The sequence below is a fragment of the Symphalangus syndactylus genome, chromosome 22, assembly GCF_028878055.3.
Source record: "Symphalangus syndactylus isolate Jambi chromosome 22, NHGRI_mSymSyn1-v2.1_pri, whole genome shotgun sequence".
NCBI lineage: Eukaryota > Metazoa > Chordata > Mammalia > Primates > Hylobatidae > Symphalangus > Symphalangus syndactylus.
In genome coordinates, this window is record NC_072444.2 from 25,155,176 (window position 1) to 25,293,083 (window position 137,908).

The 137,908-nt window shown below is 52.6% G+C and overlaps 5 protein-coding genes and 2 long non-coding RNA genes across 29 annotated transcripts in view; 2 read left to right on the forward strand and 5 right to left on the reverse strand.

Moving 5' to 3' along the window:
- Positions 1-1,556: 1,556 nt before the first annotated feature.
- On the reverse strand, positions 1,557-45,988 carry DRAXIN (dorsal inhibitory axon guidance protein). Its single transcript, XM_055262664.2, has 8 exons — positions 45,915-45,988; positions 44,736-44,827; positions 20,490-20,950; positions 17,740-17,930; positions 15,238-15,352; positions 14,719-14,808; positions 12,218-12,307; positions 1,557-7,841 (listed from the first exon to the last, which is right to left on the reverse strand). Exons 2-8 carry the CDS (start codon positions 44,786-44,788, stop codon positions 7,729-7,731), a joined length of 1,113 nt encoding a protein of 370 aa, XP_055118639.1. The 5' UTR covers positions 44,789-44,827; positions 45,915-45,988; the 3' UTR covers positions 1,557-7,728.
- Positions 35,550-52,761, forward strand: MAD2L2 (mitotic arrest deficient 2 like 2). 2 transcript variants are annotated; one of them, XM_055262682.1, is made up of 9 exons: positions 35,550-35,696; positions 46,637-46,688; positions 46,777-46,895; positions 49,634-49,705; positions 50,300-50,400; positions 51,106-51,200; positions 51,515-51,588; positions 52,069-52,161; positions 52,426-52,761. In XM_055262682.1, the coding sequence occupies exons 2-9, from the start codon at positions 46,649-46,651 to the stop codon at positions 52,465-52,467; spliced, it is 636 nt and encodes a 211-aa protein (XP_055118657.1). In that variant the 5' UTR covers positions 35,550-35,696; positions 46,637-46,648; the 3' UTR covers positions 52,468-52,761. The 2 variants fall into 2 exon arrangements, with proteins under 2 accessions (XP_055118657.1, XP_055118656.1); XM_055262681.2 differs by lacking the exon at positions 35,550-35,696 and adding an exon at positions 46,076-46,210.
- A 122-nt stretch (positions 52,762-52,883) lies between these two features.
- Positions 52,884-64,970, reverse strand: FBXO6 (F-box protein 6). 9 transcript variants are annotated; one of them, XM_063631849.1, is made up of 7 exons: positions 64,811-64,970; positions 61,400-61,501; positions 60,176-60,464; positions 55,815-55,986; positions 55,231-55,326; positions 53,835-53,970; positions 52,884-53,628 (listed from the first exon to the last, which is right to left on the reverse strand). In XM_063631849.1, exons 3-7 carry the CDS (start codon positions 60,459-60,461, stop codon positions 53,392-53,394), a joined length of 927 nt encoding a protein of 308 aa, XP_063487919.1. In that variant the 5' UTR covers positions 60,462-60,464; positions 61,400-61,501; positions 64,811-64,970; the 3' UTR covers positions 52,884-53,391. The 9 variants fall into 9 exon arrangements, with proteins under 9 accessions (XP_063487919.1, XP_063487922.1, XP_063487917.1 ...); XM_063631852.1 differs by having other exon boundaries at positions 55,860-55,986; positions 64,811-64,967; XM_063631847.1 differs by lacking the exon at positions 64,811-64,970 and adding an exon at positions 64,321-64,455 and having other exon boundaries at positions 55,860-55,986.
- Positions 64,971-66,751: 1,781 nt separating this feature from the next.
- FBXO44 (F-box protein 44) lies at positions 66,752-74,546 on the reverse strand. 13 transcript variants are annotated; one of them, XM_055262674.2, is made up of 7 exons: positions 74,077-74,175; positions 73,336-73,707; positions 72,933-73,227; positions 70,654-70,780; positions 70,419-70,514; positions 70,176-70,311; positions 66,752-67,906 (listed from the first exon to the last, which is right to left on the reverse strand). In XM_055262674.2, exons 3-7 carry the CDS (start codon positions 73,195-73,197, stop codon positions 67,763-67,765), a joined length of 768 nt encoding a protein of 255 aa, XP_055118649.1. In that variant the 5' UTR covers positions 73,198-73,227; positions 73,336-73,707; positions 74,077-74,175; the 3' UTR covers positions 66,752-67,762. The 13 variants fall into 13 exon arrangements, with proteins under 13 accessions (XP_055118649.1, XP_055118647.1, XP_055118652.1 ...); XM_055262672.2 differs by having other exon boundaries at positions 70,683-70,780; positions 74,077-74,165; XM_063631863.1 differs by lacking the exons at positions 66,752-67,906; positions 74,077-74,175 and adding exons at positions 67,913-69,801; positions 74,448-74,516.
- A 44-nt stretch (positions 74,547-74,590) lies between these two features.
- Positions 74,591-112,118, forward strand: FBXO2 (F-box protein 2). 2 transcript variants are annotated; one of them, XR_008654029.2, is made up of 7 exons: positions 74,591-74,718; positions 78,229-78,594; positions 78,999-79,128; positions 79,199-79,294; positions 79,843-79,981; positions 102,357-102,480; positions 111,965-112,118. XR_008654029.2 is itself a non-coding variant. In XM_055262670.2 (6 exons), the coding sequence occupies exons 1-6, from the start codon at positions 74,697-74,699 to the stop codon at positions 80,357-80,359; spliced, it is 888 nt and encodes a 295-aa protein (XP_055118645.1). In that variant the 5' UTR covers positions 74,591-74,696; the 3' UTR covers positions 80,360-80,691. The 2 variants fall into 2 exon arrangements, 1 of the variants encoding a protein (XP_055118645.1); XM_055262670.2 differs by lacking the exons at positions 102,357-102,480; positions 111,965-112,118 and adding an exon at positions 80,225-80,691.
- A 2,626-nt stretch (positions 112,119-114,744) lies between these two features.
- LOC129472732 (uncharacterized) lies at positions 114,745-116,435 on the reverse strand. The gene is made up of 2 exons (XR_008654031.2): positions 116,126-116,435; positions 114,745-115,306 (listed from the first exon to the last, which is right to left on the reverse strand). It is a non-coding gene; the product is annotated as an uncharacterized lncRNA (long non-coding RNA).
- A 16,877-nt stretch (positions 116,436-133,312) lies between these two features.
- LOC129472731 (uncharacterized) overlaps positions 133,313-137,908 on the reverse strand; it is a 4,992-nt gene continuing 396 nt past the window's right edge. Inside the window, exons 2-3 of the long non-coding RNA XR_008654030.2 lie at positions 137,387-137,473; positions 133,313-133,559 (exon numbers count right to left, since the gene is read on the reverse strand). This is a non-coding gene — a long non-coding RNA (uncharacterized lncRNA). The remainder of the gene's footprint in view (positions 133,560-137,386; positions 137,474-137,908) is intronic.

Sequence of the window (137,908 nt, forward strand, 5' to 3'; positions counted from 1 at the left end):
ACAGAGGGGTTTGGCTTTTAGATGGCCAGCATGCCTTTCTGTAACCTTGGACCCAGGGGTCAGTAGTACAGACTGGGGTCAGCAAGCTACAGCTCCTGGACCAAATCTGGCCCGTTGCCCTTTTGTGTAAATAAAGTTTTATTGGAACGCTGCTGTGCTCACTCATTTGCATGCATCTGTTTCTGTGTGATCCATGGCTGCTTTCATACCACGATGGCAGAGTTGAGTAGTGGGCAGAGAGGGTATGACTTGCAAAGCCTCTTGGAGGGGGACAGGCCTTCTGGGCTTAGCTCCTCAGAACCATCCCCCGTGGGAGCTCCTCCAGCCACCTGGGGCTGTGTGGGGAGGACTGTGAGTTCTCAGAAGATTTAGTGCAGCAGCTCTCAGACTTGAGTTTCAGTTGTGCAGATTCCCAAGCCCATGCCTGGAATTCTGAGTCAGAGGCCCAGGTGGGACTCAGAAACCTGGGCTTGCTGTCCACAGGATTCTGATGCTGGGAGTCCGAGGACCCATGTTTTAGGAAACCCTGGATTTGGGAAGCCTGGTTTTCCCTGTCCTGGCTAGGCAGAGACATCTCTGCAGGTATGGACACCAGGCTCTCAGGGCGCCCCACCTCTGTGGTCACCACGGCCCCCAGGGGTGTCTGGGCCCCACCTTGGCTTTAGGATCAAGGTCACGGGGAGACATAACAGCCTGCTCGAGGAAGCCCTGGTCAGCAGAGCTGGGCAGCATTGGCTGGAACTGCCACCACGATAAGAGATGTCCTTCCTGGTGCCAAGCCAGGCCACCCCCTCACCAGTTCACGCCCTCTACCAAGATGGCAACTGCCCCTGCCCCAGCCCTGGCTTCCGTTGAGCTGCCTTGTCCTTTCTTATCTTGCAGGAGTCCCGCATCTGCTCTTCTCTGCACTCGGCCACCTTGGCTCTGAAGGAAGCTGCTGGGGATCAGCCTGCTGCAACCCCCCTCAGAATCTCTTTGGGACCTCAGCTGCCCCAACCCTAAAATGGGTAGGGAGATAAAAATCTGGGACTCCAGCCAGGTGCGGTGGCTCACACCTATAATCCCAGCACTTTGGGAGGCCGAGGTGGGTGGATCACTTGAGGTCAGGAGTTTGAGACCAGCCTGGCCAACATGGTGAAATCCCATCTCTACTAAAAATACAAAAAGTAGCCTGGCATGGTGGCACACGCCTGTAATCCCAGCTACTCGGGAGGCTGAGGCACGAGAATTGCTTGAACCTCGGGGGCAGAGGTTGCAGTGAGCCGAGACCGTGCCACTGCACTCCAGCGTGGGTGACAGAGCAAGACTCTGTCTAAAAAAAAAAAAAAATCTGAGACTCGCAGTCAAGAGGTCTGGCTGAGGGATTATGATGAGGACTGGGCGAGGGCAGGAGCCCTGTCTGCCTTGTTTGCTGCTAAGCTCAGGGCAAATGCTCAATCCAGTGTTGAGAAGTCACAGGTGGAACACCAGGCTTAGGATCCCCTCCAAATGCCTCTGTAGAGCTCACTACCAGCACAGACAGACCATCTCCTGGAGGAACAAATACAGACACCAGGTGGGCTTTTTAACCATCGTCTCTTTATTTACAGCTCGAGAGCACATGCAACATGACATCATGAAACTACAAGGGCGTGGCACTTCCCCCTCCCCCTGCCACTCCCCAACTTTAAAGAGGAGCTACAGCACCCTAGGAAATTGCCTAAGAGTCAGAAAACCCTACACTGAGGGTCCCAGGCTGAGGTGCTCCATTCATTTCCTCCAAAAATAAAGACCAGTTGCAGCCCAGGAGGCTGGGCCTCAGAGCCTGGGAGTTTGTCATTGCTGGTAATTAGCTAGGCAAAACGGGTCTCGGATTTGCCAACTCACACCTGAATACAAATACCCAGAATTATCCGAATGTCCCTGACCACCCCACATTTCTGTTTTCCCCGTCGTATCTTAGACGTGTGATTCTCAAATTTGATCGTGCCTAAGAATGACCTGGAGAACTTGTGAAAAGCCAAATGGCTGGGCCCCACCCCCAGAGATTCTGGCTCAGTAAGCGTGGGGTGGTGGGGCCCAAGATTCTGCATTTCTTTTTGTTTTTTGTCTTTTTTTGAGATAGAGTCTTGCTCTATTGCCCAAGCTGGAGTGCAGTGGTGCAGTCATGGCTCACTGCAGCCTCGACCTCTTGGGCTCAAGCGATCCTCCCACCTCAGCCTGGAGAATAGCTGAGACTATAGGTGTGCACCACCATGCCCAGCTAATTTTGTTACTTTTTGCAGAGACGCGGTCTCCCTATGTTGCCCAGGCTAAGATTCTGCGTTTCTACCAAGCTCCCAGGTGCTGTTACTGGCCCGTGACCGTAATCTGAGTGTCCAAGGTCTAGAAAGCCTCTTGCACCCAGAAGTGACCTGGCCATGGATCCTGTATCAGACCGCTTGTCTGACTTAGAATTCAGAAAATTCTGCACTCCCTGCAATATAAACCCCTGGTTTTGCAAACCGCCCTTCCCAGGAAAGGTGACCTTCCCTTCCGACCTCCTCCCCAGGAAACACACACAGTCACCATTGCCTGTCAGAGTGAAGACTATCACAGAGGTGACGGGACTCAGTCCAACCCCGTGAAACCCCCGGTGAGGAGCCACAGTGGTTTGCTCCTCTGGCCTCTCCACTGTCTGTCCTAGCACCATTTTCCTGGCTGTTCTGTTGTTTTATAAACCTGTTCCTTGCAGGTTTCAGGTATGCTGTCTCTCCAGCTGCAGAGTGAACCCCACCGCAGGGGCCGTGTGCCCACCACCTCACTGTTAGGTTTTGTTGGGTGGGTTGAATGTGGCTTGAAATAAGGACCCACCTCCAGCGGCTCAGTGGTAGAAGGGGTTGTGGCTTTAGGATTTACTTTGTGGCTTGGTCACTCCTCAAGGGGCTGTGAAGCTGTCGTTTTCCCACAAGCCTTGGCCCTCATGTCATTGCATGCTCAGCCTATTCCCAGCAGGCATGGAAACCACTCTTGGTGTCTCCAGACAAACCACGAGAAGGCAGCCCTGTGGGAACAGCAGGTATTCCTGGGATCCCAGGTGAGACTCCAGCTGGAGGAGTGCAGGAGGGCTCAGGCCACGGGCCCAGCAGCTACTGGTTGCCACCTGGCCTCCTGCTCAGCTCCCCCACTCCACCCAGGGTATCTTTTTAGACTGCAGCACCCATTTTATTGCAAAGCCACTTACTCCTCCAGCCCTGCCTCGGTGCCTGGAATCTGCACATGCTGCCAAGGGCTGAGGCCTGAACAGTTTTCCAAACCTCTTTGACCACGGGAACCGTACCCTGACCCTTTCTAATGGAGCATCTCATGGTCGCAGTGTTCTATGGAACACACTTTGGGGAAGGAGCTTGAATAGTGACTTAGAAATGATCTCAGAGTATGTGATGGGTCATTGTCAAAGAACCGACATCTCCTATAATTCTCCTAGAATAACGAATTAGCTAACACTGGAGGTTTAGTAGGTGCTAGGCACTGTTCTAAACACCTTATAAGAATTCTGCATTCACAGGCCAGGCACGCTGGTTCACGCCTGTAATCCCAGCACTTTGGGAGGCTGAGACAAGTGGATCACCTGAGGTCAGGAGTTTGAGACCAGCCTGGCCAACATGGTGAAACCCCATCTACTAAAAATACAAACAGTAACCGGGCGTGGTGGTGCTTGCCTGTAATCCCAGGTACTCAAGAGGCTGAGGCAGGAGAATCACTTGTACCCAGGAGGCAGAGGTCGCAGTGAGCCGAGATCGTGCCACTGCACTCCAGCCTGGGCAACATGAGTGAAACTCTGTCTCAAAAGAGAGGAAAAAAAAAAAAAAAGAAGTATGCATTCACTACTTACAACAGCCCTATGAAGGGAGAGTTATTATCCCCATTTTACAGATGAAAAAATCAAGGCACAGAGACCTTAAGAAACTTTCCTAAGGTTGCCAAGGCGGTGAGTGGTGGAATAGGTGGATTTAACACCAGCCGCACTGCTACAGATGGAAGGGGAGAGCAGAGACTCTCAGCCCCAGCTGCACCTGGAGTTACCTGGGGGAAAATCTGTGAAGCCCAGACCAAACAAAACAGAAGCCTTGTGGGTGGGCCCCAGGCCCGTGAATGTTCCCCGATTATTGCAACGTGCAGCCAAGGTTGACAGTGAGCAGGCTTGAACAGGGGTTGGCAAATTGTGGCCCTCGGGCCAAATCTGCCCCACTGCCTGTTTTTGTGCAGTTAGCAAGCTAAGAGCAGTTTTTGCACTTTTACATGGTTTTAGAAAATTAAACTAGTAATATTTTGTGGCCAGGTGCGGTGGCTCATACCTGTAACCCCAGCATTTTGGGAGGCTGAGGCGGGCGGATCATCTGAGGTCAGAAGTTCGAGACCAGCCTGGCCAATATGGTAAAACCTTATCTCTACTAAAAATACAAAAATTAACCAGGTGTGGTGGCGCATGCCTGTAATCATAGCTACTTGGGAAGCTGAGACAGGAGAACTGCTTGAACCCAGGACGCAGAGGTTGCAGTGAGCCGAGACTGAGCCACTGCATTCCAGCCTGGGCAGCAGAGCAAAACTCCATCTCCAAAAAAAAAAAAAAAAAAAGAGAGAGAATAATATTTTGTGACATGTGAAAAGTATATGGAATTCACATGCGTGTCCATAAATAGTTTTCCTGGAGCATAGCCATGAATTCATTTATACACTGTCTGTGGCTGCTTCGAGCTATGGCAGAGCTGAGTAGCTGGTGGAGATCGGATGGCTTGCAAAGCCTAAAATATTTATTTGGCCCCTCACAGTAAAAGTTTGCTAAACCCTGGATTAGAGGAAATTGGCTTCTGTATGAGCAAAATAAATTTAAGATAGACCTAAGGAAGAACTTCCTGGCAGAAAGGTTGGTTAGACACTTGAGAGGGCTTTGGGATTCCCAGCTCTGGAGTTAAGAGGTTCCATCCACCCATCCCTCTTTGGAAATGTCAAATAGAGATAGCTAGGGCAAAGAGATGGGCCTTGAATTTCCAACCATGGAACTACCCTGGCAACCAGTGGCAGTTCTATGGGCCTTTTAGCTTTGTCCTGACCCTCTGTGTTCTCCATGGCTGATGTCCTAGGACCATCTAACAGCTGTCCCCCAGCCATAGTAATGCTAGGCTTTCTTCCTGTGGTACTCCTTAGGGTTCTAGCCCCATAGAGCCAGCACAGTCCCGAGTCACCACTTAATGTGAGGCACACAGAGCATGTGGGTTGTCTGGTCTCAAGTACGAAGCTGCTGGCAGATCTGCCGTTTTAAATTTTTAAGTGTTTTATATTTTTGGAGTCTCACTCTGTCGCCCAGGCTGGAGTGCAATGGTGTGATCTCAGCTCACCGTAACTTCTGCCTCCTGGGTTCAAGTGATTCTCCTGCCTGAGCCTCCTGAGTAGCTGGGATTACAGGCACCTGCCACCATGCCTGGCTAATTTTTGTATTTTTAGTAGAGATGGGGTTTCACCATGTTGGTCAGGCTGGTCTCGAACTCCTTACTTCAAGTGATCTGCCTACCTCGGCCTCCCAGAGTGCTGGGATGTCAGGCATGAGCCCTCGTGCCCAGCCTTAATTTTTGTATTTTTGGTAGAGACAGGGTTTTGCCATGTTGGCCAGGTTGGTCTCGAACTCCTGAACTGAAGTGGCCCGCCCACCTCGGCCTCCCAAAGTGCTGGGATTACAGGCATGAGCCATTGCGTCTAGCCATATCTGCCTTTCAGCTAGCCTGCTTTGATCTCCCAGTTCCCCTGCCCCCCCGCTCCCTCCCCACAAGGTTCCCATGCCCATCAAACTTGGATAGGGAGAGAACAAGCATATTTAGTTTCTTCTAGATCTGCCTGCTTTCCTTGGTGCCTGACCCCTGACCCCGACTGATTTTTCCAATGCAGTAAACATCTCTGGCATCTTATGGGCGTGATCCAGGCCAGTGAGGAATTTGGCCAGGAAAGTCTTTTGTCATTCGCAACCTGGTTCGCCCTGGAACACAGGGTTGGCCAGGAGTGAGATGCCAAGTGGGGGGATTTAAATAGTTCTCCTGAAGTGACCCCTGAAGCCAGATCTGCTGGGACAGATGTTCTGGGTGGGCATTGTGAGTTGGCCTGTTAGGGGCAGTTAGCTTCAGATAGCACCTCAATTTCAGGCGAGCCTCAACTTCCCAGTGGGCTCTGCTGCAAAAATGTGGGGTGGGGTCCAGGGATGGTTTTGTGGTCCTGGAAATCACTAAACAGTATGCAAAGTGGGTAAACATGGGCAATATGTGTAGGGTTTTTTTGGATTCCATGCTTGCATCAGAACCCCTGGGGTGGAAGCTCTCCAGAAAACTGTAAAGTGCCTGTCCAGGACTGGGTGAGCAGGACCACAGGGACATAAAGGCCAACATGATTCTTTTCCCCAAACACTTCTTATCCCAGGATATCAGCTACCAGACCACAGGGATCAACCTGCCCAACTTATTCCTGCAAGCAAGTATGTGCTTAAGTTGTATTTTGTTTTGTTTTTAAATATGATACACCTTTGTCCAGGGAAGGCAGAGAACAGTCAAGTTATTGCAGCTACAGAGGAAGGGAATACCAGGGTGCGAGCCTCTCTTGCCAAAAGCCTTGGGGAATCTGGAAGAAATTCTTGGCTGTGGAGCAGCAAGAATGTGAGCCTTGGAGCTGGACAGCCTTGGCCCAGGTTCATGTCCTTGCTCTGCCATGTACTTCCCAGGACTTCTCAGTGGGTCCCTGGGTCAGCAGCCTCGTGTTCCCTGGGAGCTTGTTAGAGCACAGAGCCCACTGAGTCAGATGTGCTTTTTTCTTTTCTTTTTTTTTTTTTTTGAGATGGAGTTTCACTCTTGTCCCCCAGGCTGGAGTGCAGTGGCATGATCTCTGCTCACTGTAACCTCTGCCTCCCAAGTTCAAGCGATTCTGGTGCCTCAGCCTCTGAGTAGCTGGGATTACAGGTGTGTACCACCACGCCTGGCCTAATTTTTGTATTTTTAATAGAGACGGGGTTTCCCCACGTTGGCCAGGCTGGTCTCGAACTCCTGACCTCAGATGAGCCACCCGCCTTGGCCTCCCAAAATGCTGGGATTACAAGCGTGAGCCGCTGCGCCCGGCCAGATGTACATTTTTAACTGGACCTCCAGGTGACTCTTAGCATGTTCAGGTTTGAGGAGCATTGACCTGGGACCCTGGGCAAGTCAAGTCAAATAACTCCAGTGTGCCACACGGTCCTCAACCTTTCGCATGGTGATAATGCCTATTTGAAAAGGTCGTTGTGATAATTCAATGAGATAATGTATTCCAGCACTTAGCACAGTGCCTGGTACATAGGAGATGTTCCATATTCATCTCCTGCTGGTGGACCTTCTTTCGGGAAGTTTAAATTTCTTTTCCACTCTGAAAAATGCCTCTTGGTTTTGAACTTGAAGCTGTTGCAGTGCTGGAGTCGGACAGTAGAGGGCACTCTCAGCATTGCCATCGCGGAGAGCAAGACACGCGGGATGGAGGCTGCGTGGGTCCGGACTTCGGGTGTGCAGGTGCTGCGGGCCGGCTCCTGGGCACCCACCCAGCTCATTCGCCGAGCGGCTCCCCTCCTGGGGTTGAGTGTCCTGGGCCTGAGTCTGCAGCCTCAGCCATCTGTTCCCCGACTTGATTTCCCACTTCTAGTTATAAACAAATCGCCCGGCTTGTGCAAACCTCCCGGGCTCAGTCCCCAGTCCCGCCGGGCCACTAGACGTTGATGAAGGATCCCTGGTCGCCGTTGGCCGTCTCGGGCTCCACACAGCGCCCTTTCCTCCGTGTAACCCTGCGGTTCCGGTGGAATTTGGCATAGCAGCGCAGCCCTGGGCGAGTGGAGGCAAGGGGGTCAGAGGCACGAAGGGCCCGTGCGCTCCCCTTCCTTCCCCTGCACGCTCGGGGTCAGCCAGCTCTCTCCTGCCTTCTTTATTCTGCCCTGCAACCCAGCCTCCTCTCGGCAGCCCCAATGAGCTTAACACACACGAATCCGGGAGAGGGGAGGAATGAACACAGAAGGAGCACCGAGAAGACTCAGGGCGGTGAAAATATTCTGTGTGACACGTAATGGTGGGACAGGGCATGTATTTGTCAAAATCCACAGAATGCACCGCAGAGTGAACTATAACTTACACTACGACTTCAATTCGTAATAATAATACATCACTATTGGTTCGTCAAGCAACAAATGTACCACGGGAGGCCGGGCACGGTGGCTCAGGCCTATAATCCCAGCGCTTTGAAAGGCCAAGGTGGGTGGATCACTTGAGGTCAGGAGTTCGAGACCAGCCTGGCCAACATGGTGAAACCCCGTCTCTACTTAAAAAAAATACAAAAACTACCCGGGCGTGGTGGTGGGTGACCGTAATCCCCACTACTTGGGAGGCTGAGGCAGAAGAATCACGTGAACCCGGGAGGCGGAGCTTGCAGTGAGCCAAGATCATGCCACTGCACTCCAGCTGGGGCGACAGGGCCAGACTCCCTCTCAGAAAACAAACAAACAAATCTACCACATGATTGCAAGATGTTATTAATAGGAGAAACTGCATGCAGGGGCAAAGGAGGTATATGAGAAACACATTCTGTGCAATTTTTCTAGAAAACTGCTCTAAAAATAGAGTCCACAGGGTACGGTGGCTCACACCCGTAATCCCAGCACTTTGGGAGGCTGAGGTGGGAGGATCGCTTGAGCCCAGTAGTTCCAGACCAGCCTAAGCAACATAGGGAGACCCTATCTCTACAAAAAATGTAAAAATTAGCCAGGCATTGTGGCATACACCTGTAGTCCCAACTACAGGAGAGGCTAACATGGGAGGATCCCTTGAGCCCAGGAGTTCCAGGCTGCAGTGAGCCTTGATTGCGCCACTGTACTTCAGCCTGGGTAACAGAGTGAGACTCTGCCTCAAAAAAATTAAAAAATAAAATACACAGATAAATTCAATTAAAAAGTCTATAATCTTGAAAATTAGAAAGGAAAAAGGTTATTAATTTTTTTAAGTGGCTCAAATTCTGCCCTTCCCTGTGAAACATCCTATGGCTCTCCATTGCTTTTTTGTTTTTTTTTTTTGCAATGGAGTTTTGCTCTTGTTGCCCAGGCTGGAGTGCAGTGGCACAATCTTGGCTCATGCAACCTCCGCCTCCTGGGTTCAAGTGATTCTCCTGCCTCAGCCTCCCGAGTAGCTGGGATTACAGGCATGCGCCACCACACCCAGCTAATTTGGTATTTTTTTTTTTTTAGCAGAGATGGTGTTTCACCATGTTGGCCAGGCTGGTCTTGAACTCCTGGCCTCAAGTGATCTGCTCATCTCGGCCTCCCAAAGTGACGGGATCACAGGCATGAGCCGCTGCGCCAGGCCTCCATTTCTTTTTCTTTTCTTTTCTTTTTTTTTTTTTTTTTTTTTTTGAGACAGGTTCTTGCTCTGTCACCTGGACTGGAGTGCAGTGGCAAGATCTCGACTCACTGCAATCTCTGCCTCCTGGGCTCAAGTGATCCTCCCCGCTTCAGCCTCCCAAGTAGCTGGTACTATGGGTGTGCGCCACCACATCCGGCTAATTTTTTTTTTTTTTTTTGGTAGAGACAGTGTCTCTCTACCTTGCCAAGGCTGGTCTCCAACTCCTGGGCTCAAGGATCCACCTGCCTTGACCTCCCAAAATGCTGGGATTACAGGCATGAACCACCCCGCCTGGCCTCCAATGCCCACTTCTGTCTACCCTTTCTAAAACAACTGTAGGACTCATTATCATATTTTATCTTTATAGCCCTTATTACTTACTTTTTTTTTTTCTTTTTGAGACAGAGTCTCACTCAGTCACCCAGGCTGGAGTACAATGGCATGATCTCGGCTCACTACAATCTCCGACTCCCGGGTTCAAGTGATTCTCATGCCTCAGCCTCCCAAGTAGCTGGAATTACAGGCAAGTACCACCATGCCCATCTAATTTTTGTATTTTTAGTAGAGACAGAGTTTCACCATGTAGGCCAGGCTGGTCTCACTCCTGACCTCAAGTGATCCTCCTGCCTCGGCCTCCCAAAGTGCTAGGATTACAGGCATGAGCCACCATGCTCGGCCATAGCCCTTATTATTTTCTAAAGACATACTATCTATGTATTTGATTGTTGCCTGCTCACATCACTAGAATGTAATTCACGGGCACAGAACTTGCTGGTTCTTTTCACTACTGAACCCCCCAGTGTCCAGAGCAATGTCTGATACACAGTAGGCGCTCCCTAAATATTTAGCTGATTAGATGAGTGGATAATCAGAAGTACATAGCTTTATTGCTGAGGCGGGAGGATCCCTTGCGCCCGGGAGTTAAACCTACAGTGAGCCGGGATTGTGCCACTGCACTCCAGCCTGGGTGACGGAGCGAAACCCTGTCTCGAAAAAATAATTAAATTAAATTTAAAAGTCTACAATTTTAAAGATTGGGAAGAAAAAGATTTATTATTACCATTTTTAAGACAGGGTCTAGCTCCATCATCCAGGCTGGAGTGCAGTGGCATGATCACGGTAGATAATCTGTGAGGCTAATGTGAGGAAAACAGGGCATGTATCTCAGGTTCATAGAGGGGCTGAGTCCCAACTGCCCCATCCAGGAGATGTGAATGCTGATTTGATATTGGATGGAACTGATTAATTATCGTTCATGTTTGGCATTTTGTTTTTATTTATTTATTTATTTATTTATTTATTTTATTTTATTTTATTTATTTATTTTTTTTGAGACGGAGTCTCGCTCTGTCGCCCAGGCTGGAGTGCAGTGGCGCAATCTTGGCTCACTGCAAGCTCCGCCTCCCGGGTTCACGCCATTCTCCTGCCTCAGCCTCTCCGAGTAGCTGGGACTACAGGCGCCTGCCACCACGCCCGGCTAATTTTTTTTGTATTTTTAGTAGAGACGGGGTTTCACTGTGGTCTCGATCTCCTGACCTCATGATCCGCCCGCCTCGGCCTCCCAAAGTGCTGGGATTACAAGTGTGAGCCACCGCGCCTGGCCTGGCATTTTGTTTTTAAAAGAGTACTTGTCTTTCAGAGGTACACACTAAAATATCCACAGATGAAATACCTGTACGCTCCCAGGAGTTGCTTAGAAATCACGTCAGAATAAGGAAAGCGTGTGAGAGATGACAGACACAGAGTGGCCGTGAGTTGGTATTTACTGAAGCAGAGTGATGAGAAATGGGCGCTCATTAGACTATTCTAACTACTTTAGTATATATTTGAAACTTTGAAGAATACAAAATTGAAACTGGCTGGGTGTGGTGGCTCATGCCTGTAATCCCAGAACTTTGGGAGGCCAAGGTGGATCGCTTGAGGTCGGGAGTTTGAGACCAGCCTAGGGAACATGGCAAAACTCTGCCTCTACCAGAAATACAAAAGTTAGCTGGGCTGGTGGCATGCGCCTGTAGTCAGAGCTACCTGCGGGGCTGGGATGGGAAGATCACCTAAGCTTGGGAAGCAGAGGTTGCAGTGAGCCAAAATTGCACCGCTGCACTCCAGCCTGGGTGACAGAGTAAAACCCTGTCTCAAAACAAAACAAGAACCTGAAACTATTCCCCCCACTTTCCTGGCTGTGTAAGTTTGGGCATCATTAAGCTTTCTGTGCCCCAGTTTGCTTATTCATACAGTGGGGATCATAGCCCCTTTCTAGGGGTGGTCGTGGGGATTTCAGTAGAAAAGTGCTCAGCACAGAGCCCAGCACACCTAGGCGAGGTGGGGGCACGGAAGAGTTAAAGAGGCAGCTGGTCCAGTGCATCCTTCCCTGGGACATGCTGGGAAACTCACCCCCACCCCATTATCACACTTCAGTGCCTCCGCTGGGATAGAATTCTGGTGTGAAAGCGGCAGCCTTCTGAGGCTGGATCTAATTTAAAGAGATGTGATCCTGTCTCCTCCCTTCTCCCTCCTCCAGATAGTGGGAGATTGCGCCAGCTTGTATTTCAAAAGTTGAGAAAAGCAAATCTGAGAAATGATGCCAAGAATCAGGACTAAATGAGTTCACAGATTGGGAAGGCACTGATAAAGCTGTTCTTGCTCACGTCCATGGCTCCCGAGGGATTCTCCCACCTACTCCCCCACTGCAGGCCCCTGATCCACCCTCTGCCGGGAAAGCTTGTCCCCCACTCAGTGCAGAACCAGCTTCGAGAAAGGGAGGCTTTGTGGTTCTCAGAGCATGGGGAGCCCCCCGCAAAGGAGTCTGGACCCACCTTCCACACACATGCAGTCATCGAAGCATTTGTTGTTGAGGCCTCGGTTGTGGGGTGTGCAGAGATGCTCCCGCAGGTCGCAGCAAGTCCCTGCCAACACAGAGAGCACACGCAGTCAGCCAAGCTGAGCCGCCCCTCCCTGCAGCCCTGCACTCGGTCCCACTGGACAAGAGATCCATCATCTCTGTGGCAGGCCGTGCCCTGACGGGGTGGGCCATCTGGTGTGCAAGGCTCCTGGGTGGAACCACAGAGGGATGTCACGGCCGAGGCCCCCAAGTGTCGGCGGCAGAGACCCTAGCTGCCTCAGATAGCAACTGATTGATCATGGGAAGAGCGAAGGGTGTGTGAGGTCTCCTCCTAGACAGAGCCAGTAGAACAGCTGGGGGCTGCCAGGTGTGGAGTCAGCTCAGAGCTGGGAGGGGCCTCAGGATCCCCAACACCGATGTCCTCTTTTGACAGATGGGGAAACTGAAGCCCTGGGCACCTGCCATGGAGCCGGCTCCCAGAGCGACTGTCCAGTGGGCCCAAACGCGGGCCTTTTCTTTGCGCCCAGGGTGAAAACAATGGTTTGGGAATGAAGCAGTCTGTCAGAGAGCTGGTGGTTTGCCTTATACGATGCTAATTGCTGGTTTGGTTGCTTGTTTTGTAGAATATTCTGGTCACTGATCTAACCATCGTGGTGCCGTGGAGGTGTGCCGCTCGGATCTCTCCTGGGGAAAGCGCTTGCTGGCGGCCTCCAGCTGGTACAGCTTCAGGGCCACCTTGGCCCATGGCAGGCTGTTCCCAGCAGCCCCTGCCAATGACAGGCATGGGGGTTCTGGGGCCTAGCCATTTCTGCTCAGCATGGGCCTCGTCTAACAGGCCACCTCTGCACCGGAGCGCCCATCTGGTGCATGATGTCCGAAGCTTCCTCCATCCAATCCGGCTTCCTCCCCCTTTCATCATTCACAAGTATTTCCCACCCCTAGCCCACCCGAAAATAAATCTGTTGCAGTTTTTGTTTTGTTTTGTTGAGACAGGGTCTTGCTCTGTCACCCAAGCTGGAGTACAGTGGTGCGATCACATCTCGCTGCAGCCTTGACCCCCAAGGCTCAAGTGATCCTCTTGCCTTAGCTTCCTGAATAGCTGGAACCATGGGCACACACCACCAAGGCTGGTTGGTTAATTTTTTATTTTTGTATTTTTTTTTTATTTTGAGACAGAGTCTCACTCTGTCAGAGTGTAGTGGTGAGATTTCGGGTCACTGCAACCTCCGCCTCCCAGGTTCAAGCAATTCTTTGCCTCAGCCTCCTGAGTAGCTGAGATTACAGGCACCTGCCACCATGCCTGGCTAATTTTTGTATTTTTAGTAGAGACAGGGTTTCACTTTCTTGGCCAGGCTGGTCTTGAACTCCTGACCTTGTGATCCATCCACCTCGGCCTCCCAAAGGGCTGGGATTACAGAAGTGAGCCACCGCGCCCAGACAAGCCTGGTTATTTTTTTAAATTATTACTATTTTTGGAGATGGGGTCTTCCTGTGTTGCCCAGGCTGGTCCTGAACTCCTGGGACCCTCTCGCCTCTGCCTCCCGTAGTGCTGGGATTACAGGCGTGAGCCACTGGGCCCGGCCTCACACTTCTAACTTACCTCAGTATCTGCTTCCTGGAAGTCCCAACAGACCCCCAAGGGCCCCCAGGGTTTAGGACATTAGTTACAACATCCGGCTTCTTGTTTTTGGACTGTCTCCATGGGGACGGCTGCTGAACAGTGATGATGTCACCAAAAGCATCTCCAGAATGCCCGACAGTATTTGATGGGACAAGGACAGCATTAAGCCCTGCCTAGTGTCAGGAGGAAGAGGGCAAGACAGGATCATCCCGATTCAAGGCAGCTTGGGGCTGTGGTGAAGAGGCTTTCCAGCCAGGCCAGGTTGGAGCCACTTCTTAACTGTGTGACCTTGGGCAAGACAGCCTCTCTGGGGCTCAATCACCTGGCTTGAAAACTGTGTTGTTGTGAGTAACATATTTTAATGTATTATTTTTTTTTTTTGAGATGGAGTTTCCCTCTTGTCACCCAGGCTGGAGTGCAGTGGCGTGATCCCAGCTCACTGCAACCTCCGCCTCGCAGGTTCAAGCGATTGATTCTCCTGCCTCATCCTCCCGAGTAGCTGGGATTACAGGCATGTGCCACCATGCCTGGATAATTTTTATATTTTTAGTAGCGATGGGGTTTCTCCATGTTGGCCAGGATGGTCTCAAACTCCTCACCTCAGGTGGTCCACCCGCCTCAGCCTCCCGTAGTGCTGGGATTACAGGTGTGAGCCACTGTGCCTGGCCGTGAATAATGTATTAAATGAATGGATGTTGACAGCAACTCTCAGGAAAGTGGCAGCTGTTGTTATTATTTATCATCCATGAAGGGTCAAGGATTCTCATGTCTTGCACACGTGGGAACCCCCACTCCCACCCAGGTTCCCTCCCAGCACCCAGCCTGGCGCCTTGAATGTGGGTGCTGGCTGGTACCTGGCAGGCAGTCTTGGTGATGGTCGCATGGTTCCCCTTCGGCTGGTGATGTTTCGTTACCATCACTGGAGAGTTTACCGCGGTGTTTCTCTGGGGATAAGAAGATCTGTCGTCAGAAGCTGGGGCCCAGCAGAGCAGAGGTTAAGCACAGGGACTCAGGTGTTGGAGTGCCCATACCACCACCCTACAGCGTGGCTTGGACAAGGCACTGTACCCCTCTGTCTCTGCCTCAGTTTTCTCTTCTCCAAAATGGGATCAACAGTACTATGGACCTCACAGGTATTTTCCCTCGGGGTCACATGAGTGGAAACATGGAAGCGTGTGGCACGTGATAAGCATTTGACAGCATTCTCCATTCCAAGTGGTGTTTCCAGGTTAGGCTCCATGCTCCGCCTCTCCCCACATCCCACCTTTGGACATCTGAAGATCAGACAGGGCTCACTGGGGCCCCCACGTCAACAGATGGTGCAGGAGGGCAGGGCGCCCAGGCATGGAAGGTGGTGGGGTAGGTGGGCATACCTTTCTTCTTTGCAGAGGGCCAACCATCAGGTTTTAAATCTTCATAATCGGTCCAGTCGAACAAGGCCATGTCCAGCGTGGGCATCACCTCCCCGTCAGACCTGGGCTGTGCCTGCTGGAGACAGTGGAGAAGGGGGATGTTGGAACCTTCAAATCCATGGAAGCAGGAGTGTGGAGTCCCAAGGCCAGAGGGCAAAAAAGAGGCTTCTCAGAGGCCACCTCATCCTCTGCTGGGCAGCCTGGAGTCTCAGCCTGAGGACATAAAGATGGCTGCCGGAGGCTCCTGTTCCAGTGGCCACTAGGTAATTTCCTTCCTGTGCAGCCATTACTCAAGAAGGACCATGCAGACACACACAGGTGAGTTACCCACCAGGCCCTCTGAGGAGGGGCAGAGACCACCCGCAGGCTGGGAAGGCAACCTTCCTCACCCAGGGTCTTTAAGCCCACGAGGAGGGAGTTGGAAGTAGCCTAGCCACTCAGTGGACTTTCCCATCCCTTCCTCTCTCTGCAGAGGTTACCAGCTCTCCGCGGCACCACTGAGGCCACACCAGAGCTCAGTCCCACTCACAGCCCGGGCCAGTGGCCCCAGGAATGCAGAGGGCTAGAGGTCCTCAGCAATAGCTGGATCTACGCACGGGCCTATGCACGCACTAGGGCATGGGCAGGAACTGCACCTTCTAGGCTGGGCTGCAGGTGGCCTTGGATGATGAGACGGATAACCATGTATTCCTGGGAAACGGTCCGCAGCTTTCATCACAATCTCAAGGGGGTGCAAGACCCCAAAAAAGGATAAGAAAGATCTGCTGCTAAAAAAGCTTTATTTCTTTTGTGTTTTTGTGGAGATGGGAGTTCACCATGTTGGCCAGGCTGGTCTTGAACTCCTGACCTCAAGTGATCCACCCGCCTCAGTCTCCCAAAGTGCTGGGATTACAGGCGTGAGCCACCCACTGCACCTGGCCTATTTCTTTTTTATACATATATATTATTGATCCTTTTAAATAATTTTAGTTTGAAAACCTTTTTTTTTTTTTTTTTTTTTTTGAGATGGAGTCTCGCTCTGTCGCCCAGGCTGGAGTGCAGTGGTGTGATCGTGGATCGTGGCTCACTGCAAGCTCTGCCTCCTGGGTTCAAGCAATTCTCTGCCTCAGCCTCCCAAGTAGCTGGAACTACAGGTGCCTGCCACTATGCCCGGCTATTTTTTTTTTTTTTTTTTGTATTTTTAGTAGGGATGGGGTTTCACCGTGTTAGCCAGGATGGTCTCGATCTCCTGACCTCGTGATCTGCCCGCCTTGGCCTCCCAAAGTGCTGGGATTACAGGCATGAGCCACCGTGCTTGGCCTGAAAACCTTTAAAAACCACAGAAGGGGTGCAAGAATGATGCGGTCAGCTCCTATATACCCCTCTTCTAGAATCACCAGTGGGTAGTGTTTTTGCCACATTTGCTCGCTTACTTTCTCTCCACATTTTTTTTTTCCTTGAGACAGGGTCTCACTCTGTCTCCCAGGCTGGAGTGCAGTGGTGCAATCATGGCTCACTGCAGCCCTGACCTCCTGGGTTCAAGGGATCCTCCCGCCTCAGCCTCCTGAGTAGCTGGGACCACAGGCACATGACCTCATGTCTGTCTGATTTTTAAAAAAAGTTTTGTAGACACAGGGTCTCACTATGTTGCCCAGGATAATCTCAAACTCCTGGGCTCAAGTGACCCTTGTACCTTGGCCTTCTAAAGTGTTGGAATTACAGGTGTGAGCCAACGCGCCCGCCCCACATATCTTTTATTTTATTTTTTTTAGACAAAGTCTCACATTGTCGCCCGGGCTGGTGTGCAGTGGGGCAATCTTGGCTCGCTACAGCCTCCGCCTCCCGGGTTCAAGCGATTCTCCTGCCTCAGCCTCCCGAGTATCTGGGACTACAGGCGCGCGCCAGCACGCTCAGCTAATTTTTGTATTTTTAGTAGAGATGGGGTTTCACTATGTTGGCCAGGCTGGTCTCGAACTCCTGACCTCGTGATCTGCCCACCTCTGCCTCCCTAAGTGCTGGGATTACAGGCGTGAGCCACTGCGCCCAGCCCACATATCTTTTTTAAAGATCTGATGCAGATGGGTCCAAGTATTAGCTAATGCTTATTAATTCTGGGTCTTGACGACATAGTTTTAAAAATCACCATTATTATCCTTCATGCTCCTCTGTACACAGAAAGCTCCTCCCCAGGCCTTGCTGCTCTCCATGCAGACACCAGCGTGCTGAGCTGCCGCTTGCCTCCTTGGCTGTCCCCAGAGTGGGACCCTGGGAGCACTTTGCCCTGGACAGTGGCAGCCCCTTGTCAGGATGGAGCACCCACCAGGGCTGGAGCTAGACTGGATGGGCAGCAGGAGATCTGGTTTCAATCTAAGCTCTGTGGTCTCCTGCCCCTGTGCCTCAGTCTCCCTACAGGTATTAAGAGGGCTTTCCATGACATGGGCTCAAGGACCCTTCCAGATCTGAGGCTGTTTGGTGACCCCTTACCTGGGGCCGCAGGGAGGTGACAGGCAGGATCAGGGACTCTTCTGTGGCAGGTGCTGCCTCAAAGGTGGTGAGGAAGAACATGGTGGGGGCCAGGCTGGTGGAGGATTCCTCCATGGCTGCATCCAGCACCTGGGCTTCGGAAAGCTCCGCCTTCTTCATCAGGGAGCTGGGACCTCGGACCAAGGCTCGGCCTGAGACACAGAGTGGGGAGCACAGGGGCTATATCTGCTTGCCACCTCGTGGCGGTCTACAGTAAAACCCACGTTTTATGCTGCAGGAGGCGGCAGGGACCGTGTGACAAGCCCTTGGTTCAGCCCCTATTCCTGCTTCCTACCCTTCTTGGGAGGTAGGGGGAGGGGAACTCGGAGGAAAATGCCTTGGAAGAACTTGCCCTGTCACTGGGGAGACAGTCCAAGGATTCTCCCTGTAAAGCAACATTCCAGCAAGTCCAAGTCCAGGTTGGCTGGGCGCAGCCAGATATGTAAGTGTAACAAATAGGAACTAGTAGGATTAACCATGGAAGGCTTCCTGGAGGAGGTGAAGTTTGAGTAGGGAGAAATGTCATGAGGCTGAGAATCACTGCAGTGGCCTTTGAGGAAGCTGGGAGGTGGGAATCACTGCTTATCACACACAGATGAGTGTATCCTGTGTGGTGACAATTAGTCATCACCCCATTAATGGGGCACCTACTGTGTGCTGGGTCCCAGATGAGCTGCGTCACAAGCATTATTTCATCTAACTACTGCAAGAACTCTGGGAAGTGGGTGCTCCTTCAGTCTCATCTACAGGGAAGGAAACTGAAGCACAGAGAGGTTAGGTGACTCGCCCAAGGATGCACAGCTCATGAGTAGCAGGGCCTGGATTCAGCTCCGGCAGGGCTGGAGTGCAGGGGCTCAATCTTGGCTCACTGCAACCTCTGCCTCCAGGGTTCAAGTGATTCTCCCACCTCAGCCTCCTGAGTAACTGGGATTACAGGCATGCACCACCACACTTGGCTAATTTTTGTATTTTTGGTAGAGATGGGGTTTCTCCATGTTGCCCAGGTTGGTCTCGAACTCCTGATCTCAAGTGATCTGACTGCCTAGCCTTCCAAAGTGCTGGGATTACAGGTGTGAGCCACCACACCCAGCCTGGCCTGAGGTTTCACAGCCAGTCATTAGCAGAGCAGGGCCTAGCCCGCAAACCTTCTCCGTTCCCCACCTCCTCCTCACCATATCAACTCTCCCAGGAGGCCTGGCTGCAGCCCTGGAGCTGGGGGAGCGGGAGCCCAGCAGGACCGGTCCACACCCCACGCGTGCCCTCTAGCTGTCCTCAAAGGTGCCAGCATCCTCCCCTGAAAGCTGACACAGGTGACCCCGGGAGTGGGAGACTGAAAGTCAAAGCCGGGGGACCCTGACTGGCCTCTGCCCACTTACGGGGTTCTCAGGCCTCTCAGGGAAGCCAGCCTCAGCTGTTTGCACGAGAAGGGGCGTTGAGCCTCCATTGCCTTCCTGCCAAAGAACCCCGCTGTCACCACTGCGTTTGTGGCACTCGGCATGTCCCTAGAGGCAGTTGGGTCACATGGAGAGCTTAGAAGCCAAGTTCCCTGGCTTAGGGCCAGGCAGGGCTGGGAGGAGCCACCTGACTGGAGCTGAGGGGACATGTCTGCACCGAGACTGAATGGGCACGGGGAAAGGGAAGCCGGGGCCAGCAGGGGGCTAGCTAGCTCCCAGGGGATGTGGGGGAAACGTTAAGGAAGGTGTGAAGGGCTAGGGGAGCACGGAGGCAAACAGGGCAGAGGCAGGAGCGGTAGGCAAGCGATGCCTCTCCTGGAGTCACCTGTGTCCAGGTTGGTGGACACTGATTTGGCCTCAGCAGGGGGCTGAGATTAACCAGAACAATGACTGCTCATGGCGCTGCCAGCTGAGCTCCAAGCGCCCCACTAACCAAGTCTCTGCAACGACACTGAGGGTAGATGGGATGGGACCAGTCTCCTTGCTTTACAGAGGGGAAAACCGAGGCACAGAAAGAGAACTTGCCCAGGGCCACACCCGAGTGGTGGAGGCAGGACCTGATCTCGGGCAGACCTGGCTTCAGAGTCTAGGCTCTTAGCCCCTACCAGATGCATCAGAGTCGAGTAAGAAATGTGCTTGGAGGGCCCTGTACTGTTCCATTTCTATTCAGAACTTAAAGTAGGAGAAATTTAGGTCAGATACAAGATAGAACTTCCTGATTCAGGAGGATGATCTGTTGATAAGACAGATTATTATTATTATTTTTGAGACAGAGTCTCGCTCTGTCGCCCAGGCTGGAGTGCAGTGGCGCGATCTCAGCTCACTGCAAGCTCCGCCTCCTGGGTTCACGCCATTCTCCCGCCTCAGCCTCCCAAGTAGCTGGAACTACAGGCGCCCACCACCGCGCCCGGCTAATTTTTTGTATTTTTAGTAGAGACGGGGTTTCACTGTGGTCTCGATCTCCTGATCTCGTGATCTGCCCGCCTCGGCCTCCCAAAGTGCTGGGATTACAAGCGTGAGCCACCACACCCGGCCGCGATAAGACAGATTCTATTGCAACACATCCCTCTCCTCTTCCCATGCCCCAACCCCAGGCCTCTCCCAGCCTCCTCCCCTTACCAGGTCCCTCTGGCTTCAGTGAGACCTCTCCTCTCCTCTGGACCTCATGCCCCTGACCCTTCCCTGCATCCTCTCCTGCTCCCCTCAGTCCATGGCAGGAATCACCCCCATCCCCACCCTTCGCAGCCCTCCAGCTACCTCGGTGCAGCCTCAACCTGTCCCTGCGTCTCTTGTGCTCCCTGCTGCGTTTCCTGGTCCTCTCCCAACCTGAAGGTCGGTTCTCCTTCTCGGGGTAGGGCAACGCCAGCCCCAGGAGCAGGTCCTTGTCCTGCAGCAGGCCTGCAGGACTCTGCTCAGGCAGCAGCCCTTCAGCCTCTGGCAGCCTGGAGGCCTGCCTGGTGGCGGTGACCACAGCCCCATCCTGGGCCTGGCTGGGCAGGCCTGGGCCCCACTCCTTCTTGCCCAGGCCCCGCCGGCGGTGGTGGCTGGCCTGAGGCGTCCACAGTGCTGGGCCTGGGAGGTCGATGTGATTCTCAGGGAGGTTCCGGGCAGGGGTCCCAGGTGCAAGGGCACCTGCTAGGCTCAGCTCCAGGGGCAGCAGGAGGACGAGGAACAGCATGGGGGCGGTGTGGATGGCAGGCCCAGCCATTGGCTCCTCCCTGCAAGAAAAGCAACGCCATGAATGCGCAGCCCCAGGTCTCTCTCTGCTGCCTCTCACTCAAATGATTAAAGCCCAGTTTTTCTCAACAGCCATAGAGGGGGATTTTGCTCCCGGTGACATTTGGCAATGCCGGAAGACATATTTTAGTTGTCAAAACTGGGGAGTGCTACTGGCAGGTAGAGGTTGGAGCCCGGGGATGCTGCTAAACGCCTGACAATGCACAGGACAGGCCCCCAAACCAAGAATCATCCGGCCCAGAAAAACAGCAGTGCTGAGGCTGAGAACCCCCAGCTTAAATCATTTCAGCAGCATCCAGGTTCCAGATTAGTCCAGAATTCCTTTCTCTGCACAAACCTCTACCCCTTACCAAGTCCCCTAGAAGGGAACTGAGTCCCTCAGAGCTCAGAAATATGCCTCTGGCCCCTGAGACTTGACTCGGAGCCTAATTCCATACAAATGGAATAATAGCGTTTGAGCGCACGCTGTCGGCAGGACCCACGTTAAGTGCTTTGTGTGAATTCATGTCACTTCGCCCTTTCAACAGCTCTCTGAAATGGCTCCTGTTATTTTCCCCATTTTTCTGAAGTAGCAATTAAGGCTCAGAGAGGTTAAGTCACACCTACTAAGTGGCATTGTGTCATTCCTGTCCCTCACCCCTGAACCCCATGTGGTTGTCCCAGGATGGCCCAGCTCTGCCTTTTTCTTCTCCTCTCACAATGAGCTCTGAGGCTCCAGAATGTTCTGACACTGTCCCTTCCCCTGGCAGAGGGGCTGTGGGAACAGCTTTGCAGACTTGGCTCTGACCCCTGCAGGGTAGACTGAGCCAACCCGCCCTAGCCTCAGGACAGCCCCCTCAGGGGACCCAGTGCCCTCCCTCCACACTGGAGGGAGAAGCTGCAGCTCAGGGGATGGTGGGGGCGTCTGTCCGACTCTGGAGACCTCCTGCTCCCGTGCACCACCCACAGCTGCTCCTCCACACACCCCCCTCCATTGCACCAACCTCACTGTATCCTGGAGCTGGGCACTAGGTTAGCCAGGCTAATTGAATTTTTATGGCCTCCAGAGTATTCCACTAGGCTGGCAAGGGTGCTTACGCCACCATTTCTTTGTGATTTGTGGCCATATAATTGCCCAGGGCTGAGAAAAGGTTGGCGGGCCTGTGATGTTTCCCTGCTTCCTGGCGCCTCTCCCTGCGGCCCCCGTGCTGGCTGGCCCACCCCAGTGTCACCTTAGCCGACCCCGAGCGAGGGTGGTAGGGCAGGGAAACTGCTGTGCCCTCAAAGCCCTGACCACCCACTCGGGGAGGGGAGGGGGAAACACCTTCTCCAGCCTCGCAGGGTCTGTGGTGGATTCACCCAGTTCCGCCTCCATCCCAGCCTGGCATGTCCTGGCCCCCTGGGATCCTGGGCCCTGGCCTCCACTGCCCACTGCTCGGCTCTTCCTAGAACTGTGGGTGGAGACAAGGAGGTGGCCATCACTTTCCATCTTGTCCCCTATCCCGGGGATCTGGCTGAAGATTCTAGGTGAGCCTTGGTGACATGCGTGGGACGCTGGGACAGGCTTGTTGTGACAACCCTGTCTCCCGTCACACCTGCATCCATTCCTAAGGCCACAGACCCTGCATCACAGTCCCTGCTACTGTCCTGGTCACTTCACCAGCAACGGAAGGCTCTGTCCCACTGGCCTTGCCTCCAGCCCTTCCCTAACAAGTGCTCTTGAGGCCAGAGCTCAGCAAGTGGGACCTGTGTCCCTGGTTCCTGAGGCAGCCCAGGGGGAGGAGGGGCCCATTTTAAAGGCCTGTCACTCAAGCATTGTTAGGCGCAGAGGGAACCTCAATCCTGCTTCGGGGCCAGTGGATCGGGGCTGCTCTCTGGGCTGGCGTTTAGCCTGACCACTGCCAGACTTCGCCCCCTGCTCTCCTTGTGACTGGAAAGGCCAAGCGCATATGGGATCTCGTCCATGTCTAAGACCCAGCCCTGCCTTTCTGTCCTGCAGGGACATGACAGCCTGGGAGAAGCCCAAAGAGCATCCCAGGGACAGGGAAGCTTTGGGACGTTGGCCAACGAAAGGAATCCCCGCCTCCTCCTTGTCCTGGGGGTTGAGGGGAATGAGGTAGAAAACCCAGACATTGCAGGCAAGAGAGCAGAGGAGGCTTGGCAGAGAGGTGGGCAGCTTCTCAGCTAGCCTGCTGTCCCCGGGGACACACAAGGCTGTCAGTAAACCTCAGAGCCAGCCTCTCAGCCTGGTGACCAGCCTAGGTGCTGGTCTTGGAGGACAGCTCCTCCCCTGCACAGCCAGGAGATGAACTCCCACTCCTGCCCCACTCCAACACCCCCAAGCAGCATGGTCCCAACCAGACTGCCACCTTCCCAAGCTCCGTTGCCAAGACCCTACTTGGCTGTGAGTCCATTCACGGTACCCATCCTGCTTCAGGGCCAGTGGAACCCCAGTCTGAATGCCATCTTTGTTCCCTCCCACCCTTCAAGCACCACATATCACCCACGCAGCCAGCCTGGGACAGAGGAAGTGGGATTTCAGTGCACAGTGCCAGAGCACCCATGGGGGTGCACCCAAGGGGGCTCCATCCTCTCCCCAGACCCAGCATATACTGGTGGTATGGCTGCTCGGGTTGTGACCCTTATCTGCTCAAAACTGTCTATTGCTCCCTATTGCCTTCCCACGTAACCACAGACTCCTTACTTTGGCACTGAAGACCTTGTGTAATGTGGCCCCAACCAAGCTTTGCAGCTCCAACTTCTACTTTTTCCCCTTCACAGGCAACAGAGACTGCTCCCTGGGCCCCAAACACACCCCCGCTTTCTGGCTCTCTGTTCTCACTTCACCTGTCCCCTCTGCCTGGAACCTCTCCCCTCCTCCCTCATCTCTCTCCGTCCATGTCCTGCCCATCCTTTGGGACTCAACCCAAATGTCCCTTCCTCCAGGAAGCCTTGTTCAGTCCCCTGACTCCATGTGCTCTCCGCTTGGTGCTCCCACATGCCTTTGTCCTGCTCTTGAAGACCTCGTGTGTCATTCTGTGCTGGGACCGTCAGGTTTTTTAAAGCCCCTGGCTAGACTGGAAGCTCATAAAGGACTCTGCCCGGTCTCCCTTCTGCTCTGCGGCACCTCCAGGGTCCTGCACATAATAGGCGCCAGTAGCCATGGATCAGAACAGAAGTGGATTGAGCACAATTCAATTTATGTATCAGGCCGGGCACAGTTGCTCATGCCTGTAATCCCAGCACTTTGGAGGCCGAGGTGGGCGGATCACCTGAGGTCAGGAGTTCGAGGCCAGCCTGGCCAACATGGTGAAACCCCGCCTCTACTAAAAATACAAAAATTAGACGTGCATGATGGCATGCGCCTGTAATCCCAGCTACTCAGGAGGCTGAGGCAGGAGAATTGCTTGAAACCTGGAGGCGGAAGTTGCAGTGAGCCAAGATTGTGCCTCTGCACTCCAACCTGGGCGACAGAGAGAGACTCAAAAGAAAAAAAAAAAAATTCATGCCTCGGCAGAAGATCATAAATAAATCCCCAGGATGTGTGAGTGTGTGTGTGTGTGAGCATCTGGCATGTATGTGTGAGCATGTGTGTGTGGAGCATGTGTGAGCATGTGTGTGTGTACTATGATCATGTGAATATGTATGGGTGTGTAGGTGTGTATGTGTGAGTGTGTGGGAGTGTTAGCGTGTGTGTGTGAACATGTGTGAGAATGTGTGTGTGTGTAGCATGTGTGAGCATATGTGTGTGTATACTATGATCATGTGTGAGCATATGTGTGGGTGTGTAGGTGTGTGTTGTGAGTGTGTAGGAGTGTTAGCATGTGTGTGAACATGTGTGAGTGTGTGTTGTGATTATGTGTAAGCATGAATGTGTGGGTGTGTAGGTGTGTGTGTTGTGAGTGTATGTGTGGGAGTGTTAGCATGTGTGTGAGCGTGTGTGTGTGTGCTGTGAGCATGTGAGTGTGAATATGTGTGGGTGTGTATGTGCATGTGTGTGTGAGCATGTGAGTGTGTGTGTTGTCAGCATGTGTGAGCGTGAACATGTGTGTGGGCATGTACGTATGTGTGAGTGTGAGCATGTGTGTGAACTCGTGTGTGTGTGAGAGCATGTGTGTTGTGAGCATGGATGTGGAGTGTGTGCAAGAGTGTGTGTCAGCTGGAGGAGGGGCTGGGGGAAGACTGCACGGGCCCCTCTCTCCAACCCCAAGGATTTGTACACAGCTCTTGGCACAGCCCAGCAACTGAGATGCCAGCCTGGCAGGAAGCCCCCGAGGAAATGTGGACTGCTACAGAAGTCATGCCAAGGATCCACAGCGACCAAGGGCTCCAATCCATTTCTGTCACTCTGAAAGCCAGTTGGAGGCTGTGTCACAAAGCACCAGGCAACCAGGCGGAAGGAGGAGGCAGTCCCCCTCCGCCTCCCCGCAGCCCGGGGCGGTTCTGCCCCGGCCCGGGTTGCTGACAAAGCCTGCGCTTCTGGCCCTCAGTCTGCTCCTCCCAGCCGGGCACAGTCAGCAGGCCGGAGTAGCCCTGGACCAGAGTTGCTGAGGGATGGCAGGAACATCCACAACCCAGAGCCGGCCCCTTTCACAACTGAGGTCTGATAGCGGATCATTAAAAACAAAACAAATTAAAACAAAAGCAATCGTAATTGTAGGAGCTGCTGTCCCCGAGCAGCTGTGAAGCCTAGGCCTTTCCGCATTTCTTTCTTTCATCCACATCTCATTTTTCCTCTCAACTGCACTGTACATCAGGGAGACTTTTCCATCCATGGTTTTAAAATGACGAAACCGAGACTTTGGGGGTGGGGGGGTTGTAAGCCTCAAATCCAAGATGGCACAACTGGCAAGTGGCAAAGCCCATCTCAAGGCCGGGGTTCTCCTGGCACCCGGCACACACAGGACATGGTTCTTGTCCCCATTGCCCGTGGGGCCACCTGCCTCCCCCACGCAGCCGCTCATCCTCACGGTAAGAAGCATCTTCGTCCTTGAGTGTAGTCAGGGCCCAGGAGCCACCAGCAGCTGAGAAACAGACACTAACCAGGGAGGGGAAGGGGCTTATCTCAAGCCCCCATCCTGTCCCCCATCCTAGGGGAGAGTTGGAGAGCTGTCAGCACTGTCGTGTGCAAATGAAGGCAATGAATCGAGCCTGGAGTCAGCTTTGATTCCTGAGCCCCTCCCCGACAACAGCCTCGCATTTGGGGGCCAGGAGACTCGGGGGATCCTGCCCCGCCTGCCTGAGGGACAACTGTGGAGCTCGGCCACCAGGCTTCTCGGGACAGCTGTCGGACCAGCATTCCTGCGGCGCTGATCGGCCTTCCTGTTGCATAGTGGGTTGGGGGGAGCAAGTCATGGCTGGCCAAGGCGGGTCCCATGGGAATCCTGGGTCAGGGATATCAGTGATGCTCAGATGGTGCAGAAGGATTATGGTGTGAAGCAGGCAACCCCCCACTGGGAGAACCTGAGCCCATCAGCCTCCCTCCCTTACCCGGAATCTACTCCTCATGTGCCAAAGCGACAAATTCGTGCGACTGTATTTGGCAGGAATGTTTCAGGGGTTCTGTAAGCATCTGATTCTAGCTTCACTTTAAAAATATATTTTTAAAATTATTTTGAAAACTGTAGTAAAAATAACAGACACTCTCGAATACATTCTCTACCCAATTTGAACATGGGCACGGCCCCCTCATAACTGGGGCTTCTGGTTCACTGAAGAGTATTCCAGGGATATAAGGTGAGCAGTTTCAAAGACTCGCTGCCATTTGCAGCTACTTAATTGCATGCTCCAGGATTTTCTGAACATGAACAATCAAAGCCAGTTAGAAGCGCAGCCTCATATCCATGAGTGTAACAGATATCCATTACATTATTTTATATCATGGAGAACAGCTTCTTTTTTTTCTCATTGGTTTACTTTATTTATATTTATTTATTTATTTTGAAACAGAGTCTCACTCTGTCACCCAGGCTGGAGTGCAGTGACACAATCTCAGCTCACTGCAACCTCCGTCTCCCGGGTTCAAGCAATTCTCCTGCCTCAGTCTCCTGAGGGATTACAGGCACTGCCACCACGCCCAACTAATTTTTGTGTTTTTAGTAGAGATAGGATTTCACCACGTTGGCCAGGCTGGTCTTGAACTCCTGACCTCGTGATCCACCTGCCTTGGCCTCCCAAAGTGCCAGGATTACAGGTGTGAGCCACCACACCTGGATTTACTTTATTTACTTATTTACTTATTGAGAGTGAGTCTTGCTGTGTCACCTGGGCTGGAGTGCAGTGGCGCCATCTTGGCTCACTTCAATCTCCATCTTCTAGGTTCAAACGATTCTCCTGCCTCAGCCTCCTGAGTAGCTGGGATTACAGGCACGCACCACCAGGCCCAGCTAATTCTTGTATTTTTAGTAGAGATGGGGTTTCACTATGTTGGCCAGGCTGGTCTCGAACTCCTGACCTCAGATGATCCACCCACCTTGACCTCCCAAAGTGCTGGGATTACAGGTGTGAGCACCATGCCTGGCTTGAGCCACTGCGCCCGGCGGTTTACTTTAAAATAAGTAAATTTTAGTTCTGGCTACTTGGGAGGCTGAGGCAGGAGGATCCCTTGAGCCCAGGAGTTTGAATTCAGTCTGGACAACATAGTAAGTCCCCGTCTCTAAAAAAAAATTTTTTTTAACAAAAATTAAAATAAGTAATTATTATAAACTGGGGCAAAGCAGTGGTCGCACAGAATCTAGGTGGGAGAGGCCAAAGAGAGTCTGATTGCAAGTAGGGCTTAAAGTTTTGTTGTGTCTGCATAAAATAGAGACATTTTTGATTTGGGGAAAGAAATTCTTGGTGGTGGTGGGGTGCTACACTGCTTATAAAACACTGTTTTGTTGATTTTATGTATTGGGATTATGGGTTGAATTTCATTTGGGAAAAGATTTGCACTACTCAAAACATTTCTTTTTGGCAGGCAGTAGGGGAGGAAGACCACTGGGCCATTGGATTAGGTGGTCTCAAAGGCCCTGTCTGCCAAGGGAGCCTGAGAATTTATGATCCATGACGACAAGACTCCTCCATCTGTCTATCTGTTCAACTGCCAGACCCCTATGGGGAGGGGTGACAGACAATATCCAGTAGGGTGTGGACTGAGCCTCCAGGAGCTAGGGACAAAATATTCTTCCCTTCTGGATACTCCCAACCTAGGAGCTCTGTGGGGAGGAATTGTATCCCCAGATTCAGGAGATTTTGTTGAATGCAGGAATCACCTCAGGTTTTATGTCTCTGTAGTTCCAGGAAGATTTTAAGATTGCTTTTTTGTTTGTTTGTAGACAGAGTCTTGCTCTGCCCTACAGGCTGGAGTACAGTTGTACCATCATAGCTCACTGTAGCCTCAACCTCTCTGGCTCCAGCGATCTTCCTGCCTCAGCCTCCTAAGTAGCTGGGACGACAGCCACAAACCATCATGCCAGGCTAATTTTTTCTTATTTTTAGTTGAGATGAGGTCTCTCCCTATGTCGCCCAGGTTGATCTCGAACTTCTGGCCTCAAGTGATCCTCCCATCTTGGCCTCCCAAAGTTGTGGCATTACAGGCGTGAGCCCCGGGCCCTGCAATGGCTTTAACTTGAGATTGATCTGCCCAACTTTTCCCTCTGGCTACTCCTCATCACTCACATGGACACTTCCTGAAATGGCAGGAATTGGAGATGGGCAGTGCAGTCCCCAAGCCTCATCTGCTCTTAGCAGAGTGTGGCCACTCTGCAGTCAGCCCCAGCTCCAATTAGGGCATCCTGGAGTCTCTGGCCCCCTAGGAGCAGAATTCTGCCTTCTTTAGGTGGAGCTGACACCCCCAGGGCTGGAAAGTGGGTGATTTTCTTGTTCAGTCAAAACAGTCATATCCTACATGAGAGTCGGGGAGCAACTGTGTGGATTCTAAATTCATTCCTGGGCTGGGTCTTCCCAAGGTAATTTGGAACAAGAGTGTTCTAACCCCCCTCCTGATCCCTCCCAACATCTCCTCCCTTCATGAGTCTACTCCCTTGTCTGTGAAATGGTACTATTAGGCTGCCGTGAGACTTGACTACTTAGGTGGTCAGTGCTTCTGTGTGGTTTGTGTGTGGGTGGATGGTGGTGGTATTCCGGGTATGGATGGAGCCCGGCAGTGCAGGTGGAGTAGAGGACGGGGCGGGTGAGACTCACAGCAGCTGCCCTGCTGGGAGTTCACTGGCATACTGGTGCCTTGATCGTCCTGGGCTAGTCCCTACCCATCTCCCTGCCTTCCTGTGGCTCTCTATCCCCCAAAGTGCCATCTGGCCAATAGGAAGGGGCCTCTCAGCAACCCCTAGGCCTCAGAGCAGCCAGAGCCCCATCTACCCCTCCACGGGTCTTTCTCAGGCACAGAGCTCTGCCTCTTGCTCTGCTGGGGACTGCTGCCTCCTTGCAATGGAGATCGCAGGGGAGAGTGAAACCCGGTGGTCAGCCACTAGCTGAGCTGAGCCCCTCTGTGTGTAGAGCCAGGATGCCAGACAAGGGCACCTGCTCCAGTCTGAAGGGAGAGACCTGGCTTCTGCTCCTGGAAACCACCAGTCTGAGGGGGGACACATAGTCCTGGCTCATTGGGATAGGAGAGAGCCAGGTCATGCCTTAGAGGACTCTATGACAATTAGGGGACCCAGCCCATGCCCGCAGAGTGTTTTCAATCTAAGCCAGAAGCAGCCCCTGCCCTGGGGAAGCCTCGCATCTAGCAGGGGAGATATAGTTGCTGTCCTCAGGAATTTGACAATCTGATAGGAGAGGCACAGCTCTTGGCCTTGGCACAGCTCCCAGAACATGGAGCTGCTGATCTGCCAGCAAAGACACAGTCCTTGCCTCCAGGTGTCCCCACTGACAAGGGAGACACAGTCCTGGTGAGAGGCCACAGGTCTAATGAGAGGTGGAGGCCCAGACATAACTACTACCAATTCCAGCTCACAGATATCACCCCAAACCCTCTAAGCTGACCCATGGGAGGGCCCTCACTGAGCAAAGCAGAAGGAGCTAGACAACCTGGGCAAGTTTCTTAACCTCTCTGGGCCCCAGTTTCCTCTCTTGTAAAATGTTAGCTGTCATGAGGATTGGGGAGTAAAAGTTGTTTTTTTTTTTTAAATTATTGAGACGGAATATTGTTCTGTTGCCCAGGCTGGAGTGCAATGGCATGATCTCGGCTCACTGCAACCTCTGCCTCCCAGGCTCAAGTGATTCTTGTGCCTCAGCCTCCCAAGCAGCTGGGATTACAGGCATGCACCACCATGCCTGGCTATTTTGACTTGTTTTGTTTTTGTTTTTGTTTTTTGAGATGGAGTCTCGCTCTGTCGCCAGGCTGGAATGCAGTGACGCTATCTCGGCTCACTGAAACCTTTGCCTCCTGGGTTCAAGCGATTCTCCTGCCTCAGCCTCCCGAGTAGCTGGGACTACAGGTGCACACCACCATACCCAGCTAATTTTTGTATTTTTAGTAGAGACGGAGTTTCACCATGTTGACTAGGATGTTCTCGATCTCTTGACCTTGTGACCCGCTCGCCTTGGCCTCCCAAAGTGTTTTTTGTTTTTGTTTTTTTTGAGACGGAGTTTTGCTCTTGTTGCCCAGGCTGGAATGCGATGGCGTGATCTCAGCTAACTGCAACCTCCGCCTCCCAGGTTCAAGCGATGCTCCTGCCTCAGCCTTCCGAGAAGTAACTGGGATTACAGGCTCCGGCCACCATGCCTGGCTAATTTTTGTATTTTTAGTAGAGATGGGGTTTCACCATCTTGGCCAGGCTGGTCTTGAACTCCTGACCTCATGATCCGCCCGCCTCTGTCTCCCAAAGCGTTGGGATTACAGGCGTGAGCCACCGCACCCAGCTGGAGAGTAAAGGTTTATAAAGTAAATGGGACACAGAGAGGGTGAAATAAACTGTAGTTGTTACTATGGGAAGGGGAGACAGAAGGAGTAAGGTGGCGGGAGTGGGTGTGGTGGGGGCAGGGGAGTTTCCTGGAAGCATTTGTGCATCTGTGCCTGGGTGTGCAAAGGGGCAGGCGCAGGTGGCTGCGTCCTCTGTCCTCGGTGGGGTGATCGATGGCCGGGCAGGACCGTCCTAGGCCAGCCTGGAAGGGACCATTGTCTTGGCAAATGAGGTTTGGCTTCCCTGCAGGGGCGGCTCCATCTGCTTTTATTGTTTCCGACAGGAGCCTTGGGATTTTCAACCCACCCCAGGCCTCACACCTTAAAAAACCTGTATAGGGGCTTTGGGGGAGTTCGTCAGAGGCCCCACCCATCCAAAGGCCTCCAGCTTTCTGCTTCCCTCACCCAGTATTCCCTGCTCACCTCCAGAACTCTAGTTCTACCTCCTGCTAGATTATAGGTACCTGTGGCCCCTCTTCCTCCTCTCCTAGGCAATTTGTGGGTGGGGGGGAAGCAAGCCTCAACCTCCATATTCCTCAAACTTCATTATCTTGGTACCTAGACCATTTAGCTCTGCATGTTTGTTTGGGTATCATCTACTGTTCTAGGCCCAGAGCTTTATAGGCATTATTTAACTTGACCCTTTGAAGTATATATATATATATATATATATTTTTTTTTTTTTTTTTTTGAGACAGAGTCTCACTCTGTTGCCCAGGCTGGAGTGCAGTGGTGGAATCTTGGCTCACTGCAGCCTCTGCTCCCTGCAACCTGTGCCTCCTGGGTTCAAGCGATTCTCCTACCTCAGCCTCCCAAGTAGCTGGGATTATAGGCGTGCATCACACTTCCCAGCTAATTTTTGTATTTTTTTTTTTTTTTTTAGTAGAGATGGGGGTTTCACCATGTTGGCCAGGCTAGTCTCGAACCCCTGGCCTCAAGCGAGCTAACCACCTCGGCCTCCCAAAGTGCTGGGATTATAGGCATGAGCCACTGCACCTGGCCTGAAGTGGATAATATTTTTCAGATGGTAATAGCAACAATGGCTGTGCAGGAACATTAAGACAATCACCCAAGGGACTTGCCCAAGGTTGCCTAGTAGAGCAAGTGATAGAGCTGGGATTCGAACCCACAGCCGTCTGACTCCTCAGACTCATCATCCCTGCCCCATCACATTCCTGGCCGAGACTGCTCCTCATGCTGCCATTCAGTAACCAACACCGGTGCAGCTGCTGTGAGTCCCAGGGAAGGTGGCATGAGCTGGGGCCTGACCCAGAGCCTGGTACACCTGAAAACCATTAAGCCCTGCAATGAGCTCCTTCCAGTTGCTCTGGGTTCTAGCAGGAGCCTCATCCCTCATAACCACCCCTTCAACCCCATTCCATCAAGGGAAGTCTTGGTGTTGGGGCATGGGGCGTTGCCAAGCTGGAACCTGGGGTGGCAGAGCCTCTACTGGCGAGGATTCAGCCATCCTCCCACAGCCTACTTCTTGGGGACCATTGGCCACAGCGACTCACACCCGAGAGGGAAGGCTGGAGTAGGGCAAGCAGAGAGGGCCAGCAGAGCAAGAGAGAGGCAGCTCCAACCCACTGGGCCAGAACAGGGGTGCTCTTATGACCTGCCCCCCAGGAACATGCCCATGTCTGTGAGGGAAGTTCGGGGAGGCCGGGATGCAAGTCCCCGCTCCATCACATTCCTGGCTGACACACGTGAATGAACTCCCTCCGGGTCCCATAGCTGCTAAGTGATCAGCTGGGCTTCAAACCCAATCTGCACGGCTGGGGTGAGCCACTTCCTTCTCTGGTCTGTTTCTACCCCTATAATCAGGCACAGAGACCACCCTCATTTTCCAGAGTGATGCAGGGCCTCAGTATCACAGGGGTTTCTGGGCAGCTTGCTCCCCCTCCAACCTCCCCAGCCAGAGGGCCAGCTCCGCCCTGGCCCTGCCAGCAGGACCCAGCAGAACTCAGCAAGACACTGGGGCTTGCAGTTTTCAGCTCATTCCTGTGCCTTTGACCAGGAATCACATTCAATATAACAGGTGTGCACAGAGGTCCTACTGCATGCCAGGCACTGGGACCACAAGCAGAAGACCCAGCCCCCACCCAGGGAGGAGCAGACCCCTCCCAGATAGGGATTATGCTGTGCAGTTCACAAGAGACAGGGAGGCAAGGGAGTGCCGGGGTGCTTCCCACAGGAGAGGGCATCAGACCTCCTTGGTCAGCAAAGACGGAGGGCTGAGATCAAACACAGGGCAGGGCAGAAAGAGCCCTAGCAAAAGCCCGGAGGAGGGCAGGCTGTGGAGATGGTCAACTCTCCATCGTGGCTGCAACCTGGGACACAGAGGGGACAACATTGCTGGGAGGCAGGCAGGACAGGGCTAGGCTGGGCTGAGGTCTCTGTAGTTAACTGAGTGGCCACAGGGAGCCACTGAGGACTATGGACTGGGGAGGGTAATGAATTGAATAGTGGGGAGGAAGGCAGCGGAGGGGGCAGAGAGGGGCTGAGCAAGGTTCCCGACCGAGCCTCTGAGCTGGCTTTGCTGCAGAAGGCAGGGGGTAGAGATGGTATGAAGAGCCGGGTTCACCAAAGTAGGGCCTGTCTGCCAGGTAGGATTTCGAGCAGGAGCCTGGATGGGGGATGTCACGGGGGTATCCAGCCGTTCTTGCCTCTAAAGAGAAAGGTTCCAGTTGCCAGCCCTGGCTGTGGCTGAAACAAGAACTCAGCCAGGGGAGACTGGAACCTGCCAGCTGGGAGGTTTCCCTCTTCTGAAGTTGCCCTCGTTAAGACACTCAGGCCACGTCACTGCCAGACTCCTGGAGTGGTGTGTCATCTGTTATGACAACCTAGACAGCGGTCGGGGGCTTGGGCAAGCACACAGCAGGTCCAGGAGCCAGCAAGACAATCCCCTCAGAGGAAAGGAAGTGACCTGTGAGCTGGTGCCGCTATAAAAGACATCAAGCCAAGACCGAGGTTCAGAATTGGAGGTGAGTCACTGGACGCCTTCTGATGGGCGACCAGCTGTTGGCAACACCAGCACAGCCACACTGATCTCATTTTGAAAAAAAGTGACCCATTGGCCTTGACTGTTTTAGCTCATTTTAGGACAAGCAAAGAGGAGGAGAGAGAGAAAGAGCGCTTGCAGGGCTGTGGACGCCTGTATGGGCACGAGGAGGTGAAGGTGACAGGAAGTGTGATGGGGGAAGAGGCTGTGGTGGGGGATTACTCAGAAGTGTCTCTAAGCCTTGACTTTGAGATCCATTTCTGTGGAGCCCCCTGTCCCCACCCCATCCCAGGTCTGTAGACTCCCCTCCCCTCCCCTCCCTTCCTCCACAGGGTGTGTGAACCAGCACCAAGCGGCACCCCATTCCACACACATCCCTATAGGTAGGGACTAGCACCATCCCTGTTTTGTGACAGGAACACTGAGGCTCAGAGAGGTGCGTTCCTTTGTCCAAGATCACTCCCAGAGCCCCAGTGTGCGCGACCCCAGATGCATGGTACTGAACTGGTTCCAGACACCGGTGTGTCACTGCGCTGGGAGGTGCGCAGCGTGGAGGGAGCATATAGGCAGGGTAGACCACCGGGCGGAGAGGATGGCCCAGGGAGCACCCAGCTGAGGAAAGCAAGACTTGGCGGGAAACCCCAGCCCTCTCTCATCTCATACCCCGGCCCCGAAGGCGGCTGAGACCCTTGGCGAGCGGACGGAGAAAAGCCAAAAGCCGGCGGTGGGGAGCAGGAGGGACAGAGCGGGAGACCACAGGCGAAAGACCAGCGCCGTCGGGGGAGCCAGGCTGAGTACCGTCCTGGGCACAGATGGGACGGCACGGGGCCACCGGCGGTGCTGGTTCCGGGCGCACTCAGCGACCCCGGCCACACACCCCAGCCTCCTGGGCGGCCTCGAAAGGGGCGGGAGGGCACGCCCGCCAGCTGTGCCCGGGGCTCAGGGCGTCTTCCAAGCCTTCTTCCAACGGTGGCGGACTGGGGCCCCCCGCCTGAGAGACCACCCGGAGGCTCAGAGACAGAGAGACAAAGGGAGACTGGGTCCAGGAGAGAGAAGGCTAGTGCCGAGGAGAGTAGGCGCGAGCCGGGATCCCAGAGGGCGGCGAGGGCGCGCGAGGCCGAGTGTCAGAGCGTGGAAAAGTGGGCGTCCAGCGGCAGGTGGACGGATGGGGAGCCCGGGAGCAGTCAGGGGCCGTGGGGAGACGCGGCGAGGAGAGGAGGTGGCGGAAGGACTGGCGGATAGACGGGTCCGAGGGCTGGGAGGGAGGCAGCATCTTCACTTCCAGCCTCGGGACCCCGCGCACCCCGCCCCTGGGCGCGCCAGGTAGCCCATCTTTGTCCGGGCTCGCAGCCAGGTACGGCAGGAGGGGCGGAGCCAGGGGCGGGCCGAGGCCGTGCCTTACCTGTCCGGCCGGCGGGGAGGGGGCGGAGGGGCTCGGGGCCGAGAGCCTGCGGGAGCCGAGCGCAGCCGAGGGCGAGCCGCGGAACTGGGACGGCGTGGAGAGGTGCGCGGGCAGCCGGAGGATGTGCCCAGGCTGAGCGGGACTGGAAGGAAGGGGGAGTGGGCGGGCAGGAGGGAAGGGGGCGGGAGCGCGGGGAGGGGACAGAGGAGGGGCGGCGGGTGGCGGGCTCGACTGCCCCCAGCCAAAGGGCAGCCCCGGGGCCGGGCCCCGCGCGCTCCCGGCCAGCGCGCCCTCGCCAGCTGCGCTTCGAGTTCTGGGCCAGCTCCCCAGAGGCCTAGGCGCCGCCGCCGCGAGGGCGCGGGGCAGACAAAGGAGGCAGACAAAGGCGGGCGCAGCCCAGCAGCCGTGCGGGCACCGGGCGAGGCAGGCCCACTCCTCCCGGTGCGTAAGAGCCGCCTCGGCGCGGCCCAGGGCGCGTGGGACGGGAGGGGCTCCGGCAGCGGTGGTGCATCTGGAGCGGCCCCGCGGAGGGCAGGCGACAAAGGGCCGCGGCGGGGGGTCCTCGGTGAACCCCAACAATGGAGCGAGGCTGCGCGCTCAGCTGCGGCGGCGTCTGGCCGGGCAGGGGCCCGGGGCCGCAAAAGGATTATTCCGCCTAGACTGTCAAAAGGGACGGAAGAAATGCCCAGGGCGGGGGAGGCGGGACGGGGAACGGCGGGGCCTTTGTAGCCGCAGAAAGTGCGCAGAGTGGGCGGGCGGGGTTCTCCGAGAGGTCGCTCCTGGATGTGGGGGTACAAAGGGTCTTCAAAGTGTTACCAGCTCACCTGGGGCGCTGACGGCGCACCTGTGCCCTCTTTCCCGGTAGGGAAGGGAGAAAGACAACCGCCCCAATACACACACACACACACACACACACACGCGGCGCGGCTCTCGCCACGCCCCGTCCAAAGCCGGGCTGAAGCTTCTCAGTCCGGCCCAACCCGGACAAAGCCAGCGCTGGGGCAGGCTCATCCATCACCGCGCGGGGCGCCGTGTCCTGACGACCCTGGGAGTCCGGGAATGCTGGGTTATGGGTCCCGTGGCTCCCATAACTCACGACGGGGTCGGTGGGGCCACGGACGCTGCAAAGATCAAAGAGCGATGGGGCCGGACTCCCATATGTGGGAAGCAGCGCTCCCACCTGGCGCCCTGAGCTCGCCAGGTGGCTTCCATTTCGACTGTTTTCTTTCTCCAGCGTATGGCAAATTATGAATGAATCTGAGGTTTTAGAACACAGTTCTGCCGTCAAGCTAAATGTCTGTGTTCCTCTTCTGATGCCGTCCCCTATGACCTCGGGCAAGTCGCCTGACCTCTGAGTTCATGATTATACCTAAATCTCAGTGTTCCAGGCTTGAGTGCAGTGCCCTGTGTAAGGAGATAACGTTTCTAAGGTCTGGCCCATAGGAAATGCTCCTGAAAAATTAGCTGCCATTGTTACTGTGATATTATTAGCTTGGTGGGCACCAGGATGGACTGATGAGAACACTGGACTGTTTATTCACCGAAAGGTTTGAGTCATCCATCCCATAAATACCTATTGAACACCTACTATGTGCCGGCACCGGAGGTACAGTAGTAAACAACATGGACAAGAATCCCTGCCCCCATGGAGCTCAGATTCTAGTGAAGGAGACAGAAGATAAGTGAACAAATAAATATAAATGATGTCAGGTGGTGATTAGTGCTATGAAGAAAAGTAAAGCACATTACAGACAAAGCATGAAGGGACAAGGTGTTGTTTTACATAAAGTTGTTAGGAAAGGCCTCTTCGCTGGGGCAGTCCTTTCGGCAAAGAAAAGGAGGTAATGAGCCACGTGGTTGTGGGCAGAAGACTTGCAAGCAGAAGAGCCAGTGCAAAGGTCCTGGAGCAGGAGTGTGCTTGGTGTGTTTGGGGGAGAAGAGTCAGGCTGGAACAGAGCGAGGTGACATCAGACAGGGAGCTGGGGTAGGACCATGTTGTTACAGGAAAGGGGTCCCGACCCAGACCTCAGGAGAGGGTTCCTGGATCTCGCACAAGAAATAATTCAGGGCGAGTCCATAGAGTAGAAAGTTTATTGAGACAGTAGAGGAATAAAAAGAATGACTACTCCATAGACAGCACAGCACCAAGGGCTGCTGGTTGCCCATTTTTATGGTTATTTCTTGATATGCTAAACAAAGGTGGATTATTCATGCTTCCCCCCCCCCCCGCTTTTTTTTTCTTTTTGAGAAAAAAAGCTCTGTCACCCAGGCTGGAGTGCAGTGGTGCGATCTGAGCTCACTGCAACCTTCACCTCCCGGATTCAAGCAATTCTCCTGCCTCAGCCTCCTGAGTAGCTGGGATTACAGGTGCGCACCACCATGCCTGGCCAACTTTGTATTTTTAGTAGAGATGGGGTTTCACCATGTTGGCCAGGCTGGTCTTGAACTCCTGACCTCAGGTGATCCACCTGCCTCAGCCTCCCAAAGTGCTGGGATTACAGCAGGCGCGAGCCACAGAGCCCAGCCCCCCCACCTTTTTTTTTTTTTTTTTTTTTGAGACAGAGTCTCACTTTGTTGCCCAGGCTGGTATAGTGGTGCAATCTTGGCTCAGTGCAACCTCTGCCTCCCAGGTTCAAGCGATTCTCATGCCTCAGCCTCCCAGTTAGCTGAGGTTACAGGCACACACCACCATGCCCAGCTAATTTTTTGTATTTTTAGTAGAGACAGGGTTTCGCCATGTTGCCCAGGCTGGTCTTGAACTCCTGACCTCAGGCAATCTGCCTGCCTCGGCCTCCCAAAGTGCTAGGGTTACAGGGGTGAGCCACTGTGCCTGGCCTTTGCTTCCCCTTTTTAGACCATATAGGGTAACGTCCTGATGTTGCCATGGCATTTGCAAACTGTCATGGCACTGGTGGGAGTGGAGCAGTGAGGATGACCAGAGGTTGCTCTCATGGCCATCTTGGTTTTGGTGGGTTTTGACAGCCTTCCTTCCTGCAAACTGTTTTATCAGCAAGGTCTTTATGACCTGTATCTTGTGCTGATCTCCTGTCTCATGCTGTGACTTAGAATGCCTTAGCCATCTGGGAATATGGCCCAGTAAGTCTCAACCTCATTTTACCCAGCCCCTACTCAAGATGGGGTTGCTCTGGTTCAGACACCTCTAACAATGTGAGCCTGCAAAGGCCACGGAGAGGACTTGGGCTGTTTAGAGGGACCGTGAGCAGAGCAGAGACATGACCTGACTTAGGTTTTTAGCGGGTTTGCTAATTCCTTTTTCTTTTCCTTTTTTTTTTTTTTGAGATGGAGTCTTGCTCTGTTGTCTAGGCTGGAGTGCAGTGGTGTGATTGTGGCTCACTGCAACCTCTGCCTCCCGGGTTCAAGCGATTCGCCTGCCTCAGTTTCCCAAGTAGCTGTGACTACAGGCACGTGCCACCATGCCTGGCTAATTTTTTGTATTTTTAGTAGAGACAGGGTTTCCCCATGTTAGCCAGGATGGTCTCAATATCCTGACCTCAGGTCATTCGCCAGCCTTGGCCTCCCAAAGTGCTGGGATTACACCACGTTTGCTGATTCCTAAGGCTGGGAGTAGTTTGCAGTGGGACAAGGGTGAAAGCAAGAGACCAGCTAAGGACTGTGGCAGAGAAGAGATGATGGTCACATGGGCCTGGGAGAGGGGGCAGTGTGCAGCGGGCATGATTTGCGTCGCCAAGGATAGAGCTGTGGCCCAGCATTCATGAGCCAGGAGAAAAACCTTGGAGTCTCTGGTTCAAATGCTGCTGCTGTGGCTGTGCCCTGGCTGGGTGATCTGCCGATGTCCTTGGAGCTGGGGTTACACAATATGAAAAGGTGGGTGTTAGGAGAGGCCTGGACTCCTATCCCATCCAGGTTATGATGACTTTAGGGCCTCAGTTTCCTTGTCTGTAAAATGAGGTACTTGAGGCACCAAAGTAGGCTCCAATATTCATCAACTGATGACTGGATAAGCAGATGTGGTCTATCCATACACGGGAGTATTTTGGTTCTACGAAGGAATGAAGTATCAGTATATGATTCGACCTGGATGAATCTTGAAAACATTATGCTAAGTGGAACAAGCCAGACATAAAAGACCATATTTTGTACAATTACATTTATATGAAATGTTCCGTATTGGCAAGTCCAGGTCAGGCACAGTGGCTCATGCCTGTAATCCTAGCACTTTGAGAGGGTGAGGCAGGAGGACCTCTTGAAGCCAGGAGTTGGAGACCAGCCTGGCAACATAGTGAGACCCCTTCTCTACAGAAAATTTTAAAAATTAGTCTGGGTGTGGTGGCTCATGCCTGTCATCCCAACACTTTGGGAGGCCCAAGGTGGGTGGGTCACCTGAGGTCAGGAGTTCGAGACCAGTCTGGCCAATATGGCAAAACCTCATCTCTACTAAAAATTTAAAAATTAGCCAAGCATGATGGAGGGCGCCTGTAGTCCCAGCTACTCAGGAGGCTCAGGCAGGAGAATCGCTTGAACCGGGGAGGCGGAGATTTCATTGAGCTAAGATTGCACCACTGCACTCCAGCCTGGGTGGCAGAGAGAGACTCCATCTCAAAAAATAAATAAATAAAATAAAAATTAGCTGGGTGTGATGGTGCACACCTGCAGCCCCAGCTATTGGAGAGGCTGAGGTGGGAGGATCGCTTGAGCCCAGGAGGTTGAGACTTCAGTGAGCTGCGATTGCATCACTGCACTCCAGCCTAGGTGACAGAGTGAGACCCTGTCTCCAAAAAATAAAATAAAAAAATTGGACAGTCCATAGAACAGAAAGTAGATGAGTGGTTTTGGAATTGATGTACCTGGCAGCACACTTTGGGCATGAACAACCCTTCTCAAGACATCAGGAGTGATGAAATGTTCCGAATTAGTAGCAGTGTACAACATTGGGACTATACTAAAAACCACTGAATTGCACCCAGTGAAAAGGTGAACTTTATGGTTTGTGAATTATATCTCCACAGAGAAGTTTTTTTTTTTTTTTTTTTAAAGTGGCAGTTGAGCTGGATCAAAAGTTCTTATCTTGTGGCCCAGGATGGCTTCAGAATATATCTGGACACTCCTGATGTTGTGTAAGACATTTAGTGTCTCTGGGCCGGGTGTAGTGGCTGAAGCCTGTAATCCCAACACTTTGGCAGGCGGAGGCGGGCACATCACTTGGGGTCAGGAGTTCGAGGCCAGCCTGGCCAACATGGCGAAACCCCATCTGTACTAAAAGTACAAAAAAATTAGCTAGGCGTGGTGGCGCATGCCTGTAGTCCCAGCTACTCGGGAGGCTGAGGCAGGAGAATCGCTTGAACCAAGGAGGTGGAGGTTGCAGTGAGCCGAGATCATGCCTATGCACTCCAGCCTGGGCGACAAGAGTGAGACTCTATCTCAAAAAAAAAAAAAAAAAAGAGAAAGAAAAAGACATTTTGTGTCTCTGGGTAGAAGCCCAAAGTTTAAGAACATATGACTAGGCTAGGCACGGTGGCTCATGCCAGTAATCCCAGAGCTTTGGGAGGCTGAGGCAGGAATTCTGGAGGCCAAGTGTTGAAGACCAGCCTGGGTAACACAGCGAGACCCTGTCTCTATGAAAAAAGAGCAGATGATCAGTAAGGTCCCCCGACCACTGAGGGGTCAGCAACACTGGGAATCAGTAGAACCCCACAGAGGGAATGGTGGGTGAGGGCTTTGCTCTGGCTGAAGTGTTGGAATCCATCTCAGGTCAGCAGTGAACCCCGGGATCTGGGACAGCTGTCCAGGTCAGGCCTCACACCAGAAGGCAGATGAGAGCGGAGAGGAGCTGTCAGCAGGAAGTCCTTTTCTTTAGGCATCTTGTTCCATGATGATGCATGTCGTCCCTAGGGCACCTTGGGAGTTGCCTGCTGCCTTGGGAAATGGAAATGGAGCTGTAGGGATGCCGCTAAGGATGATTTGGATGGGGTTTTGAAAAGTGTGACAGCTTGTCCAGAGTGTTTGTTCTGGGGGCTTAAATAGTGTATATAGACCTTAATATCATTGTCATGACAGTCATTAATTGAGCATTTATGTGCCAGGCCTTGTGCACTTTGTTTATTTTTTGAGACAGGGTCTCACTTTATCACCCAGGTTGGAGTGCAGTGGCACAAACATGGCTCACTGCAGCCTTGATTTCCTGGGCTCAAGTGATCCTCCCACCTCAGCCCCCTAAGTAGCTGGGACTACAGGTGCACGCCACCATGCTCAGCTAATTTTTATATTTTTTGTAGAGTTTTTGCCACGTTGCCCAGGCTGGTCTCGAACTCCTGAGCTCAAATGGTCCGTCCACCTTGGCCTTCCAAAAAGCTGAGATTATAGGCGTGAGCCACCATGCCTGGCATTGTGCGCTTTATATTCTTTATAAACATGAACATGGACATAAACATTTGCTCTTTGCTCAATCCTATGAAATTGGAACTACCATTATGCCATTTTACAGATGGGCAAACTGAGATTCAGAGAAAGAAGGGCCCACACCTGGTTAATGGGCAGTGTTTGGGAGAGAAGCAGCAGGTTGGACACATGAGCAGGCCCAGTGGGTGCTGGGGACACCATAGGGAACATGCCACAGCCCTTGCTTTTGTTTTTGAAAATAGCTTTTCTCTGCATAGCATCACCCATAGCCCAGGCACTGAAGTCAATGTGTTTTGCTCCTCATCCAGACTCAGTTGGGATTCAAGTCAGGCAAGTGGTAATGAGCCACTGTCCACCATCATTTCATTCCTCTGTCATTCATTCTTTCATTCACTCATTTGACACACATTCTCTGAGAACCTGAATTCGGGCTGGGCATGGTGGCTCAAGCCTGTAATCTCAGCATTTTGGGAGGCTGAGGCAGGAGGATCACTTGAGCCCAGGAGTTCGAGACCAGCCTAGGCAACATGGTGAGACCCTGCCTCTGCAAAAAAATTGAAAAATCAGCCAGGTGTGATGGTGCACACCTGTAATCCCAGCTACTCAGGAGGCTGAGGTAGGAGGATCCCTTGAGCCCAGGAGTTTCAGGCTGTAGTGAGCTATGATTGCCCCACTGCACTCTAGCCTGGGTGACAAGGAGAGACCCTGTCTCTGGAAAAAAAAAAAAAAAGAGAGAGGGAACCTGAATTTGGCCAGGCACTGTACTGAAATAATGAATGAGGCTGGGTCCCTGCCCAGGAGCATTGCAATTGGATGGGCCCCTGAGCAACAGGATATCAGGAGATTGTCACTAGGCTATGTGTGGCTCACTCTGTATGTCCCCCGTACCCCATGTGATTGGTGTCCTGGGAGCCTTAAGCAGGGTGGGAGAGATGATTCATTCTGCCATCAGCCTGGTGGGGATGGAAGGGGTCTTGGAATCATCTTAGGGGTCTGGAAATCTCACTGCTTGGTTCACTCACTGTGTGTTTGTTCCATAAACCCCAGCAGTCCTCCTCTGCCGGTGCAGGTCTTCCTCTTTGCTGGGCTGGTGCTCACAGCTCACCTTCTCAGTTTCCATTTTAATGTCTCTTGGGAGTGATTTTCCCTCCGTCCCCAACACAGATCCTCAGGGACCTGCTCTAGTTGGCAAATAAGTTCTTGCTCCCCCTAAACACCCATCCTTCCTTCCCAGCCGTCCTCCTACATATTGTCATTATGGTGAAAAATATGCAAATAACTTTGAACAACAGTCTCCCAGCAGACGGATGTTCAAAAATGTAATAAATTAACCCCATAATGTAATCTGGATCCCGCGACCATCCATCATGCTGATGCGATTAAGATATGCAAAACCAGATGCTGAAGAGTGCATGGATGGAGTGTTGGCAGAGCTCTCCGGATGGGCCCATGCTGATTCGGCCCCCTGCCCCCGCCCCCGCCCCCATGGAACCTGAGGCCATCAAAGGTTTAGGGAACATCTGTCTGACCTGTTCATTTCACTAATGAGACTGAAGCCTTTTGGGGGTTTGGGGTCAGATCGGTTTGAATCCCTCCCCATCTGCTTCCTAACCCACCTTCCGTTTGTGATTGGCCCCAAACCCATACTTTTTTTTTTTTTTTTTGAGATGAAGTTTTCGCTCTTGTTGCCCAGGCTGGAGTGCAATGGTGCAATCTCGGCTCACCACAACCTCCGCCTCCCAGGTTCAAGCTATTGTCCTGCCTCAGCCTCCGAGTAGCTAGGATTACAGGCATGCGCCCCCACGCCTGGCTAATTTTGTATTTTTAGTAGAGATGGGGTTTCTCCATGTTGGTCAGGTTGATCTCGAACTCCTGACCTCAGGTGATCCACCAGCCTCAGCCTCCCAAAGTGCTGGGATTACAGGCGTGAGCCACCCACCGCGCCCAGCTGACATTTTTTTTTTAATTGCAATAATTTTTGGTTACATGGGAAAGTTGTTTAGTGGTGACTGCTGAGATTTTGGTGCACCTGTCACCTGAACAGTGTACACTGTACCCAGTATGTAGTCTTTTGTCCCTCACCTTCTCACCCTTCCCCCAGAGTCCCCAAAGTCCAATATATCATTCCTATGCCTTTGCATCGTCATAGGTTAACTCCCACTTACAAGTGAGAACATACGATATTTGCAAACCCAGATATTTTTATCCACAGGTTTCTAGTTGACAGGGTGGGTACTCCAGTGTCAAAAGCTGTTGGGACCTCAGTTTCCCCAAGGAAAAATTAGGGTTGAGTTTATGTCCCCCAAGATTTTTCTAACGTTCTTAGCTCTGTGTGTCAGGAGTTCTATGGGTGGCTTGTATTGTGTCTTCTCAGGGCAGAGGGCTGGGGCTGGGAGCCCATGGAGGGAGGGCTTGACTTGAGCCCCAATGCCCCTCACACTGTGTCCTGAAGGCCATCCCACAGGAGTCACTTGTCTCTCAGTTTCCCCACCCCAGGCCCCAGTACGAAGGGCTTCTTTGCAAGGAGTTGCCCCCTATGACTGCCACTGCCTGTCACCAATGCAAAAGCGGCTTAAGCAGCCTCCAGAGAGGGAAAGGAAAGACCCTTGCTTTTCCCAAGTTCTGCAATGAGTCAGTCTCAAGGAGCCACGGGACTCTGTCTATAAGCCAGTGAGCTGCTTGGCCAGCTCTATGTGGAAATGGCATGATGTGGGCAGGATCCCCACGTCCTGAGAAGGGTTGCTGTGCTCAGAATGTGCTGCCAAGTGCACCAGTTCCTAAAACAAAATCATCCATCCCTTTGGATGGATGATTTTACATCACAATTTTACAAAATGCATCGCATTTTTACAAAATGCAGATATTCTGTCTCTGGGAACAGTCCAAACCTCTGTGGTGATTCCCACACTTTGCTGGGCATCCGGGCCCCTGGGGAGCTTGTTAAAGGGCCAGTGCCCTGCTGTGCACCCCACCTCGATCAGGTTGCTCTGGGCAGCAGGGCAGTTGTGATTAATGGGCTCCTGGGGGATTCTGATGCAGATTTCCTAGGACTGCATTTGAAGAAATGTTTTGCTGACATTCCTAGCTTAATGGGTTACTTACAGGTTACTTTTTCTCTCCCCATTAGAAGTCTGGAAATGCAGGTTTGAAGGCATCAGGGGACGGGGGGAGGGATCCAGGTCTTCTATAATGAGCTGTAAACGATAAACGAGTCTGGCCAGATCTGTGTCCAAACAGATGGATGAGACTAACAAGCTCTTACGTCCCTGGAGGTCACAGACAAAGTCCTCTTGGCTTCTGGTCCTGACTTGTTGCCCACTAACTCCGTAGCTGCTTCTCAGATCTTAGTTTTCTCACTTGTAAAATAAGGGGGCTGTAAATAAGTGGAAGCCCTGGTGTCAGAAGAGGCATCAGAGCTGGGTTTGTATTCCCACTGTGTGATTTTGGCGAATTAGAGAACGTTTCTGGCCCTGTTTAACCATCTGTAAAGTGGGGCTATAAAATGGAGACTTAGCTGCTAGGGTTAATGAGGGAATTAACGGAATCAGTGTTTGACACATAAGAAGTGCTCGATGTTAGTCATTATTTTTTATTATTTTAATAATATCATCTCTGAGGGCCCTTTCAGGACTTCCAGACCGAGTCCACGCCCCTGGGGGACTTCGGAGCAGTAAAATGTAGTGGCAGGAGGCACCTCGGCCATCGGCCACCCCACCAGCTGGGAGACGCGGGCAGGTTATTCACCCTTCTGCACCTCGTTTGACTTATCTGTATAAAGGGAACAGTCACAGTAACTGCCTCATGGAGTTACTCCGAGGACTTAGATAATCCACGGACACACTTAGCCCAGTGCCCAGCACTCGGCTGGAGCTCCATAAAGGTCAGCTATTGTTATGAAGCGTAGGGCGGGGAGGGTTCATCCTCTTGGGCGGTCGGGCCAGGCTGCATTTACGTACCCGGTGGGGGCGGAGCAGGGGCGACGCCGGTGCACGCCCTCTTTTTTTTATTTTTAAAATTTCGCCCGGGACTTGACAACCAGTACAAACCTGTCCTCCCCTGTTCCCACCCCCGAGCCAGAGGATTCGCTTTTGGGTGGGCAGCTGCAGGGATGTGACTCGGGCTAGCTCAGATGTGGCTGCCGTTAGTCCCCAGCCGCGCCCTCCCCTGGCCCTCCCCAGCCCTCTTCCGGCGCCTGCTAAAGCGAGAGAAATGCCCTCGGGGGAAGATATGTAGCGATCCAATGGAACGTGGAGATCAACGTTGTGTTTTCTTCGCGCTCACCCAAAGTTGAAGGGAGGTGGCGGCGCGGGTCTCAGCCCCTCGCCGACGCCGAGGCTCGGCCCCTGCCCCCCGGAGCCCGGCCCCGGCAGCGGAACCGCCCTGTGCGAGGCCGGGTTTAGGCGGTGCGGGAATGGGCGTGGCCTGGGCGGGGCGGGCGCTAGGACCCGCCGGAGCGCCGTGAACGTCACCGAGCGGCGCCGAGGCCCCGGGTTGAGCGGGAGGCGCGATCGGTCCGGTCGGTGGCTCCCCGCGGCGGGGCCGGGCCCGATCTTCGGCGGGAACCGAGCCCAGAGGCGGTACTGGGGGAGGGGAGAGGGGGCGGGATTCCCGCTGGGAGGGATCCGGCGGAGCAGGGGGCGGAGTCTTATTCCAACCCAGCTTCGCTTTCCGCATGTCCCGCTCTGCGCTCCCGGCCCTGCGCATCCAGCTGTTTCCCTCTGCGTCCGCGGCCCTGCCCTTTTCCGGGGCACAGCTGTGGTCTTTACACCCCCCAAGACAGCAGGGCGAGGGGGCGCGGGCGGCCAGTGGATAGAGGCTGATGCCCCCAAGCACAGACGCCAGCGTGGGGGTGGAGGTTCTTCCCAGCTGCCCTGAGCCTGTGCTAAGCGGGAGGTCCTGCCCGAGTTCCCGCAGACTTTGGGGAGGGAAGAGACGGTGGAAGCGAGCGGGTTCTGGGCTCCTGGGTCTCTGAAACTACCCTCTGCCCTTGCCCCAACACTCAGGTAGCGGGAAGGATGACCACGCTCACACGACAAGACCTCAACTTTGGCCAAGGTAGGGAGGCTGGACCTGCGGGCCCGGGGGCGGGGGCGTCTGGGCCGGCGGGCTTCCTCGAGCGCCACCGGCTTTTGCCCCCCTGCAGTGGTGGCCGATGTGCTCTGCGAGTTCCTGGAGGTGGCTGTGCATCTCATCCTCTATGTGCGCGAGGTCTACCCCGTGGGCATCTTCCAGAAACGCAAGAAGTACAACGTGCCGGTCCAGGTGAGGCATGTCCCAGAACCACAGAGTGGGTACAGGGTGGACTTTTAAAAACTCTTTGGTAGGGCGCGGTGGCTCACGCCTGTAATCCTAGCACTTTGGGAGGCCGAGGCGGGCAGATCACCTGAGGTCAGGAGTTCGAGACCAGCCTGACAACATGGTGAAACCCCGTCTCTACTAAAAATACAAAAATTAGCCGGGCATCGTGGCCAATACCTGCAATCCAGCTACTCAGGAGGCTGAGGCAGGAGAATCCCTTGAATCCGGGAGGCGGAGATTGCAGTGAGCCGAGATCCTGCCACGCACTCCAGCCTGGGTGACAAGAGCGAAACTCCGTCTCAAAAAAAAAAAAAACCTCTTCCACTTCAGGCCAAGCCACTTCATTCCACAGGGCCCTGCCCTTGCCTTCCGGTTCCAAAGTGATGTTGCCTACCCACCCCTCAGAAGGGAGTTCCCCTTGCCAGAAATTAGGGACCAAGCCTGATAAGAGTTATCCTGGGGGTCTCCGGGCGTGGTGGCTCACGCCTGTAATCCGAGCACTTTGGTAGGCTGAGGCGGCCGAATTACTAGGTCACGAGTTCAAGAAACCAGCCTGACGAGCATGGTGAAATCCTGTCTCTACTAAAAATACAAACATTAGCCGAGTGTGGTGGTACGCACCTGTAATCCCAGTTACTCAGGAGGCTGAGGCAGGAGAACCGCTTGAACCCGGGAGGCGGAGGTTGCAATGAGCCCAGATTGTGCCACTGCACTCCAGCCTGGGCGACAGAGCGAGACTACGTCTCAAAAAAAAAAAAAAGTTACCCTGGGGACGTGGTGGCACTTTGAAGGAGCTCCTGAAGCTGGTGAACCTTGGTGTGAGGAGGGTATTTCCTAAAACCTCCAACCCTTCTCGCTACCATTTATCCTAAACTCAATGGGTTAAGGCTAAAAGGCAGACAAAGCAGTGTGCATCGCACTGTAGCTCCAGTCCCTAGGAGTGCCTGTCTCTGGAAGGCACTCAGGAAACACGAGAATAAGTGGTAGAAGCTTAAAGGACATCCAGGTGGTCCCAGCTTCAAGTCCCCATACCACCATTGTTTTCTCACTTCCAGTATGGTATTCAAGACATTACATGAGGTAGTCAGCACTTTATTTTTTTATTTTATATTTTATTTTTTGAGACTGAGTCTCGCTCTGTCGCCCTGGCTGGAGTGCAGTGGCGTGATCTTGGCTCACTGCAACCTCCACCTCCTGGGGTTCAAGTGATTCTCCTGCCTCAGCCTCCTGAGTAGCTGGGATTACAGGCGTTTGCCACCACATCTGGCTAATTTTTGTATTTTTAGTAGAGACAAGGTTTCACCGTGTTGGCCAGGCTGGTCTCGAACTCCTGACCTCCAGTGATCCGCCTGCCTTGGCCTCCCAAAGTGCTGGGATTACAGGTGTGAGCACTTTATTATGAAATAGGTTTTGTGTTAGATAATGTTGCCCAACTGTGGGCTAATGTAAGTGTTTTGAGTGTGTTTAGGTAGGCCCGGCTAAGCTATGATGTTCTATATGTTACGTGTATTAATTGCATTTTCCACTGGCGATATTTGATGGGTTTATCCAAACACAAACCCATAGTAAGTTGAAGGTCACCTTTAGAGGGAAAAGGAAAAAAACAATTGACATTTACTCACTTTTTATTTATGATGAAGTGATTGAAGCTCAGAGAAGTTAAGGAATTTGCCTGAGGCCACACAGTTCCTTAGTTCTTAACTTTTGAAATCTGATTACATTTTCCTGGATCCTTTTTCTGGAAAAATGCGCAAGTGCACAAAGATACAACTTTAGGGACTTCTCAGACTCTGGAGGAGTCCATGGACCCCACATTAAGAACCCCTAGTAGTATATTAAATGCTCATATTGGGATTGAGTTCTTATCTTTTTTTTTCGTTTGAGATGGAGTCTCGCTTCGTTGCCCAGGCTGGAGTGCAGTGGCTTGATCTCAGCTCACTGCAACCTCCGTTTCCCAGGTTCAAGTGATTCTCCTGCCTCAGCCTCCCAAGTAGCTGGGATTACAGGTGCCACCTCACCTGGCCAATTTTTGTATTTTTAGTAGAGACGGGGTTTTGCCATTTTGGCCAGGCTTGTCTCAAACTCTTGACCTCAGGTGAACCACCCACCTCATCCTCTCAAAGTGCCGGGATTAGAGGAGTGAGCCACTGCGCCCAGCCTGAGTTCTTATCTTCTAACTTCTTTCTCTGTGGATAAATTCACAGTTCTTAGCCTCTTCTTTTTTTTGAGACCGGAGTTTCGCTCTGTTGCCCATGCTGGAGTGCGGTGGCGTGATCTCGGCTCACTGCAACCTCCACCTCCTGGGTTCAAGCGATTCTCCTGCCTCAGCCTCCCAAGTAGCTGGGACTAAGGTGCCCGCCACCACATCTGGCTAATTTTTGTATTTTTAGTAGAGATGGGGTTTCACCATATTGGCCAGGCTGGTCTCAAGGGGTTTTGCCATATTGGCCAGGCTGGTCTGGAACACCTGACCTTGTGATCCACCCGCCTCGGCCTCCCAAAGTGCTGAGATTACAGGCGTGAGCCACTGTGCCCGGCCAGTTCTTAGCCTCTTGAGGGAAAGTGGGGTCTCCTGGGTAGGGAGCCCTGGCGAGCTGCTGGGCCTCTGACCGAAGGCAGACGCGGCCTTGGGCTCCTGGTCGTGTTGGGTGGTTTCCCCATCTGTGCTTTGGGCCTCACCAGCTACATGGTGTTGTGTGCAGATGTCCTGCCACCCGGAGCTGAATCAGTATATCCAGGACACACTGCACTGCGTCAAGCCACTCCTGGAGAAGGTGAGGGTGCACTGGGCTCCCCAGCCACCTCACCCCCTGCTCACCCCTGTCCCTCTATGCTCACAGTCCAACTCTGGGATGGGGTGATGGCCAGGACTCTGTGGGGTCTTCATGGCTCCAATACCCAGAAGCCTGTTGCCTGCACTCTGGAGACCATTCCAACCCAGGGGTAGGCCCCAAGGCGTGTGGGCCACGTTCAGGGTGCCTTGGGCCTGGGACCCTGGGTTGGAGCTGGCTCTGAGTAGGGGCTGCCCTGGAGGGTTGAGGGTTCTTCTCACATCCGTCCCCTGTTCTCCACGCTAAACGTTCTGTCTGAGCTGAGCCCCTCAGGGTTTCTTCCCCATCTAGTCCTGATCTCAGACTTCCTGGGACCTTCCCTATGGGGCCCGGGCATTCTCTCAGCCTACACCACTCATGCTGGAGGGTGCCAGCTTCTCAAACCCGCTATCTGGCCTCTTGGGGACCCCCAGCCTAGCAGCTGAGCAGGGCTGTGAGTGGGCCGTTTCCCCTCCTTCCTTGGGCAAGAGGGTGGAGGCAGGTGGTGGAGTGGGGGTGGGGTGCCTGGCTCTGCAGTGGGAGTTCCTCTCTTTGCAGAATGATGTGGAGAAAGTGGTGGTGGTGATTTTGGATAAAGAGCACCGTCCAGTGGAGAAATTCGTCTTTGAGATCACCCAGCCTCCACTGCTGTCCATTAGGTGGGCTGCCCCTGCCCCTTGCCCACTAGCTGGCATCAAGTCTGTCTCTGGCAACACACCCACCCCTTTAAGGTGGCCCTTGAATACCTTGGTAAAGGCCTGGGAGGAGAAAGGGCAAGACGCGTGAGCCTGACGAGGGGACAGCCTGTGAGCAGCTGAGATGGGTCCAGAGAGATGACATGAGCTACCCAGGGTCACCTGGGTGGGGGCAGAGCCCAGGACACAGAACCAGTTTTCTGACTCCCCAGGCAAGTGTCCAGTCAACTCGAAGTTGACCTCGGGCACATGTGTTGGTCAGCTGCATGCTTCCAATGGTGAGGTCAGGGCACTGGAATCTGGCACCAACCTGTCCCCATGGGCTGTGTGGCCTTAGGCAAGCCCTTTCCCCTCCTGGCTTGGTGTCCTGGTTCTTGGGCCTGGCTGCACATTAAAACCACCTAGGGAGGCCTCCTCAGGCCACCCCTACCTCCCCTGTCCCCCGCTCCCCCGCCAAATTCTGACTTTGTCTGGGGTGGGGCTGGGCATTTCTTTTAAACTCCCTTGCTGGTTTGCATTGTGTGGACCAGACAGGGAGCTGGGTCCTAGGCATGCAGCACTCTCACAGGCACTGGAGGGGATTCTGTACCCCAGGTCTGCATCCAGGCTTGATGCCTGTGGTGGAGGGGAGGGCGCCAGTGTGACGGGAAGACCTCCTCTCACTCCCAGCTCAGACTCCCTGTTGTCTCATGTGGAGCAACTGCTCCGGGCCTTCATCCTGAAGATCAGCGTGTGCGATGCTGTCCTGGACCACAACCCCCCAGGTGTGTCCACTCCCCACCCTCTCTTCCCTTGGCGTTTCCATGGTTATCTCGGGTTGGTCTGTGTTCCCAGGTCCATGTTTGGCTGTTCTGAGACTCATCTCTTTCTAACCCTGAGAGTCCACCTCCTCTGGGAAGCTTCCCTGATTGATTCTACCTGGCTTCCATCTCCCTATTGACTGGGGCTTTTCTTAGCATTTGCTTTGTCATCTGCTCTGGGGGTGCTGCCGAGCCAGCAAGGGAAGTGGGAAGAGGCTGGGCCCAGTCGCTGGCACCAGGGCGGCAGGGGAGCCTCCACCAACCTCTTGCCTCTCCAGGCTGTACCTTCACAGTCCTGGTGCACACGAGAGAAGCCGCCACTCGCAACATGGAGAAGATCCAGGTCATCAAGGTGAGATGAGATGGGTCTGGGTCTGGGCGCAGGCTCTAGAAACATGATGTCGCAGTTCCAGGCAGGCAGGGGCATTGCCTGTGGCCAGCCACCCATTACATTGGTGCGGCAGCGCCTGGCACCCAGCAGCTCCTCAGGCCTAGCCACTGCTCCATCTGGGCACTTGGGGCAGTGAGGAGCCCAGGTGGAGCCACCTACTGGGGCCCCTGGCTCATCCTGGCTCTTCTGAAGTGGGGGCTCTCCAGGGAGGGGTCCTAGCCTACCAGGTTCGGCGTTGGTGCCTGGGGCTTGTTCGTCACTTGGGTTCTATGGACTTGGCCTCTGTGGGGGATGGGGGGTCCTGGGTTCTGCATCACCAAAAGCTTCCTAGTGATTCTGAGGCTCAGGTTGGAGGCCCCTGGTCTGGAGTGGGAGGGACAGCAAAGTGAGGGCAGGCCAGGGCCCAGCCCCGTCACCCCCCGACCTTTGTCTCCTCCCTAGGATTTCCCCTGGATCCTGGCGGATGAGCAGGATGTCCACATGCATGACCCCCGGCTGATACCACTAAAAACCATGACGTCGGACATTTTAAAGGTGAGCTTCGTGGGAACCTGGGAAGCTTTATTTAGGGGCTGCTTACGAAGTGAGGCCCGGTGCTGAGGTCTTACTAGAGGGCTCGCCGGAGAGAACGAGGGAATGCCTGGTGGAAGGCTCCTCCCATCTCTACTCTTCTCCACCTCGGCTATGGCCATGACGCCCCACCCTTGGTGGAGATCTGCCCATCAGGGGCTTCTGTGTCCTCCAGCAGGGATGCCCTGGCTGTCTTGCTGACTGTGGCTGTTTGCTTGTGTCCATCAGATGCAGCTTTACGTGGAAGAGCGTGCTCATAAAGGCAGCTGAGGGGACACCTGCCACCCCACTGATGCCCGAACTGTCAGACTTTGGGGGATCCCCGCCTAGGCAGTGCTGCATGGCTGCCCTGATTCCAAGTGCTCTTATTGCCTCTGTGTGTGGATCGCCCGCCCCAGCCCGGGGCCGCTCAGGTCTGCTTGGAGGATGCCTCCCCCAGGAGGGCAGTGAAGGATGCCGCAACCTCGACTTCTCAGCCTCCTGGGGTTCCGCCGGCCAACACTGTCTGTCTCAAATACTGTGCTGTGAGTTGTTTCAATAAAGGGGCCCCAAGGGCTGGGCTGAGCTGAGCCGTCATTAATTGGAGTGGGAGGGACAGGTATGGCCAGGGTAACGTGGGGGAGGGGCTGCTTCTCCACCAAAATGCCAGGGACCCCCTCTCCCCACTCCTAAAACCAACCCCAGGCTGGTTTTACTGAAAACATTTATTTTTTATTTATTTATTATTATTATTATTATTTTATGAGACAGAGTCTTGCTCTGTTGCCCAGGCTGGAGTGCAGTGGCGTGATCTTGGCTCACTGCAAGCTCCGCCTCCCGGGTTCACGCCATTCTCCTGCCTCAGCCTCCCGAATAGCTGGGACTACAGGCGCCCGCCACCATGCCTGGCTAATTTTTTGTATTTTAAGTAGAGACGGGGTTTCACCGTGTTGGCCAGGATGGTCTCTGTCTCCTGACCTCATGATCCACCTGCCTCGGTCTCCCAAAGTGCTGGGATTACAGGCGTGAGCCACCGTGCCCGGCCTGAAAACATTTATTACAACAAAACGTCAGAGCTATGTGACAGTAAGTTTCCACAAGCTGGTAGGGTTGAACCGGGGCAGGAGTCACTGGTACAGGGACTTCACTGCCCACCCCATGCTCAGCTCCTGCTGGAGGAACCTCTGGCTGACCCGGACACAGGATGGACAGCTGTCAGAAAATCTGGAGAACAGCTCGGTAGGGCGATTGGGCAGCCTCCTCCTGTCCATGCTTCTGCCCAGGCTGAGCCTCGGAGGAGGCCTGGTTCCTGGTCATCTTGGGGCTGACGACGATGCTGCTGTTGGTGACTCGGGGCCCATACCAGCCTGCCCAGTACTGGGTGTCCCTGCCCCCATGCTGGAAGAGGATGTAGCGGACACCCCGGGGGTAGTCTGAGAAGGTGTAGGAGACCTGTCGGGAGCAAGGGAGAGGAAGTGACCACCGGGATGGGGGAGGGGAAGGCAGGAGCCAGGTCCTCTAAGAGAGCTGCCCAGGCTGGAAGGCAACAGCTCCAGGCCAGAGAGCAGGGGCACCCTGGGCCCTGAGGCTGTCCTTTGCTTCCTGCCACCCTGGCCCTGGGAGGAGTGGGTAGAGACAGCAAGTGGGTGAGGCCTCACCTCTGTCCACGTGGCATTGTTCCACTGTTGGATGGTCACAGGTGGGGGCTCGAAGGAGGCCAACACGAAGTAGTCAGCCGAGGCCAGCTGCACCTTGAGTTGGTAGGTGCAGCCACAGTCGGCTCTGGCAGCAAACCTGGTGGAGGGGTTGAGAGCCCTGTGTCCAAGCCACTGAGGGCTGGCCCCAGGGGTGGGGGCAGGTGGGACCTACACATTGGAGCTCGGAGCTTCATTTCCCATCAGCTGACACTGCTCTGCCCGCAAGACCCAGCTGGCTTCAGCACTCCCTATGCCCCGCTGTGGCCCGGAGGTAAGCTGTCTGCCCATGCTGGCCTCCGTTACCCCATCTGAGAAAAGGGACCCTTTTGGGCATCCTACTAAATATGTGACCTCAAAAATCAAAAGACCCCTCCAGACAGGCCTGGTCTGTCCAAGCCATGTCACCCGTACTTACAATGGACCAGGCTGTGGATTCAGTGGGAGAGTCAAGGGGGTGGCCTGTGTAATGGGGCTAGCACAGAGCTCACCCTCCGCTCAGCCCAGCCACCTCTCCCCACTGCAGCTCGGCATACCCCTCCATCCACGCCCCTTTATCCTCAGAGTGGCAGCCCTGGGGCCTGCCTAGAACTGGGGTCCTGCTTCTGCCACCGGCCAAGCCAGAGCCTGGCACAGTTCTGTGCACAGAGTAGGAGCTCCAAAAAGAGTCATGGGTTGAATAGGGAAAGGGGCAGGGGAGGCAGGTAGGTCAGGGGACCTGGGGGTTCCCACCCAGTCCAGAGAGGGCTGAGGTCCTCTGTTGCCCCAGTGCCTGTCAGTGTCGGCTGGGCACAGTGGCTCACACCTATAATCCCAGCACTTTGGGAGGCCGAGGTGGGTGCATCACTTGAGGTCAGGAGTTTGAAACCAGCCTGACCAGCATGGTGAAACGCCATCTGTATTAAAAATATAAAAAAAATAGCCGGGTGTGGTGGTGGGCACCTGTAATCCCAGCCACTCAGGATTCTGAGGCAGGAGAATCGCTTGAACGTGGGAGGCGGAGGTTGCAGTGAGCCAAGATCACGCCACTGCACTCCAGCCTGGGTGAGAGCGAGACTCTGTCTCAAAAAAAAAAAAAAAAAAAAAAAAAAAAAAGTGACTGTCCATGACAATACACCTGGGGGCCTCAGCCTCCTCATCTGCACACTGGGGCTACTGTGTCCTGCTGACTACATCACAGAGTGGTGGGGAGGCCAGGAGGTGCCGCAGGGTCTGGGTGCAGAGCAGGGGCAGAGGCCGGGGCTACCTGGCTCTAGGACATTGCTGTGCAGAGCGGGCACTTGCTATGGGTCGTTTCACTTGGCAGCGCAGTAAGAGGAGCATGTAGAGTGTAGGGACACAGGCCATGGACCCTACTCACCAGTCCTTAACCACGATGTCCGGCCGGAATGTATCTAGTAGCTCCTCCCAGTAGCCCTCGGCTACAAGGTCCACCAGCTGGGACTTGAGGCACATTCTGGGGAGCAGAGTTAGGGGCTTGCGTACCTGGGTGTGCTCTGCATGGCCCCCACTCACCCAGGCCTTGGCAGCCCCTGTGAGCCCAGGGAGGTGGTTTGGGGACCTAGGGTATCCCTTGGCCGCTGCAGGACAGGCATTGGCTGGGGCTGACTCTGGCTCCTCCTCCAGTGCAGGAGGGAGTTTGACCCACTTGTGCCTTGGTGGCATTTGATCCCAGTCCAAAGGCCCATTGTTCCAGGGCACTCTTGTAAACTCAAGTTCCTAGCTTCGGGACGGATGCCTGTAGATAGCTCTGGCTTATCTTAACCGCCCAATGGACTCCTGGCCTGCTTCAGTGATCCCCACCCCCACTGTCCATGAACACAGCACTGAGTGATTCCAGGAAGCAGTGACTCTGGGCAAGTTTTGGGGCCACCTCCCCCGAGCCTCGCAGAGAGGACTTCCCTTAGGAAGACTTTGCCTGAGACTTGGCAAAGGTGTCCTGACCCTCTGTCCCCTCCACGCAAGCCTGGTAGGTTCAGTTTGCCATACTCGTAGGATGTGACAAAATACTTCTTGACTTTGGGGTCAGGAAAATCTGTCCCGTGGGCTCCAGGGAGGCTCTCCACCTTCCAGCGGTCCCCACCATTGAAATCGATTTGCCACGCAAACATATCCTCTAGGAAGAACAGAAGCCGAGGTGAGACCCCCTGTGTAAATCCAAAGTCCAGCCCTCCCCACCTCGTCCCAGGAGGGCGGGAGGGAGGGTGGTTGGTGTTAGTGACCCTCTTGGGAGGCAGGACTTGCTCATGCTCAGGTCTGTGGGGCTGTGGACACCAAAGGGTTAACCAGCTTGTTCCTTCTCAAGGGCATTGTGTGGCCAAGGTACCCCACCAGCCCAAATGTACCCCAACCGCACCTTGGAGCACCCCTACAAAGCACCCCTCCAACACATTCCCACCTGTCCTCACCATATCAGCTCTGATCTGACTCTGTCCCTCCCACTCAGTCCCAAACTGGCCTCACTCCTAACACCCAGCTGGAGAAAAGAACGCGTGTTACCAGAAATTCTAAACCAACCCCTTCCTCACTTCCATGTTGCAGTGGAACTCTGGGAAATACCCAAGTATCAGTTCTCAAAAAATTACATTACGAGAGGCCTGTGAGAGTACTGTCCTCAAAGACTAATGTGAGGCCAGGCATGGTGGCTCACGCCTATAATCCCATTCACTTTGGGAGGCTGAGGAAGGTGGATTGCTTGAACCCAGGAGTTCAAGACCAGCCTAGGGAACATAGCGACACCCCCCCTTTTTTTAAGTAAAATAATTTTTTAAAAAAGGCTAACGTGTTCATCCCAACACAGACTGCTTACCTGACCCAGATGGCACCCCAGATGTCCAGGAGGGAGAGGCCCTTGGTTAACTACATAACCCAGGTTGGAGGCCCTAGAGGATGGGTTTGCGGGTTTGTCGGTGGGTCATGGGAACCAAGGTTCCCACAGGGCTCAGATGGCCTCTGCCCAGGGCAAGAGCGCTAAGTAGAGGAACAGGTACCCTTTGGGCTGAGCGCTGTGGTAACATGGGTGGACTTCCATTAGGTGGGCCTAGTGGGTTCAGGGGGACGATCACCCTCTTCACACTGAACTTAGAGGACCTTAGAAAACAATGGTGCTTCTCTACCGGCGCTGCCCAGGCAATCACCAGGGCACTTTTTTTTTTTTTGAGATGGAGTCTTGCTCTGTCGCCCAGGCTGGAGTGCAGTGGTGCAATCTTGGCTCACTGCAAGCCCCGCCTCCCAGGTTCACGCCATTCTCCTGCCTCAGCCTCCCAAGTAGCTGGGACTACAGGCGCCTGCCACCACGCCCGGCTAATTTTTTTACATTTTTAGTAGAGACGGGGTTTCACCGTGTTGGCCAGGATGGTCTCGATCTCCTGACCTCGTCATCTGCCCGCCTCAGCCTCCCAAAGTGCTGGGATTACAGGCGTGAGCCACCGCCCCTGGCCCACTGGGGCACTTTTCAAATGGCTCACTTGCTCCCCCTCCAGGAGCCCGCTATTCTCCAGGTGCTCTGGGGTCCCCAGTAGAGAACCAGAGGAGTAATACAGAAATCCAGGAGCTGGGCTGGTGCTGAGCACAGACCTGGGGGTATCCCAGCAAGGCTTGACTGAGCACTGCCGGCCCCGGGCAGGCCAGGCTGCAAGGCCAGCTCTGTCAGGCGGCGTTAAGCCGAGCAGGCAGCTTAGGCTGGGCAGCTTCTAAATGGAATCTGGGGCAGGCAGAGGGACTGAGTGTCGGGCGCTGTCTATGGGGGCTCTGGGATTTGGGGCGGGGGAGTTTGAGGCCTTTATCTGTCAGGACCAAACCCTGGAAGCTGGGCAGTTGTGTGTCTTTGGGGAAGTCACTCATCTTGGGCCCAAAGCTCCCCATCTATACGATGGAGTCCACCCCAATTGTCTTGGCATCTCCCAGGTTCTGTGTGTGTGTGTGTGTGTGTGTGTGTGTGTGTGTGTGTGTGTGTGAGACAGAGTCTTGCTCTGTCACCCAGGCTGCTGGAGTGCAGTGGCGCAATCTCGGCTCACTGCAACCTCCGCCTCCCAGGTTCAAGCGGTGCTCCTGCCTCAGCTTCCCAAGTAGTTGGGATTACAGGCGCCCACCACCATGCCAGGCTAATTTTTGTATTTTTAGTAGAGATGAGGTTTTGCCATGTTGGCCAGGCTGGTCTCGAACTCCTGACCTCAGGTGATCTGCCTGCCTGGGCCTCCCAAAGTGCTGGGATTACAGACGTGAGCCACCGCACCTGGCCTATTTGTTTTATTTTTAAATTATTTTTTCAGAGACAGGGTCTCACTCTGTTCCCCAAGCTGGAGTGCAGTGGCACAATCTTGGCTCACTGCAACCTCCATCTCCTGGGTTCAAGCGATTCTCCTGCTTCAGCCTGCAGAGGAGCTGAGATTACAGGCGCCTGCCACCCTGCCTGGCTAATTTTTTTGTATTTTTGTAGAGATGGAGTTTCACCATGTTGTCCAGGCTGGTCTTGAACACCTGACCTCAAGTAATCGCCCGTCTCCGCCTCCCAAAGTGCTGGGATTACAGGTGTGAGCCACCGCGCCCGGCCAATCTCCCAGGATCCTAATGAGGATGAAGAGAGTACAGAGATAGCAAGGGGATTTTAAGTACACACACCAGGTCTCAAAATCAGTTGCTGCTAGAGCCCCAACAAGTAGTATGGTGTGTCCGGGGTGGATGGTGGTTCATGCCTATAATCCCAGCACTTTGAATGGCTGAGGCGGACGGATCATTTGTGCTCAGGAGATCAAGACCAGTCTGGGCAACGTGGTGAGACCCTGTCTCTAATTTAAAAAAAAAAAAAAAAAATATATATATATATATATATATATATACACACACACACACACACATACATACATATACACACACATATGTGTATATATTATATATGTGTATATATGTATATATATGTGTATATATGTGTGTGTATATATGTATATATATGTGTGTATATATGTATATATGTGTGTATATATGTATATATATGTGTGTGTATATATATGTGTATATATATAGGAGATGGAGGTTGCAGTGAGCCAAGATTGTGCCATTGCACTCCAGCTTGGGGAACAGAGTGAGACCCTGTCTCTGAAAAAATAATTTAAAAATAAAACAAATAGGCCAGGTGCGGTGGCTCATGCCTGTAATCCCAGCGCTTTGGGAGGCCCAGGCAGGCAGATCACCTGAGGTCAGGAGTTCGAGACCAGCCTGGCCAACATGGCAAAACCTCATCTCTACTAAAAATACAAAAATTAGCTGGGCATGGTGGTAGGCGCCTGTAATCCCAACTACGTGCTACGTGTCTGTGTGTCTGTGTGTGTGTGTGTGTGTGTCTGTATGAAGCATGGTGCCTGGTACATAGCAGGTACCAAATGAAGGAAGGGAAAAGGGAAAAAACCCTGGGAAATACAAGAGAATGTAGCAGGCTAGGTGGGGACCTTCAACTATGATCACAGGCCCCTCTGGATCCTCATTTTGTTTGTCTGTATAATGGGGCTAACAGGAGGATGGATAAGTACATTTGTAAAGACCTCCCACGAATGCCTGGCACAGAGGAGGCCCTTGGTCAACATGAGGCAGCTTGGGCTGAGTTCTGGGGGACAGGCGGGTCTGCAGTGTTCTTGTGCGTTCAATGAGCGTTTCTTGGGCACCTGCTATGTGAAAGTGTCACTGTGGATGCTATAGCGTGGCAAACAAGGTCCATTTGGCCCCTGGAACTTGAAGTTTGTGGCAGAAAAAAATAAGGAAATTCTGAAAAAAAAATTTTTTTTTTTTTTGAGACTAAAAGTTTCACTCTTGTCACCCAGGCTGGAGTGCAATGGAGCCATCTTGGCTCACTGCAACCTCTGCCTCCCAGATTCAAGTGATTCTCCTGCCTCAGCCTCCCAAGTAGCTAGGAATTGTAGGTGTGGGCCAGCATGCCCAACTTTGTGTGTTTTTAGTAAAGACAGGGCTTTGCCATTTGGACCAGGCTGGTCTCCAACTCCTGACCTCAGGTAATCTGCCCATCTCGGCCTCCCAAAGTGCTGGGATTACAGGCGTGAGCCACCGCACCTTGTGAAAAATGTTACAGGGCATGAAATGGGGGTGCTATGCTAGAGGTGGAGAGTGCTGTTTTTAGATTGGGAGCACAGGGCAGGTCTCTGAACTGAGACCTGAAGAATGAGAAGGAACCAAGGGAGTGAGGTGGGAGTTTAGGGTTAGAGAACATTCCAGGTAGTGTGGGAATTGCAAGTGCCAAGGCCCAAGGATGGGAAGGAATGAGCCCAGTGGCAGCTTCCACCCTGCCCCCATGCCACCTTCAGCACATGGGTTGCGCAGGAGGTTCCTATGCAGGCTCCGTAGGAAGTAGAAGATTTTCCAATCGGCCACGGGCTGGTCCCAGTCCTCGGTGATGAAGCCCTCTCGCAGGCACTTGCGCTTCCAGAGGGTCATGAGGTCGATGAGGTCCCGCCAGAGGCTGCAGACCAGGCGGCAGTTCAGCAGCAGCTGGCGGGCGGGCACGTGCGTGAACAGCTCCAGCAGGATGTTCTCGGGCAGCTCGTTAATGCTGTCCAGGGCTGCCTTGGGGTGGGGAGCATCCATGGCCTGTGGGGGCAACAGTGGTTATGAGCCTGACCAGCGAGGTGGGCCCTCAGGTCCCCAGGGAACCAGGCCAGGGACTCCTCTCTAACCCTGCATTAGTCAGGTGTGGTGGCACACTCCTGGAGTCCCAGGTACTTGAGAGGCTAAGGCAGAGGATCCCTTGAGCTTGGGAGTTCAAGGCTACAGTGACCTATGATTGCGCCACGCACCCCTGCCCTGGCAACCAAGCAAGACTCCAGCTAAAAAAAAAAAAAAACCCACAAAAGAGCATTTCTGAGGCTGAGGGTCCTTCCAGTAAACAGTAGCCCCTCAGTGGAAAGAGTAGTCATGGGACGCACATTCAGAAGAGTGCAATACAAATAGTAAAGTCTTTAGAGACACATTTTTTAAAAGGCCCCTCCCCAATTTAAAAAAAATTGCTTAATTTTAAAGCCAGTGGGTTGGGTGGACTGTAAGATTTTGTGGAGGACACACTTGTCTGCAAAGTTCTGTGATGGTTTTGGTGACTGTTATTTTAATGCTCTGGATTCACTGTTAGAATATAAATTTTTTTTTTTTTTTTTTTTGAGAGTCTTGCTCTGTCACCCAGGCTGGAGTGCAGTGGTGCAATCTCAGCCCACTGCAACCTCCGCCTCCTGGGTTCAAGTGATTCTCCTGCCTCAGCCTCCTGAGTAGCTGGGACTATAGGCGCATGCCACCACGCCCAGCTAATTTTTTGTATTTTTAGTAGAGATGGGGTTTCACCATGTTAATCAGGATGGTCTCAATCTCCTGGCCCCGTGATCCACCCACCTCGGCCTCCCAAAGTGCTGGGATTACAGGCATGAGCCACCACACCCGGCCAGAATATAAAATCAGTTTTACATCCCAGACTTATTAATGTTCATTTAGTGGTGGGCTAGTGCTGAGAAACCACCCTCCTATCTCCAGAAACTCACTTTGGCCTGGAAGTCATATGTGATAAAACAACCCCATGGGAAGCCCCCACAGCACCCGGCTGGGCTGCCTTTGGTGTCAGGCCAGAATCCACTTGGAGATTGCTGGAAAACAAAAATCAGATGGAGGGTGGCTGAGAAGACTGCCTGGGTTTGAATCCTGGTCTGCAGTGACTAGTTGGGAAGCTGTGAAAAGGAGGGGGTAACTGTCCCGACCCTGGAAGGGCCAGGAGGACCAAGTGAAGCACAGAGCTTCGGTCAGCATTGCTGTCAGCACAAACCTGCTCTCAACACTGTCCTCCCTGTACCTCTGCTCTGCACACAGGTTCTGGAAAACTTCAAGCAGTGCCACAGCCCTGACCCGAATCTGTTACCTGGGGGCACCTGGTTAGTCCTCTAAGGGGATCCCAGGTACTTGCCCCAGGCAGGTGAGGGTTGGCCGGCAGCCAGGGCTCTGCACTGTCACTCAGGTGGGCCTCATCTGCTTACACATGAGGAGAGAATGTTCTCCACCTACAAGCAGGGAAACAGAACCTTGCTGGCCTCTTTTATTTTTTCTTACTTCCCACCCCGAGACAGTTTCGCTCTTGTTGCCCAGGCTGGAGTGCAATGGCGTGATCTCGGCTCACTGCAGTCTCCGCCTCCTGGGTTCAAGCAATTCTCCAGCCTCAGCCTCCCAAGTAACTGTGATTACAGGCACCTGCCATCACACCCAGCTAATTTTTGTATTTTTAGTAGAGACGGGGTTTCACCATGTTGGCCAGGCTGGTTTTGAACTCCTGACCTCAGGTGATCCACCCGCCTCGGCCTCCCAAAGTGCTGGGATTACAGGCGTGAGCCACTGCATCCAGCCTTTTGCTATGGCCTCTTCTGATTTTCCATAGAGGCTTGGCCAAAGCAGCAGTTCATAGTCTTCTGAAAGCTCCCATCTCAGAAAACAGGAGGGTGGGTGCATGCTGGCTCCTGCCCAGGGAGGAACACTTTACATGGCAGAGAAAACAGGCGAGGTACTTGTGCCTCATGAAAAATGCTTTGCAGGCCAGGTGGGGTGCCTCAAGCCTGTAACCCCAGCCCTTTGGGAGGCCGAGGTGGGCGGGTCACGAGGTCAGAAGTTCAAGACCAGCCTGGCCAACACAGTGAAACCCCGTCTCTACTAAAAATACAAACAAATTAGCCGGGAGTGGTGGTGTGCACCTGTAATCCCAGCTACTCAGGAGGCTGAGGCAGGAGAATGGTGTGAACCTGGGAGGCGGAGGTTGCGGTGAGCCGAGATTGCGCCATTGCACTCCAGCCTGGGTGACAGTGCAAGACACTGTCTCCAAAAAAAAAAAAAAAAAAAATGCTTTGCAACCTTGGCAACACAGGGAGACCCTTTCTCTATAAATAGTGAAAAAATTCGCCGGGCATAGTGGCGAGTACCGGTGGTCCTAGTTACTTGCGAGGCTATGGCGTCAGGATCTCCTGAGCCTCGGAGATCAATGCTGCAGTAGCTCACAGGCGTGAGCCCCGGAACCCAGCCCCTCAGAGATTTTCTACCTTAGAGTCCATGAGGCCTGCCGAGGTCACACTCTAGGGAAAGAAGGAGCCTGCTGGAGCACAGTGAGCCATGATTGCTCCATGGCACTCCAGCCTGGGCAACAGAGCAAAACTGTCTCAAAAAAAAAAAAAAAAAGTAAAGAAAACAAAAATGCTTTGATGGGAAAAAAAAAACAAAACAAAACCCAATGTGGCTAAGTCTTCTGAGAAGCAACCTAAGCATTTGGAAAAAAATGTAAAACTTGTCAATTAAAAATGCTTGTAGTCTGGGCAACATAGTGAGACTCTGTCTCTAGAAAAAAAGAAATTAGGTCGGACGGGCGGACTCAGGCCTGTATTCCCGGCACTTTGGTAGGCCGAGGCGGGCGGATCACAAGGCCAGGAGTTTGAGACCAGGCTGGCCAATATGGTGAAACCCTGTCTCTACTAAAAATACAAAAATTAGCCGGGTATGGTGGGGGACGCCTGTAGTCCCAGCTACTCGGGAGGGTGAGGCAGGAGAATCGCTTGAACCCGGGAAGCAGAGGTTGCAGTGAGCCAAGATCGCGCCACTGCACTCCAGCCTGGGCGACAGAGCGAGACTCTGTCTTAAAAAAAAAAAAAGGCCGGGCGCGGTGGCTCACGCCTGTAATCCTAGCACTTTGGGAGGCCGAGGTGGGCGGATCACGAGGTCAGGAGATCGAGACCGTCCTGGCTAACACAGTGAAACTCTGTCTCTACTAAAAATACAAAAAATTAGCCGGGCGTAGTTGCAGGCCCCTGTAGTCCCAGCTACTCCAGAGGCTGAGGCAGGAGAATGGCTTGAACCCGGGAGGCGGAGCTTGCAGTGAGCCGAGATCGCGCCACTGCACTTCAGCCTGGGCGACGGAGCGAGACTCCGTGTCAAAAAAAAAAAAAAAAGAAAAAAAAGAAAGAAATTAGCTAGGCCTGGTGGCCCGTGCCTGTAGTCCCAGCTATGCAGGAGGCTGAGGCAGGAGGATCGCTTGAGCCCAGGAAGTCGAGGCTGCAGTGAGCCGTGATCATGCCACTGCACTCCAGCCTGGTGACAGAGCAAGACTCTGCCATAAATAAATAAATAAATGCTGGCAACTTCTAAAGGCACTGTCTAGACTCTAGACCAAATAAAACTCACTGGGCTCCAAGCTAGAGGCATCTAGGCACCAATAGCTTCCTACCGTGGTGACCGAAGTCTGGTCTCTGGCCCAGTCCGCATTTTCTTGCGCCCCTTCCCCGCCCCCGCCCGGGACATTTTGTGGTGGGGAAGTTCATGCCAGCCCTAGGAAGCCCTCTCACACCGATCGGGGTCCCCAACCGCCCGGCCCGGCGTCTCGTGCTGGCCTTCTCCGCACCCATCCTCCCAGCAAGCTCTCGGGGCATTGTTACTTCACCGGTTTCTCGGAAACAGAAACTGTGGCTGGGGAAAGGCAGGCGCCGGATCTCGCAGGCATGTGGGGGCCTGGAGGTCCCCTGACAGTTCTCCGAACCCGGCGCCGGCCTCGGGATGTGGCCGGGGCGGCGGCGGCCGCAGAGCCTCCGCCTGGGTGGCCCTGGGGCCAGGCCCCCAGTCGAAGTCCGGGCCCAGCCGCCCGCGCCCCCTACCCCTGGCCGCCCGGAGCGGCGCCCGCAGGCTCCGTGAACGCCCAGGTGCCGGAGACCCCGGCTCCCCACACGCCCGCCGCCTGTCCCCCCGGGGCCGCGACCTGGGCGCAGCGGCAGAGCTGCGGGTCGGCCCGAGCCTACGGCCTCGGCGTCGTCGTCGCTGGGCCCCTTCCGGCCCCGCCGCCGCGTCACGCGCTGCGCTCGGTCCCCACCCCCGCCCCGGACCCCGCTGCCGTCCCTCTCGGCCCGGCCCCTAACCCTTGCCGCGGGAAGACGAACCTGGGGTCCCCGGGGCCCGGGCCCTCGCTGCGGCCTGCGTGTCCTGAAGCTCAGTCTCCCCCTCCAGGCGGCGGACGGCTCAGCACCCACACCTGCACCCGCCTTTTCCGCAGGGCAAAAGCCCCGGAACGCGCGGCAGTTCCCCAGACCTCAGCCCTAGTTCCTTCCTTATGGAGCCCAGGCTCCACCCTTGACCCGCGGTCCCCTCCCTAGAGGCAGGAGCTGACACCCAGCGGGCTCCTTCTTTCCCTAGGGCGTGACCTCCGCAGCCTTCATAGACTCAAAGGTAAAAAACCTGAGGGGCCGGGAGGTGGCTAACGCCTGTGATCCCAGCACTTTGGGAGGCCGAGGTGGGGAGGATCGCTTGAGGTCAGGAGTTCGAGACCAGCCTGGCCAACGTGGCAAAAACCCTGTCTCTACTAGAAATACAAAAATTAGCCGGCATGGTGGCACAGGTCTGTAATCCCAGCTCCTCCGGAGGCTGAGGTGGGAGAATCGCTTGAACCTGGGAGGCTGCAGTGAGCAGAGACTGCACCACTGCGCTGCAGCCTGGGCAACAGAGCCAGACCTTGTCTCAAAAAATAAAAAAACCTCTGAGGTTTTTTGTCAGGATTAAGTTCATGAATTTCTTCCATCAGTCAACAAATATTTAGCAAGCACCTTGTTCAGGCAACCACCAAGTGTTGTGCAGGCTGTGCACTGCACAAGGGGACTGGCCCAGGACACATTAATTGCAGTCAGGGCTACATCTTCTCCGTGGAAGGCCGTCCTTTTGCAGTTTGCCATGGGCTGGTGGGTGGTGATCCTGCCCTGGCCAAAGCCCTTATCTAGCTCACCCTTGATTGAGATAGCTAAATGTAAGGAGTACTTATTGAGCACTGTATTAGTCCATGTTCACACTGCTATAAAGAAATACCCGAGACTGGGTAATTTATAAAGGAAAGAGGTTTAATTGACTTATAGTTCCATATGGCTGGGGAAGCCTCAAGAAACTCACAATCGCAGGGCGCGGTGGCTCACGCCTGTAATCTCAGCACTTTGGGAGGTTGAGGCGAGCGGATCACGAGGTCAGCAGATTGAGACCACCCTGGCCAACATGGTGAAACCCTGTCTCTACTAAAAATACAAAAAAATTAGCCGGGCATGGTGGTGGGCGCCTGTAGTCCCAGCTACTCGGGAGGCTGAGGCAGGAGAATGGCGTGAATCTGGGAGGTGGAGCTTGCAGTGAGCCGAGATTGCGCCACTGCACTCCAGCCTGGGCGACAGAGCGAGACTCCGTCTCAAAAAAAAAAAAAAAAAAAAAGAAACTTATGATCATGGTGGAAGGTGAAGGGGAAGCAACGATCTTCTTCACATGGCGGCAGGAGGGAGCTGGGGAAACCGTCACTTGTAAAACCATCAGATCTCATGAGAACTCACTCACTGACATGAGAACAGCATGGGGAAAACCGCCCCCATAATCCAATCACTTCCCACCAGGTCTCTCCCTAAACACCCGGGATTACCATTCAAGATGAGATGTGGGTGGGGACACAAAGCTTAACCATATCAAGCACCAACTGTGTGCCAGGCACCATTCTAAATGCTTCGGCTTCATCCAATGTCAGTAAAGCTCTTGGCAAAGAGTAGTATCAGGAGGCAGAGCCTGGGTGGCACTGTTGATCTGGCACAAGGTGGACTCAAGGGCTGCTCAGAGATGTCCACACACCCCAACCCTAGCCTCTGGCTGGGCCTCCAGAGGAAGCCAGTAGTACTGGACGGCTGCCAGGTGAGATACGTGCAGCTCACTGAGGGGTCTGCCCATGAACCTGTTTCTGTGATGGCCTGGTTCCTGAAATGCCAACCCCTCTGTACCTTAGAAGCCATGCCATTGTACCATCTGCAGGCCCGGGCAGGACCACCTAAAGTCTGCCTTTCCTTCCAGAGACCACAGGGCACAGGTTAGGCTGGGCACACCTTTTATTTGGCTGCATGCAGTAGGGTGAGGTCAGGAGAACACTGCTGTCCTTCCAGCAGGACAAGAGGCAAGTTCCAAGGGTGGCTGGTGGGAGACAGAGGTCCTGGAAATGGCAGTTCTAGGGGTGGGATGGGGGCTTGGAATGCTCTCCAAGCCAGAGAGGGCCTGGCCTGGATTTGGGAGGTGGACAGGGGATCCTTCAAACCCCTACCACACTCATCCAGGGCTCACGTGTCCAGCTGTCAGAGCAGGTCCCAATCCTGCTCCCCACCTACCCTGGGACATCCTGTGCAGGATTCCCTCAGTCCTCTGGGAACCTGACCCCACCTGGTACCCATCTAGCTTCTGGGGCTCCACTGATAGTGAGGACAGTCCACACCCGACCTGGACCCCACCCCGCCATGGGTCTGCCCATCTCAGTCCCGGCCTGAGCCTCTGGGCCAAAGCCACCTCTTCTGAGCAGGCAGGCAGAGCGAGAGACTGGGAGCAGCAGACAGGGGCAGAGCACGGCCCACGAGCCCACCCTCCCAGATTGGTCTGAGTTACATGGTCACCTCCCTGCACCTGCACCATCAGGGCAGCTGCAAGCTTGCCAGTTGTCTTGCCTGTCCCTGCTCCGAGGGTCAAAGAACACAGGTAGAATGGTCCCAGGAGGGGAAGGGAGAGAGAGATCCAAGCTGGCCTCCAAGCTCGACTTTCTGAGGGGCCCAGGGGAACACGCTGCACCTCCCACATCTCAGGTGCTCCGTCTCTGAAAGGAGCCCGTGCAGGCTTCCCCGGCCATCATTCAGGTCAAGACCTATCGGGGAGAGCTGGCCCCCACCCCAGCATGTGAGGGCTGCCCACACTGAGAGGCTCCACAAAGAAGAGGTGGCTAGGGGCAAGGGTTAGAGGTCTGGGGACGCCTGGCCTCCACCTCCCCTTCCCAAGCCCAGCCCTTTTCTGACAGCAGTTGTTTACCAATCAGGGTTCAGCAGATGGGGGCTCAGGGGGTGTCAGGGCAGCGGGGGCCCGATGGTGATGCTGCTGTTGGTGACCCTCGGGCCGTACCAGCCGGCCCAGTAATGAGTGTCCACGCCGCCGTGCTGAAACCAGATGTAGCGGACGCCGGGCGGGTAGTTGGAGAATGTGTGGGAGACCTGGTGGGGCAGGTAGAGCAGGGAGAAAGGTCAAGGGAGCTGACTCAGGCTGGGTGTGGTGGCTCACACTGGGAATCCCAGTACTTTGGGAGGCCGAGGTGGGAGGGTTGTTTGAGCCCAGGAGTTTGCAACCAGTCTGGTCGCAAACCAGAGATAGTGAGATACCATCTCTACAAGAAAAAAAAAAAAATTAGCCAGGCACAGTGGTGTGTGCCTGTAGTTCTAGGCAGGCTGCGGCAGGAGTACAGGCTAAGGTAGGAGTTCAAGACTGCAGTGAGCTGTGATCACGCCACTGCACTCCAGCCTGGGCAACAGAGTGAGACCCTGTCTCTAAAAAACAAAAGAAATAAAAGAAAATGAGCCTTAAAAAAAAAAGGGTGGGAGCAGACTCCGAGTGTGGCACTGCCTGAGGAGGGCAGGGGAACAAGGAAGGGGCTGAGTTCTTGGTGCCAGACTAGAAATCAGTGGAGTTCCAGTTAGAGCTCTGTGATTTGGAACAGACCAATTCCTTTCTCTGTGCCTCAGTTTCCTCATCTATAAAATGGAGCAAAATCCTGCTGGTCTACTCCACAGGATTATCATTCAGCCCAAAGGAATGGGAAGAAACTGCAAGCTGCCAAAGGATGTCCAATACACTCATCACGGGGCACATGTATTATTTAAGTCAAAATTAAGTAAAAGTGCCCGGCGCGGTGGCTCACGCCTGTAATCCCAGAACTTTGGGAGGCCGAGGCGGGTGGATCACCTGAGGTCAGGAGTTCGAGACCAGCCCAACCAACATGGAGAAACCCCGTCTCTACTAAAAATACACAATTAGCTGGGTGTGGTGGCGCATGCCTGTAATCCCAGCTACTCAGGAGGCTGAGGCAGGAGAATCGTTTGAACCCGGGAGGCAGAGGTTGTGGTGAGCTGAGATCGCGTCACTGCACTCCAACCTGGGCGACAAGAGGGAGACTCCGTCTCAAAAAGAAAAAAAAATTAAGTAAAATTAGATGAAATAAAAAATTCAGGTACTCAGTTGTACTAGGAACTGGCTCTCACTAACTGTTCAGTGGTCACATGTAGCCACTGGCTACCTTATGGATAGTGTAGACACAGACCATTTCTATTACTACAGAAAGTTCTACTGGACAGGGCTGGGGTTGGCAAACGATGGCCCGAAGGCCCACTGCCTGTTTTTATAAATAATGTTTTACTGGAACATAGCCATGTCCATTCGTTTACATATTGTCTAGAGCTGTTTTCACACAACAACAGCAGAGTTGGAGAGTTGAGTAATTGTGACAGAGACAATGTGACCTGCAAAGCCTAAAAATATTCATATCTGCCATTTTAAGAAAACATTTGCTAGGGCTGGGCACAGTGGCTCATGCCTGTAGTTCCAGTACTTTGGGAGGCTGAGGCAGGAGGATGACTTGAGGCCAGGAGTGCAAGACCAGCCTGGGCAACAAAGCAAAACTCCATCTCTACAAAAAAAATTTTTTTAAATTAGTGGTGGTGCGCACCTGTACTCCCAGCTACTCAGGATGCTGAGGCAGGAGGATGGCTTGAGCCTAAGAGTTTGAGTCTGCAGTGAGCTATGAATGCGCCAGCCTGGGTGACAGAGACCTTGTCCCTAAAAATATGTAAGTAAATTAAAACAAACAAACAAACAAGCAAACAAGCAAATATTTGCTGACCCCAGTCTAGAAAACAGTAATAATCAATACTAGTAATTAGTAACAGTCAGTCAACTTTTGGAATTTTTTTTTTTCTTTTTTTTTGAGATGGAGTTTCGCTCTTGTTGTCCAGGCTGGAGTGCAATGGTGTGATCTTGGCTCACTGAACTTCCGCCTCCTGGATTCAAGCGATTCTTCTGTCTCAGCCTCCCGAGTAGCTGGCATGCACCACCACGCCTGGGTAATTTTGTATTTTTAGTAAAGACGGGGTTTCTCCATGTTGGTCAGGCTGGTCTCGAACTCCCAGCCTCAGGTGATCTGCCTACCTGGGCCTCCCAAAGTGCTGGGATTACAGGTGTGAGCCACTGTGCCCTGCCAACCTTTTGGAATATTTTTTGGCCCTGGCTTTGCCAGCATCATTTCACTGATTTCTTTCAGAGCTCTATGAGGGAAACACTACATACCCATTTTACAGAAACAGTGAGTAAAGCTCACAGCATTGGAAGCACAGGTGAGAAGGTGCAGAGCTTGGATCTGAACCTAGGCCCCGTCTGACCACAGCCTCAGTCTTGGACAATCTGCCTCTGCCCCCGCCCCCCAGGCCCACGCACCTCCCTCCACTTGGCATCGCTCTTCTGCTGGATGGTCGCCGGGTCTGGCTGGAAGGTCCCCAGAGGCGCGTGCGCGGACGACAGGAGCTGAACGCACAGCTGGTACTTGGACCCGCAATCTGGCCTGGCTGCGAACCTGCAGGGAGAGGGAGGGCCCATCAGGGCCTCGGAGATTGGGGGCAGGGCGGGGGTGGGGCACCTGATTGGCATGCCCCACCCCAGACCCTCGCCCCAGGCACTCACCAGTCCTTGACCTCGATGTCCGGCCGTGTGGTATCCATCAGCTCCTCCCAATACCCTTCGGCCTTGAGGTCCACCACCTGGGACTTGAGGCAGGTGCTGGGGGCGGGCAGAGGGGTGGGAGGGGCTGGGCTCACCACTAGGGCAGTGAGGGGCTAGGACTGCCCCTTCCAGGGTGGGAGAGACCCCAGGGTAAATTGATTTGGGCTTTCCCCTACCCCAAGACCCCGGATCTTACTAATATGAAGTAACGAAGTATTTCTTGACCTGGTCATTGGGGAATTCCTTCCTCTGGTCTCGAGAGAGATCCTCCACCTTCCACTCATCGCCTCCATTCACATCCAGGCTCCAGAACTCGAACCCCTCTGATGGAAAAGCAGAGTTCACACTGAAGGGAAGCCCCTCAGTGGCCACCTTCTCCCAAGTGCCCCTTCCTCCCTACTCCTCTGCCCGCATCTTGGCGGCTGCCCTCAAGCCCTGTGCTGTGGGAACGCTACAGATCACAGTGCCCACTGCATATTAGGTGCTTCCTGTGTTGCAGGCACAGGAAGGTGACTTCCCTGGGGGCCCTGAGACACATGGTGATAGGAATGACCAGACCTCTTCTGTGATGGAGAACGCTCTGATGTGGGCCAGACAGACCTGGGTCTACTCCCAGCTCTGCCAGTACTCGGTTGTCTGACCTTGGGCCAGTTGCTTTTCCTCTCTGACCCTTGGTTGTCTTCTCTGCAAACTGGAGTAAGAATAGGGGCTGAGAAGCATTTTTGGCAAAGTGCCAAAATGTTTTAGGCCTTGTGGCCCACATACTATCTCTATTGTATAATTTTTTGTTATTGTTGTTTCTTTTCCTATAACCCTTTAAAAACACAAAAACTTTTTTTGTTTTTTGAGACAGGGTTTCGCTCGTCACCCAGGCTGGAGTGCAGTGGCTCGATCTCAGCTCACTGTAACCTCTGCCTCCTGGGTTCCAGTGATTCTCCTGCTTCAGCTTCCCGAGTAGCTAGGATTACAGGTGCATGCCACCACGCCTGGTTAATTTTTGTATTTTTTTTTGTAGAGACAGGGTTTTGCCATGCTGGCCAGGCTGATCTCGATCTCCTGACCTCAGATGATCCACCCACCTTGGCCTCCCAAAGTGCTGGGATTACAGGTGTGAGCCACTGCACCCAGCCCAGATGCCTTCTGTGATGGAGAATGCTCTGATGTGGGCCAGACAGACCTGGGTCTAGTCCCAGCTCTACCAGTACTCAGCTGTGTGACCTCGGGCCAGTTGCTTTTCCTCTCTGAGCCTCAGTTGCCTCCTCTGTAAACTGGAGTAAGAATAGGGGCTGGGAAGCTTTTTTGGCAAAGTGCAAAAATATTTTAGGACTTGTGGGCCATAAACTATCTCTATTGTATAGTTTTTTTGTTGTTTCTTCTTCTTTTTATAACCCTTTAAAAATGTAAAAACAATTATTAAAACAATTATTAATGCCTCAGCCAGATTTGGCTCATGGACAGCTTGGAGGAGTTGTTTTATTATCATTTTGCTCCAGAATTTGGTCAAGTTGTGGAAAATGAGGTTCCCATGCCATCCCAGTGTCAACCCAACGACACAGCAAGCAAGGATCAGTAGAAGCCTTGCTTTACCTGTTGTTGTAACATACTGAGAAGAAGACTGGATCTCCCATTCTTCCACAAGCAGAACCCCTTTGGCCCTCTGGGACCATGTCAGTAGGCCCGACCCTGGAGCCTAGAAACTAGGCCAACAAAATATGGCTCTGACTTCCTGGCCTTGTGTCTTGAGCAGAATTAGTCTCAGTTGGCCAACATTCCCTTTCCTAGGAAAGGTCACTGGGGAAACAATCTTAAGAGCAGAATAAGAGGCCGGGTGTGGTGGCTCATGTGTGTAATCCCAGCACTTTGGGAAGCCAAGGCGGGCGGATCACTTGAGGCCAGGAGTTTGAGACCAGCCTGGCCAACATGGTGAAACTGTGTCTCTATTAAAAATACAAAAAATTAGCTGGGCGTGGTGGCGGACACCTGTAATCCCAGCTACTCGGGAGGCTGAGGCAGGAGAATCGCTTGAACCCAGGAGGTGGAGGTTGCAGTGAGATTAGATCGCACCATTGCACTCCAGCTTGGGCAAGGAGCAAGACTCCGTCTAAAAAAAAAAGAAAATTAGCCAGGTGTGGGGGCACATGCCTGTAATCCCAGCTACTTGGGAGGCTGAACTTGGGAGGTGGAGGTTATAGTGAGCCAATATTGTGTCACTGTACTCCAGCCTGGGTGACAGAGTGAAACTTTGTTTCAAAAAAAAAAAAAAAAAGAATAAGAATAAGAAACACCACTCTTGGCCTCAGTTTGCCCATCTGAAAAATGTGCGCGCTATCAGTAGCTATCTCTTTGGGTTACGTGAGAGGAGTAAAGGTGTTCAACCATCCAAAGTACCCGGCTCATACTAAGTGCTCAATACATGTTCCTGGTGTCATGACAGTGTGTGTACTGGAGGCATGCCAGACCCGGCCTGTACCCCACCTTCAGCGCACGGGTTGTGCAGGAGGTTCCTGTGCAGGCTCCGTAAGAAGTAGAAGATCTTCCAGTCAGCCACGGGCTGGTCCCAGTCCTCGGTGATGAAGCCCTCTCGCAGGCACTTGCGTTTCCAGAGAGTCACGAGGTCGATGAGGTCCCGCCAGAGGCTGCAGACCAGGCGGCAGTTCAGCAGCAGCTGGCGGGCGGGCACGTGTGTGAACAGCTCCAGCAGGATGTTCTCGGGCAGCTCGTTGATGTTCCCCACAGCCATGGCTTGTGGCTTCTGGACACCCTCCTGTAGCTGTTGAAAAGCTATGCTGCAGGCCTCATCCCTGCTCTGCCATTTATCTCCGGAGAGCATGGTGCCTCTCCCAGCCTCAGTTTCCTTCTCTGTAAATGGATGCCTTACCTCCAGGGGTCACTGGGGCGGTCCAAGGAGCTTGGGACACATCAGGTACTTTAATAAAAGGTGAGCTCTGATTTTTTTCTCTGGCCTCTCACAACAGAGGTGGAAGGCACTGCCCAAGGTCAAAAATAAGGGCAGAGGGGGAAGGAGCCCGGATCTTCTTTGATTCCAGGGCCAGCCTTTTTCAGTAGGCCAGTCTTTAACGGGGATATAATGCGCAGCCGGGCAGAGCACCCCAGGCCTCCGGTGCCGTCACCATCCTCTCTCCCATCCTCAGAACATGATGGGAGGAGGAGGCCAATTATCACTGCCTCCCGCGGAGGTCCAAAGGGCTCCAGCCACCTTCTCAAGATCTCAGAGGACATGATCTCCTGCCTAGGTGGGAGTAGCAAGAGGGTGGGCGACAGGCAAGGGCCCTTCCTATCTCCCCACCCCCACCCCCAGCCCCGCGGCTGGGCTCCGTCAGCCCCAAGTCCGCCAGCGCGCCTGCAGCCTCCTCTTCCCACGCTGTGCCTTAAAATGCCCCCCAAAGTCGGGGCTCGGACCCCTGCACATCGATGGCGACCCCAACCCCCGTTCGCAGCCGCGCAGCGCAGCCCGGGCAAGCTCGGCGGCCTGGGCCTGGTCGGTGCCAGGCCTCCCTCGGCAACTATGGCGCGACCCGGAACCCAGGAGCCTTCCCGGCAACCCCCGCCCAGCCGCGCCCCCTCCCCAGCGCCCCCCGCGCCCCATCCTGCCGGTCACCTGCGCTCGGCCGCCGCGGCACGATCCGCTGGGCCGCCCAAGCTGCACTGCCTGAACCTGCGCTTGCCTGGGAAATGAGGCCCCGCCCCGGCCCGCCAGGCCCCGCCCCCGCGCCCCGCGCCCCGCCCCGCGCAGCGCTGGGCCAGGGACGCACCCCCACCGCGTCGTAGGAAAATTACCTGGTGTGGGGGGTGGGGCGGAAGGCACCTCCTATACCCCGACTCCGCCTGGGCCACCCGCCCCGCACCCTCGGCCTGACCCAGCCTCTCCCTGCCTCCCCTAGCCGCCTCCTCCCAGCAGTCCCCCAGGAGCGAGCTGCGAGATGCCCCAAACCGGACCCCTTCCCAATTAGAAAAAAAACAACTCCTGACCTTTCCCAGCCTTCTCGGTCCGCTGAGGAACCCGCAGCCCCGGGCCTAGAGCCGACTGCTGGGACTGCGGGGCGGCCGGGCGCGGGGCCAGAGGCGGGGCGGGGCGGGGCGGGTCGGGTCGGGGGCCTTTAAGAGGCGCGGTCGCCGGGACCGACACAGACGCGGACAGCGCCGGGACTCGCCGCCCCGGGACTCGCGCAGCCCGCAGCGCTCCGGCTCCTCCTCCTCTCGCGACCGCCCTCCGCAGCGATGGACGGAGACGGTGACCCAGGTAGCCGCCGCCTGGACCGCTCGTTGCGGCGGGGAGGGGAGATGGGGTCGGCGGGCGAGCGCTGCACAGAGGGGCGTCAGAGAGCGAGGGGACCCGGAGACCTGGCGCGGCAAACTTTCACGCCAGCGAAGTCCTAGAGGCGGTCTCCAAAGAGCACATCTCTCTGCTATCTTGGTCTGGCGGGAGGTCTTGAAAGGCGATCGGCAGGGAGAGAGGACTCCTGGGTCCCATTTAGCCAGGAAGTAGCACCACAGGACCCCCACATTCCCGCCTCCCAGCTTCCTGAGGGTCTGTCTGGCGGGGGCCTGGGGTGCATCTGGGAGGGAGGCTGCGAGCCTTTTCTTTCATCAGCTCTTCCAGCTCTGGCCTTGGGCCGTCCGGATCCCCGTGGGTTCCTTGGGGTCCCTGGCCTGGCCTCACCTCTTCCTGCCTTCCTCCTGAGCTCCCTTGTCTGGAGGGGCTGCCCCTCCCCGGGGTGGTGAGATGCCCAGTGGGGACTCGACTAGCGGTGAGGGAGCGTTGGGGGCAGCTTTGGCTGGTGCTCAGGGCCTTCCCAGGCTGCCCAGTCATCCTCTCTGGCACCCAAGACCCCTCACCCCCATCCCTCCAATTCCCTGCGGGGGCCTGCAGGGGTTGCCTGCTGAGTCAGGATGGAAACAAGACCTGCCTGCAGACAGCCCTCACTCTTTCCTCATCAGGTCCAGCTGGGGGTGGGCATTGCTTGGGGTAGGCGGTGGCAAACAGACTGATGAAAGCTCAGGACCCCCCCCCCCCATTCCCCCGCCTCCAGCCCTGAAAATTCCAGCTCCTGCAGCCCTTGCTCCCAATCACGGCCTTCTGGCCACACCCTCTGTAGGGCTCCAGAACTGGCTCCTGCTTTTTCCCAGGGCTCAGCTATTCCCTGGACTCTGGGGCCCACTCCAGGTGAGTGAATCAGCCTCGCAGGCAGGCAGCTTCCAGGGGCCAGATAACTTTCCGCAGGCAACAATGTGGGGAGTTGTGTGTGTAAGAGAGAGGGTGGGGGGAGCTGTAATTGGATCTGGGGCCTCGAGTGCCAGGCCCCGGGGCCAGAAGAGGGGACTGGGTGAGGTGCACCTTTCGGGGAGCATCAGGTGTCCGATGGGGCCAGGGCCGGAGGGAGGGCTGGAGAGGTGAGGACACTGGGCCTAGCTCCCCAGAGAGCTGTGGGCATCTGCCTGGGCAGGCAATGTGACTTCAGGGCCTGGCATTTTCCTCTGTCTTCCTGCTGTTCTGCGATGTGGTCTGGGAGAAGCCGTTAAGCCCTTTTTGGCCTCAGTTTCCTCTTTGCCAAAGGGGCCGGTGTAAATCCCCACATCATAAAGATGTGGCCAAAAAAATGTTAATAAGGAAGGAGAAGTGCTGTGTTCAATGAGGTTCACTCAGTAAGACTGACTGAGGACTCACTGTGTGCTCTGGGCTCTGTGAAAGCTCTCAAGGGCCTGACTGTGTGTTGGGCAGGGAGGAGAGGCTACATGTGAGGAGGTTAGGGGCTGGTGGGCCTGGAGACTTGGGTCTGGGTCCTGCCACCTGTCCCCTTCCCCAGTGCCTGGCCTGTTCCCACCACCGCCTTGGCTCTCCAGGGCCTAGCCCACGAGAACTCCCCATCCGTAGGTCTGAGAGCTGTAGTCTTCCTGATCACCCAGAGTGGGCCCCGTCTCCTCCTCGCTGGCTCTCCCTCATCCAGGCATCTGAGGCACTCGGTGTCTGCTTACTCAAGGCTGTGACGGCCCAGCTGAAGCCGACTGGGATCCAAGAGACAGTCTGGCTGCCGTGGTGACATCTGCCTGCTTCCTTACAATTCAGAATGCCCTTGTCCCCCTCCTCAGGGGATTTGGACATCTGTCCTGTTTGTATGGCCTGGCACAATGATTACCCCCATTTTATAGATGAGAGAACTGAGGGCCAAGGATGGGAAAAGGAGGTGGAGAAAGTTTCCTTCCCCAAGCCCCTATGTCATCTCCTTGCTTGATACAGTTTCTTTTAATAAGTCCCTCCTCATCCCCAAGTCACACAATAGCTGGGGACAGCTGGGTCTCCAGGCTCTGTTCTCCAGCCCCTGAAGGTCCCAGGTCCCATGTCCCCTTCCCTAAACACTGGCAGTGTGTCCTTCAACAAGTCACTTCATCCCTGAGCCTGAGTATTTGCACCTGCAAAGTCAAAATCCTGGCCTGGGTGTAGTGGAGCATGACTGTAATCCCAGAACTTTAGGAGGCCGAGGCAGGAGGATTGCTTGAGTCCAGGAGTTGGAGGCCAGCCTGAGCAACAGAGTGAGACCCTATCTTTAAAAAGAAAAGTCAGCCAGGCGTGGTGGCTGACGCCTTTAATCCCAGCACTTTCGGAGGCCAAGGTGAGTGGATCACCTGAGGTCAGGAGTTTGAGACCAGCCAGGCCAACATGGTGAAACCCCATCTCTACTAAAAATACAAAAATTAGCCAGGCGTGGTGGCACATGCCTGTAATTCCAGCTACTTGGGAGGCTGAGGCAGAAGAATCGCTTCTCAGCTTCCAGCTACCCGGGAGGCAGAGGTTGCGGTGAGCCGAGATCACGCCACTGCACTCCAGCCTGGAGTGCAGAGCGAGCGAGACTCCATCTCAAAAAAAAAAAAAAAAAAAATAACACTGCCTACTAATTCAGTGAATTATTTTGTGGAGGCTGTGGTGGTTTAAGATGGCTCTGGAGACAGGCTGTCTGGGTTCGAATCCAGGCTCCAACCACTGATTAGCCGTGTGACCCTGGGCCGTTTCACCTCTCTGTGCCTCAGTTTCCTCCTCAATGAAATAAGGACAGCAATAAGAGCAACCTCAAAGAAATGGTATGAGGATTTAAAGAGTAAATGAAGTTGAAATGCTTTGGACGGTGCCTAACACTTGCTGAGTGCCTCCCCCCCGCCAAAAAAAAAACATGAGTTCCTGACAACAGACCAGGAAAGTGCCAGATGCCAGGCACGGGGCATGAAGCTGTGTGTTTTCCAGACCATGTTCTGGCCCTTTTGAGCCTCCGTATGGCCCAGAGACAGGCGTTTATCACAGGATCACACCCCAGGACAAAAGCTAGGAAGGGCTGTGAAAGGGTGTCATAGGGGGAAGTCCCGGAAGGCTTCCTGAGGAGGTGAGGGGAGCAGGGATCTCAGAGGGTGGTTGGGAGGATGAAAGAAGTTCCTGTGTGAAGCATTGTACAGTGCTGTAGATGGATGTCATTAATAACAATAATATGATCCTTGCTGCCATCTGCCCAGACCTAGGGTTTACTGGTCCGGCAGAGGAAACAGGCCTCTGAGGCACCTTTTTGGACTTAGGGGGCTGATCCGAGGTTGGTCTGTGGCTTTGTGGCCCTCCTCCTTGGGCACCAGTATGAAGTCACAGAATCTCCGGCCCCAGCTGTGGATTGTCCCACGGTGGGTTGGGGAGGATACGGGCACATTGCAGTCCGGGGGCCTGGAGGGTTACAGGGTGGAGGAATCACAGTCCCCCACCCACCCCTGCCTGCAGAGAGCGTGGGCCAGCCCGAGGAGGCAAGCCCGGAGGAGCAGCCGGAGGAGGCAAGCGCTGAGGAGGAGCGGCCAGAGGACCATGAGGAGGAGGAGGCGGCGGCCGCCGCGTACCTGGACGAGCTGCCCGAGCCGCTGCTGCTGCGCGTGCTGGCCGCACTGCCGGCCGCCGAGCTGGTGCAGGCCTGCCGCCTGGTGTGCCTGCGCTGGAAGGAGCTGGTGGACGGCGCCCCGCTGTGGCTGCTCAAGTGCCAGCAGGAGGGGCTGGTGCCCGAGGGCGGCGCGGAGGAGGAGCGCGACCACTGGCAGCAGTTCTACTTCCTGAGCAAGCGGCGCCGCAATCTTCTGCGCAACCCGTGTGGGGAAGGTGAGAGGCCCTCGCCGGGCGAGCTCAGCTTCCCCTGCTGCGAAATGGGCCGAAACGGCGCCGGCTGGCTTTGACGGAGAAATGGGAGAAAGCGCCTGGCTCAGTGCCAGCACTGGGTAGCAGATCCAAGGCTATTACTGTAGCTCTCTGGCCACCTGCACCCTGGGGTCTCCCGGGTCCTCCCACCCTCATCCAGCTGGGGCAGGGCGGCGGGATGGAGGACATATCTCCCGGGAGGCAGATTTAGAAAGTGCCCACGGGTCCACCCTCTCATTCATCATCTGCCCACCCAGACACCAAGTGCCACCTTTGCCCTGCCCCCCGCCACATAGTGGCAAGAGCCAGCCCCGCGACAGCCTTAGCAGGGACTGAATGACCAGGGTGGGGCTGTCGTGTCCCTACAGAGGACTTGGAAGGCTGGTGTGACGTGGAGCATGGTGGGGACGGCTGGAGGGTGGAGGAGCTGCCTGGAGACAGTGGGGTGGAGTTCACCCACGATGAGAACGTCAAGAAGTACTTCGCCTCCTCCTTTGAGTAAGGAGAAGGGGGTGGAGGAGGTGGGAAGGGGGGAGCGTTCGCTCTGTCCTAACTCCGCTTCTCCCAGGTGGTGTCGCAAAGCGCAGGTCATTGACCTGCAGGCTGAGGGCTACTGGGAGGAGCTGCTGGACACGATTCAGCCGGCCATCGTGGTGAAGGACTGGTGAGTGGGCCCTGGGGTGGCATGGGGCTGGGAAGAGCGGGGTAAGGCAGAGGGGCGAGCCAGCTGGGGAACCCCCCGCCCGGGGGTGCTGCCTCCCCACTGCAGGGGTTGAGGCCACGTGGGCCACGGGTCTGCAAAGGTTGACACCTTCTGAGTTTGCAGGAGAACCTGGAAACCCATCTCCCCTCCTGAGTTTTAAATGTTGGCAAATATATGCACATATATATGTTTGTATATATGTAATGTATATATTTCAAAATCAGTCTGCGCTGCAAACCAAAGGCCACTCTGGACTGGCTTTGGCCCCAAGCTGGGGTCTGGCCAACCTGGAATGTAGTCCTTGTGTTTCTCTCTTGGGCTGTCACTTTCTCTTGCTGGCCTCGTTTCCCTTATCTGTAAACTGGGAACACCGGCAGTGCTGGCCGACAGGGATGTTGGGCGCACAGGAGGTCTTTTGTGGAAATCCGCATGCCCAGGACGTGTTCAGCAGGGCTGAGGCCACGCCCCACCACCCCCCGCCCTCCACCTCGCTCCCTCCCTCTGAGCAGGTACTCGGGCCGCAGCGACGCTGGTTGCCTCTACGAGCTCACCGTTAAGCTACTGTCCGAGCACGAGGACGTGCTGGCTGAGTTCAGCAGCGGGCAGGTGGCAGTGCCCCAAGACAGTGACGGCGGGGGCTGGTTGGAGGTGAGCCTGGGGGACCCAGAGCGGAGGGGTGGGGCCCGGACGTGAGGGGCGTGGCTCGAGGAGACCCCGCCCACGGCGCTCCTGGGCTGGGCTGGGCTGAGATAGTCACCGGGTGGTGGAGAGAGCCCTGAATACCGCGGAGAAACCGAGTGGGGGAGCTGCAGGTCGGTCGGTGTACCGGGGTGGGGCGGCAGGAGAGGCCTCAGGACCTCCGAGGCTGACTCTTGCTACCTCCGCCCCCAGATCTCCCACACCTTCACCGACTACGGGCCGGGCGTCCGCTTCGTCCGCTTCGAGCACGGGGGGCAGGACTCCGTCTACTGGAAGGGCTGGTTCGGGGCCCGGGTGACCAACAGCAGCGTGTGGGTAGAACCCTGAGCGGCCCTGCCTCCACTCTCCCCCAGCTGCCTGGAGGGGCAAAGGTCGGGGGTAGATAGGCCTTAACTTAGTCCATAGCGTCCTCACCTTCCCCAAGCCACACATCCTCCTCCCGTCCCTTGCTCCGAGCCCAGCCCCTGAGCGGGGAGAGAGAAGTTTTGTTGGCATAGGTTTGCTTAGGTAGTCGGCTTCTAGAATGTAGATCCGTGAGGGCGTGGGCTTGGACTGGACCCACTGCTGAATCCCCTGCACCTAGCACAGTGCCTGCTACAAAGTGAGCTCTCAATAAATATTATTTGTCCAAGGAAGGAATGAATGAACAAATGGATAAACACTGCTCCCTTCCCATCCTTTTCTGTCTCATGAGGGCCCCCGGCATAGCCTGGAAAAATACTTGGTGGGGCTCCAGCTGCTCTGGTTTCCAGCAGACCTTGGGCCAGTATGGAGTCAGCTGTGCCCGGCCCTGCCAGGCAGGACAAAGCTGGGATTGTGAGACCAAGGAAGGGTGAGCTGAGCCTGGCACCTGACCGACACCCAAGCTACCCAGAGGCCAGAATAGGGCATGTGGCGGCGGGGGGCGGGGGAGCTGCCCTCCAGGCCTCTCTTGGTCCAGTGATTATCCTAGGCCTTGCTACGACCCACCATCCTTTACTAAAGGCAGAGTGGGGTTGGGGGTGTACCAGTTCTCAGGGCCCAGGTGACCAACAGCAGCATGTGGGTAGAGCCTTGAGTGGCCCTGCTTCCACCCTCCCCCAGCTGCTTGGAAGGGTAGAGGCTGGGAGTAGACAGGCCTTAACTTAGTCCATAGCGTCCTCACCTTGCCCAAGCCTCCGCAACCCTTCATGAAGCTGGGCCCCTAGGGCAAGGTGTCAGTTCCTTTGTCTGATTGGCAACTGGGGTGGGTGTGGACTGTGCTAGGGTCTAGGGTACCCGTTCTCTTGGGCCCAGGGATGGAGGTGAGGGGCCTGGGGTAGGGGATGGGAGGTGGGGATGGGGAAGCACAAAAAGGATTGGTCTGGGGTTTCTCTTAGTTCATGCCCACCCCCTGGAGTCATTAGCATCTGGTCTCATTGGCCCTTTTCCAAACCTGGCCCAGAGGTTGGCGCAGGCATTGGCCTGGGGGAGGGGAGGTGGGGAGGGCATTGTGCCTGACTCTGTGCTCCGGCACGCTCCTTCCAGCCAACCCAGCCCCTTCCAAAGACTGTCAGCTGCTGGTCCTGGGGGCGGGAATTTGAAGGGCCTGGAACCCTCTGCCCTCCTCTCCTGAAATGGAGACCAGTAAAATCACTGAGAGCCTCCAGCTTTGCTTTGGTTCTGAACCCTGATGCTACCTGCTGTTCTGGAGGGATTGCAGGGTTCAAGCTGGGGCCTGCCTGCAATTGTTTATTCATTCACTCGTTCATTTTTTTACAATTCCCAGAGCCCCAACCCCAGGCCAGGTCATGTGTGGGGGCCCTGAAGTTACAGCGGGGAATAAGAGACTCCTTCCCAGGAAGAATCAGCAGCCTGGCCACAAGAAGGGTGGGACACCAGGGGATGGGGAGCCAGTGTCCTGGGCCCTCCAGTGCAGTGGTGGAGATGCAGTCTTTGCTCTGGGGGCATCCTCAGTCTGACAAGGGAGACAAAACCTTGACTTCAGAAAACTCTCAGTTTCAAGGGAGAGGCATAGCCTCTTCCACAAGGATGCCCTCCGTCCTGTCTAGGGGATTTCAGTCTGGTGGGGAAGGCACAGTCCATGTTCACCGGAGCTGCCAATCAGACAAAGGAACTGATGCCTTGCCCTCAGGGTCCAGCTTGATGAAGGGCTATGGCGGAACAGGCTCACCCCTTGAGCTCCCATGCTTAGGGGTGAGAGACTAAGGGTGGACGTGTGGGGAGCCAGGTTAAGCGGAGATGGGGTGAGTGGAGAAAGGACCGGAGCCCACACTGGGCAATGGGAGGAAACTGAAGATGGAGACAGGTTGTGGGTGTGAGGGGCCAGGAGGCCAGGTAGGGCCTGGCCCTTTGAGGACTGGAGGTCAGTGTAGGAAAGTGGGGGGTGTGGAAGGTGCTGCAGGTGGAGGGGAGTGTTCCTGAGTTTCAGGCGCCCATGGGACATTCGGGAAAGAGGCCCATACAGAGTGTGGGGCCCTGGGCTGCCGATGCAGGTATAGGAGTTGCAGTGTCTGTGGCCAGCAACCAAAGCCAAGGGCGGGAACAGGTGTGGAGTGAGGCAGGAGAGGCCTCTGAGCTCACGACAGACTGGACCGGCCAGGGACAGGGGAAGCAGGGCAGCCAGGAAGGCAGGGAGATGGGTGGGAGGCAGGTGAAAGACCAGAAGGCCACCTGCAGCCAAGAGCCTGAGGAAGGAGCCAGAAGCCCTGCCCAGAAGCCCAGAGGCTTTGAGCCTACTGTGGTCTCTCCCCAGAGCATGGGGCCCTCAGAGGAGACCGGAGGGGCTGCAGGCTCACTTTCCCTGTCACCAGAGGGACATCGGATACACCAGTGGTGTTTAGGTCAGGAAGATAAGACAACTGCTTCTCAGCCTTCAAAGGGCTGTGTGAGGTGGGCCAGAAGGCTCACTGGGCATAGGGCACTTCCTATCACACCACCCTACAGTCCAGTCAGAGGTAGGACAGGGGAGAGGGCATGGCCATCCCTTTTACGGTTTCCTGGCAAGTGACACAGAGTAACTGGAGAAGCAGAAGCTCCCATCCAGGCACATCTGGCTCTTAAGTGAGTGCTCTTAACTCCTCTCAGCATTACTGTCCCCTACCCTGGAGGACAGAGCTGGACCCACGTGTAAACGTTATAGGATGGCATATACCAGCTGCCTGTAAGGAAAACCCTGTGTGGCGTCCAGCAGGGGGCACCCCAGGGCTGTCTCTGGGACAGCGGGGACAGTTGAAGCCAGAGACAGCAGATAGGGCTTTCGTGTCTCCTACGATCCTATTTTTTATTTAAAAATTAAAAAAAAAATTTTAGAGACAAGGTCTCACTCTGTCACCCAGGCTGGAGTGCAGTGGTGTGATCATGGCTCAGTGCAGCCTCAATTTTCTGGGCTCAAGCGATCCTTCCACCTCAGCCTCCTGAGTAGCTGGGATTGCCGGCACGTGCCACCACACCAGGCTAATTTTTATTTTTTGTAGAGACGGGGTCTTGCCATGTTGGTCAGGCAGGTCACAAACTCCTGACCTCAAGCAATCCTCCTGCCTCGGCTTCCCAAAGTGCTGGGATTATAGACGTGAGCCACCATGCCTGGCCAGTTTTTCCTAATCATTTGATATTTATTGAGCACCTACTATATGTAAGGTAGAGACAAAACAAAGTCTCTGGTCTCTTGGAATATACAGTCTAGATGGAGAAACATAACACAAGCAACTAAATGAGTGAACGAGATAATTACCCACATGAGATAGCACTTCATCAATAAGCCAGGCACTACTCTAAAAGCTTTATTAATTTGTCATAATAACCTCATGAAGTGGAAACTGTGATTACTTCCATTTTACAGATGAGAAAATTGGGCCGGGTGCGGTGGTTCACGCCTGTAATCCCAGCACTTTGGGAGGCTGAGGCGGGTGGATCACTGGAGGTCAAGAGTTCAAGACCAGTCTGACCATGAACATGGTGAAACCCCATCTCTAATAAAAATATACAAAAATTAGCCCGGGCAAGAAGAGCCAAACTCAGTCTCAAAAAAAAAGAAAGAAAGAAAGAAAGAAAGAAAGAAGAAAGAAAAAATTGAAGCACAGAGAGATTAAGCAACTTGCCTTAGGCCATACTTCTAAAAAGTGATGGAACTGGAATTCTTTTTTTTTTTTTTTTGATACGGAGTCTCGCTTTGTCGCCCAGGCTGGAGTGCAGAGGCATGATCTCGGCTTACTGCAACCTCTGCCTCCTTGGTTCAAGCGATTCTCCTGCCTCAGCCTCCCGAGTAGCTGGGATTACAGGCACCTGCCACCATGCCTGGCTAACTTTTTTTTTTGTATTTTTAGTAGAGATGGGGTTTTACCATGTTGGTCAGACTGGTTTTGAACTCCTGACCTCAAGTGATCCACCTGACTTGGCTCCCACAGCACTAGGATTACAGGCATGAGCCACCATGCCAGGCCAGACTGGAATTCTTCTCAGCCACTTAGGCACTTGACCTCTGTAGTGTCGAGAGTGGGGGCAGGAGTGCTACTTTGGTTGGGGTGATCAGGGAGGACCTCTCTGAGGAAGTGACTTTTTTTTTTTTTTTTTTTTGAGATGGAGTCTCACTCTGTTGCCCAGGCTGGAGTGCAGTGGCGCTATCTCAGCTTACTGCAACCTCCACTTTCCGGATTCAAGCAATTCTTGTGTCTCGGCCTCCCGAGTAGCTGGGATTACAGGCATGCACCACCATGCCCAGCTAATTTTTTTTTTTTTTTTTAATAGAGACAAGGTCTCACCATGTTGGCCAGGCTGGTCTTGAACTCCTGGCCTCAAGTGATCCACCTGCCTTGGCCTCCCGAAGTGTTGGGATTGCAGGCGTGAGCCACGGCGCCTGGCTGGAAGTGACACTTGAATCACATGATGATGAGAAACCAGCCATACAGCTCTCGGGAAAGAGCACTGCAGAGGCAGCCAAAGGCTTCGAGGTGGGAATGAGCTTATTCACAGGTCAGAAAGGCAGCCAGCATGGCTGGAGCAGTGAGCAAGTGAGGAGGTGATCTGACGTGAGCTTGGAGATGTAGGTAGGTGACCCAGAGAGTTTCCTGAGGACCTACTATGTGCTCTGCCCTATAGGATATAAATGCTCTAGGAAGCAGATATGATATCATTTCCGTTAAGGAAAAACCTTTGCTCTGTCACGAGGACACTGGGCCCCGGAGTGTCTGTGCGTACCAATACCCCAGGCGGCAGGGGGGATGCTAGGTGTTTGGGGGCTATTTTGGCTAAGGGGTCAGGGAAGGTAAAATGAATTTCCTCTTAGATTTCTCAGCAGAAACTTCTGTTTAACAATTTTGTAATGGAAAAGTCCCTCTTCCCCTTTCTGATTTCTTTTTCTTTTTTTGAGATGGAGTCTCGCTCTGTTGCCAGGCTGGAGTGCAGTGGCACGATCTCGGCTCACTGCACCTCTACCTCCCGGGTTCAAACCATTCTCCTGCCTTAGCCTCCCGAGTAGCTGGGACTACAGGCGTGCACCACCACGCCCAGCTAATTTTTGTATTTTTAGTAGATACGGGGTTTCACTGTGTTGGTCAGGCTGGTCTCGAACTCTTGACCTTGTGGTCCGCCCACCTCGGCCTCCCAAAGTGTTGGGATTACAGGCGTGAGCCACTGCGCCTGGCCTCTGATTTCTTTACCTTAAAAATCTGGATTTTTGTGTACACGGTGTATTCAGTTGTGGACGTGGGATATTCAGTTGTGCACATAGAGGAAGGGAAGGGCCAGTTCCTCCAAGGACCACTAGGTGTCAGCATTGTCAAGGCTGTCCCCAAGCTGTGTCTGTCCTGCCCATTTCTCTGCGGAGGAAAAGTCAAATTTGAATCCAAATCCTGGTCTCTTCCCATTGCTTGGGGCTGAGCCTGGGTCCTCAGGGGCTGGGATTTGGCGCTGCTTTGACCCCAGAGGCTCTATGAGAAACATTTAGGAGGCTAGGTCTCCAAGGCCTGGGAGGCCCCTGGGTCTCACCCCAGGCCACATAGCAAGGGCTTTGGATGGCTGGAATCCCCTCCAGAGCTCAGCCCCTCCCAACTAGGGAGGGCCGGTGGTATCCTGGGATCTAGCTCCAAGTAGATCTGGGAGTCTAGAGCCCCCCCAAGTCCATCCCCACCTCGGCAGAGCCCTGGGCCTTGCTCAATGGTGCCAGGCCTGCAGTGAACACAGAACACCCAGACAGATCCAATCCTGAGCCCCTGGTGCATAATGACTTTGCTATTTCCCCCCACCATAAATTAAACCTAATCTTGTGTTGACTCTGCTGAACAAGGAGAATAATAAAGAAGATTAAGATGAGATGGTATTCATTCTCCTCCAACAAAAGCCAATTAATCGTCAGTAGGATTACCGCAAGAGCCAGGAGCTGCTTGCTAGGAGCTCTGCAGACAGGATGGAACAGGACTGGGGGCCATTCGCTAGGGCTGCCACTGGGGTCTGCTGGTCATGCAGCAGGAAATATTGCAGGTAGATGTTAGGGAGAACTGCCCGGATGAAGGAGGGGGCTGGCACCAAGGAGGAGGGTGCGAAGAGCTTGGAATCTCCCACAGAGGTGATGTTTCTAAGTCATGGAGGGGAACGCTGTGGAAGTTCCTGACCACCTGACCATGTCCATCCGAGGCCGCCTGGGACCTTCCCCTGCCTTTCTGCGGTCACCTTTGACGAATGAAGCTGCATTCAGGGATCTCTGGCTTCCTCCCCACTCTGCTTTTTTCCCCTGCTTCCTCTCCTAGGAATCAGGGAGGCCATTTGTCCAGTGTTAACACCTTGGGTTTAGAGACAGAAACATGGCCAGGCGCGGTGGCTCACGCCTGTAATCCCAGCACTTTGGGAGGCTGAGGGGGGTGGATGGCTTGAGGCCAGGAGTTCCAGACCAGCCTGGGCAACATGGTGAAACCCCGTCTCTACCAAAAATACAAAACAATTAGCTGGGCCTGGTGGCACAAGCCTGTAGTCCCAGCTACTTGGGAGGCTGAGGCATGAGACCTGGGAGATGGAGGTTGCAGTGAGCAGAGATCACACCACTGCACTCCAGCCTGGGTGGCAGTGAGATTTTCTCTAAAAAAACATAAAAATAAAAATAATTAGAGACAGAAACACTTGGGCTTCACCTGGCTTTGCCCCTTGTCCTCAACCACACAAATAGAACCTACGATCCTCACCTGCCAACCTGGTTTGATGCTCCCAGGCACTAATGTGCCTCCAGTTCCTGCACCCACTAGATTCTTGGAACAAGACAGTGAAGCTGAATGGAGCGGCCTGACTGCTGTGGGCCATTGCTGAAAGGTGAGGGAACCAACATTTGTTGGGCTACTGCTGCTGTATTTCATCGACTGCCTACGGCAGTGTCCTCGGGAGGCTTTATTTTGTCATCACAACATTTATTGAGAGGAAGCCGAGGCTCAGAGAGGTGGGGCCCTTGGTCGAGGTCACCAAGCTGTAGGCTGCAGAGTTGGCTGGGATGGGGCTTCTGTCGCCGTGGCCCCCAAAGCTTGAGCCCTTTCCCCATCTGCACATTCCTTCGTGCACATGGAAGGCATTCGGTGTGTGCTGGCCGGATGAATGAAACGTTCATCAAAGCTATTTCTGGTCCAGTAAGTTCCGTTTCAGACTCTCCCACATCCTGATGACTCCCAGAAGTAAATGGATTGTGTGTGAATTGTGAAATTCTTCTTGGTAATTCTTGGCAACTCACCCACCTTACTACTACTGTGAAGAAAACTCTACCCTCCCATCCAGATCTAAGTTTGCTTCATTTATTCGGATTGATGAGGTTTTTTTTTTAATTTTTTTTTTATTTTTTTTATTTTCTGAGCATGGCAAAAGTATCCTCAAAGTCCAGTTTTACAATCTATGCTATCTCAATACATGCTGAGCACTCAACATGTGATAGATGTGTTCAAAACATCACTTGTGTATGGTTTTATTTAATCCTCCAAGCACATCTATGTGCTATTATTCCCATTTCAGAGGCTGAGATGAAACTGAGACCCAGAGATGTGCATTCTCGCCCCAGGTCACACAGCAAAGGCTTTGCATGGCTAGAATCCTCCAGGCTTTCCTGGGTGAAGTGATTCTTGCGGAGGGATTCTAGTCCTCTGTGGCAGACAGGAATCACGGTGAAGGCCATGGGCTTCCGGGTTCAGTTGGAACTGGTGGAGTTTTCTGTGTCCCATAAATAACACACTTAGACTCAGCCTCAGGAATTGATTTTTGGTTCATATGTGAAAGGATTTACCACTTAAGCTTTTTTTTTTTTTTTTTTTTTGAGACAAAATCTCGCTCTGTCACCCAGGCTGGAGTGCAGTGGCATGATCTTGGCTCACTGCAACCTCCACCTCCCAGATTCAGGTGACTCACCTGCCTCAGTCTCCAAGTAGCTGGGATTACAGGCATGCACCAGCACACCTGGCTGTTTTTTGTATTTTTAGTAAAGACAGGGTTTCACGATGTTGGTCAGGCAGGTCTGGAACTCCTGGCCTCAAGTGATCTGCCTGCCTCGACCTCCCAAAGTGTTGGGATTACAGGCGTGAGCCACTGTGCCCGGTCACTTAAGCATTTATTCAGTACCTTCCACATGTCAGCACCTTGTTATGCTTTGAGGATACAACAGTGAACCAATGAGGTCCTTGTCCTCTAGGAGCTCACAGGCTAGAGAGAGAAGGATCTGGGTTCCCAGTTCTGACCCTCCCCAGGTGTGTGACCAGTTAGTGCCTCAGTTTCCACATCTGTAAAATGGGGATGATTTTGTTACTTACCTGATAGGATTGTTATGAGAATCAAATGAATTAATATAGGTAAGACACTTAGATCAAGGCCTGCACATAAAAGGTGCTACATACAAGTTTGTTAAATAAAATGGACAAGTCTGGCAACTATAGTCTAATAATAGTAAAAGGGCGGTGAGGGGAAGCCTACTGAATTTTAGAGGAGGGACATCTAACATAGACCTTGATCAGAGAAGGTTTCCTGGAGGAGGCCGTCCATGGACTCTTGACCAAGTGATGGTAGGAGGGTGAATTACTTCCCTAGCCAGCTTGTAGCTTCCTGGGCTGTCACTGGGAGCTGCAGTACTAACTGGCCTTTTCCTGGGGCTTATTGTCATAATTTATCAATGTGCTAAGCACTGTAGTGGCATCTGGATTCGAATAGAAATCTCTGTGCTCAGGGACCCATGATTGAGAGGGGTGGGTGGAAAGCGTCCTGAATATGTTCTAGGACAGAAGTACAGGTCCCCAGATGCTGTGGGCAGTGTGTGGGGAGGTCTCCAGTAGGGTTGGGTGTAGAGAGGCCCTCAAAGCTGCAGAAAGATAATGATGTCTTTGAAAAAAAGAAAACTAAAAAAAAAAAAAAAAAAGGAAGGGGGAAGCCGGCAGGGAAAATGATTTTCTCGGCTGGCATTTCTTGGGGAATTAAATCTTGTTTTTCGTCACCACCAAGTGGAATAATCCAATATATTAAAGCAGAAGTCCCCGCTCCTATTTATTGCTGCGGCTTTGACCTAACAGTTTCGGGTCTGCATTTGGAATCAGACCGTCCCGGGGAGGGAGAGCAGGAGGGAGGAGGCATCAACCCCTTGGATCAATTACTTTCCTCTCCGACACAGGAAAAATGAATTATTCCCCAAAAAGCAGGCACCTTACCCGATGAATTCTGCACTGCAGAGCTGGCGGAGTTCTACCAAATTGAATTTGGTCTTTGAGAGACATTTAAAACCAAGTGGAGTGCGTGTGCTGGTGGGGTGTGTCTGACAGCCACTGGGGCTTCTGTTAGTTGGGGCTGAGAAAGCCTCCCACTTACAGTTCTCTGGGTTCAGGGGGCAAGAGGTAGCCATGCTTCCTGCCCCAGGGACCCCCAGCACTCTGCAGAAGCGAGATGTTTTTGTTCCCAGCCTGAGGCTCAGAGAAGTGAGGTTGCTTGTCTGAGGCCACACAGTGAGCTGGTAACCATAGCAACCTGTTACCTTTATGTCCCTGTCCTCTGGGTCCTGCTGAAAATGTCCCCCGCCCTCCCAGGGAACCCCAGGTTGAGCTAGTTGGAGTTGGGAGCTTTCCTGTCTGGAGCACTAGTTCTTCATGTCCATAGCAGTATGACCTGGGGCAAGTAGCTTCCCCTCTCTAGGCCTCCGTTTCCTGACCCAGAAAACAGCGTTAACCACAGTCCTTGTAGTGTTTGCAGCTCTATCAGATACAAAGGGCAGAAACGCAATTCTAAGTGTTTTAATCCAAAAGCAAAGGTTTTGGCTCACATGAATGAGAAGCTCTGTGTGGATTTCTGGCAGTGTCCTTTCAGGTACAGCTGGATCCAGAGGCCCCAACAGTGTATTCAGAACTTGGCTTTTCTCTGTCTCTCAGCTCTGTGTGGCTTCATCCCAGGCAGGCTCACTCCAGAAGGGGTCAGCCGCCCCCCAGGCCAGCCCCCCAGCTGGGACTTGATCCTTCCAGCATCAAGTTTAATGGGTTCACACACCCACCTCTGAGCTAGTTGCTGTGGCTAGAGGGCCGGTGCCCTGGTGGGCAAGGCTTGGGGTGGAGTCACCCAGTGAGAACCACATGGCTGACAGAAGAGTGCAGGGGGTGCTGGGTCAAAAACCTAGAGCCCCATCCCTCACAGATCTCGACATGGAAGAATTCACCATGGTGCTTGCCACAGGGCAAGTGCTCAGCCAGCCACAGCTCTGCTGACAGTGACTCCTTCTGTTTCCACTAAGGGGGCTGCCACGTCCTCCTGGGCAGGGTGTGAGGGGCCCTCCCTGGACTTCCTCTGCCTCCCTTATGGCCTCTCACTGCCTCTACTCCCATCTCCAGGCCAGGTACCAGGCATCGGCCCTCTGCCTGGCCAGGAGTCCCCAGGGAAGGGGGGGCATTCCTCACTGCACACATCCTGGGAGCTGCAGAGGCTGCAATTTCACTAGTGATGGGAAGAGAGGAAAAGACTAGCCCAAGAGGGAGATATTTTAGCTGAAAAACCTCCCCCTGGATTTGGGCAGGTTTTTCAGGGCTAATGAGCTGGGGCCAAGGGAGTTTCCAGGGAGGGAGGTGGCTGTGTCTGGTCCAGGCTCTGGTTCTAGAGGGGCTGGAGGTCTGGCCAGTGAGAGAGGAGCTGGGGGCTGGGGAGGGTGCAATGGGGGGCTCTGTGCCCCAAGCTGAGAAGTGCTCACTGGCTCACCCCACAGATGCACTGCTCAGTCTGTGTTACCCCCGTTCTCCTCATGTAGGAAAGATCCCCAGTGGTCAAGATGATCTTGCCAAGCTGTATTATCTCTATAGCCCCTACTGTGAGAACACTGCATATCTGTTTTATTTTCCCCGATATAAAGTCATGTCATGATATTGCAATTGCCTTTTTTTTCCTTTTAGACAGTGTCTTGCTCTGTCACCCAGGCTGGAGTGCAGTGGTGCTATCTCTGCTCACTGCAACCTCCGCCTCCCAGGTTCAAGCGATTCTCCTGCCTCAGCCTCCTGAGTAGCTGAGACTATAGGCGCGCACCACTGCAAACTTACAGACTGGGAGATACTGTTTTCACCAGATTCTGGGCTGCAGCCTGACCCCATTCCTCCATTTCTAATGTCTTTGGGAGAACTTTTACCCAGTCAGTTAGCTTTGAGGGTAGACTGGAGCTCTAGGCCTGACCTGACCCCCTGGGTGGATTGCTGGTTTTCTCTGGGCCTTGGTAAGCTAGACTATAATGTGGAGGTGATAATCCCTGTCTTCTCCCCCATCAGTGCTAATTCCACCTGAGAAAATGTTGGTCTGGCTGTGAAGGGACAGGCAGTCCATGCACATACACACTACACAGCCATATGAGGTTTCTCCAAAGCCAGCATCTCCCTCAAACACTGCAAGACAGCACACACAGTGGCCAGAGAAGACAGCCCATCCATACCCTGTCCAGACCCCAAAAGAAGAGCAGGGATCTACCCGGCACAACAGACACCGCAGACAAAACTTGCCAGAGTCCAGCAGCTGCACTTTTGCTTAGCTGAAGGGGGGGGTTTCCTGTGTCCACAGGGGCTGGTGGTTGGGGACCAGTGATGCTTTTCCTTTGAGTGACTTTGCGCCCCAGCCTTGGGTTTTAGTCACTTTAGGATGTGGGGAAGCAGACCTTTAGGGAAAGATTTGGTCCTGTGCCATTCAGATCACCTGCAGCGGCTGCCTTAGAGTGGGGAGAATTTTCACAGCACGCCAACCAGGCTAGAGGGTGGAAGGGAAACCATGTGGAACCCGGACCGAGAGAGAGGGGCTTCAGCACCGCGGACAGCGCCCTGCCAGCCTCTGAGACCCAGAGACCTGAGTTGTGAGGATTGGGGATCCTGAATGAAAGCGCCCCGGCCGGCCGGGCACGGTGGCTCACGCTTGTAATCCCAGCACTTTGGGAGGCCAAGGCGGGCAGATCACGAGGTCAGGAGATCGAGACCACGGTGAAACCCCGTCTCTACTAAAAATACAAAAAAATCAGCTGGGCGTGGTGGTGGGCGCCTGTAGTCCTAGCTACAGGCTGAGGCAGGAGAATGGCGTGAACCCGGGAGGCGGAGCTTGCAGTGAGCCAAGATCGCGCCATTGCACTCCAGCCTGGGCGACAGAGCGAGACTCCGTCTCAAAAAAAAAAAAAAGCCCCAAGTGGACAGGGCGACCCAGTCCCTGCCCTCAGGGAAGGAGAGAGGGGAGGCACAAGGATTATTAGCCCTTCTATCAGCCAGCACTGGTGATGGACACTTTAATACATTAGCTCACCTTGACATCCTCTTTATTTTATTTTATTTTATTTTGTTATGGCATCTCCTCCCTGGGTAGGGATAGAACACACCTGTCGCCCAGGCTGGAGTGCAGTGGTGCGATCTCGGCTCACTGCAAGCTCCGCCTCCCGGGTTCACGCCATTCTCCTGCCTCAGCCTCCCGAGTAGCTGGGACTACAGGCGCCCGCCACCAAGCCCGGCTAATTTTTTGTATTTTTAGTAGAGACGGGGTTTCACCGTGGTCTTGATCTCCTGACCTCGTGATCCGCCTGCCTCGGCCTCCCAAAGTTCTGGGATTACAGATGTGAGCCCCCGCGCCCGGCCGGCCTCCTCTTTATTCTTATTGGGGAGAGAACAGAAGCTCAGCAAGGCTGAATAGGCTGCCCAGGTCACACAGCTAGTTAGCGGTAGAGCATGGACTTCTGTCCAGTTCATCTGGGTCCAGCATCTCCATCTTACAGTCTCTCTAATCAGATGGGAGAGGCACAGCCTTCAAGCACTTGTGGCAACCATGGCCCCAGAGCTGCTGGCATTTGTGGCTGGAAGGCTGGATTTGCATTTGTGTGGTTTTGTGAGTGCTTCTGGGTGTGCACGAGGGTGAATTCAGTGGAGTGTGACTGTTTACGGGAGGCTGTGTGAGACCCCGTGGGAGCTGGAAGATGAGAGGTGGTGTCATATCTCAAAGACTCTCCCTCCTCCCTCCTCCTGGAAGGAGACCTAGAATTCACTGGCCTTTTTTTTTTTTTTTTTTTAAGCACTTAAAGAACAGACCAGAACTGATAGCTAAATTAAACCTGCTGAGAGTGCCTGTTTAATTGAAAATGCCATCTGTAATTTAAATGTCAGAATCGGGATGGTTATTACAGGCGCTTTGAAGACTGGGGCTCATTTCACAGTTTCAAAACAGACCCGGAAAAGCAGCAAATGGACCATGGCCTGCAATGTCGTGAAGCGATTAATAACTTCTCTGGTCCTGCTGAGCTCCGGCTCCCACCACTGCCCTCACAGAGGGAGTATGGCTGGGAGCTGGGAGTTAGGGGCTTGGGCTTTGGGACTCTGCCTCCTGCCTCACCCCCTCCATGCCTCTGTGCCATCCTCCACTCAGCTTCAGGGCAACCATCCCAAAGGGTGAAGCTTATCCTGTCTCACTTCAGGGTCTCCCTGGCACTTCTGGAATGAAATCCTAATCTCTTAGTCTGGCATTCAAGGCCTTTGGAAGGCAAGGCCCTGCCTCCCTCTCCAGGTTTGGTGCCTGCCACTGGCTGCTGCAGACATCCTGAATGCCTCCAGGCCTTTGCACAAGCTGAGCCCTCTGCCTGGACAACCATTGCTTTTCTTATCCACCCGGTGAGCACAGTGTATCATTCATGATTCAGCCCTCATGTCACCACTTCCAGGAAGCCTTCCTTGAGTACCCTATGCCTCCCCAAAGCACTGATCCAGGCCAGGTTAAGTTTCCTTTTCTCCCATGGCCCCTTGCTCACCTTCATAGCTGACTTAACATGGGGTTGTCTATTCTCCAGTCTCTGTATGCTGTGAGCCCCTTAAGGACAGTGATAGTGCTTTATTCCGAGACCCAGTGCTCTGCCCTGAACAATGACAATAGCTAACATTTATTGAGCACCTGCTATGTAGCAGGCACTATCATTAGTCCCATCAAAATATTTTTTTCATGAACCATACATGGGACTTAATATTAGTCCCCCCCCCCTTTTTTTTTAAATGGAATCTCGGCTGGGCATGGTGACTCATGCCTGTAATCTCAGCACTTTGGGAGGCCGAGGTGGGTGGATCACTTGAGGTCAGGAGTTTGAGACCAGCCTGGTCAACATGGTGAAACCCCATCTCTACTAAAAATACAAAAATTATTTTGTATTTGGGCTTGGTGACATGTGCCTGTAATCTCAGCTACTTGGGAGGCTGAGGCAGGAAGATCACTTGAACTCGGGAGGTGGAGGTTGCAGTCAGCCAGGATAGTGCCACTGCACTCCAGCCTGGGCAACAGAGCGAGACTTTGTCTCAAAAAGTAAAAAAAAAAAAATGGAGTCTCACTCTGTCACCTAGGCTGGAGAGCAACGGCGTGATCTTGGCTCACTGCAACCTCCACCTCCCGGGTTCAAGAGATTCTCCTGCCTCAGCCTCCTGAGTAGCTGGGATTACAAGCGTGCACCACCATGCCCGGTTATAATTTTTGTATTTTTAGTAGAGATGGGGTTTCGCCATGTTGGCCAGGCTGGTCTCGAACTCCTGACCTCAAGTGATCCGCCCGCCTCAGCCTCCCAAAATGCTGGGATTACAAGCATGAGCCACCACAATCAGCCTAGTCCCATTTTTGAGATGGGAAAACTGAGGCGTGGAGGGTGACTTGTCACAAGCCAAATGGCACCAGTGGCAGAGCTGGGAGTGGACGGAGGCAGCCTGTCTCCAGATTCCAGCTTCTTAACCACTATGATATAATGCCACATTCAGGGCACCTTGCTTGGAGAATATTTGTTCATTGAACACATAAAGGGCTCATCAGGTGTGTTCTATCCCTACCCAGGGAGGAGATGCCATAACAAAGTGATCCAAAGGGAGCTAAGCTAACCTCCACCCAGATGAACTTCCTGTTCCTGGACCTCAAGCCCTGGTGCTTCTTTTGTGCACTAGAGGCTTTCAAGAGGGGGGATCCTTTTGTGAAGGCCCCCACAGATTAAAGGGGGGGTCTTTATCCCCTCTCCCCCTCTTTACCATAGACAACTCCCTGCTGGCTCTGTGCTCTGTCTGTAATCCCCCAGTTACACTTAATGGGGCAGTGAGGTGCAGTTGGATACCATGGTTGGTACCCCAGCTTTGCTACTTACAGCCTATGTAACTAGCAAACATTTTACCTCCTGATCTCACTGTCTTCATCTCTGAAATGGGGTCCTAATCATATCTAACTCAGAGTGTTGAGGATTAAATGAGATAATGGAGGTGCAGTGCTTAGTAGAGGCACACAGCAAAGGCCCAGCATATGATAGCTATAACTTCCTTTCCTCCCTTCCTTCCTTCCTTCCTTCCTTCCTTCCTTCCTTCCTTGCCCCCTCCCTCCCTCCTTCCCTCCCTCCCTCCCTTCCTTCTGTTTTCGTTTTTGTTTTCTTTGTTTTGTTTTTTGCTGTTTTTTTTTTTTTTTTTGAGATGGAGTCTCCCTCCGTCACCCAGTCTGGAGTGCAAATGAAGTGGTCTTGGCTCACTGCAACCTCTGCCTCCCAGGTTCAAGCGATTCTCCTGCCTCGGCCTCCTGAGTAGCTGGGATTACAGGCGTGCACCACCATGCCCAGCTAATTTTTGGCAAGGTTTCACCATGTTGGCCAGGCTGGTCTTAAACTCCTGACCTAAGGTGATCCTCCCACCTCAGCCTCCCAAAGTGTTGGGATTACAGGTGTGAGCCACCACACTTGGCCTACTTTTTCTTTTTCCTTCCTTCCTTCCTTCCTTCCTTCCTTCCTTCCTTCCTTCCTTCCTTCTTCCCTCCCTCCTTCCCTTCCTCCCCTCCCTCTCCCCTTCCCTTCCCCTTCCTCCCTTTCTCTTTCTTTCCCTTTCTTTCTTTCTTTCTTTCTTTCTTTCTTTCTTTCTTTCTTTCTTTCTTCTTTCTTCTTTTTTTCTTTCTTTCCTTCCTTCTTTCTTTCTTTCTCTCTCTCTTTCTTTCTTTGCTTTCTCTTTCCTTCCTTCCTTCCTTTCTTCCTTTCTTTCCTTCTTTCTCTCTCCTTCCTTCCTTCCTTCCCTCCTTCCCTCCCTCCCTCCTTTTCTTCCTTCCTTCCTTCCTTCTTTCCTTCCTTCCTTCCTTCTTTCCTTCCTTCCTTCCTTCCTTTCTTCCTTCCTTCCTTCCTTCATTCTTTCCTTCCTTCCTTCCACTTTCTCTCTCTCTCTGAGCCCATGTCCTGGGTAACAGTCTGTGCCTACTCAGTGTTATTGGGCCCCCAACTTCCAGTGTTGGGGCATTTTTAACCGCTTAGTGGAAAGAGAGCTGCCAAGATTACATTTTTGCTCTGCATCTGATGCTGCACCCAGCACGCTGTCAGCATGGCCCCAATCTCCCAGCCGCCTGCCCACAGCCCATCTTCATGTTCTTTCCACTCTCTGTCCTGCCCCATCCTTGACCTGGTCTTCTCTGGGGTTGTCGTGCAGCCATTTATTCCCTCAACCAAAAGAAAAACACGGAAACTTGCTCCTAATTAGATGGTTTCTGTCTCCCCAGGTCTTCACTTCTTGCATGTTCTCAACTTGTTAGAGGAAATCGTATACCGACATCGGTATTGATTTGCATAATTCAGATATAATTAGGAGAAAGACTTGCTGGAGTGGCAGGCAGCAGGATTGGTGCTGCTGTATCCTGCTGACCTTGGGGAGAGCTTAGAACTGGGCCCTTAACTCTTACCAAGGTCATGTTTACTTTCTCTGCAAAGCCCTGTAGGCACCAGTCCCCTGAGCTTCACTCTTCCATGAGGTTTTAAGGCAACAGAGAAGGCTCCCTTCCCCCCAGAGTGTCCGCTTGCCCACCCCAGCATCTGGAATTCTTACCATGAGGGCTGTCCTGTGGGGCCTGCTGGGGATGCAGAAAGACTTTCCACTGTCCTGGAGGTCAGCAGGCACAGAGGTCAGCTTGCATGTGACGCCCACCATCTGGAGCTAGCAAGAGGATTTCAGGGTAGTGTCATCTTGACAGTTGGAGGAAGAAAAAATCCCAAGCCCAAGCAGTGCCTGAAGCAAGAGGCTAGAAATTAGTGTGACCCAGTGAATTCTATTGCTGCCGTAATGAAAAGTGCTGGTGCATCCTTGGAAAGATTAGGAACATAACGAGCCAGAGAAACAGATGAAAAATGCACACCCGTGCCTGTTCTGTTTGTAGCCATTTCTTCATGCCTTTATTTATTCATCTATTCATTCAGCAAGTATTTATTGAGGGGCTAATATGTGCCAGGCACATCAAAGAATTAGGAGGCCGAGCATGGTGGCTCATGCCTGTAATCCTAGCACTTTGGGAGGCCAAGGGGGGATGATGCTTGAGCACAGGAGTTTGAGACTAGCCTGGGGAACACGGTTCAACCCCATCTCTACAAAAAAAAAAAAAAAAAAAAAAAAAAAAAGCTGAGCATGGAGGTACACACCTGTGGTCCTAGCTACTTGGGAAGCTGAGGTGGGAGGATTGCTCGAGCCCAGGAGGTTGAGGCGGCAGTGAGCCGAGTTTGTGCTGCTGCACTCCAGCCTATGACAGAGGGAGACCCTGTCTAAAGACAAACAGGCAAACAAAAGAATTAGGTTCTTACCTTGGGAATGGGGATGTGATCTCAGAAAACTGTTGTTGGTGAATTTGGTTCCCATCCACCCCAGCCTACGTGGGTGGATTTGGGTCCAGGATTTAGGGCCTGGGAGGCAGGCTCTGGAGGACTCATGCCCAGAAAACCATACAATGCCCGTTTTGAATTGTGCCTCTGTCTGTTTCACCTGCGAGCTGGCACTGTCCCAGGAAGGCCCCTGACAGCACAGGGCTGGGGTGGAAGCAAGGGACATTCCTATTCACAATGACCACCCTGGGGTGGGGTGAGGGGCACTCCCCATCAGGTGAACTTCACAGGAAGCAGGACGATGGGCAGGGAGTCTCTCTCTACATGCACCCCTGCCCCTATTCCTGCCCCAGTGTGACCCCTCCTCCTCCCATACAGCCCCTGCGAAGTGGCCATCACCAGAAGCCACAGCCAATTTCCCCAGGGAGCAATCTCCAGGGCACTGATTTACTCGTTAGCTGTCACCACGGGCCCCGAATAATCAGGTCTCTTTCCTCAGAAAGGATATTAGAGGCTGAGATGGGAAGGGCTAGGGCAGCATGATATTTATTTCCCAGGCATTTGCTGCTATGAATCACAGGGCTGTCTCTAACCTGCTCTCACACAGCACCGCAGGCCTGTCCGCAGGCCCGGAGAGACTTTCCAGGGTCCCAGGGGGCAGCTTGCCTGGAAATCCATTCCAGAGCCCAGCTCACGATTCAGGCTGCCTGTCAGGGTGCTGCGCTAGGGAAGCTGAGAGAGGGGAGGAGGCAGTCACTCTCTATTTGGGGAGAACTCCATGATTCATTCATTCCTTCATTCATCTGGGAAACATTTATTGAACATCTGCTGCTTCCTGCTGCGCACTGGGCTAGGGGCTGGGCACACAGGGACGAACCAGCCAAGCCGGGTCCTGTCCTTGGGAGCATAAGTGGTGTTTCCTTTTCCATTTTTCTGCTCCCACCCAGGAGGCAAGACTGTTCTGAGCTCTGGCTAGGGGCGGGAATAGATCTCTATATTCCCTGTCCTGCCCTCTCTTCCACCCCCGTCCCCATCCCATCCCATATTGGCCCGGATGGTTGAGCAAGATAACTCAGTCCCTTAATGCTGCAGTGATATTTCCCAAAGTTGTCCCAGGACTCCTCTGCTTTCCCTGGGCGGGAGAAGGAAACTCTTACTTTTTCAACCCCCAGCTCTTGTCAGGCCCTTCCTCATGGCTACTTACGTTATCCCATTTAACCCCCATTGTACAGAGGAGGAGATGTGCCCGGGGTCACACTGAAAGCAGCGGTGTGCTGCAATGGGCTATAGCAGTATGCCTCTCTTCCCAACTTGGCCTTTGATGACTTCAGGTTGGTGGTGTGAAATTGACCGCAGTGGGAGTATTTACACCATGGGAATGGGCAGGTGCTGTCAATCAGGGCGTTTCCTCTTTGCAGGGCTATCTCAGCATGGACCAGTGTACCACTGCACCCAGATGCTTTGACTGATGCTCTTCTCTGGAGCAGCAGCAGAGGATGGCTGTGACATTGGAGCAGCAGATGTCTCTGCTGCTGGGAAGCGGTTGCTTGTTGTGGAAGAACTGAGGAACAGTAACATGAATTCCCATTGGAGAGTTAGGAGTTTTCAACCCCTGCGTGGCCACTTTTTAACATCACAGGTTGCTTTAACAGTCGGGTGTGGTGCCCTGCCACCCTTCTCTCCCATACCCAGGTTGATGATGGAGCTAAGGCCTTGCTGCTAATTGAGGTCTCACTCAAGGTTAATAGGTGCTTTTATTGGTGTGATAGCTTTTTGCTGGACTCTGAGAACATGGCAGGAATCTGGCCAGGGGGCAGTGCACTGAGCACCGCCCCCCGCAAGAGATAAACACATATGTGTCCTCTAGGATACATTTTTTTCTATGCTGGTGTCTTTTTTTTTCTTTGCTCATCCTTCTGATCTCAGTTTAAACATCATCCCCTCAAGGAGATCCTGACCATCCTATCTACGGTATGTTTCTCTGCCCCACAGTTCTCTTTTAGTTTATTTCCTGTTGACTTACCTCTTTGTCTATTTCTTTCACTAGACTACAACGTGCATGAGTGGAAAACCGAGGCAAGAGAGGCTAGTTCTTTTTTTTTTTTTTTTGAGATGGAGTCTCACTGTGTCACCCAGGCTGGCATGCAGTGGCGTGATCTCAGCTCACCACAACCTCCACCTTCTGGGTTCAAGTGATTATTGTGCTTCAGCCTCCTGAGTAGCTGGGATTACAGGTGTGTGCCACCATGCCTGGCTAATTTTTGTATTTGTAGTAGAGATGTGGTTTTGTCATGTTGCCCAGGCTAGTCTTGAACTCCTGACCTCAGGTGATCTGCCTACTTTGGCCTCCCAAAGAGCTGGGATTACAGGCAATTTGCAACTTCTGATGCTTCTTGTTCATCTTCTCCTCCCTGTAGCTTTCTGGTGCTTGATCTGGGAAGACTTTACCCCTGGCTGATTTCTCCCTAATACACCTGCCTATCAGATGCCAGACGAGGGGGTCTGAGGCCAGGGTTAGGTCTCTGAACTTGGAGTCAGAGCCCTGATTCTGCACGCTGGTTTTGGTGCTTACTGGCCATGGGGCCACAGGGAGAGGACAGAAAGGACAGCCTGGAACAGAAGCTGCAGAAGGAAATGGCATCCACTCCCCACTGGGCCCTACCCCAGCCCTCTGTAGCTCCATTCTCCCAGGGACAATTTCACAGCCACTCTAAAGCTTTCCTGCCTTTAAAAAAAACTTACTTTTCATGTTATAAAAATAATGCTTTCCGGCCGGGTAAGGTGGCTCATGTCTGTAATCCCAGCACTTTGGGAGACTGAGGCAGGTGGATCACCTTAGATCAGGAGTTCAAGACCAGCTTGACCAACATAGCGAAACCCTGTCTCTCTTAAAAATACAAAAATTAGCCGGGTGTGGTGGCGAATGCCTGTAATCCCAGCTACTCATGAGGCTGAGGCAGGAGAAATCGCTTGAACCCAGGGGGGTGGAGGTTGCAGTGAGCCGCGATCGCTCCATTTCACTCTAGCCTGGGCATAAGAGCGACACTCTGTCTCAAAAAAAAAAAAAAAAAAAGCTATCCATTGCAGAAAATATAGAAAATACAGAACAATAGTAAGGCAAGATAAAAGACATCTTTTAGATGAGGAAGAACCATGTTGACTTTCCTCCTTTCTTGTCCTGGATTAGCTCCGCCCACCTAAGCCCAAGACTCTGCCTCATCTGGTAATTACAAGTAGCATTAAAACTGCCTCCTGGCCCAAGTTATTACTTCCAAGAATAATAGTCTCTGTTACTACAAGAAACTAATTAACAGCATGCAATGAGGGGGAAAAATTCAATTAATTAGTGGCTTAATAAGTGCTCACAACAACTCTTGGCTTGGCTTGGGCATTGGGATGGGAGAGATGGAGACCCCCAGAAGGCTAGGCGTGGGGGACTGCAGAGGTGGGGGAGAGCACAGGGCTTGGGAATGGGTGGGGTCCTGTAGGAACCTGAGAAGCCCAGAGAGCCTAGTCAAAGAGGAAAGAACCCTGTTTATTTCTGTTTCTGTCTGTTTTTTGCAGACCCCCTCCTCAGCTGAGGCTCTTAGCCTTACTGGTAACACTGGGTGGGGAGGGGTCCTTGGTCTGGTGTTGTCCCAACGTAGTGGTTGCAGGTGCAGGAAGGTGAGGAAAGACTTGCTTTTTTCTGTCCTGCAGGCTGGAGGTGTGAAGGGGAAGTGAGCACATGGATGCCCTCTTCTCTGTCACAGCCCCCGCCCACCCCACCCCTTGGGATCTTCCCAACTCTCAGCCAGAGTCTTGGAGTCAGCTCTGACATTGCTCCTCCCCAAGCCCATCTCCCACCTGGCAGAAACTCTTGGGGCTGCTCCCTGCTAAGCGGTTCCCCTGCTTCCTTTCCTCACCCTCACCCCCACCCCGCCATCTCCTCCACCACATCCTGGAGGGGACTCCTGCAGTGATCTGCCCGGTGCCCACCCCTTTTCCTCCAGCCCATCTACCACCCGGCAGCCACTGGGGTCTGATGCCAGCACCACTGGGGAATAGGACGAGGTCAGGCCCCTGCTTTGAGCCACGAAGCCCTGGCTGGACTGGCACCAGCTCCTTTTCCAGGCTCTCTGTGGCCCCAACACCACATCTGCTTTGAGTTGTTTGAATGAGACAAATGCGGAGTTGCCAAACACTGATGGCTCTCAGGGCTTGGGGCCTTCTATTGTACAGATCCCTTCAGAGGCCCTGAGAGGGGCCCTAGCATCATGTCCACACGCTTGTGTGTGTTTGTAAAATTTGCAGATGTAGATGACGTGAACTGCAGTCCATGAAGACCGACCATACCATTGTCTCTGTCCACTCAGACCTCCCGCCTCCGCAGAGTGATCAGATGAAACGGGATTGATCAGAGTGCCTGCATTTGAAGGTGCGTTCGTTTCTGACAGCCTCTGTAACAAACGACCACAAACGCAGTGGCTTCAGCAACACGAATGGATTAGTTTACAGCTCTGCAGGTCAGAAGTCCAAAGTGGGTCTCCCTGGGCCAAAATCGAGGTGTCAGCCTGGCTGCATTCCCTTCTGGAGGCTTTAAAGGGAAATTCACGTCCATGCCTTTTCCAGCTTCCAGAGGCCTCCTGCATTCCTTGGTGTGTGGCCCTGACCCTCATCTGTGTTGAACAGGGTCCTTCTCACACTGCTCTGTCTCTGATTCTCCCCCTTCTCTCTCCCTCTTCCACTTTTTGTTTGTTTGTTTTTTGGAGATAGAGTCGAGCTCTGTTGCCCAGGCTGGAGTGCAGTGGCGTGATCTCGGCTCACTGCATCCTCCACCTCCCAGGTTCAAGCGGTTCTTATGCCTCAGCCTCCTGAGTAGCTGGGATTATAGGTGTGAGCCACCATGCCCAGCTAATTTTTGTATTTTTAGTAGAGATGGGGTTTTGCTATGTTGGCCAGGCTCGAACTCCTGGCCTCAAGTGATCCACCTGCCTTGGCCTCCCAAAGTGCTGGGATTACAGGCATGAGCCACCGCACCTGGCCAGCCTCTTCCACTTTTAAGGACTCTTATGATGACTTTGGGCCCACCTGGCTCATCCAGGATAATCTCCCTATTTTAAAGTCAGCCAATGAGCAGCTTCAACTCCCTTTGCCATGTAACTTAATATAGTCACAGGCTCTGGGGATTGGGGCATAGACAGTTTTGGGGGGCTATTATTCTGCCAGCCACAGTAAGGCACAAACCTGTCACAGCTCTACAGACAATAAATGTGTGCGTGCGTGTGTGTGTGTGAGTGTGTGTGAAGACACATGTTTTGTGCATCCTACATAGCAAAATACATTTATTATATACGTATGTATATACACACGTATGTGTCTGTGTATATGAATGTATGTATATGTATTTTTTCTTTTTTGAGACAGGATCTCTCTTTGTTGCCCAGGCTGGAGTGCAGTGGCACAGTCACGGCTCACTGCAGCCTTGATCTCTCATGCCCAAATGATCTTCCCACCTCAGCCTTCCAAGTGTAATATTAATAGCTGGGATCACAGGAGTGTGCCATCACACCCGGCTAATTTGTATGTGTATATTTCACTCAGCCATGCTGGAGGAATTATCTATCTTCTCTCTAGAAAATGATATTACAAAATCTTGACAGTTGAAGGGGGAATCCAAAAAGAATATGCAGCCAAAAATGTAAGAAAAAAATGTATGTTGAGCAGTTAATGAAAATATGTTTTAAAATGTATTTTAAATGTAATTTGTAACACTTTTTCCTTCTAAATAAGCATGAACTTTCATGCCTAATTTTACATTTTTTTTAAAAAAGTCCAGTGGGGCACGGTGGCTCATGCCTATAATCCCAGCACTTTGGGAGGCCAAGGCAAGAGGGTCGCTTGAGCTCAGGAGCCCAAGACCAGCCTGGACAATATAGTGAGACCCCAATCTACAAAAAATTAAAAAAAAATTTAGCCAGATGTGGCACTGCACGCTTGTAGTCCCAGCTACTCAGGAGGCTGAGGTGGGAGGATCTCTTGAGCCTGGGAGGTCGAGGCTGCAGTGAGACGTGATCGTGCCGCTGCACTTCAGCCTGGGTAGAGTGAGACCTCGTCTCAAAAAACCCACAAACCACAACCTAGGATCCTCTGCTGCTCCCACCCCAGGGCCTTTGCACATGCTCTCATCTGTGTTGAGAGTGCTCCATGTCTCCTCCATTCTCTTCTCTTGGCTTAACCCTCAGACTTCGGCTCAAGCTTTAGTGCTCCACAAAAATCTCTCCAGTCGGGCACGGTGGTTCACGCCTATAATCCCAGTACTTTGGGAGGCCCAGGTGGGCAGATCACATGAGGTCAGGAGTTTGGGACCAGCCTGGTCAACATGGTGAAACCCTATCTCTACCAAAAATACAAAAATTAGCTGGGTGTGGTGCTGGGTGCCTGTAATCCCAGCTACTCAGGAGACTGAGGCAGGAGAATCGCTTGAACCCGGGAGGCAGAGGTGGCAGTGAGTCGAGATCGCATCACTCACTCCAGCCTAGGTGACAAGAGTGAAACTCCATCTCAAAAAAAAAGAAAAAAGAAATCTTCTCCCTTCATGTTCCCCCCTCCCCATGTTTGGTCTCCTGGACTTCTGCTCTGTGGCCCCTCTGCAATGATAACTCATGATTCGTGAACTTGCCTGTTGCTGTGTCCCCTGTTGGAATGCTAGCCCCATGACCTTGCCTGTCTTGCTGCTGTTTTCCTCACTGATTGGCACAGAGTCCAGCACACAGTAGGTGCTCAGTAAATTACAGGCAAAACGAGAGGATGAGTACAAGGGTGGGTGAATAGTGTTCTCAGGGTGGGAGGCGGGGAGTACCCCTGAATGCACGTACCCATCCCAGGTCTCACTGCTTGCATGTACTGGAGCTGGGATTCAAACTCAGAACCTTCCCATGTCAAATGCATCCCTTCCACCATCCTGTACATTTGAGGCCAATGGCCATTTAATGGAAGCCCAAATGATGAGTGGCAGAGGCGTGTGTCAGTAAATCCTAAGGCAGGAAGTTGGTGAACAACTAAGCTGGATTAAATGGTGGGGTGATAGGGAGCCATGGTGGGTTCTGGAGCACCACCAGTGGTCATGGCCTGCCCTTGGGGGAGTCTGCTCTGGAGAAGGGTCCCCGACCTGGCCCCAGTCAGCTGGGACCAGCAGCTGAAACTGCAGCCTGCCTGTCTGCACTGACCTGTCTTCCCACGGCCCCTCCGTTATGCCTACCAAAGCCAGCTGCTGTGGGCTGGCCATTTCCAGAGGGAGCTGAGAAGGCGTTTATTGAATTTATGATTTTAATTTATTACAATTCTAATCCCATTATGGGTTCCCTTTTGTCTGCAGCCTGCACAGCGTGGAGTTTAATTATGGCCAAGCAAGATTTCCCCTACTCAGGGGACCTTTCCTGCCAGCCCTGGTGGCCACCCGATTGCTTGAGAGGTGGTGGTGGGAGGGTAGGGAGGTGCAGAGTGGAGAAGGAGAGGCTCACTGGTGCCCGGGAGTGGCAGGCTGCTGCAACCCTTCCTGCAGGTGGCAGCTGTACTGTGCAGGACGCGTGGAGATGCCTAGTAAGTGACCATTAGGACTGCAGCGTGTGGCTGTGCTGGGCGACCAGTGTGCAACATGCATAGCTGTACAGACAGTCTTGGGTTATCCAGAGGTAGGCAGGTCCTGGAAGTAGGAGGGAAGGGACCCTAAGGGACCTGCCAGGGTGTGTGTATCAAAGGTTCCACAAAAATGACTGTCTGGGGTGGGTCTAAGACTCTACTGCCCACTCAGAAAAAGAAATGTCTCCCAGGTGGTCAGGGTACCCAGAGGGAGGCCCGAGCAGAAAGAATGGGTCACAGAGTGGAGAGAAAAATATGGTAAGAGAGGGGTTGGGGTCAGGTGCTGCCGCCAGCTTTGCCAGGAGTCCCTGTGTGGCCTTAGGTCACATTCAGCCTCTCTGCGATGCTCTTTCTTCCATTGGGAAATGAGCAGAATCCAGCCCCACCTACACCTGGAAGGACAGTGTAGCTGGGCCAGATGTGAAATGGAGGAGGTCAAACGAAGGGCCGGAATATCGGGCAAGGAGGCTTAGGCGCAGCACAAAGCTAGGGCTCCTTGAGGCCCTGTGCCCAGGCAAAGGTGAGGGGCCCAGACCTGGTTCTAGAGCTCAGGGACTGATGGAAGCTTCAGGAATACTGGGAGGGCCAAACAGCCTTGGCCCGTGGTCAGGGAGCCCTCGGAAGTGAGAGCAGCCTCAGACATTGCAAAGAGAGACCCAGCATCTTGCCTCAGTTCCTTCATCCATAAAACGGGCATGAGAACAACCCCAGCCCTACCTCCCCGAAAGGTAGGAAGGGGCATGCTGACGTTGTTGGCGGACAGGGCTTGATGACCGTTAGATGTGGGACCAGGCGGACAGCAGCATTCCTAGCTCTCTGGGCCTCAGTATCCTTATCTGTAACTGATGGGTTAGAACCAAATGACCTCAAATAATCCTTTCAGCTTAGACATTTGCAGCATTGATGATTAAGCAGGGAAGGCTTCCTGGAGGAGTCAGTCTGTAGGAAAGGGAAGGGTCGAGCTTTCTGCAGATTTACAGGCCCCAAATCCTGATTCCTGAAGAAGCAGACGAGAGTGAAGGAAGCACGAGGGAGGAGGCAGCATAGTGTAGAGGTTGACAACTCAGACACCCATAGGTGCAGAGCAAGTGACTTAAGTGAGTGAGGCAGACAGGGTATAATATAACAGGGACTGGTGGGGACTGTGGCAAATTGGAACAGCACATCCCACTTAAAGGGGCAGCCATTTCTCTGCTCCACTGATCATTGCCATGTAAGGGTGCTGATCGTGGGTTGTCAGATGGACTCAGTCTTTGCAGGTGTCCCCACCTGTAAAATGGGCACAGTATTAATAATTGTCTTATTGACTTGGTGTGAGGACTAAATGAGCTAAGAAATGCGAAGTGCCTATTAATAGAACAATGGCTGGCATATAGTGAGTGGCAATGACTTTGTACTGACGATTACTATGATTATTGTTATTCTCTATCTGCACAAAAGACTAGATGTCTTCCTTCCCCGTCCCCAACACACTCCTGGCAGGAAGATGGGGAGCATCTAATCATTGCAGTGCAGTTGTTTGGGGTCTCCAGGGCCGTGGGCTTCCCTGGCTGCCTGTGGGCTTGGCTTGGATGGCTCCAGCAGATGAGAAATGTTTGTGATCCAGAGAGAAAGCAGATGCCGGAAATGCTGCTGCCAGCAGAATGCTTTGAGTCACCTGGACTCACTTCATGGGGGTTTTATTTTCTTTTGGTAGGTTATTCTGAGCCCAAGACATGCACGTTTGCAGGAAGGATTTGTTGGGCTTCGTTGGGCTGAGAGAGCAGCCACTGAAAAGCTTGGGGAGAGGCGGAGTCATGTGGTGAGGCATGGAAACAAAGCCAGTTGAAGGGGCCCAATTATGAGCCTTAAAGAGATTCCCAGTTGTGTCCAAGGATGAGCAGGGATAAATTAGGAGCGAGAGTGACAGGAAAATTGTCTAGCCGGTCCTCTACAGCACATGCATTCTTAATTCAGCCAGGGCTGGCAGAAAGAGACAATGTGCATGAGTGTGTGTGCATACATGGTGTGCCTGTGTGTGGCATGCGCCTGTCTATCCCCTCCAAGACACACTCCTTGGTTAACCCCAGCTGGCCTGGATTATACCTTCTCCTGTCTTGACTTCCAGTTCTGGATCTTTGGAAAACCGGCTGTATGTCTTAGGGCAAGACATTTACCTTGCTATTCCTCAGTTTACCCATCTGAAGAATAGGATGATAATTCCAGTTCTACCTGCTCCAAAGGCAATCTAATTGTAGTGTTCTGGAAGGACTGTCTTTGGGTTTGAATGCACCCTCTCATCTGCGGAGCCCTCTGTAACTTCAAGCCTTTTTACACAATCACGTCTGATTCCAGATATGGTGAGGTCAACAGATTAGTAGACAACTGCCGTTGAAAAGACAGCTTGTGGCTGGGCACAGTGGCTCACGCCTCTAATCCCGGCACTTTGGGAGGCCGACGCGGGCAGATCACGTGAGGTCAGGAGTTCGAGACTAGCCTAGCCAACACGGTGAAACCCCGTCCCTACTAAAAATACAAAAATTAGCTGGGCATGGTGGCGGGCTCCTGTAATCCCAGCTACTTGGGGGCCTGGGGCAGGAGAATTGCTTGAACCTGGGAGGCGGAGGTTGCAGTGAGCCAAGATCACGCCATTGCACTCCAGCCTGGGCGACAGGAGCGAAACTCCGCCTCAAAAAAAATAAAAAAAAAAAGCTTGTTACACTCACAGATCCCAAGAGGAGTGGGCTTTTCCAGCCATGAGGGGGCACATAGGGGCAGTCAGGAGGTAGAGGGAGGGGGAAATCGTGGGCAAGAACATTTATTGTGGTTTCCATGAGAAGGAACGAATCAGGCAGAGCAAGCCGGCTTAGGGTTGGCTAGTTTGAATGATTTCAGTGCATTCTGGGCCACAAAGGCTGCCCCTAGTTGTCTGGTAGATGACCCTGGAGTGATCAGGGCAGGTGGATAGTGGTCCAAAGTGTGAGAGCCAGTAAAAGAGGTAGTTGCGGGTATAGACTCTGGATTGATTGGTTTGCATTTTCAAAGCAAATGGGCTCATGGGCAAGTTGGTTACTATCTCTAATAATTTACCAACTCTTAACCCTCCAGGGTCACAAAGCCCCAGATGTCAAAGTATCAGAACACAGAAAATAAAAGGCATGGTTGACAAAGAGGGGTTGGTTGACTGGTCGAAGGTCACACAGCTTGAGAGTGAAAGAGCCCAGGTGTTCTGACTCTCAGTCCAGGACATGCCCCTGTGATCTTCACATGGCTTCTCCCGAGATGCCATGCCTTCCTTATGGACAAGGGCCTCCCTAGACAGTCACAGGGGCTGAGGGCAATGAAATGTTCTGCCTCCCACTTTCTGCCCCCAAACAGGTGTGTCCCAGGACCCTAGTCAGCACTCTTTTGGTTGCAAGTGACAAAAACCCCACCTTAAACAAGCTTAAGTCAAAAAGTGAGTTTATTGGCTCATGTAACTGGGTGCTCAGGGTTTCCCAGTTTCAGGAAAGGCTAGATCCAGGAGCCCAAATGCTATTGTCAGGACATCATCTCTTTTGCATATCTGGAGCCTGTATCCCTTCAGGTGTTCTCACAAAGCCTTTCTCCATGTGTTAGGGAAGAAGGCCAATGGTAGCCCCAAACCCCTATAACTCATTACCCAAAAGGAAGAGAGATCTTCCTTGCTGGGTTCAGGTGTCAAATCTCTGATTGATCTTCTTGGGTCAGGTGTTTTTTTTTTTTTTGAAAGAGTCTTGCTCTGTCGCCCAGGGTGGATTGCAGTGGCATGATCTCAGCTCACTGCAACCTCCGCCTCCCGGGTTCAAGCGATTCTCCTGCCTCAGCCTCCTGAGCAGCTGGGATTACAGCTGCGTGCTACCATGCCAAGCTAATTTTTGTATTTTTAGTAGAGACGGCATTTCACCATATTGGCCAGGCTGGTCTCAAACTTCCAACCTCAGATGATCCATCTGTCTCGGCCTCCCAAAGTTTTGGGATTACGGGCGTGAGCCACCACGCCCAACCCATGATGTTCATTCTTGAGCCAATCAGTGTGATCAGGAGGATTAGAATTCTGGGCAGCCTGGCCTGATCTCACACCCACGAAGTGTGTGTGTGTGTGTGTGCGTGCGTGCGCACATGAGTGTGTATGTCTGTGTGTGCCGGTATGTGCATGAGTGTGTGTGTGTTCCTGTGACTATGTTTTGTAGAGCATTGTGACTAAGCCCTACCAGGACCTCATGGAATTGGGGAGAGACAGGCAGAAACAGGCAGTATCTGCCCACAATTCAATGTTCTTCATTCTCATCCACCAATTTTCCACAAAGGTCTTGCTCTGTGCCAAGCACGACTTCCTGCCCTGAGCTGGAAGGACTTTCTTGCCATCTTCCCAAAATGTCTTAATAGAAGGGCAAGCTTCCTGGTCTAGGAGTTGGGACACTGGGGTTTGGGTGATAGCACTGTCACTGAGTCACTCTGTGACCCAGGACAAGCCCCCTAAGCCTCAGTGTTCCTGTCTGGACAATGGGTGGGTTAGACTAGAAGGTCTTTAAACTGCCTCCAAGTTTGACCCTCTGTGAGTGAAGTGCTTGTTCTGAGCAAAGAGAGTTTCCGAAGCCTGCTTGCCACGATGACGTGGGTGGGAACAGGGCTGTTAAAATACAGATTTGTGGGCCCTCCCCAGGACCAGCTGGATCACACTCTCTTGGGAGCGGGACCCAGGAAGCTATTATTTTTGAGAAGTGATTCCGTTGCAGCTGGTTCACAACCTGGTGCTTGGGAACCGCCGCCCAAGTAATCTGGTCCCTCGAAAGGGACAATGAACGAATTTTTGAGGCATCTGGGCTTGTTGGCTCTGCTAGCCTAAAGCTAACAGGGTGTGTCCTGCATACAGCTGGCAAGAGACAGTAGCTGCTGAACCAGACTGGCCCAAGAGCCTCCTGGTGGTGACTGCCCCGTGTCCTCACGTAGCAGGTGGCCTCTATGGGGACCTGGCCCTGCCAGCTGGCAGAGCATCTCAGAGCCGAGAGCTCTTCCTGGGACATTGGCAGGAGGTCTCACTCCATGTCGTTGTTGGGGATGAGATTTGGGGAAGAGATGTGGGTGCTGGCTTGGGATGGGGACCGGAGGCTGTGGGGCAGGCTGCTTGAGTCTAGCGGGGAGGGGAGGAGGGTGTGGCCTTGGGCAAGTCAGGTCATCCTCTTTGGGGCATCTGTCTTCCCACCTGTCCAGTGGGTTTGTAGCTTGGACCTTCTGAGTCTGTTTAGTCTGTCGAGAGGGCTCCGCCGGAGAGGGGGCCACACAGAGGGGCGCTGTGAGGGCGGAGGAGAAGGCAGCTTTGATGGAGGAGGGGCTCAGCTTGCAGGAGCCAGAGGACAGGCTGGATGAGTAGCAAACCAAGAGCTCAGGAAGGGAGGGGAGAATGGGGCAGAAACGCTTCTGCTGGACAGCTGGAGAGAACCACAGGATGCCCTGGGGCACCCCCCATGCAACTGCGTGAGCAGAGGCGGCTCAAAGCATGGTCCCAGGGCTGCCCTTTCTGGATTCAAATCCCAGCTCTGCCCTCAACGGTGTGACCCTGGGCAAGCCACTCCCCTCTGTGCCCCAGTTTTCTCTCCTATCAAGTGGCGGATGCTAACAGCCCCTCCCTCAGGGGGTCCTCAGTGTGCACTTAGCAATTGTTGCTGATGTTAGTATTAGTGAGGACTGTACCTGCTTGGGGTTATGGGCAGGCCGTGGAGGCTGAGCTGCTGACCAGCCATGTGACCTTCTTGCCTGACCTCCCTGTGCCTCAGTTTTCTCTCTTCTAAAAGGAGGAGAAAAGCATCTACTTCATTCCAGTGAGTCTGCTGGGTTACTCCAGGTGAAGGCTTAGCATGGTGCCCCGCCCACGGGAAGCACTCTTCAAAGGACAGCTATTGTTGGTGTTATTATTTATAGAGTTGAACTGGGTTAGGTATGTCACACTTTCCAGGGTGGGTTGGAGGTGAGTTCTGAACCTTCCAGGCGGCTGTGGGTGACAGACAGGGGATCCTTGGGGTCTGGCAGGCAACCGCTGGATCAGGCGACCTGCAAGTCCCCAGGCCCAGACGCCTCCTCCTGGGGATCAGCAGAATTTGGTGTTTTGGGTGAACCATCAGCTTTCCTGATATTTGTGCCTTAGAGTGAGGCAAGCTCTGGCCTTTGGTCTCAAGGCTTGTGTTTGAGTTCCAGTCCTTGGCCTTGGCCAGGACTTGTCTTTGGCTAGTCTGAGCTTCAGCTTCCAAATCTGTGGTGTGTGATTGTGATGTCTACTTCACCAGGATGCTAAGCGAGCAGAGGGCAGTGGGGAGAACGAGCACAGCAGAATCTGCCATGCAAACGGAAAAGGTTGGTGGCCGAGGTGCTCTGCCTGGCACGCAATCAAAGAAACTTGACTTTGCTTCCCAGCTCTGTCACTCACTGGCTGGGCAACCCCAGGGCAAGTTCATCAACCTCTCTGAGCATTATCTTCTCACCTTTACTAAAATACGGATGATGACGATGGTTATTATTATTATTATTTTGAGACAGGGGTCTCACTGTATTGCCCAGGCTTAAGTACAGTGGCGCAGTCTCGGCTCACTATAACCTCCACCTCCCAGGTTCAAGCAATCCTCCCTCCTCAGCCTCCCAAGTAGCTGGGACTATAAATTAGTCATGCACCATCATGCCTGACTAACTTTTTGTATTTTTAGTAGAGATGGGGTTTCACCATGTTGCCCAGGCTGGTCTCGAACTCCTGGGCTCAAGCAATCCCCCGGCCTCAGCCTCCCAAAGTGTTGGGGTGACAGGCGTGAGCCACTGTGCCTGGCTGAAATATGGATCATTTTGTGAGGCTTGCAGGTTATTACTGTGAGGCTAAAAATGAGATCCTATATGCCAAGTGTCTGGTGGCTAGAGGAGGGTGGGGCCAGGCTGGGCCACAGGGCTGGGCCACCATCGTGGGAGAAAACGCACCGTTCTTTCCTCTTCCTCCCCTCCTGCCTCAAATCCCCTCTCTTCCTCCCTGAGCCTCTAATCTCGCCTCTGCTTCTCCATTCACTATCTCTGCTCTCTCCCTTCCGGCTTCCCTTGTAGTTTAAGATTAGACGTTATTGCTGCTATCTTGAGGACACGGATATGACACGCTGGTATCTCTGCATATTCCTCCCCTGCCAGCCTCAGCCCCAACGTGATTGCGAGCGCTGGATTCCATGCACAGCTGCTGGGTCCTGTTCCTCGCGTGGCCGCGTGGACCTGCAGCTACGTGGGGGGATGTTTTTGCTTTTGATTTGTGCTTTTTGCCTTCTCAACCCCGGCGCTAGATATGGGCTCCCCTCTTTTCCTGTGATGTTCAAGATTCTAATTAAGTGGAAGAGAGTTTTACTCCTTACAATTCTCCAGTTATGAATAATGATACTGGCTCATAAATGAGAATTGCTTTTCTATTTAAATTCTGTGTGGTTTTTTTTTGTTGTTTAAAAAAAGAAGGTATGAAACCAGGGCTCTTGGGTCATTTGCAAGTTATTAATTTCAAGCGGAGCTCTTAGCTAGCTTATTAACGGTGAGAGTATTATAGTCCAGTTAAATGGAGGGGATATTAATTACATTGCAGGCTTTTACGCATGGAGAAATGGCTTGTTTCCATGTTGATGGGTGGTCTAGGTGGGGAAACACAACTCCCCTTCTGGGAGGCATGGGAAGAAGAGGGTCCTGGTGAGATGCTCTGTTGATAGACGCTGGGTCGCAAGAACTAGTGCCAGACCCTTTCCCGGGACTACAGGGTTCTGGGGCAAGGTGGCTGGGCACACCATGGTGCCTCAGGTGTCTCAAAGCTAGTAAGGCACTTCTTCCCAACACATAAGACCCCCTCCACTGACGACAGGTCAAGTGGAATTGGGCACTGGGCTGACATGGTAGCAGGAGACATTTGCATCAGTCCAGCATTCCTAAAACCCTCAGTCATTTCATCTCTGTTTTGGCCATATCGACATACTGCCTGTTCTATTATTTACTTACAATTTTTATTTTCATTGACTCACTTTTAAAAAACTGAAATTTCATTTAAAGGGAAACTTTATATCACCACCATAAATAGGAAACCAGCATCCCCAGTCATAAATTCAGAGCAACATAAAAATGAATACATGACTATTAAAATAAAAAATGTCCATACGTGCACCACCTGAAAGCGACACCCACGTGGGCAGTGGTGCATCGACACTGTGGAGAACCCGGATCAGGTCAAAGAAAGGGCTTCCTGCCCTGGTGGCCCTTGCAGTCTCAGGGCCAGCGTCAGGAGAGGGCAGGGGGCAGGTGATCCACCCAGAGAACCGGTGCCCTCTGGGGTCCTTCTAAACAGATGCAGCTGAAACCAGGAGGCCATAAGAAAAGAAGCAGAACTGGGGAATTTCTGTATATTTTGAACTTTAGGGAACAACGTGGAAATAATATGCAAATTGCATGCCAACCTGAATTTGTTCTCTCAGGCCAATGACTCAGGCCTGTCGCCTGTGGCTCCTGTTCTGGTCTGTCTCCTCTGGTCCCTGGGTTTCCACGAGCCATACAGGAGAAAGGGGACTGTCCAGAGACCCCTGGCCTGGGAGTCAGGATGGAGGTAGTGAGGCTCTGCTGCTACATTGCCCTGTGACCTTGGACAGACCACTGGGCCTTTCTGGACCTCTGCTTCTTTATCTCTGCATGAGGAGATCGAACAAGATGCATCTGGGGACCCCGTGATGGTTAATTTGATGTGTCAGCCTGACTGGGCCATGGTGCCCAGATATGTGGCCAAACCTTATTCTGGATATTTTTGTGAGGTGTTCTTGGATGAGCTTAACATTCAAATCAGTGGACTTTGACGAAAGCAGGTGGCCCTCCATAATGTGGGTGGGCCTCATCCAATCAGTTGAAGGCCTGAATAAGACCAAAACCTGACCTCCCTTGAGGAAGGGGTAATTCTGCAGCAGAAACCTTGGGACTCGAGCTGCAGCATCGGCTCCTGTCTGGGTCTCCAACCTGCTGGCCCACTGTATTCATCTGTTCTCACACTACCAATAAAAACATACCCGAGACTGGGTCATTTATAAAGAAAAAGAGGTTTAATGGACTGACAGCTCCACGAGGCTGGGGAGGCCTCACAATCACGGTGGAAGGCAAAGGAGCAAAGGCACGTCTTCCATGGCAGCAGGCAAAAGGGAGCTTGTGCAGGGAACTCCCTTTTATAAAACCACCAGATGTCCTGAGACTTATTCACTATCGTGAGAACAGCATGGGAAAGACCCAGCCCCATGATTCAATTACCTCCCATGGGGTCCCTCCCATGACACGTGGGAATTATGGGAGCTACAATTCAAGATGAGATTTGGGTGGGGACACAGCCAAACCATATCACCCACCCTGCAAATTTTGGACTTGCCAGCCTCTGTAATCACATGAGCCAATTTCTCAAATCTCTGTCTCCCCACTCTCTGTCTCCCTACCTACCTATACATGCATACACATCCTGTGCGTTCTGTTTCTCTGCAGGGCCTGATCAATACAGGCCCCCTTTAGCCATTGTCTCCCTTTGGCATGAGGCAGACAGATGTGCGCAGGGAGAGGACAGCAGCTGTTCTCCAGTTCCCTCAGCTTTTCCACTGCCCCTGCAGAAATGTAATAGAAAAACTCAGCTCAAAGTGACTTCAACCACACCGGGGCTTTATCAGCAGATGTCACTGGGAGTGCAGGGCTAAGGCAGCCTCCAGGGTTATTTGACTCAGCAGCTGGTATCAACAAGGCCCAATTATTTTCCCATCTCTCCAGTCTTTTCTATTTCTGATGTTAGTTTTGATTAGAAGAGGGCTTCCCTCATGGTGACAGAAGGGCTGCATAGTTCCAGCCATACCTCCTAGACCAAAAGGAGAGAGATGTCTATGTCCTAGAATCCCAGCAAAAGTCCTCAGCCTGAAGGAAGGCTGACTGGCCCCCCTACTTCAGAGCCAAGATGTATGGCCAGAGGAATGGCACAAACCGATCAGCTCAGACCTGGTTTATCTAAACGAATTGCTGTGGCAAGGGGCATGGGTTACCTCTTGGCAGGAGGGTTTGGGGCTATCGTGGGGTTGGCCTCACACAAACAGGGTGGTTGTTACACAGTGGATGTATGTGTTTTGGGGGCCTGTATAGATGCTTGGCTCAGAGGTTTAGCCCAGGTGGTCCAGGCCCTACCCCTTTCTCTTATTCCCCCTCTACTTCCTTCCCCTGTCTTCTTCTCTCTCCTCTGTGCTCACAGGCTGTGGCCCCACCCTGACTAGCTGCCCAGGCCCTCTGCTGGGAACCCCTGACATAGCCATACCGTTTGTACCTGCCCAGTCTCATTTCTTCCCCTTCTGGTAACAGAACCCCGTCCTCTGGAGAGACATCCCCCCATCACTCCATTTGGCTGTGGGGACTGTTGCATCCCTGCAGCTCTCCCTACTTACACAGCCATGAGATCCAGGCTGGGACAATCAGACTTCTCTGGGATTTTGCTTCACTCTTTCCTGTGAAGCCATTAGCTGGGATGATGTGAGCGGGAGCTGTCTGTGGCCTCACCCTGCCCCTGCCACGTGGAAGAAGCTGTGTGCAGAAGAGACAGAGACAGAGGGAGAGCACTAACAGGTCAAAGGATATGCTTTAGTCCCTGGATTCAGCTGTGTCTGAAGCCAGTGCTGTCACGTCTGGCCTTTTCCATTACCAGAGCTGCTAGATGCCCTTCTCCTTGAACTAGCTTGGTTGGGCTTTCGTGGTTTGTGACCAAAAGCCCCTGACTGGCATACCAGTGTTCATTTCTTTATTCATTTAATCAACAGTCAACACTTCCTTTGAGCCAGGTAATTCTGGAAGATAGGTACTGTTACTATACTGATTTCATAAGTCGGGAACTGAGGCGTAGAGCATTTAAGCAACTTCCCCAAGGTCATTTAATTAGTAATAGTGGCACTGGGATTGAACCTGTCTCTGTCTGTTTCCAAACAGTCAGCTTGCTCTAGCCAGGAGCTGCTATGAAGTTATCCAGGCAGAGTCTGGTGAGAGGAGAGGCCAGCTTCTTTTAGACAGTAATAATAATTCTAATAACAACAGCAACAACAACATGCAATGGAGACTCATGATGTGCCAGGCAGTATTCCAAACACTTGACATGGATTCTCCTCTTCAGGTGCTTATATGTATTTTTTTTTAATCCCCATTTTTTAGATAGAAACACTGAGCTTCAGAAATATGAAGTAATTTCCCCAGCATCTTGCAGCTAGGAAGTGATGGGCTGAGATTTTCTCTTGGCAACAATTTCCACTGGAGGGTCAGAGCCCAGGGCTAGGATTGGGTCTCTTCTGTTCCTCAGGAAGGCAGAGCCTCCCAGGCCATCCCTGTGCCAAGCACTGGTGTTAAATGCCCAACGACCGGCCAGGTGCCTCTTCCCTCCCTGGTCTTCAGAGCTGCTGGGTCAGGGACCTGGCTGATTTCCCAAAAGTAGAGCCTCAAGGGTGGGTCATGAGAGGGTATAAGTCACACACAGTGTGATTCTCAAAGTGGCTTTGCACTTTGAGCAGAGCACAAAACTTGTTTGCACAAGTTTATTCAAGGCAGTTTGCTTTGTGCAAACCTACTCAACTAGGTAGAGGGCTCTGGTCAGTTGTTAACCTCAGAGCCTGCCTGGCAGAGGAAGGCAGTCCCTGTCACCTTTACCCAGTCAAGATACTTGGAGGGGAGCGCACACCCATCTGCTGAGGATGCTCCCCGAGCAAACCCAGAACACTTACGCTGCAGGTGCAAACGCTTTCCTGGCAGGCTTGTCTTGACCAGGCTGTTGAGTCCACAGCTGTGCAGCATTGCCCTGCCCAGACCTGCAGCTGTCAGCTGCCGGCTGCGTGGGGGAAATATTGCAGCTTTTCCCCGTTTCTTTTCCCCATTCCTCTCTATTGAAGTGAAAAAGGGAGGTCATAAATGTGGCAGGTTCATTAACTAGGAAATACACTCCAAACCACACAAATGAAATTCAACCGACTGGCAAAATAACATTTTTTATTGCTTTGCTCTTGATGGGTGAGAGGAAGGTTTTTGTTTCCGTCTTCGTGTGGTTCTGAGCCTCTCTCCATTGTGGGCATTGCTGGCAGCTTCTGTTGGCCTTGGCCTTGGAATGACCAAGTGTGGTTCTAAAGAGTCCTTCCTGGGGCTGGAGAGCAGGACAGGGAAGCTGAGGCCCAGAGAAGATCCTTATTCCAGGTCACTCTAGGACTTTGGGTGTATGAGCTTTTAAAGATCCTGCAAAAATATCTGAGACCGTAAAATATTTATTGGCTACCAAATGGGAAAGGAAAACTGTGAAATCGAAATTAATAAATGTTAAATGTCAACAAAATGTAACATTAGGTCAACTGCATTAATTACCACATTAGGTATTCATAAATGTGTCATTATGCATGAAAGCAATTTGTCAGCTACATTTTCTCACTTGGTAAGAATTCCCAAGTAGACAAGAGAATGGATGAGAAAGCATAGCCAACTGCCAATTAAATCAGTGCCTGGTAGCCAGGCAATTCCAAAAACAAAATCATAAAAACCTCTTTAAAAATTGTTGGCAAATAATGTTCTATTGAGTGTGGGCCGTTACTGGACATTGTTTGCTTTGATACTGGGAAGGGCTTTAAAAGTCCTTTTGTGTTGGGCCTGGCCCAGGTCTAGGGCCTGCTGTTGGCCTTTGTGAAGTCTCGGTCAAAGCCTTTCTGGCACCTTCACTATCCCTGGCAGGAACCCCTCACCATGGCTGAGAGAGAGGCTCAGAGGAGGAGCCAGGAAGAAGCCGAGAAGGAGCCGGCGGCAGCTCCTCCTGCCCCTTTGATTCAGTCATCGTGGTCCCTCTGCCATCTCCTCATTAAAAAAAAAACTCCTTGGAACCAAGCTGCAAGCCCACAGCATAGACAATGTTGGGATTAAAGCCATGGGGCTTGAGTAGGGGAAAGTGAGGTCTTGGGAGAGTCTCAAAGGCTGGGTTTGGCCCGGCTCAGCTGGGCAGAGATGTCTTGGCACTAGCCCATGAAAGGATGCCTATGACTGGACTGGTGGGCCATCTCCAGTCCAGCGTCAGATCTTTGTCTGGTTCTTCCATGAAGAGCTGTGTGACCCTGGGTGAGACCCTGCCCTTCTCTGAGCCTCAATTCCTTCACGTGACATCTGAGAGGATTGGATCATCTCTTTGAAGTCTGAGAGCAAGAAAGGGCAGCTTGAAGATGGAAACCTCTTCATTTTACAGCTGAAAAGAATGAGGCCCAGAGAGGGGAAGGGATCTGTCCAAGGTCACACAGGGAGCTAGGATCAAAGCAAGGCCAGAACCCCATCCTGATCCCCTGGTTCCCACCATGTCATCTCACCTCCCACATCTGTTCCCACTTCCCACTGCAGGGCCTTCCACTGGGGAGACCAAGGGACCCAGCCCCTGTGGTGGCCAAAAAGCAGGTGACCTCTAATCATTTCCCCAAGAGACTGTCTCTGCATCACTTCCTCTACCCCTGAGAGAGGTCTGAACTTGGAGCCAGAAACCTGGGCTTCAGACCCTTCCTTCCACATTTAACGAATGTGTGACCTTGGGCAAGGCATTCAACCTCTCTGAGTCTGTTTTCTCATTTGCAAAATGGAGCAGTGGTGCGCTGTACCCACACTGAGGGGTGGCAGCAGCTCCCTGGCTTCCATTTCCTGGGACCTGGACCTTCTCTGCAGGAGGCACCCACCTGCCCATCCAGGAGAAATGCAATTACATCTCTGATTTGTCACACAGGAACCACTCCATCTGGAGAGAGAGCAAAAAAGAGCATGCAGCTCCCGGTGCAAGCAGTTACAAATACCACCCTCCAGGACCCCTCCCTCTCCCAGGATCCTGGGAGTCCCTGGAAGCCCAGGCTTGCAGTGGCACCTGCTGCTGCTGGCAACTGGCTCAGCTCTGGTTCCATGTCGCCCCCATGCCCACCCTCAGTCCCCTCCCGACTCTGATCAAAGAGTGGAGCCGGGGGACCCAGAGTCCCTGAATGTTGCCAGGAGTCTCCTGATTGGCTCCTTTGCTGGGTGAAGGCCCTGCTCCCTGGGGTGGGGTTGCCAAGGGGTGGGGCTTCCAGGGTGGGGGCCTGGGCACCTGGGTGCCTGACCATACCTTTTCTGGGTGAGGGGTTGCAGGGTGCAGCAGTGTGTTTTCGCTTTGACCAGCTGACATCGAAGAACATTCTAGACAATGCTGAGCACAGTCTCCCCTGAGTCAGACAATCTGGAAGGAAATGAAAGTGGTTGGAGATTATTCACCAAGGAAACGTGTGGCCCTCTGCCTCATTCCGAAACGAATTCAAAGATGAAGTCAAACAAACACCGAGATTTCTTGAGCGCTTACTAGGTGCCAGGCACTGTGCCGAGCGTTTGACCTGCACCATCTTATTTAACCCTCACCACAGCCCTCTGAGGATAGGTACTGTTATTGTCCCCATTTTATAGGTGAGAAAGCTGAGGCTCAGGCCACTGGCCTAAGGCCATGCAGCTTGAAAGTAGCAGAGCAGGGATTTGAAGGCAGGCCAGGGTCTCCAGGGCCCGAGCCCCCAACCACTAGGTGATGCTGCCCCTGCTGAAACTTTGGCCTTCAACACCGTGGGACCCCAGAATCCTCCTGAGACTCCATCCTTGGAAGGCCACCCTTCCCCTCTGGGCCCCCTGGTTTCCCGGAACTGGGCCTGATCCTGGCGGAGAGGGCTCAGCTTCCTCCCCTGGGGCTGTTTCCTGCAGGACTATCAGCCGCTGGAGGCCTCCATGCCCGGCCCTGACACCGGCTCAGTGCGCTCACCAGTTCCACTCTTGCAAGCAGGTAGCTGGGGACAAGGAGGGATGAAAAAGTCAGAGGCCTGTGGGTGGAGGCCACTTGGAGAGGCCCATCGGGTTAATGAAAATATGTCCCTGCAATGTTGGCGGCAACAAGACTGTGATTATTTCTCCGCCTTAGACCCCTGGCCCTGCCCTATTGACAGGATTCAGTGTCATTGATTGGCAGGGGCTGTTGGAAGAGCCAGAGGGGCAGGCAGGTCGATGGCCCAGGGCTTGGCAGGGCTGTCCCTGCGGAGCAGTCAGGCAGAGACAGTGGCTTGGGCTCGGGCCCCAGCTGTGGTCCTGGGTGGCATTTCAGACCTGTCTGAAGAAGGGAAAGGGATGCACTCCCAGGAGGCCGTGTGATGGGGGTCCTGTTTCTGTGGCTCCCTCCCCATCTCCCTCTGCAAGGACCATCTGGGTAGGTTCCCCAAGGCACAGGGTCTGCTCCCCTTGGCCTATCTGACCCGCCCTTTCTCTCTCTCTCTCTCTCTCTTTCTTTTTTTTTTTTTTGAGATGAAGTCTCTCTCTTTTTTGCCCAGGCTGGTCTCGAACTCCTGGCCTCGAGCGATCCTCCTGCCTCAGCCAGTGTGCCTGGCCACAGCCCTTCTCTTTAGGCCTCCCCACTGCTTGCTCAGGACCTGCTGAAGCTGCCAGCTCCTCTTGTGTGAATCTACTTCCTCTTCTCATTCTTCAGCCCCTTCTCAGGGAGCGCATTAAGATTCCCACATCTGGCTGGGCGTGTTGGTTCATGCCTGTAATCCCAGCATTTTGGGAGGTGAGGCAGGCAGATCACTTGAGGTCAGGAATTTGAGACCAGCCTGGCCAACGTGGCAAAACCCCATCTCTACTAAAAAATACAAAAATTAGTCTGGCGTGGTGGCACATGCCTGTAATCCCAGCTACTCAGGAGGCTGAGGCAGGAGGATTGATTGAACCCAGCAGGTGGAGGTTGCAGTGAGCTGAGATCTCACCACCGCACTCCAGCCTGGGCAATAGCATTGAGACTCCATCTCAAAAGAAAAAAAGAAAGAAAGAAAAAGAATAGATTCCCACATCCAACTCCCAACACCCTCCTGAGTCTCAAGCCCTTTGGGCATCCCCACCTGGCCAACCCCAGGGCCCTCAGACTCAACACAGCCCAGCAGGACCCACCGTCTTCCTTCTGCAGACCTCCCCGCCACATGGCTTGCTCTGCCCCGAGTTTCCCCGCCAAGTGAATGGCAGAGACACACACTTTCTAGACACACAGGTGACCTGAGTGTCTCAGTGGTGTCCAGTTAGCATGAAGTGGTCAGTACTGGGATGGAAGTGGCTGGGAGTGGGGTGAGAGGGGTCCAGTGGTCAAGGGAACCCTCTCTAAGAAAAGGGTATTTGTTCTGAGAGCTGAATGATGAGACACAGCTGGCTTTTCAAGGAGCTGGAGAAAGTTTTCTGAACGGGAGAACCAGCAAGTGTAAAGGCCCCGAGGTAGAGGCAGCAAAGCTGGCGTGTTTAGGAAGTGACAGGACAGCCAGTGCGAGGTGAGGGTGGTGGCTGAGGAACGATGCCTGGGGTGATGTCAGAGAAATCAGCAGGCAGAGCTCGAATTTTCTCCAGAATTCAGCGGGAGGTGTTGGAAGCAAAGGTAACATCATCTGATTTATATTTTAAAAGGATTCTGGCCGGTGTGGTGGCTCAGCCCTATAATCCTAGCACTTTGGGAGGCCGAGGCGGGTGGATCACCTGAGGTCAGGAGTTCACAACCAGCCTGGACAACATGGAGAAATCCTGTCTCAACTAAAAATACAAAAATTAGCCAGGCATGGTGGCACATGCCTGTAATCTCAGCTACTTGGGAAGCTGGGGCAGGAGAATCACTTGAGCCCGGGAGGCGGAGGTTGCAGTGAGTTGAGATCACGCCACTGTACTCCAGCCTGGGCAACAGAGCAAGACTCCATCTCAAAAATAAAATAAAATAAATAAAATAAAATAAAATAAAAGGATCCTGGCCATGCACAGTGGCTAATCTCAGCACTTTGGGAGGTTGAGGCAGGAGCATAGCTTGAGCCCAGGAGTTTGAGACTAGCCTGGGCAACATAGCAAGACCACACCTCTACAAAATTTTTAAAATTAGCTGGACGCAGTGGCGCACACCTGTAGTCCTAGCTACTTGGGAGGATGAGGTGGGAGGATCACTTGAGCCTGGGAGGTTGGGGCTGCAGTGAGCTGTGATTGAGCCACTGTACTCCAGTCTGGGTGGCAATATCAATATTTACTTTATCAATAAATCAATAAATGAAGTAATAGAAGGATCCCTCTGGCTGCTGGTGGGCGGTAGAGCTGGAAGCATTTAGGGAGTTGACTTGGAGAAGGAATGGTGGGTCAAGGTGGGTTGGGAAACAGTGAGAACTGGGACGTATTATGGAAATGGAGCTAATGGAATTTGCCAGTTGGACACAGAGGGTGGGACAAACAGGATGACGCCTGAGCAGCTGAGACGGAGAACAGGAAGGGAGGGGTGGGTGCAGAAGGAAATCGAAATGCCTGTTTTGAATTCCCGTTGTAGTGAGCATTTCAAGCAGGCATCTGCATATCTGAGCCTGGAGCTGAAGAGAGATGGCAAGGCTGGAGGTGTGAGCATCGCTGGATACGCAGAGCCTCACCGCCTGGTGTCATGCTCGTGCTCCCCTGCTCACTCCTGTGCTTCCCATTGGACTGTGAGCTCCCTGAGGGCAGGATGGGGGCTTATGATTGTTATACCCCCTGGGCTCTGGGGCAGAAGCCACTCAATAAATAGTTGAGGAATGAATCAAGGCATAAATATTGATTTCACTTGTCCATTTAAAAGTGTTTGCTGAGCACTTATTCTGTGCCTGGTTCTGTTCTAGGGGCTAGAAATATGGCTGTGAGTGAGGCGATGTTCCTGCAACTTAGCTTTCAGTGGGTGAGGCAGGCCAGAACCAAGCCAACAAATATACAATGTGAAGAAGAACAATGACAAGAACTAGGAACAAAAATTAAGCAAGATAAGGAGATAAAGAGGCCTAGGGATGCTCCTTGGAGGGAGGTTAGAGGAGCCTCCTTAAGAAGAGGACATTTGAGGCTGGGTGTGGTGGCTCACGCCTGTAATCCCAGCACTTTGGGAGGCCAAGGCGGGCAGATCATGAGGTCAGGAGATCAAGACCATCCTGGCTAACACAGTGAAACCCCATCTCTACTAAAAATACAAAAAATTAGCTGGGCGTGGTGGTGGGCGCCTGTAGTCCCAGCTACTCGGGAGGCTGAGGCAGGAGAATGGTGTGAACCCAGGGGGTGGAGCTTGAAGTGAGCCGAGATCGCACCACTGCACTCCAGCCTGGGTGACAGAGTGAGACTCCGTCTCAAAAAAAAAAAAAAAGAGGACATTTGAATGGAGACTTGCGTGAGGGTCAGCGCTGTGGTTATCTTGGCAACAGGAACAGCATGTGCAAAGGCCCTGGGGCCGGGACAAAGATGTCTATCCGTGTGGTGCTCAGGGCAGACACACATGGGGGCTGATGGGAGTAGGTAAGGGTCTTCCTATTTCTCACTCTCAGGCGAAGTACACTCCCTTGACTAAGCAGCTAGAGATGGAGGTTTGAAAATTCACTAGCAGGAGCATTTTTTCTTTTTCCATAATTTCTAGGTTCAAGAAGAGCCACTGAGTAAAGAGGTCAAGAGCCTCTTGTAGGGAAAGAGAACAGGAGAGGCAGGCAGGACTCAGCATCCCCAGGGCCCGTCCTGTCATTGGGGGTGGGGCGCCAGTTAAGCTCAGAGACACAAAGTTCCTTGATGATGGCGCTGAGTAATAGTGCGCCCATCTTGATGGGGCTGTTATCCACAATCACGGGAGGCATCTCCGACTACACTGCCTGAGTGCTGAAACGCCTCTACTCTAGAAAGCTTTTGCCCTGATTATGTTATTTTAGCTTCATGACATTCCCGCCTAGAGGGGGCGGGGCACAGGAGCAGCATCCCGAGTTTTGCAATGTCGACTTCAGAGGGTGGAGGCAGATCTAAAGTCAGAGGCTTCACACTCCCCACTCTTGGCTCCTCTCCCTTCCCCAGCAACCACCGAGGGAATTTTGGGGAAACTGAGGCTGCCGTCGGCTCTGTGTCTCAGTGGAGAAGCCTGCAGGGCAGCAGGAGGGCCGAGGCAGAGGCCTGGTTCCCCGCTCCCAGCCTGTTTTCCAAAGCTGGATTTGGCTGGAGGGATTTGGATCAGATGTTGGGCCAGAAGGGACACAGGGAGGGATGCTTGCGGAAGGGGTGGGGGACAAGGGCCTCCCAACTTCCCAGAAGAAACGGTTATTTTGTTTCCTGGTAACTGTGACCCTTTGAAAATGTTGTGCAAACTCATGTCTCCATTTCCTCCTGGCCACACCTGTCCAGGTGCTTCCGTCCTCTGGCTCTCCCTCTGCAGTTGGCCTCCCCTCCATCCTGCCCAGGCCAGAAATCCTGGGGGAAGCTGGACACAAGTCACTGCAGTTGCTGGCTTGGGAGAGACAGCCGTTCTGAGTGACGAGAGTCACAACCAGAGACAGAGCCACCTTCCCTTTAGAAGAACTAAGCTAACAGTGGAAACTGAGGCTTGCAGAGGTTGGTGGCATTCCCAAGGTCACACATTTAGGAAGAGTCAGAGGTGGGATTTGAACCCTCACCTGGCTGACCACCCTGCTTGTTCTGCCTGTGACTGAGCTCAGAGCCCTGTCACTCACCGGGGGGCCTTGACCACTGCCTCTCCTTGGGCCGCCTCTGGAGGTGGCTGTTGTTTTCAGGGCCCCCTGGTGCTGGAAAACCTCTCACTCTCCTGCAAAACCCCTGCTCTGGAAGCCCAGAGCTGGCAAGGCTCGTTCTGTTTGCGGAAGTGTGGGGCAAGAAAAGGTTTTGGAATTTTAGATGCCTGTGGGAGTCCAGGGAGCCCCCAGGGACTCTGCCTTCTGCCCCTTTCCTGTTTCTGCCACCACCTGCCCCTCCCTCTCGCCTCCTCAGACTCTTAAGTTGCTTAGGCTTAACCCAGGAGGCTAGGAGGCCAGGAGCAGAGCCTCCTGCTGCTGTGACTCTCCCCAGCTTGTAGTTCTCAGCACTTTCTCACACCCTAGGAGGGAGGCCGGTGGTGACACTCACGACCCACCTGGGAAGGGTCTGAGGCTGACAGGTAAGGAACCCAGGATGGCACAGCCTGGCAGGGGAGAGCCAGGACTGGCAGCCTGGTCTTTGAATGTTGGAAAGGAAGTGCTGGTAACGGATTCCACCTGTGGCTTCCACCACGACCAGCTGATCCTGCCTGTGCTGAGACCACGTTCCCCTGGGAACAAATGGAAACTACCTAACATTTGTTGAATAATTGCTAACGGGCCAATTCCAAGAGCCTTGCGGGTACTATAAATTCATTTCATTCCACCACAACCTGCGCGACAGGCACTGATCATCTCCATTGTACAGATGGGGAAACTGAGGCACAGGGAGGTTAACATCACACAGCTAGTGAGTAGCACGGCCAGGATTCAAATGCAGCCTATCTCCAGAGAACTGCTAGGCCGGAGGCTACAGTATTTGATACTGATTTATGGAAAATATTTTAAGTGTAAAGTTAAATAAGTTTAAAATTTAAAATTGCCTTTATTGAAAAGAATGCAATGGTATGAAATTGGGAACGTCTCGGAGAATCCGCTCTGTTTTTTTTTTTAATTTATTATTATTTTTTTAACCTGTATTGGGGGTTAGGTGGGGCAGCTGCCAAGGAGCAGTCTCTGGAGTCAAGTCAGGAGGTCCTGGATTTGGGTCCTGCGTCCCCCCTCATCGGCAGTGGGCAGATTACAGAATTTACAGTCTGTTTCCTCCTCTGTAAGGTGAGGATGATAATACCTTCTACCTCATGGGGTTGTTGGGAGGATTAAGTTAGAAAATACACATAAAGCACATGGCACAGTGTTTGACATATAGGAACAATTCAATACATGATAGCTTTTATTATTTTAAGAACTCTGCAACTTTTTGTGAGCATTTGGGTGGTGTGGTGGGGAGATCTCCAGGGCCTGTGTCCCCCTTATATTGCTTGCATGACAAATCACCCCAAATCTTAGTGGCTTAAAACAACATCATTTATTTTGTTCAGTTTGGGTGCTCTGTGTGGCATTAGCAGGGCAGCCTGCATTGGAACTGGGGCACCCATTTTCAAAATGGGCTACTTACCTGCCTAGTATGTCGGTGATGGCTCAGCTGAGAGCTTGGCTGAGGCCATGGGCCAAGGGCCTGGTCTTCTTTCCATGTCAGTTTCTCCATGGGCTGCTTGGGCTTCCTCACAGCATGGTGTCTGGATTTTAAGAGTGAGCATCCCAAGAGAAGTGAATAGAGGCTTTGTTCTTTGGAAGGGCCATATATGCAAAAAAACAAAAAAAAACAAAAACAAAACAAAACAAAAAAACCCCAAATGCAGAAGGAGCCAAGAAACCTAAGAATGAGGCAGGCAAATCTAGTTTGCCAGTAAAGAGTGATTTATTGGGCAACTTATAGACAGAAGCATGATCTTGGGCAGCCACAAGACAGATAGACCTCCATGCTGTCACTCCTCAGATCTGAGGCTTATATACCACAGGTAAAGGGGGTATGTGCTCTAGCAAGACAAATAAAGGCAATCCACCAGAACAGGTGAGAGTGCTATGTGTATCACAGCTCACCATATATGTGATAGCATCATGGTTGATTTGTTCTTACACTAGGGACAGTAAACAAAGTAGGATCAGGAGGCATTCATAGGACTTGGGCTAATCAGAAGTCAACACGACAGATTAGCATCCAAGGTAGAGTCACTTTCATCTCCACAGACTGTCTCACCCTTTATGATCTAGATGTGGAAGCCACATAACATCGTTTCTATTGAGGCAGTCACACAGGTTCTCCAAATTCAAGGGAGGGGACATAGAACCCTTACTCAATGAGAGTATCAGAGCATGTAGCATGGGACGTATTTTGTGTGTGTGTGGCTTTTTTTTTCTTGAGACGGAGTCTCACTCTGTGGCCCAGGCTGGAGTGCAGTAGCATGATCTTGGCTCACTGCAACTTCTGCCTCCCGGGTTCAAGTGATTTTCCTTCCTCAGCCTCCTGAGTAGCTGGGATTATAGGTGCCTGCCACCATGCCCAGCTAATTTTTGTATTTTTAGTAGAGATGGGGTTTCACCATGTTGGCCAGGCTGGTCTCGAACTCCTGACCTCAAGTGATCTGCCCACCTTGGCCTCCCAAAGTGCTGGGATTACAGGTGTGAGTCACCGTGCCTGGCCAATATTGTTGACCATCTTTGGAAAATACACTTTCCCACACTCATTCACCAGCCTATTTCATTAGTCAGCAGTGGCTTAACATGAGGGAGCTATGTTTCTTACTCTAGCTGTAGTCTCATGTAGATTGGTCAATGCCAGTTGGCTACCCTCTTCCAGGCAGGAAATACAGGATCCAGGCTTATCCTGCTGTGTGATGCTGCCCATCTGAAATTTGTGCCCTTGAAGTCAGTGTAAGAGAGGAAGAGAAAGTATAGATAAAATTATGGGGGTTTTATGGTCAGACCCAGAAGTGGTGCCCACTTCCATCTGCACCTCATTGGCTAGAATCCTGGTAGATGGCCCCACCCTGGCTGCAAGGGGAGCTGGGAAATGTAGTTTTCCGGCATGCCCAGGAGAAGGAGAAGGGAGGGGTGAGCCACTCTCATCTTCTAAGACCTCACCTCTGGGAGATCAGGGCGTGAGGCTGTTTTGTTCACTGCTGTATTCCTAGTATTGCCTGGCACGTATTAGGTGCTATGTAAATATGCCTTCAATGAGTGAACCAACAGGGAGGTGGCCTTCTCATTGGCCCTGGTTTCTGAGCTTTGGGGGTCATATTCATGAGATTGAGTAAATCTTGCTGTTGATAAGTTTGGGGTGATCTACACAGAAGATCTAGAGTTCAAGTTTTACCCCACCTTCATCAATCCATCAAAGAGTCCTTATGGAAGCTGTGCCCACGGTGAGGCTGGAGTGGCCACCACGTCAGGGGGTGCCCTTGTTTCCTGGGACATGGGGAGTGAATTGGAGGTATTTGCAGCCAGCAGCTTTGGTGTGTGGAGGTGAGCGCTGAGGGATATGGTGCAGGACCAAGAGCATCTGTCACTGGAGGAAGTCACAGAGGGTTATGGAGGATCAGGAGGGCTCTGGTGGGTGAAAGGGCCTCAGAAAGGTCATACTCATCTTCCAAGTGTAAGTTTCAAGGTGAAGACAGATTGGGTGTAAACACCCACTCACCCGAACCCCAGCATAAACATCCTGGAGATGCCCCAGCCGCCAACGGCACAGTGACCAATGCCCAACGCATCCATCTGGCCGCCGCCTGTGGCAAAATGAAAAATGAAGTCTTGATTGACTTCCAAGTGAGAAATTAGCTTCCTGGATCTATCAGGAAGCTGACCCACCTCCAGCCTGGGGGATGTGGGTGCTGCCAGGGACCCAGAAGGGCTGTAGATACGAGATGTCCACCAGTCCTCCTTGGCTTGGAAGCCGACCCTTCCCATACCCCATTAACTCCCAGCCACATCCCTTCTCTCAGCTCCTTGTGTCCCCCAAGCCATGAGTGCTGGAGCCACTAGCGGAGCTAAGAAGACTGGATGAAACATCATTGGAAGAAAACTGAGAGGAGGAAAATATGAGACATTACATTTCAAGGGCTTTGACAGCATCCAGTTTGCACCAGCTCACAAAAGAGGCAGCTAGAAGATTCACAATAAAGATTCCATTAATTTGGAAAGAAATAGAAGAAGGTTTTAAAGCAGCTCCTCTTTCATTAACAATAATGATGCTAATAAAAACAACAGCCTCCATTTATTTACTCATTTACGTATTTAGAGTTAAGAGTTTTGTTCTGTCGTCCAGGCTGGAGTGCAGTGGCATGATCATAGCTCACTGCAGCCTTGAACTCCCCGGCTCAGGCAATCCTCCTGCCTCAGCCTCTTGAGTAGCTGGGACTACAGGTGCACACCACCATGCCAGTTAAGTTTAAAATTTTTTTTTAAACAGGGTTTTGCTATGTTGCCCAGTCTGGTCTAGAACTCCTGGCCTCAAGTGATTCTCCCACTTCAGCTTCCTGAGTCACTGGGATTACAAGCATGAGCCACTGTACATAAACAAATGTCTAGCCACCATTTATTGGGCAGAATGCACCCCCACTTATGATGAGTAACTTATGAGCAGTTTTCTGCTTTAATACTCTTGCCCCAAAGGGGCCTTAGGTAAGGCACTCCAGGTGACTTCTTGTACATCACCTCCTTCCTGATAAGCAGGGCTAGGGGGATGTGAGTCTGTGGGGGGATGGGGGGCAGTGGAGGGGGGCTGCACCACTTTTCCCTTCTCTGTAACTTGACCCTCAGGGTCACTTGATTGGTGTCTGTTTCTCCTGTGGAACTGTCAGTCCCAGGAGAGCAAAATCAATTTCTGTTTCTCTCACAGTTTTGTCTTAACTGCTCACATGGCAGAACTTAATTCACATTTGTTGAATAAATAAACAAACCAGGCCGGGTGCGGTGGCTCATGCCTGCAATCCCAGCACTTTGGGAGGCTGAGGCAGGCCGATCACCTGAGGTCAGGAGTTTAAGACCAGCCTGACCAACGTGGAGAAACCCCGTCTCTATTAAAAATACAAAAAAATTAGCTGGATGTGGTGGTGTGTGCCTGTAATCCCAGCTACTCAGGAGGCTGAGGCAGGAGAATCACTTGAATCTGGGAGGCAGAGGTTGCAGTGGGCTGAGATCGCACCATCGCACTCCAGCCTGGACAACAAGGGTGAAACTCTATCTCAAAAAATATATATAATAATAATAAAATAAACAAACCAAAGGGTTAGGTTCACCAGGACCTCTGACAGCCTCCCTTGGACCTTGGAGTGATGGTTCTTATGGAAGATCTAGAGTTCAAGTTTAATGAACATTTAACTTGGAAGGAGGGATCTGAGGACCCTGGTCTCCCGCTGCTGTAGCTTTCCTTCTTTAGAAAGTCAGTTATATTCTGATGACCAATTGCTGTGTAACAAACCTGCCCAAAACTTAGTAGTTTACAGCAACAATGTGTTATCGACTCTTACATTTCTGTGGGATGACTAGACTCAACTGGGTGGATCTCTCTTGAGGTCTGTATTAGTCTGTTCTTGGATTACGATAAAGAAATACCTGAGACTGGTAATTTATAAAGAAAAGAGGTTTAATTGACACAAGGTTCTGCTGGCTGTACAGAAAGCATGATGCTGGCATCTGCTCAGCTTCTGGGGAGGCCTCAGGAAACCTACAATCATGGTAGAAGGCGGAGGGGGGAGCAGGTATGTCTTACATGGCCGGAGCAGGAGGAAGAGAGAGAGACAGGGAAGGTGCTACACATTTTTTAAACAAGCATGTCTTACAAGAACTCACTATCATGAGAGTAGGACCCAGGGAAATGACGTTAAGCCATTCATGAGAACTCCACCCCCATGATCCAGTTACCACCAGGCCCCACCTCCAACACTGGGGATTACAATTCAGCATGAGATTTGATAGGGACGTAGATCCAAACCATATCAGGATCTCTCATGTGCTTATAGCCAGATGGTGGCTGGGGCTGAACCATCCGAAAACTCAGCAGGGTGGAGGTCCAAGACAGCTTCGTTATGTGCATGTCTGGCTCCTCTTTTGAGATAACTAGAATAGCTGGGGGCCTCCCAGGAATCTCTGCTAGCTTGGGCTTCCTCACAGCATGGGGGATAGTTGGACATCTTACATGGAGACTGGCTTTCCCTAGAGCTAGGGTTCCAAGATTCCTAGGTGGAAATGATAAAGTTCCTTGTGCCCTAGCCTTGAAAGTCACACAGCATCACTTCTATCACATCCTATTGGCCAAAAGCATGTCGCAGGCTCCCCTGTCCTGATGAGGGGAGGGGACCACAAAAGGTGTGAATATCAGAGGTGTGGTTCATTGGGGGGTCATCTCTGGAGACCAGCTTCTCCAGGGCTAAACAGGAGATGTGATTTAGCAGCCAGGTCTCTGTGTTGGGAGTCAGAAGACCTGGGTCTCAGTCTTGGCTCTGATGGTCACCCTTGGGCAACTCTCTTGACCTTTCTGGCACTGAATTTCCCAATGTACAAAATAAGGAAAATCAACTAGATTATCTCGAGGGTTCTCCAGCACTGACAGACCTGGGCTTGACTCTCTGAAGCACAAGGTTTTTCCTGCTCTCCAGCCTGAGCCTCTGGTAGGGTGGATGGGGCGGTTGCCACCTCCGATCCCCAGGGTTCATGACCCCATCGAGGCTCCTAAACTTGAGAACTGAGAACAGCTGGGGCTCGAAGTCCCGAGCTTTGGGGAACAAACTAGTCCTCCCTGGCCATCCCAGGGCACATTATTTACGGGTTCATTACTGTTTAATTTAATCACCAAATGTCATCCGAATACCATTTATTCTGCCTTCTCACTGGAGATTTATCTATTTATTTTACATTTCATATGAATTGCTCATTATTCTGTCATTTGGGGCTTTATTTTGTAATTCATCTGGTGAGTTCCAACAAGTTAAAAATGAGGCTGTATTGGGCACAGAAACTTCTGAGCCCCTCTCAGGAGTCCTTTCCTTAAAAGGACCTCCCCTGAGCCTCTCCCTTTAAGAGGCCACTCCAGGCTCTCCCCATCTTTCTCATGGGGGATGGAAAGAGGCACACAGACTAAATTCTGCTCTTCCCTCCAGTCCAAACCCTGCATCCATGTGACTCTCAAATGTGTACACCGATGGCCAAGGCAGGCAAATAAGAAGGCTCAGGGCAGGCTGTGCAGTGAACACACTTAGGTTCAAGCTCAACTTTGTTGCTTAGCTATCAGCCTGGGGTCTTAATTTCCTTGGGCAATTAACTTTCTGAGTCTCAGTTTCCTCAACTGTAAGATGGGATGGTAATAGATGTCGTCTACACAGACGGCGTGAAGATTAAATGGGATGGGGCATGTCCACTGTCTCCCCAGCACTAGTCGCATCTTCAGTGCTCCCTAAATTCTCTGTAGACTCCTTTCATCCTGAACTCAACGTAGGACATAGCAATCCAAATAAGTCTCTGCCAAGAAGCAGGGGATTAAAGGCCAGAGGTCATGAGGACTTGAAAGCAACAGGCAGTTCTGAGGCACCTGCGGTTTCTGGCAAGGTAGTCGTGGACCCCGTTCTCTCAGCCTCAGCCCTGGTTGAGGGGCTCTCAGTTTCTCGGGATTGGATTTAATCCCAGCAACCCTCCCAGGCATTTCAACTGCTGCCCAAGAACTGGCTGCTGAGCCAGCAACCTGGGAGGGGCCATCGATCTAAGAGAATGATGGACCCGAAGGCCACGTCTGTATTACAAAGCCTTATTGTACTCCAGGCAGGTTGATGTGCTGTGCTGCCAGAAAGCTCTGAGCCAGCTTCCCAAACGGGCTTCCTTCAAAGCCAATGGGGAGCCCCTACCCCAGGGTTCAGATTCCATAAGCCTAGGGTGGGGTCTTGGGTGACCCCCGGGAACGCAGAACAATTGCTTTCTGTGTGCCCTTCTCCGATGCAGAAGCTTCCCGGGCCTCTTGGAGTCTTAAAAATTTTTATTTGTTTTCCTAATGACATGATCAATACCTGCACAATGAAGGAGAGGTGGAAGACAGACACAGAAAAACCCACACGGGGGAATATAGTAATCCTACCGCACACAGACTGCTAATGCTTTTGGCAATTTACTCTCAGCCTTTTTCTAAGGGTATATTACAACACGTAACATATTGTTTTGCATTGTACTGTTTTAGACTGCCGTTTCAGTTAAGAGAATAATGCCCATAAATGTTCTTCCTCGGTAGGAATTTTAATGTCTGCCCCCATCTTCCATCCCCCATTTTGAGACTGGCTCAATATATTCTTCCTCTCAAATATATTTGCTCTCCCCTCTCTTGTGCTCAAATTTTCAGCCAGTATTCTTAGATTTCCTCATCTTGGATCCTCTCTCCTCTTCTAGGTATTTGTCCATGTTCTTTTATGAATTTACTGTCAATTTTCTGAAAACAAACAAACAAAAAAAAACAAAAAAACTGCCTTCTCCATGCTCCCCATCCACCCCATCTTTGTCTGCTTTTAAGATATTCATTCCCTGATCATAAGCTGGGGCTCTTGTCCCTCCCCGGTCTCTGGGATTCTCTCAGGTAGCACAGATGGTAGAAATAGGATGTGAGCCACATATGGAATTTAACATTTTCTGCTAGCCATGTTCAAAACTGGAAAAGGAACAGGTGAAATGAATTTTAATAACATATTTCATTTAACCCAATATAGCCAAACTATCATCATTTCAACATGTAACATGTAATCAACATAAACATTATTAATGAGATATCTCACATTCTTTTTTTGTACCAAGTCTTTAAAATCCAATGTGTATTTTGCATTTATAGCACATTCTCTCTACGAATTAGCCACATTTTAAGCACTCAGTAGCCACATGTGGCCAAGTGACCGTGGTATGGGACAGCACATACCTGGAGGACTCACCAAGGACCCAACGGCCAAACCCAACCACCTCTTTTTCAGGGAGTGGATGCCTAGAATTTATTCTGTAGCTGGCACAGCTGTCCCTTGTCTCACCTTCACATGTTAAATCTTTACTTCAGAAACTTCTTTTGTGTATCAGTAATACATGACCATTTCTAAATATCTGAAAAACTCAGATATGGTGATCTGGGGGTCTCCCTATCTCACTATGTTGCCCAGGCTGGTCTCAAATTCCTCCTGCCCCAGCCTCCTAAGTAGCTTGAACTACAGGCTCAAGCCACCAGGCTGGTGTTCTAGATTTTTGAAATAGGATCTTTGTGACTTTGTCTGCACTCCCTCGCCAGACCCATCCCTCCTTGTAGCCAACCCATCCTGGTCAGGTAGAGGGCTCGCTTTGCAAGAGGGTTAATTATGGCTGGAGCCCAGAGACAGGAATAGTCACTGTTGGGATTTTTGAGGATGAAGAGGGAAGTCCCAAAGGAAGCTGGGTTTGAATTTTGTGCAATAAAAACAGAGCAGAGAAGAAGGGTGATCCCAACTCCACATCCCCTGTGCCAGGGAAACAAGACAAGGACACTAGGGTCAGTTTTAGAGCAGAGAAGGACTATTTTGCAGGATCTTCAGTGATCTACAGAATCACTGGGGGCTAAAGGCCCAAACTTCCACTTGAGCTTTCAGGATCGATCCCTACAGTCACATGGCATAACTGGCCACCATCAGGGAGGTCGTCTCCAGGTCACTGGAACCCCCTGTAAGTGGGGCTGTGAGCAACCAGACAGAAATAGCCAAAGTAGCCTAGCCCTGTGTAAAAGGAGGAGGTCATAGCATTTAGAAAAGAAGTTTACCTTTAAGCAGTGGAAGATAATCAGACATCAGAAGACTGGCTTGCCACATAAAACACAGACATGGTATTTATATTAGTTTACCTGGGCTACCATAGAGAGGGTGGTTTAAACAACAGACATTTATCTCTCACAATTCTGGAGGCTGGGAAGTCCAAGATCAAGGTGACTGCTGATTTTGTTCCTGGTGAGGGCTCCCTTCCTGGTTTGCAGACAGCCACCTTCTCCCTTTGTCTCTGGTGTCTCTTATTATAAGGGCACTAATCCCATCATGAGGGTCTCCCGCTCATGGCCTTACCTAAACCTCCCAAAGGCCTCATTTCCAATACCATCACACTGGGAGTTAGGGTTTTAATATATGAATTTTGGGGGGATAAAATTCAGTCCGTAGCAGTATTTTTAAAATTGCAAGATTACTGAGTCTACTGAACTGCAAGGGAGCCTGGGAAATATAGTGTTTTTGCTCTGGGTTTCCTAATCTCTGCAATAGGGAAGGTGTGTTAGAAGAGAGTTGGGAGACATTGACACAATTGGGATGGGCATGATGTGAAGGCGGCATTAGGAACCCCTTGGAAGCTGATGCCCTACCCCACAGACACCCTCACCATCTATCACCAAGAAGATCCTCTTTGATACTGTGTTTTAGTTCTCATAGATTTTAATCAATATATATTAATGACTGGAAAGAAATTTGAGATCCTGCTCAATCTATGATTACATGAGTTGCTTTTCTATTTGATATATCGTTGAATCTTTTCTCATGTCTACAAACATTCTCACTATCAATTTTAACACCTTCCTGATATTTCACAGTCTGGACTTTAAAAACCCATAATGTATTTAACCAAACGCTTATTGTTGGTATTTTTTAGAATGTATTAATATTTACATTATTCCCAATTTTCCCCGTTAGACACAAAATGGCAAAAAATAAGTGAAATCTAATGATAAATGACTGAGAGTAAAATTGCTCAAAAAGGGTGTATGTATTTTAAAGGCTTTGGATACACATTATTAAATTGCCCTCCAAAAAATTATGTCAAATTATACTCCCACCAGTCGTGTTAGAAAGTGCTTATTTTGGCCGGGCACAGTCGCTTGTACCTGTAGTCCCAGCACTTTGGGAGGCTGAGGCGGGTGGATCACGAGGTCAGGAGTTTGAGACCAGCCTGGCCAATACGGTGAAACCCTGTCTCTACTAAAAATACAAAAATTAGCCAGGCATGGTGGCACGTGCCTGTAGTCCTAGCTACTCAAGAAGCTGAGGCAGAAAAATCGCTTGAATCTGGGAGGCAGAGGATGCAGTGAGCCAAGATCATGCCACTGCACTCCAGCCTGGGTAATAGAGCGAGACTCTATCTCAAAAAAAAAAAAAAAAAAAAGGGCTTATTTCCTTACCTTATGTCTTCAACAACACTGTGGATTGTTATTAGAACTTTTTCCAGTTTGATAGTGAAAAATTTCCCCAACCCATTTCCACCACTTTGATGTCCTCCTCCTTTGACTTCACTGGTAATTCTTCCACCCTGTTGGTTGGCACAGGTTTCCAACTCACTCACTTGGCCTCCAAATGTCTGTGTCCCCAGCTGTCTGTCCAGCCACCTTCTTTTCCTCCCCAACATTCCCTAGTACATTTGAGTGAAACTAACGTCTAAAATCTCCTTCTGCCAGACACCCACTTTAAAAGCCTTCAAAATAATGCAGGCAAAGCCCCAAAGTGGGGCTTAGCCTATGAAGGTTCTTGGCTTTGCTCGGGAAAGAATTCAAGGGCAAGCCAGTGGTAGAACAAAACAGCTTTATTGAAGAGGCAATGTTACAGCTCTATGACTGCTCCCACAGAGCAGGGTTGCCCTGAAGGCAGAGAGTAGCAACTCAGGGCAGTTTTGCAGTCATACTTATACCCACTTCTAATTATATGCAGATTAAGGGGTGGTTTATGCAGAAAATCCTAGGGAAGGGCTAGTAACTTTTGGGTCATTGGGTCATTGCCATGGAAAAAGGTGGTAACTCCCAGGTGTTGCCATGGCAATGGTAAACTGACAGGGCACACGGGTGGGCGTGTCTTATGGAAAGCTGCTTCTACCTTGACCCTGTTTCAGCTAGTCCTCAATTTGGTCCAATGTTGGAGCTCTACCTCCTACCTCAATAACTGTGTCTCTCCTGTCCTTGGCCCCAGATAAATATGTGATAAATAAACAAATGAGAAATAACACTTCTAGTTACGATTTGCAATCAGATATGGAGGGGCCATCCTCAGAACTTGACCTTAAGGAAAAATTGTTCACATTCAGTACAGTCAAGATTTCACCAGAGAGAACCAAAGAGAAAACCCTGTCTTAAAGAATCAGCTTGAATGTGCCTTCCTGCTGTTTCCTGGGAGCATAAGACAGACCTGGAACAGGGCAAGGCGGCAGTTCTTAGGAAGCACATCCACCTGCAGATTGAGGAAAAGTTTACTACACATCTCGTTAGAAAGATCTGCTGCAATACAATACCTTCGGGAGGTGCTTTGGTTCACTCTAAAACAGGTTTTGTTTCCACCTCCAACAGGGTCTGGCCAACTCATTTCTGCTTCTAGAAATCTATGGAAAACAAGAACCAAACAACAAAAAAAGTCTTTTCTTGTCTCTGTAGGTAATCCTTAGTTGCCACCTTCACCTCTTGAGTGTTATTTTTATTTTTTAGAGATGGGGTCTCACTGTGTTGCCCAGGGTGGCCTCAGAGTCCTGGGCTCAAGTGATTCTCCCACCTCAGCCTCCTGAGTAGCTGGGACCATGGGGGTGCACCACCATGCCTGGCTTCTCTTGAGCTTCGGACTGGACATAAACTAGATGCTCTGCTGGGATCTCAGACTCAAGAGGCTACTGCATCATAAGTATTCTTATTTTTATTAATAGCTGACATTGAGCACTGCCTTAGGTTGTTTTCCTCAGGAGCAGGCCCAGAGATGAGACATGAGTGCAAGTAGTTTACTTGGAAGGTGATTCCAGGAACACTGGCTGGAAGAAATGAAGTTA

Bases quoted from the DNA above. Each gene is read 5' to 3' on its own strand.
- FBXO2 (XM_055262670.2), top strand. From the start codon at position 74,697: ATGGACGGAGACGGTGACCCAG. The intron at 78,595-78,998 runs GTGAGAGGCCCT...GTGTCCCTACAG, and splicing joins GCGCAACCCGTGTGGGGAAG to AGGACTTGGAAGGCTGGTGT. The intron at 79,295-79,842 runs GTGAGTGGGCCC...CCCTCTGAGCAG, and splicing joins GCCATCGTGGTGAAGGACTG to GTACTCGGGCCGCAGCGACG.
- DRAXIN (XM_055262664.2), bottom strand. From the start codon at position 44,788: ATGCCTTCAAACCTGCATTTCCAGACTTCTAATGGGGAGAGAAAAAGT. The intron at 17,931-20,489 runs GTAGCTGGAGGG...TCTGTGTCTCAG, and splicing joins CAGGTTGAGGCTGCACCGAG to GCCGAGCCTTGGTCCGAGGT. The intron at 12,308-14,718 runs GTACCAGCCAGC...CTGTGTTGGCAG, and splicing joins TCACCAAGACTGCCTGCCAG to GGACTTGCTGCGACCTGCGG.
- FBXO6 (XM_063631847.1), bottom strand. From the start codon at position 64,380: ATGCCTGCGAGATCCGGCGCCTGCCTTTCCCCAGCCACAGTTTCTGTT. The intron at 60,465-61,399 runs GTGAGTTTCTGG...TTGCCCCCACAG, and splicing joins CATATGACTTCCAGGCCAAA to GCCATGGATGCTCCCCACCC. The intron at 55,987-60,175 runs GTGGCATGGGGG...TGTTCTTCCTAG, and splicing joins GCGCAACCCATGTGCTGAAG to AGGATATGTTTGCGTGGCAA.
- FBXO44 (XM_063631864.1), bottom strand. From the start codon at position 73,197: ATGGCTGTGGGGAACATCAACGAGCTGCCCGAGAACATCCTGCTGGAG. The intron at 70,781-72,932 runs GTGGGGTACAGG...CTTTTCCATCAG, and splicing joins GCACAACCCGTGCGCTGAAG to AGGGGTTCGAGTTCTGGAGC. The intron at 70,515-70,653 runs GTAAGATCCGGG...GCCCGCCCCCAG, and splicing joins TACTTCGTTACTTCATATTA to CACCTGCCTCAAGTCCCAGG.
- MAD2L2 (XM_055262682.1), top strand. From the start codon at position 46,649: ATGACCACGCTCACACGACAAGACCTCAACTTTGGCCAAG. The intron at 46,689-46,776 runs GTAGGGAGGCTG...GCCCCCCTGCAG, and splicing joins AGACCTCAACTTTGGCCAAG to TGGTGGCCGATGTGCTCTGC. The intron at 52,162-52,425 runs GTGAGCTTCGTG...TGTGTCCATCAG, and splicing joins TGACGTCGGACATTTTAAAG to ATGCAGCTTTACGTGGAAGA.